Source organism: Phalangium opilio, unplaced genomic scaffold (genome assembly GCF_054372755.1).
Source record: "Phalangium opilio isolate 3A_F unplaced genomic scaffold, DU_Popi_V2 ptg000042l_1, whole genome shotgun sequence".
Lineage (NCBI taxonomy): Eukaryota > Metazoa > Arthropoda > Arachnida > Opiliones > Phalangiidae > Phalangium > Phalangium opilio.
In genome coordinates, this window is record NW_028324166.1 from 6,632,759 (window position 1) to 6,756,870 (window position 124,112).

The 124,112-nt window shown below is 36.6% G+C and overlaps 10 protein-coding genes and 1 long non-coding RNA gene across 19 annotated transcripts; 3 read left to right on the forward strand and 8 right to left on the reverse strand.

Annotated features, from left to right (window-relative positions):
- Nucleotides 1–1,237: 1,237 nt before the first annotated feature.
- On the forward strand, nt 1,238–12,174 carry LOC149678731 (cytochrome P450 4C1-like). 4 transcript variants are annotated; one of them, XM_089836669.1, is made up of 12 exons: nt 1,238–1,453; nt 2,282–2,674; nt 4,471–4,589; nt 4,991–5,076; nt 5,491–5,681; nt 6,877–6,946; nt 7,016–7,142; nt 7,764–7,958; nt 8,840–9,013; nt 9,164–9,230; nt 10,556–10,735; nt 11,701–12,174. In XM_089836669.1, the coding sequence occupies exons 2-12, from the start codon at nt 2,440–2,442 to the stop codon at nt 11,859–11,861; spliced, it is 1,605 nt and encodes a 534-aa protein (XP_089692795.1). In that variant the 5' UTR covers nt 1,238–1,453; nt 2,282–2,439; the 3' UTR covers nt 11,862–12,174. The 4 variants fall into 4 exon arrangements, with proteins under 4 accessions (XP_089692795.1, XP_089692797.1, XP_089692796.1 ...); XM_089836671.1 differs by having other exon boundaries at nt 2,380–2,674; XM_089836670.1 differs by having other exon boundaries at nt 1,238–1,348; nt 2,303–2,674.
- Nucleotides 12,175–12,857: 683 nt separating this feature from the next.
- LOC149678732 (multidrug resistance-associated protein 1-like) lies at nt 12,858–26,074 on the reverse strand. Its single transcript, XM_089836674.1, has 21 exons — nt 25,291–26,074; nt 23,979–24,155; nt 23,700–23,813; nt 23,496–23,633; nt 23,292–23,429; nt 23,037–23,095; nt 22,660–22,962; nt 22,131–22,305; nt 21,816–22,070; nt 20,619–20,822; nt 20,254–20,400; nt 19,681–19,771; nt 18,906–19,276; nt 18,506–18,673; nt 18,177–18,361; nt 17,595–17,697; nt 16,960–17,484; nt 15,499–15,698; nt 15,168–15,294; nt 14,091–14,860; nt 12,858–14,028 (listed from the first exon to the last, which is right to left on the reverse strand). Exons 1-21 carry the CDS (start codon nt 25,333–25,335, stop codon nt 13,917–13,919), a joined length of 4,407 nt encoding a protein of 1,468 aa, XP_089692800.1. The 5' UTR covers nt 25,336–26,074; the 3' UTR covers nt 12,858–13,916.
- Nucleotides 21,806–23,394, forward strand: LOC149678733 (uncharacterized). Its single transcript, XR_016366131.1, has 3 exons — nt 21,806–22,317; nt 22,404–23,039; nt 23,130–23,394. It is a non-coding gene; the product is annotated as an uncharacterized LOC149678733 (long non-coding RNA).
- Nucleotides 26,075–27,365: 1,291 nt separating the features above from the next.
- Nucleotides 27,366–28,743, reverse strand: LOC149678734 (ATP-binding cassette sub-family C member 4-like). 2 transcript variants are annotated; one of them, XM_089836676.1, is made up of 3 exons: nt 28,129–28,743; nt 27,797–28,070; nt 27,366–27,722 (listed from the first exon to the last, which is right to left on the reverse strand). In XM_089836676.1, exons 2-3 carry the CDS (start codon nt 27,973–27,975, stop codon nt 27,689–27,691), a joined length of 213 nt encoding a protein of 70 aa, XP_089692802.1. In that variant the 5' UTR covers nt 27,976–28,070; nt 28,129–28,743; the 3' UTR covers nt 27,366–27,688. The 2 variants fall into 2 exon arrangements, with proteins under 2 accessions (XP_089692802.1, XP_089692801.1); XM_089836675.1 differs by having other exon boundaries at nt 27,797–28,743.
- A 122-nt stretch (nt 28,744–28,865) lies between these two features.
- On the reverse strand, nt 28,866–42,445 carry LOC149678735 (uncharacterized). Its single transcript, XM_089835928.1, has 6 exons — nt 42,404–42,445; nt 35,548–35,742; nt 34,773–34,914; nt 33,079–33,290; nt 32,088–32,350; nt 28,866–30,784 (listed from the first exon to the last, which is right to left on the reverse strand). The coding sequence occupies exons 1-6, from the start codon at nt 42,443–42,445 to the stop codon at nt 30,532–30,534; spliced, it is 1,107 nt and encodes a 368-aa protein (XP_089692054.1). The 3' UTR covers nt 28,866–30,531.
- Nucleotides 42,446–46,580: 4,135 nt separating this feature from the next.
- On the reverse strand, nt 46,581–56,878 carry LOC149678736 (uncharacterized). Its single transcript, XM_089836684.1, has 10 exons — nt 56,710–56,878; nt 56,259–56,648; nt 55,227–55,343; nt 54,649–54,725; nt 53,703–53,742; nt 52,176–52,370; nt 51,350–51,491; nt 50,431–50,642; nt 49,500–49,762; nt 46,581–47,847 (listed from the first exon to the last, which is right to left on the reverse strand). Exons 3-10 carry the CDS (start codon nt 55,266–55,268, stop codon nt 47,595–47,597), a joined length of 1,224 nt encoding a protein of 407 aa, XP_089692810.1. The 5' UTR covers nt 55,269–55,343; nt 56,259–56,648; nt 56,710–56,878; the 3' UTR covers nt 46,581–47,594.
- A 625-nt stretch (nt 56,879–57,503) lies between these two features.
- On the reverse strand, nt 57,504–75,453 carry LOC149678737 (uncharacterized). Of its 5 annotated transcripts, none has more exons than XM_089836679.1 (10): nt 75,247–75,453; nt 75,024–75,180; nt 74,273–74,342; nt 73,847–73,923; nt 72,548–72,587; nt 69,506–69,700; nt 61,546–61,687; nt 60,100–60,311; nt 58,937–59,199; nt 57,504–58,797 (listed from the first exon to the last, which is right to left on the reverse strand). In XM_089836679.1, exons 3-10 carry the CDS (start codon nt 74,312–74,314, stop codon nt 58,503–58,505), a joined length of 1,266 nt encoding a protein of 421 aa, XP_089692805.1. In that variant the 5' UTR covers nt 74,315–74,342; nt 75,024–75,180; nt 75,247–75,453; the 3' UTR covers nt 57,504–58,502. The 5 variants fall into 5 exon arrangements, with proteins under 5 accessions (XP_089692805.1, XP_089692808.1, XP_089692806.1 ...); XM_089836682.1 differs by having other exon boundaries at nt 73,847–74,179; XM_089836680.1 differs by having other exon boundaries at nt 74,273–75,206; nt 75,283–75,453.
- Nucleotides 75,454–75,588: 135 nt separating this feature from the next.
- On the reverse strand, nt 75,589–87,746 carry LOC149678738 (ATP-binding cassette sub-family C member 1-like). The gene is made up of 12 exons (XM_089835929.1): nt 87,491–87,746; nt 86,523–86,613; nt 85,160–85,530; nt 83,297–83,464; nt 79,775–79,950; nt 79,463–79,568; nt 78,829–79,353; nt 78,294–78,493; nt 78,151–78,187; nt 77,979–78,104; nt 75,931–76,700; nt 75,589–75,866 (listed from the first exon to the last, which is right to left on the reverse strand). The coding sequence occupies exons 1-12, from the start codon at nt 87,614–87,616 to the stop codon at nt 75,755–75,757; spliced, it is 2,808 nt and encodes a 935-aa protein (XP_089692055.1). The 5' UTR covers nt 87,617–87,746; the 3' UTR covers nt 75,589–75,754.
- A 357-nt stretch (nt 87,747–88,103) lies between these two features.
- On the reverse strand, nt 88,104–94,394 carry LOC149678739 (multidrug resistance-associated protein 1-like). The gene is made up of 10 exons (XM_089836678.1): nt 92,680–94,394; nt 92,312–92,488; nt 92,043–92,156; nt 91,842–91,979; nt 91,649–91,786; nt 89,978–90,036; nt 89,583–89,885; nt 89,065–89,239; nt 88,748–89,002; nt 88,104–88,349 (listed from the first exon to the last, which is right to left on the reverse strand). Exons 1-10 carry the CDS (start codon nt 92,722–92,724, stop codon nt 88,119–88,121), a joined length of 1,635 nt encoding a protein of 544 aa, XP_089692804.1. The 5' UTR covers nt 92,725–94,394; the 3' UTR covers nt 88,104–88,118.
- A 135-nt stretch (nt 94,395–94,529) lies between these two features.
- On the reverse strand, nt 94,530–121,273 carry Ndg (Nidogen). The gene is made up of 22 exons (XM_089836677.1): nt 120,876–121,273; nt 117,921–118,057; nt 114,832–114,973; nt 113,126–113,334; nt 112,079–112,332; nt 111,413–111,646; nt 103,339–103,539; nt 103,012–103,263; nt 102,751–102,903; nt 102,218–102,340; nt 101,700–101,923; nt 100,112–100,427; nt 99,745–99,876; nt 99,553–99,681; nt 98,902–99,099; nt 98,636–98,836; nt 97,937–98,176; nt 97,704–97,875; nt 96,606–96,763; nt 95,625–95,748; nt 95,441–95,559; nt 94,530–94,927 (listed from the first exon to the last, which is right to left on the reverse strand). Exons 1-22 carry the CDS (start codon nt 121,089–121,091, stop codon nt 94,806–94,808), a joined length of 4,056 nt encoding a protein of 1,351 aa, XP_089692803.1. The 5' UTR covers nt 121,092–121,273; the 3' UTR covers nt 94,530–94,805.
- Nucleotides 103,712–109,585, forward strand: LOC149678741 (beta-1,4-mannosyltransferase bre-3-like). The gene is made up of 2 exons (XM_089836686.1): nt 103,712–106,262; nt 108,232–109,585. Exon 2 carries the CDS (start codon nt 108,409–108,411, stop codon nt 109,564–109,566), a length of 1,158 nt encoding a protein of 385 aa, XP_089692812.1. The 5' UTR covers nt 103,712–106,262; nt 108,232–108,408; the 3' UTR covers nt 109,567–109,585.
- Nucleotides 121,274–124,112: the final 2,839 nt, after the last annotated feature.

Genomic DNA, 124,112 nt, shown 5'->3' on the forward strand with positions numbered 1-124,112 from the left:
CATATATTTATCTCGGTTTTGACTCATATGTTTATCTCGGTTTTGACTCATATATTTATCTCGGTTTTGACTCATATATTTATGAAGTCTTATCTAAGAGAGCTACCGCTCTCCTAGAATCTCGGTTATGACTCATATATTTATCTCGGCTTTGACTCATATATTTATCTCGGTTTTGACTCATATATTTATCTCGGCTTTGACTCATATATTTATATCGGTTTTGACTCATATATTTATCTCGGTTTTGACTCATATATTTATATCGGTTTTGACTCATATATTTATATCGGTTTTGACTCATATATTTATCTCGGTTTTGACTCATATATTTATATCGGTTTTGACTCATATATTTATCTCGGTTTTGACTCATATATTTATCTTGGTTTTGACTCATATATTTATCTCGGTATTGAGTTATATATTTATCTCGGTTTTGAGTCATATATTTATCTCCGTTTTGAGTCATATATTTATCTCGGTTTTGAGTCATATATTTATCTCGATTTTGACTCATATATTTATCTCGGTTTTGAGTCATATATTTATCTCGGTTTTGAGTCATATATTTATCTCGGTTTTGAGTCATATATTTATCTCGGTTTTGAGCCATATATTTATCTCGGTTTTGACTAATATATTTATCTCGGTTTTGACTCGTATATTTATCTCATTTTTGACTCGTATATTTATCTCGGTTTTGACTCGTATATTTATCTCGGTTTTGACTCGTATATTTATCTCGGTTTTGACTCGTATATTTATCTCGGTTTTGACTCGGATAATTTAATGATATAATATTACCTTAAGAGTTTAGATACAGTTATAAAACAATCAAAACGTTTTACACACTGAAAGTGAAGGCACCAACCGTACTAATTAAGTACCGAAAAAGCCCAGACACAGGACACGTCATAACCAAGGAAACCTTCATATAAAACCAATAAAAATCCATTACTTTGTTTTTCTAAATCTCCATCAATTAAATATTCTTTATCTTATAATTCCTATTTAGTTTGTTTTTGATCAATTGAAGTTAATACTTTTTATTAAAAATTAACCCACCATTTTTTTGGAAGTTTATTGGAACGTTTATTAATGTTCTAAGGTTCAGAGAGCCAAAATTCTAAAATCAATGATATTTGCTATAAATAAGTAATTTTCTGTCATATTTGGAAATATACTTTTAATTTATGGGCTTAGCAACTCATATTAAATTCCCCGTGAGTTTTCTATATTAATTTAAATTCCGGTGACGGATTCTATTGGTTTTTGAAAAAACGCGAATCTCGGCTTTTAATCGCACCTTGAAAAATTTTATCTCTAAACATTTTCTTCAATTTTCGTACTGATTTGAGATAATATAGCCCATAGCCATAAGCGCTTGAAGCCTCTAAATATTAATGTCTGAATGGGATCTAAAGAGAATAAGTCTGTTCACTCCAACCTGGTATTGAATTATAAGATACATTACAGTCGTGGAAGAATTCTCTTAAAGGGAAACATAACATTATACCTTAAAAGAGCGGTATTTTTCTAAATATTGAAGAAAAAAATATAAAAAAATATATGATCTTTTATTACAAAGTAATTAGCATTTAATTAGTCTTAAAAACGAGGACTACTGCACCCTCCGCCATTGGTTTAGTGGCGTCTGCTAAATCGAACCTCGTACCCTTACCTCTTCGATTTAGCAGACACCACTAACCCAATGGCAGCCCAGTAGTCCTCGATTTTAAGACAAATTAAATGCTAATTATTTTGTAATTTTACATTTCGAAAAAGGCTCTTCTTTCAAGATATAATGTTATGTTACCTGAACCTTTCATTTAAGCATTTTACTATTAAACAAGAGAATTGAGTAGGCCCCATAAACACCTCCTTGATTGCTGGCAAGGGCTTATTTTATCCCCCATGTTGTTACATTTAGAAAAACCAGAGTCCTTCGCCCTGATTTTCGTTCGAAGTGGAGTAAAATTAGCATGTTATCCGAAATTAAAAAAAGAAAAAAATACAGATTGGAACAACACAATAAAATACGAGGCCCTAAATTAAAAATTTAACTACAGAAAAATTCGGGGTACTCCTGCAATATTACTCTCTTTTAACTCGCTTATGTAAAAATCTCTCTTGCAATTCTGGCGTCCGATCTCTTGCAAGCGCTGACGTAAAATAAAAAGGGTAGAGACGTTACACCTAACAACCTCTGATAGATACTTAAGAGGTTTCACGTGCTTATGCTATAACCTACAGTCAATAAACCTTGAAAAATGTTCAGGTTACATTTTCCCTACTAAAGAGATATAATTCCGCGGGTGTGTTTTACTGCCGGTACTAACTATAAAGTAATTGAAAATATTTCATGTGTCAATTGAGAATCTAACAGAGTTCGTGCCGGGTCCCTAAGAAGATCGCTCTACCATTACAAAATTAACTATGATCGATTTAGAAGTATTTCGAATTTTAAGTTTCGTGATATATATGGTTAGATTTATCGCGGTCAGCCTCATGGTCAGCTTCTTTTTAAAATATTCGAAGAAAAGTCATTCGAGTATCGCCACCAGAGATAGTCAAAATGAGGTTCCAAATGTGCGGGGATGGCCTTTTCTGGGAATTGCTACTTTAATTCGCAAAACCAAATGGGCAGTGAAAGGCGTACCACCCCAAACTTGTAAGTACAAATAGATTATGTATAATCATATTTTAACTGTTCGACATTCGATATTATAAGTCTACATACATTTTTAATTGAATATTTTGGGCAAATGGAATTTTGGCTTAAATCGATGATAAGCAATTTTTTTGTTAAATAATTGATTTGTTTATAATCACATCTCTAAGCTGAAAAATTTCTTTCTAATAATTGATTATTTTATAATCACGTCTCTAAGCTGAAAAAATGTCTTTCTAATAAAGATAATTATACCCTTTTTAATAATTATAATTATTGAATTTCTAATAAAGATAATTATAGCCTTTTTAATAATTATAATTATTGCATTTCTAATATAATTATAGGCTTTCTAGTAATTATAAAAATTTTCTTTTTAATGATAATTAAATTAAAATTGACTTTCTAACAATGATAATTAAATTAAAATTGACTTTCTAACAATGATAATTAAATTAAAATTGACTTTCTAACAATGATAATTAAATTAATATTGACTTTCAAACAATGATAATTATAATTATTGCCTTTCTAGTAAGGATAATTATAATTATTGCCTTTCTATTATGGATAATTATGATAATTATTGTTTTTCTAATAGTTATAATAATTTTCCTACTAATAATAATTAAAACTATGTTCTTTCTAATAATGATATTCATAATTATGGTCTTTCGAATAATGATTTTTATAATTATTGCCTTTCTAATAATGATAATTACAATTTTTGTCTCTCTAATAATAATAATAATTATTATAATTCAATTCAATTCAAAGTTTATTAACTCTGTATAACAACGTGCTTGCGCACTTTTTACAGAAATAGTGTTAAGCTAAATTCACGTCATATATTAAATATAAAGTAAATAAAATTTCAATCACCTATAGAACAATTAAAAATATGTATAAAGTTAAAATCGAATAGCAAAATACAGTGAATTTAAGTTGTCAAATTGTATAATAGAAATAATGTAAAAGTTCTTGAGAAACACCAACTCTTTTATTCTGATTGAGATCTAATTAAGATTGCTTTCAATAATTTTATTTTGAATTTAGAATAACAAATTGAATATATACCATTATATTCGGTAATGATTCTGTTGACAGGCCAATTAGACAGATCAGCTTAGTTTACAAATTCACTGGCGTCATCACAGGACACATAAATTGAGGAATGGCCAGCGTTATAGTTATTTAAGTTGAATACAGATGGGCGAAGTTGTAATGTGTAACTTTCCACTCCTTACCAAAAATGCTCCTAAGCAAAAATTTCCCTATTTAATAACATGTTTACAACTTTCGCTAATCGTATAAAAACCTGTTTAACACTTTCGCTAATCGTATAAAAACCTGTTTAACACTTTCGCTAATATTTTAAAAACATGTTTACCACTTCTTCTCTGAAGAAAATGATGATCAAATGGAAAACACCCTTTTGGGTAGGGGAAATAATTAAAGTTCTCAATCCATTAAAGATCCTACTTCTTCTAGAACTATATAGAAATTTGAAGTCATGTGTAAATAATGTAGAGAAAACTAAAATCATCTGTTAATATTTTTCAAATTTATTTTTGGAAAATGGGGTTTTAGTGAAGAAAATGAAGATAAGTAATTTATTCAAATAATTGATGTTTTACAATCATGTATTTAAAATTAGGTTTTGACCCATGTTTTACTTTTCACGTCTTTGCTAACAAAAAGAGTTTTTATTAATAAGTTTTAACCTTGCTTATAAAGTGATCTGCTATGATTTGATAATAAAGGAAGAAGGCTAAAATGTCTTGAAATTGTTTCAGACACTTTGCAAGCCATCAATGGAATTCATAAGTTTTTTCAACACTTGGGTTTCGGAGTGCTACATTTTAACATTGGTCGAGAAAGCTTCTACTTTTTCAGCACTCCAGAAAAAGTCGAAGTACGTAAGCCCTGGGCGCCCTTAAGTGATAATTCTATACATTATATTAAGACGTTAATTCTAACCATTATTTTAAAATGTTAACCCTAACCATTATCTTAATATGTTACCTTAACCATTACCTTAAAATATAAATTCTACAAATTATCTTAAAATGTTAACCCTAACCATTAGCCTATCATAAAATGTTAACCCTGACCATTATCTTAAAATGTTAATTCTAACCTTTATCTTAATATGTTAGTTCTAACCATAGTCTTAAAATGGTAATTCTAACCATAATCTTAATGTACAAAATCTAACCATTATCTTAAAATTTAAATTCTATCCATAATCTTAATGTAGAAATTCTAACCACTATCTTGAAATGTTAGTTCTAACCATTATCTTAAAATATTTAGAAAATTCTAAGAAATTATCAAGTTTTGGATAAAAGTAGTTTTTACGACTTTCTTTTGCCTTGGCTCGGAAACGGTCTCATAAGCGGGTAGGTATCAAATTTATAGTTCCTCTATCATACAAAACAGGGGTAAAGGATTGAAGTCCCTATACTATTGAAAACAAACAGCGATTTGATTCTAGTGGAAATATCCATTACTTCAATAGAACTTCAGTTATAATTGTAATAGTGCAACACGAAGAGAAAGGTTAAATGAATAGCCCCTTGCGTAAAACTGCGTTTACACGAGACACTTTGAAACCGTTTTGAAAGCTGAAAACATTACATTTGGCTGAGAGGTATATGGAAATGCAATCACTTTTGTTAAAAATAGGTCAGTTCATTCCAAAGCGATTCAAAACGGTTTCAAAGTGTCTCATGTAAATGCGGCTTAAAAGCCTCATCACAGATATACATCATACGATTATTGATTAATTAATTGAACTATTAATATGGTTTTAGACAAGCAATCAGATGGAAGAAAGACCGGCGTCTGTTGACTCCGTCGTTTCACTTCAAAGTCTTGGGTGAATTCCAACCAATGATTTGCGAAAAAAGCCGTGTGCTCGTCTCCATTCTCAAAACGCAATTGGATAAAGAATTTATCGAAATTGAGCCATTACTGGCCAATTATACGATGGACGTTATTTGTCGTAAGTTAACACTTTGTATTAGTATATTAGAAACATCTTCCGAAATCAAGAATTTTTCGAACCAGAGAGAATTTATAATAGGGAGTGGAAACTGAGGAATATTATGTAGCTCAAAATCACGTGATCAACAAAATTGGCCAGGTCTATTTCCGGTACTGTTTTTTGTGGCCCCTCCCTCTAGGGTGGGTCTAGAATGTTGCGGAGGGTCTAGGGACGATGGGCACTACCTTTTTAGGGAAAGGGAAACGTCTGACTTAAAATAACTCCAAATGGCGCCAGTCGCACTCGAAATCGTGAACCCTTATTGGGTAATTGTACAACCAACAGTGATTGAGGGCAAACTTTAAAATTAAAGGAGAGTCATGTGACCGGAAATTTACCTGGCCAGTTTTAGCGTCGCAGCTTACTTGTTTGAGCTACATTGTATTTAGCACTGTCAAGTGCAAGAGCTTCCACTCCCTATTATAAATTCTCTCTGTTCGAACGTGCTGAACCATATTTTATGACTGTAACTTATGTATGTCCTTCAATTTAAAGAGTCTGTAAAGTGGTCGACAGACCATTTAAATTTTTTTTTTGGTTTTTTTTTTGAAAAAGGCACCCGACCTTTCCTTCCAACCATTGACGTATGTAGCTGATTTAAAACACGTCATAGGTAAAATACTTTGCGGTTTTAAAGCCATGGGCAAAGGAATACTGAAGGACCGATGGCAGAGGGAGAAAGTTGAAAAATACTTGTTAATTCTCCTTCTAGCGGCAGATGTAGGGGCCTTTGTCCATGGTAAAGCAGTTCCTTACATCCGGTAAGACTCTCTTGTTATTGGTTGTGAGCCACCCCCCTCCGGTATTTACCCGGTCCCACCTCCCGAGAGTCCGAGATCCCCGCTGCGTTTGCTAGAACAGTCGACCCTAGCAATAGCAAAGGCGCTGTGATTGGCCCAATTGTATCACCTGCCGGATAAGGCCGAATAACACAAAAATAGGAAAGTGCCTTAGGCCTAACACTATCTTCCCAGAACTAAGACGAGACTTTCGTTGCGCTTACCCTGGAGGGGGGGGGGTTGTGACGTCAATAACTACTTTTTCAAACCAAAAAAATTTCAAAGGTTCGCCGACTACTTTAGAGACCCTTTAATTCAAGCAGAAAGGCACAGAGTGATTATAAATTAAAGATTTTGGTATTGACCTTGTTTAGATACGGCCATGGGAACCGATATTGACGTTCAGCGTAAAATCCACTCTCCTTATGTATTGGCTCTAAAAAGGTTCGAACATGCAGACGAGAAAATAATCATACAGACAAATAATGTTTTTATTTCATCTCATACCAACAGACTTGCACGTTTGACGTTTAAGCGCATGGTGACATTTTACTTATGGAACGAATTCACTTTTAAATGGTCGGCGACGGGTAAAGAATATTATAAATGTCTTCGTCAAATAGATTCCTTCGTCAACGCGGTAAGAAATTAAAAATGATAAAATAAAATGATAATAAAGACTAGTCTTGCTTACAGTGATATCAATAGGTTTAATTTAATGCAGAATTTTATATTAGAGAATATTTTACTTTATATATTCTATGTGTTCTCGAGCCGTTAGTTTAAATTGTTTGGTGGAAAACATACTCTCAATTATATTCTCTAACGCATTTCAATGTTTTATTTTAAAATGAAGGATTCTTCATAAAAGTTATGCTTTATTTATTTCCCCCTGGCCTGTTTCGCGAGATGTAATCTGGTAGAAATTAGTTTTATATTTTGTAGCATGTAGCTACTCTTAGTAGTAGCTATGTGCTGGGAGACAATTTTGCTACACGTCTAGTGCTCGTGGCACATGCGTATTTTTTCGATTTGGACATTTAATTAGCACACTCGTTATGCGAATAACCCAGACTGCTCAAGCTTGCTGTTATAGTGTTATGATTATGACGGAATAGATTGACATACTGTAGGATGCAAAACGTTTCTCTTTCTCGCAAATTAAATAGGTTTAAGCGTAGTGAAATCGAAATATTTTCAAGGAAAAGAACATATAAAGTTACTTGGATCAATAACTTTGAGTCCCATCAATATGTTTTAGGTTATCGAAGATCGTATTGCTACTTTGAGCAAAAGCGAAACTTTTAAACTTCCTGAAAATAATGAAAAACTGATGAAGGAAGCCAAGACGGAGAAAATGACGTTCTTAGACACATTGATCTGGCAACACTTGTTCGACCCCAATTCCCTCTCCAAAGACGATATCAGAGACCAAGTTCATACTTTTATGTTTGCTGTAAGATGCCGTTATTTTTTCTAATCCATAAAAATAGTGTGTGAACGCAGAGAGAATTTATAATAGGGAGTGGAAGCTCTTGCCTTTGACAGTGCTAAATAAAATGTAGCTCAAACAAGTAGGCTGCGACGCTAAAACTGGCCAGGTAAATTTCCGGTCACATGATTCTACTTTAATTTTAAAGTTTGCCCTCAATCACTGTTGGTTGTACAATTACCCAATAAGGGTTCGCGATTTCGAGTGCGACTGGCACCATTTGGAGTTATTTTAAGTCAGACGTTTCCCTTTCCCTAAAAAGGTAGTGTCCATCTCCCCTAGACCCTCCCGCAACATAATAGACCCAACAAACAATTATACCGGAAATAGACCTGGCCAGTTTTGTTGATCACGTGTTTTTTGAGCTACATAATATTCCTCAGTTTCCACTCCCTATGATAAATTCTCTCTGGTGGAAGAAAACTTTCTCTTTGATACCATCAGGAAGTGATATCTAGTTTATTAGGAAGAAATTTAAGATGCCTAAGTATTCGCGCGCTATAGTCCCAGTCCCCCTTTCAAGTTACAAGGGAGGACGTGAAAGGAGGCCGGGCTATTTCGCCTCTCCTCAGTCGGAAAATACGTAATTTTCGTCATTCGCGTCGCGTTTACGTGAATTTTCCAGAACCAATGAGATGCTGGTTGTAATTTAGAGGCGGGGATCAACTCCGGACCTACGTTTGAACTGGAGATAAAGCTTATACCTTCTCCCTAATAAACTAGATACCACTTCTTGATACCATCTTAACTTCAGTTCAAATATGTAGAGTAGTCGACATTTTACAAATCATATTAGCTGTCAATAACTTGTTTTAATAAAATCTTAAACTAAAATTGTTCTTTAGGGCCAAGATACGACAGAAGTTGCTCTAACTTGGGCTATCTTTCTACTGGGCAATTACCCTGATGCTCAAGAACAGTTATACAATGAAATCCAACAAGAATTTGGTTTGGACAAAAGTTCTCCCTTGACAATAGAGATTTTCAAAAATATGCCTTACTTGGATGCCGTCATAAAGGTATTTGTCAAAATTTACTTCTAATCTTACTAAGCCATTTTAACTGAGGTCTTAGCTAACCATTGCCATATATCCTAGTAATGGTTTCATTAGAAATTTGGCAGATGTGTAACTTATTTGCTTGAAATTAACGTGTCGCGCCCATTTCAGGAAACATTAAGGTTGTACCCTTCGGTTCCATTCATTGGAAGAAAGACGCATTGCGATATCGAAATAGGTAAGGTCGTTATTTCGCTTATATCCCATTGGATAGAATCCGTTGGGCAGAATTTCATTGGGCAGAATCCTATTCGACCGACAATCCCATTCGATCGATGACGCGAAAGCCCATTCGATCGAATCCCATTCGGCCGAAAATCCCATTCGACAGAAATCCCATTCGGCCGAAAATCCCATTCGACAGAAATCCCATTCGGCCGAAAATCCCATTCGACAGAAATCCCATTCGGCCGAAAATCCCATTCGACAGAAATCCCATTCGGCCGAAAATCCCATTCGACAGAAATCCCATTCGGTCGGAAATCCCATTCGACAGATTGGTCATGAGAGGTAGTGAACGATGACAGGCGTTGCTTTTTGGCCCAAGCTTGAAGCTGCTGATAACGAGAATTCCGCCTTATTTATGGAATAAATGAATTCGTCTATATCCGATTCCACACACCGAACCTAACCTAACCTAACCTAGCCTAAGCTAACCTAACCTAGCCTAAGCTAACCTAACCTAACCTAAGCTAAGCTAACCTAACCTAACCTAACCTAAGCTAAGCTAAGCTAACCTAACCTAACCTAACCTAACCTAACCTAACCTAAGCTAACCTAACCTAACCTAACCTAAGCTAAGCTAACCTAAGCTAAGCTAACCTAACCTAACCTAACCTAACCTAAGCTAACCTAAGCTAACCTAACCTAACCTAACCTAAGTAACCTAAGCCAACCTAGAAAATAAGAATATTTTGGAAAAGGCCCATGTTTATTTTTCAAGGACCTTAATAAATATAGCATTATAAAATGCGAAATCGCACCAATGGGAAATTCGCTCCAACGAGACTTCTGTCCAACAGGAATAGGAAGTCTGCTCAATGGGAATTAGGTCCATTGGGAACAGCCGGCTAGCTTCGGTCAATTAGAACAACTTATTTTTTATTTCGGTCCAATGGAATTTCGTTCCAATGGAATTCTGTTCAATGGTTATATACCGTTATTTCATTCGAAAAGTTGAAAAGTATCACCACGTACAGAGGACATAAATCAAGCTTTGGTGTGATAATGTTCTCTCTCAAATAAACGTCATCAGTGCTTTCATTATGATGATGTGTGCAAAGTAAGAGTAATCATCCGTGTGGATGAAGAGTTCTAGTATACATCATGAAAAAGTTTGGAGTCTTTATATCCTCTGTGCTTTTACGCAACGGCATTCACACCGCTTTATAAAGTAGTGCAACGTTGAAATGTCCGCGGAAGAAAGACCATTTGACTGCGTTAAATTTCTTGCTTGCCTTCGAGTACGAACAATTAACTTTTTCGGAAATTTGCATAACGCAGATGGCTTACTGATACCAAAGGGAACCACTTGCGGGATAGCAGTTCAGTATCTTCATAGGAATGAAAATCAATTTCCTGATCCCGAACGTTTCATTCCCGAGAGATTTTTGGAAGAAAATAGTTCCGGACGACACCCTTACGCATACGTACCATTTTCAGCGGGACCTAGAAACTGCATAGGTAAGGTATGCCTTAAAACTCAAAGAAAAACTATTGAAGTTTCAGTCAAGGGTAAATCTTAATTTATCCATCTTGAAATTTGGAATATATTTTTAAAAAATGGGGCATATTTTTATAATGACTAAAACAATTAATTCTCGCCGTGTTTTTTCTCAAACGATGAGTCGTGAAATTTGATAACTGTGTCCTCAGTTTTTTTAGATCAACTATTAAATTTCAAGTAAAAAAATTGTAAATCGGGTTCATCAACAAAAGTGACATAATGAGGTTCTTTAAAACAATCATAGAGGATATACAGTAGATTAGTGGACACTTTAGACTTTACCAATGCATAACGCCAATATCTTGCCAAATTAATTTACAGGTTTTTTTCTCATTGGCTGATTGACTTCTGTACGAGACACCAAATTATTGGTTGATAATGTCGTCTGCTTTACTGTATATCCCCTTTTTTAGGGGTGACTGATTTATAGACAAAGGTAACCACGTGTTAACCAAGAAAGAAACAGAGGGCTGGAAGTAATACCAAAAAATTTAAAGAAAACTGACTTCAACAACTGTCTACTTCTTTATTGTATATCCTCTATGATAGAACGAGGAAGAATGACCGCAATTAGTTCAAAGAGGTTCTAGGTCTGATCGGGCAAGCTTCCATTCTTTAGTGCATGTTCTCTAAGGACAATCGTTAACAATCGTGCTCGGTAGCTAAGAATAATGTTGATGTGAAACGAAAAGGCAGTTTTTACAGGCTAATCGAGCTCTCGATGGAACTCTTAATAACGGTTGAATAATTCATTATTCAAAATTTCACCGATTGTAGTTGCTATTAATTTAAAAGCAATAGTTGCGTATTCATGGAATTATGGGGGTAAATAGTCCTCGTCTCGACTTGGAGAGGTTTATTTTGGTTACCCAACTTGTTAATATTTTATTAAAAATTAATTTAATGAAACCGAATTTTTCAGGGAAAAGATTTGCTCTTTTGGAGGAGAAATCGGCTATTGTGAATATTGTTCGAAATTTCAGCATCCGTTCATTGGATACCGTCGATAAAATTCCAACATGCCCCGAATTAGTGGCTAGACCCGCCAGGCCCATCAGGGTTGTCTTAACCCCTCGGATATGAGGCATTTCTTGATCATGCACCGGTTTGAAAACACAATCATCTCATAAGATACACATGTCTCTACTCTTTTTCACTCGATCTCTAATGAACTTCTTTCATTGAACACTGGAACAAAAATAAACCAGCTAGCTATAATATACAATGACTCACAAGTTATACTTATGTGGACGGCGAAAATCTTCCTAGTATAATCAAAGTCGTACGAAATGTGTAAACGTAAAGGTTGAAATAAAGAAATACAAATACAATGTCATTTGTACCATTTCTAATAATAAACCCGACAATGGATAATATTGTAAATAAAGGATTTTAACTTAACTGTGCCTGGTTAATTTAAAAGTTGGCTGCACATTCTTATTCAATGGCTCTTTTCATTAAGACCATAGAATAATTAGCGAAAAGTGACCCGACATTGCACTTCATCTTGTCAGGGTATTATCATTATAACAGTTCATGCAACCATTCTATAAGATGAGATGACGCAGGGCATGTTCAACCCCAAAAGCCATAAAGCTCCTTTTCCCACCTTGGCCAGTTATAACTTTATTTCTATTTCGTACTTATGCTTGTAAACCGTTTTAAACCACACGTCTAACTATTTTAAAACGAGTTTCTGAGATTTCTTCTCAGTTAACAACTGAGAAGGCAGTGGATTCACAGTGATTAATGAGATAATGCACAATTGCGTGAACTAAAGGTTCACTAAAGTCCTGACATTGCGAGGCTAGACGTTTCTCGTAACTATGGCCGATCACTGCGCACATCTTAACCCTTGATGATAATGGAGTAAAAGCCAATGTTGCATATTGGTGTCTGTGGTATAAACGAAAGGCCAGTAGGTGGTGGTGTTAGAAGCCAACAGGTACAGATGGGTGTGTATGTGTTATACATGAAAGACAAGTGCATCTCCGTCAGGGGCGCGAGCATACACGCGGAAGAGAGAAATACCTTTCACCTCTGCTTATTCCCCATCCCAAATCAAGAATATCACCTATTGTTGTTGAAAAACGTGTAAATTTATTATCACAGATCATGTCCCGATTTTCGCAGTTCGCTTTCTGAGACTTTATCTTTACATTTTTTAACTCTGCTAGGGTTAATTGAAGAAAAGATTTGGGAATTTCAATTGCACAGCATTATTAGGGACTTGCAGGTATTTAATTACGATAAGAATAACTGACTAACTGATTTGAAATTGAAATAAGTAAGGAAGGATAATTAACCAATGAAATTGAAATTATTTTAAAAGGCCAAGGCTTCATAACCTTAAAGGGAGTATAAAGTAAGTCAGTCCTTCTTTCATAAGGCTAGGACGGTTTCATAATGTTAAAGGGAGTATGAAACAGATTGAAAATTATATAATTGTATTAAAAATTAATAAAAATTACTAAATTAAAGGAATAGCGACGTGATTTAAAAATTATCTCAAATCTAAAGAAAACCTTACTTTTTTGAGAGTTTAAACTCTTCTGATTCCAAAAATATGCTTGAATAATATTTAATTATCAGGGAAAACACAGAAAAAACACTTTGAAAACTTGAAATTTGGGGGACAAAGGCAAATTTGCGGAGAAGAATTTTGGCGGGTTTTTCACCTTGCTACGTCATTCACGGCATCTCGCGGAAAAGCCAAGCGCGAGACTCCCGAGTTTACTAATGCGGCGCGCGCGCGAATCTGAATAAATTAAACTTAACGCTGCGCGGCGACACTAACAGGCGCGTCACGTGAGCGACATCTAGAGTGAAAATTTCTCCTTACTACGTCATCAAACGAAAGAAAATCTCAACTAGGCCTTTTCCAAACACAAAACTTTGATTGCAATTTAATAAATTGCTACGAAACCAAATAAAAAAGTAAACATATCATAATAAACTAGATTTTTCAAGGATTTTTTTCGCATTTTAAGTTTGTGGGTGACGAAAATTATGTCACTAACACTTTAACTAATTTACTGCTCTATTAGCATTAAAGTAAATGATAAAAGGTTCGTTAGACTCGTAACGAACTATACATAACATTAAATGTAAGGAATAGGTGCTTAATTTAAAGGTGATCTAGATTATGTTTGCATCTTTAGCCAAATCGAAGAACATTGATTCTTCATTCTTCAAGAGGGCATCTGGAGAGTCAAATTCCGCAATTCGGCCCTGATCGAGAACCATCACCCTAAGATATTTCAAATTAGCAAATCACTTTGGTAAGCCTGTTAAGTAGTTTGGTTTACTAACTTGTCATAGTCTAAGATGGTGTTTATTCTGTGCGCGATGGTGATGATGGTAGAGTTGGCAAATTCCTTCTTGATGGTCTCTTGAATGAGATCGTCAGTATCCATGTCGACAGAGGCTGTCGCTTCGTCCAAGATCAGGATCTTGGTGTTCCTCAACAAGGCACGAGCCAGGCAGACCAACTGACGCTGCCCGACGCTCAGGTTGTTACCTCCCTCGGCTACGGGGTGATCCAGTCCCTGCTCGAGTGACGTCACGAAGGACTTCAGGTGCGAGTGTTCCAGGGCGGCCCACAGTCGCTGGTCATCTTTTTCTCCAAAAGGATCCAAATTGAGTCTGAGCGTGCCTGAGAAGAGAACGGGCTCTTGGGGGATGATGGTCAGCCGCGAACGCAAATCGGACAAGCCCAATCCCTCCACGTCCACTCCGTCTATGACGATCTGACCACGTACCCCCTCGATGAGACGGAAGAGCGCCAGCGTCAGTGACGACTTTCCCGCGCCTGTCCGCCCCACCACGCCCACCTTCTCTCCGGCTTCGATCCTGACATCTATGTCCTTCAAAACCAAATCCAATCCTTCTCGGTATCTGGTGCTGTAGTCCTGGAATATGATTTGTCCTCGTTGAGGCCAGTCGGTAGGCGGTTGACATTCTGGTTTCTCCCACTCGGCCTCGGACTCCAAACGACAGTATTCGTCAACTCTTTCTATGGAGACGACGTTTGATTCCAAATTAGTGCCGGATGTGACGAAGACTTTCAGATATTGCAGAAGCTGTTCGATCAAAATATTCAATTAGTACTGTTTGTATATTTCTAAGTGACAATGCAGATAGAGTATTTGTCAAACAAATAGAGCCTTCGCAAATTCAGGGAAAATTATTATTAGCCAATTAGATTATTTAAAGAATAAAATATCGTTCATATGAGATACTCTTTGTTAATTCACTAACTAATGGTCCTTTTTTGTATCGTCGCAATTGAATGACATTTTACTATCATACTTGTATTAAGAGCTAATCGGAAAACCAGCAGAGATTTTGGCTTGTGGAAACGATTTTGATTTTCTCGGTAGCGCTTACCCGATCAGCATTAGCCAAGATCAATCCCACAAAATCAGTTGACAGAGTCCCTTTGCTCAAAACTATAAAAATTGCCGTGCAAAACATTAAGCAATTCCCCAAGATATTGTAGCGTACTGTCAGCCATCTGGAAAGAAAATGCAATTTATTGAATTGGAGAAATAAGTAGCGACTTAAGAATGCTCTCTTTGCTTTGGAACCACAGCGCGATTTCAACCCAAAGGTAAAAAATGTAGTTTAAATGCTGAGAAAGGTGTCGATCCAAATCAAGAAAGACTCAATTTAGTCCATGCTTTAATGACGCAATTATAAAAGTAAGTGAATGAGATACCTTTGCGCCATGTTCATCATGTAGTTAGCGGCAGTGCATTCGTCGATCAGTTTGAGGAAGTGTCCCTCGAAGTTCCGTCCAGCTTCACACGCCCTGATGACAGTGCTGCCAGCCACTGAACCTCCCACGTGCGAAAACAAGAAGGAATTTCTCAAGCTGGTTATCCGCTTGAATTGACGATTGCTCGACATCAAGAAACGCTGCAAAAGATTTGAGAAAAATCTTTTTATAAGTTCACTCCCTATGATAAATTCTCTCTGGTGGCGCAGAGGCCTCTTTCCCGTCGCCTAATAAAACTTTATAAAAAGTAACATAAAATTGAGGCAATTTTCTAACTTTTTTAGCGAGTTATCTATCGCAAGTGATAACTATTGTCTAAAGGGTTGATGCCAACATCGTTCGGTAGATGAGAGCGCGATATCTAAATAGATGATTATTTATTGTGTCATCAAACCTTCCCCTCGTGCTAGTAAAAAACAAGGTGGGCAATTTTAACCCTTTAAACGATAGTTTTCACTTGCGATAACTCTTTTAAAAAGAGAACTTTAGGAAACGTCGATAATAATCTTGACTATTTTTATTGCTCTCTATTTTTCGGTAGTCACATTTGAAGAGCTCCAAGCTCTGACCTGCAGTCAAGCCCTTATATGAGCGGATCCCATAATAGCGAACCTCTCAGAATACCGAATACACAGCAATTCTCTACACAGCGGTTCTCGTAAACGCAGAGTACATGTTACAGCAGGTCAAGAAGTGACTTCCCCACTACTCCTAATGTATAATTCTAAATTTAATAAACAAAGAGCATTACACACAGGGTGTGAGCATTGAAAGTCGTTTATGATGGTGTAGGTTTTGGTTATAAATTAAATACTAAATAAATCCCAAAGTTTTAGTTTCAATCTCTCCTAGAAGTACCTTAGAACATAATTGGTCAGTGAGTGAAATAATGAAAATTTTACTTCAGGTATTTCGTAAACTATATTAGGTACAAACTCGTAATTTGGCGATAGGGGTCGGCCCAGTTCGAAGATACCGGGCTTAAAAAAAGTGCCTAAGTTGTTCGGAGTGCTATTGGCGAGTGCACTGAGTGCTTAATTTGGCGGATCCACCACTGTGCTCGCAGATATTTTCCCTCGCAATGAGTGTGTGAATTGATCTAGGGGCCGACCCATCACCTTTCCCGGGGCCCCGCAAAGTCTCTTGAAGGTTCTGTTAACACCGCAATTTCGCAAAACATAGGTCGCCATTTCTAAAACCGCAGTTTTGCACAACGCCGCTGCTTTTTTAATTCCCGGTTGCTATTTCGGGAACTGCTCGTAGAAGGTACAATACGAATTATTAGAATCAAGAGCGGCTATCTCTAACTCGATATAAATTCCGTGTTTAATCACGACAATTAACAATTGAGAGTAATATTGAATAACTACTTATGAATGGAGACTGAAATCGAGTTCCTACCTGAAGTAAAAGGTATCCAACGACAACAACAATGAAGGGAATTAAGAATAATGGTAAATATATTGCAATTCCTAACGGGTAAACAATTAAAAATATTAATCCCCAATTGGTAAGCACTAAAATTAAAGGTAAATGCTGATCGAGGGCGTCGATATCTTGTGAGAACCGATTGAGAATCCTTCCAACGGGGGTCGTGTCGAAGAAGGACATGGGCGAACGAGATACGCTGTCGAGCATTCTCATATGCAGACAGTTTGCCGCTTGTAGACATCGAAAGACGCTGATGGTTACGCTCAGGTATGCAACAATGGCTTGAACTAGACCCAGAACGAATAAGACCACTATACGGGTTGTCCTTAAGTTTGGGTTCGCTTTAAAATCTTCCTTGGAGTCCGCGCACCACAAAGACAGCCAGTGTATTGACGCGAAATTTATGACTACACCACTAATGAATACTGCTTCGATGATCGCACACCATGATAGACCAAACGCTTTAAAATATTGCTGGTATTGTGTTACGGATATCTGCAAATGCGCAATAACATTATCACGAGGAAAAATAGAGTTTTTGTTCTCTCGAGAAGCCAAGAAAAGTCCAAACTCTCTTCGTATATTAACGAATAACGAGCACATACGTTTCCTTCTTTGAGCGTCTCTTTAGTCATCAATTTTGCCTCTTCATCCGAGACTTTTCCTTGGGATGCAAGATGAAATCTCTCAGATTTGATAGTTAACCTACTACAAAATTTGCATTATCAGAATTCATAAATTAGCAATGTGTGTTCTCTTTGAAGAATAAATTGAGGAAATTTAAAATAAGCGCTGTATCTACAAACAGTACACGCTAAAAAGCGGTTGTCCACAAAAAAAATTCAACCTGTTATTTAGCAAAGAACAAAGATAATTTCCATGACTTGAAGTATTTTCGCTTTTCTACAACTTGATGGTGGTAGCAAGTGAAGCTATAGTTTAACATACTAAAAAAATTGCATTTTAAAATTTCATAAATTAGCAAATAGTGTGTTCATTTTGAAAAATCAATTGAAGAAATAAAAAAGCGGTATTCTACAAACAGTATAAGCTAAACGGCGTTTGCCCACAAAACGAATCGCTGGTTATTTTTAAAGAACAAAGATAATTTCCATGACTTGAAGCATTTCGCTTTCCTACAACTTGATGGTGGTAGCAAGTGAAGCTATAGTTCCAAATTTACTCACGACGGTTCTTCTTTATTCTCGTCGCTCATGTCACTCATGTGTTGCCCGAAATAATCTCTGGCCATTCCCTGACGACTCATGATTTCGTCATAGGATCCCCTTTCGATGATTCGTCCGTTGTTCATGAAGAAGATCTCGTCCACTTCTCGGATGAAGCTCAAGTTATGCGTCACCAAAACTCTCGTCTGTAAGAAATTGAATTTCTATTTGTCGAGCGAGCAAGGAACTAACTAACTACTATTGGAGTATTGGGAACGATACGACATGTCGAACACCTGCATTGATGGTCGCTTGACGCTTTAATAGAAAATATAAAAATAACCGTTTACTTTCTTTCGAAGTAATCCCCTTGGTCCAATGACTTCATTGAAGAGATGTTTGGCCACGTGCGAGTCAACCGCGCCCAAAGGGTCATCAAAGAGATAAACATCGTCATCGCGATAAATTGCTCTGGCCACGTTGACCCTTTGCTTCTGACCACCACTCAAGTTGATACCCTAGTAAAATTAGTAAAGGAACGCATTACAAACGAAATCAGCTATATATGGAACTAAGAATGACACGTCGCAACGCACTATATTTTTAGGTCTATTTCTACAGCTTTCCGTGAAATAGACATATATATATATATATATATATATATATATATATATATATATATATATATATATATATATATATATATACTTTCTAAGGGAGGATCCTTTCATTTCTTCTGATAATACATACTCTTTCTCCAATTTCCGTTTCGTCGTCAGCGGGTAGCTGGTCGAGATCCGGTTGTAGGGCGCATGCGCGTATGACGTTGTTGTATCTTTCCTGGTCCATTTCATCGACGAAGAGTATGTTCTCTCTGAGTGAGGCGTTCTGGATCCAGGGTTGTTGAGTGACGTATCCCACTCTCCCGGCCACTCTCACCTCCCCCTCCGCCTTCTGCATTTCGGAAACCAGAGCGGACAAGAGAGAAGACTTGCCACAGCCTACGGGACCCACCACGGCCACCAACGAACCGCGGGACACTTTCAAATTGATGTCCTGAAGAGACGCTGCTGCCGGATCGTGAAGGTTCCAATGAAACGTTCCCTTTAGAATCTCAATCGCTGAAATTTTCATAGAAATAAACTGATGTTAATATTGGTCAAAATTGACCAATTACGAGCTCAAATATTATTGTAAACAATTTAAAAAACTATTTTAGGCTTTCCTCTTTAAGAACGACATGTTGAATGACTTATTTTTTCATTCGAAACTAGATTATTGCGCTAAGCCAGAATTAATTTAGACCCGCAGGATAAAGCTACTGTGATTATCGTAGGAGGGTATTCTCTGTTTATACCAATGCTTGGATTGGTGGGTTAAGTTCGTTCAACTGTCTCTTTCTCCGCGCTCAAGTTCGCGCCTCTACTTTTTAACCACAATTAATCTTGAGCTTAATAGCTGATGAAAGAAAACAAAAAACAGCGGACACATCTCGATTTTTCAAGTCCCTTATAAATTGACATACCGAATTGGGCATCGCAAGACTTCTGCACCACGTAACGCTTGGTTTCCCCACGACTCAACAACTTTGCAATTCTTCTTACCGACACGTGTGTCTGTAAAGAATCACTTCGTGAGCTTGCCTCATTTTGAGATAATTTAACTAAAGGGAACGTCAAAGTGACAATCCTGTAAGATTCTTTTTCTAAAAACTAGATGACCCAAGGGCTGGGCTCTTAGGATGATCGTCGTTTGTCCCATGGTCCGAACATCCCCTTTGATATATTTAGAAGGAGAAGAAACTAGTAGGTTCAAGGAAGATGGAGATAGGGAAGTTTCGTGTAACGCTATAACTCCGGTCGCCCAAAAATCCCGTTTTCGGCGTGGATGTGCATGTGCGCATGCGCCACACTTTTCTCGCGCATCGTGCTGAGTATAGGCGGAACTACCGGGTTCCTGCGCAGTTCAAACTAACGCCGAATATAAGTCATGTGACCTGCTACATTTCGTGAAGAGAGATTCCTATACTGACCAAACTTCCCTATCTCCATGTTCCTTGGTAGGTTTATCTTTTGACCCTCCCTGACACCGTTCTTACCAAAACTAACGTTTTAATTACTTCCGGAAACATGAGCATTGACGTCGCTAATAATCGTACCAACTGAAAGGAGACGAAAGCTTTCCTCGAGGTGAGAACGTTATCGTCGTCAATTAAAACGTACATGGCGAAACATGGGTAAGTAATCTGAAAATTTAGAAAAATTACTGTACGAACTTCAAATCAATATGGACGTAAAACAGTGAGTAAGCCCTAAAGCTCAATAGTTAGAAAGAGATGACAACAGCGTTAAAACTAGCAACCATGATATTATTCCATCCCGGAAATGTGGTGTTATCGCCTTTCTTGAGCCTGGCGATCGATAATAGTAATAACCCACTTCTTGTAAAGTTTTAGCTACATACCAAAACCGGGATGAGAGCAGTTATAAATCCATTCATTGCTTGGAAGAGGGTTTGTTTCTTCATGACTGCAATTTCTTTCTTCCTTATTTCAAGAACGATTCTGTGGAATGATCTCTCCCAGGCGTACAACTTCAAGACGCGGATTCCGTTCAAGATTTCACTCATCATTTTCATTCTGTTGTCCTTCAGCTTCATCAGCTCAATCTAATTGGTGAGATAATTCAAGAAACTATTCACAGAAACTCCACAGTTTATATTCGCCTGAATAAAGCACATCAGACAAACTGTTGAAGCTTAAAGGACCTATAAAGAGGCATCGTCGGATGTATAAAAATTATTTGATATACATATACGTCGTAGGTAAGTGACTGAGGAAAGACGTAGTTCAAAGAAGCTCCGTTCGTTTTAATTCGAAAACTACTGCAATCTCGCGAAAAACAAGGACTAGATGTCCTGTCCAACTCTATCTGGAGTCTTCGCATTTTGGCGTCACGTGGTGCCTGAGACGTATTTTAAATAATTTTTACCAACCCACCTTCTTTACAGTCTCTCAACTCGAGTTCCAAGAACGTAGGTATTTACAAGAAACCTTGATCTGCTTTTCGCTCTAAAGGCTCGTTTACATGAGCGCGAGAAATGGAAAAAGTCGAAGCTTAAAGCTGAGTGATGAGGCGTATTGGGGGGCGTACCGTCAGAGAGAATTTATCATAGGGAGTGGAAAATGAGGAATATTATATAGCTCAAAAATCACGTGATCAACAAAACTGGCGAGGTCTATTTCCGGTATAATTTTTTGTGGCCCCTCCCTCTAGGGTGGGTCTAGAATGTTGCGGGAGGGTCTAGGGGAGATGGACACTACCTTTTTAGGGAAAGGGAAACGTCTGACTTAAAATAACTCCAAATGGCGCCAGTCGCACTCGAAACCGCGAACCCTTATTGGGTAATTGTACAACCAACAGTGATTGATTGCAAACTTTAAAATTAAAGGAGAGTCAATTAACCGGAAATTTACCTGGCCAGTTTTAGCGTCGCAGCCTACTTGTTTGAGCTACATTGTATTTAGCACTGTCAAGGGCAAGAGCTTCCATTCCCTATTATAAATTCTCTCTGTTTTAACATTTCATTGATGCGCTCTACAGGAGATTGTTATAAATGTATGCCTATGGTCTAGTGGTGTTTTAGTTTGATAACATTTACCTGTAATTCTTTGCATTTCTTAGTACTGATATAGTTCAGTGGAAGAAGAACGAAAATAGGTACGACGCCAGCAAAGGCTGAATAGCCCAGTTCTTGATACATGAAAGCGAAGCACAGTACTGTTTGTACCGGGACCGACCACAAGAGGCCCATTTTCTGCGAAATTATTTGGAATCTGTTCGTGTCGACGTACATCGTGTTCAGAATTTCGCCCATTGTCAGGTCACGTCGATCGCTACTCGTCAATCGGAATGTCTGCTTCGACGAATCTCATTAATGAACTTGCGTCGCACTCTCACGATAACCCTAACTTACTTTTTTATACAGAACGTGCATGGTGGCAGATTTGAGTCTCAGTCCCAGTTTGGTGTGGAAAATGGCGCTGCCTTCTTGCAACAAAGATTGCAAGAGTCCAGCCAAACCGTAAAGGCAAGCGTAGAAAATCCCCTTCCACAAAGGATCTTCGCTCGTCGAGTAATCAATAATGGAACTGAAAACATAAGTGAGTAAACTAGTTAAGTTTACTTAATTCATTGCATCGTGGCCAACCATTTGAAATCTCAACCTCTGTTTGAATAAATTGTAAAGAATATTCAGAGGAATGAAATATTCAGAATGCTGTCAAACAGAAACAGAAAATGTTATTGCTCATGCGACTGGTCATTTCCCCTCACTTCAGTATATGTGCAAAGGACTAACTGACATTAACAAAGGAACTTAATTTCATCCTTTAAGTGAAAACCATGCACAATCTTGTTCTTTTTATTTGAATTTGATTTCCCGTAAATAATCACCTATGTTAGGAGGTGTCATATATATATTCCAAGAAAGTGAAATTGTTTACCCTGTCAAAAGGGCAGGACCGATAGACACTACGTCGGAGAGAACTTGAAAGACCACTCCAGCAATCAAGCAAGGCCCGACTGTCCTCAAAAAGGGCCAAGTTATTGACTCTCTTTTATATTTGGTTCTGTTTCGTTCTTCCGAAAATCTTTTCATATCAATTTCATCACCGTCAGTTTTGATCTCAGCTTGGGGCTTCCAGTATTTTTCGAAAAGGCGCGAGACAGTCAGCGCTCGCTCCGCCTCATTTAAGTCGTACACATCCGATGGCTCCAGGTTTTTCTTCCAACCTTTCCACAGGGCGCTACAATTCGTTGCTGTTATAACGTCTTCAAAAAGGGCCAATATAAAAGAACACAAGAACGGGAGCAGATTTACCTGGTAAGCCATGAATGAACCACGCGTGAACAAAACGATGCTTCATCTTCCCTTGATTCCTTAATGTTTGAAAATGATGAATTTTTTTTTTAGATTTTTAATAGAAAAAATTTTGTTTCTATGTGCCATAAGTATGACACTGAAACGTTACTGAGATCTAAATGGAGAACGACAAGCGAGAAGACTAGAGCTCCTAGTAACCCTAGACCGTGTCAAACTTATAATACATTAACAACAAAGTGTAAGGAGTATTACCATTTTGACTTCAATTGCGTACTTTTGTTTTTCGTATTGCGGAGAAGCGTCACTCAGTGTGTGTAATACGAGGGTAACTACTACTAATGGGTAAATTACCGACTCAATTACCAACCCCAAATAGTCATCTTTGTCGTTCTGAAATATTTTATGATTTTATCTTGCAGTAATATTATTATAAAATGTAAAAGAAAAATCCCTTACTCGTAAATAGTATTTCATGATGATGGATCTCAGTGTAATAGTTTGCGTTAGTGTTAAGAGAAACCAAAACATGGTCAGGATTCCGGACAACACCGTGCCACCCCCTCTGCCGTAAATTATGAGGAATAATGCCAAGATCTGCAAAACGCACCTTCAATTTATGTCGTCGAAATATGTGGATTTTATATTTTTAAATTGTCTTACGTAAGTTCCAAACTGAAGGACGACCGCCAAATTGTCAACGACTTGAAAATCGCCGTTGTATATTTGACTACCAAATTTCAAGACGCTAATTGCGGCCAGTAACAAAACCAACAGCTGAAACAACAAAGCCAAAGTATATTATCTACGTTTTAGGCAGTTTTCCGACTTTCGGCTTTAAAATAATTTCCCGAGAGGAAGAATAACCAGTGCCGAGAAGGATGTAATCGTACAGAGAATTCGGTGCCGTACAACGATGATCCTTGCACAATAAGGACTTACACTTTTCGTAATGGAAAGTTGAGAACAACGGACGCTTCGCCGCTCCGACTTGGCGATCAGCGCGATTTCCAATGGAAGGAAGAACCAGAGTGTCGCGCATGGCACCCAGACCAGGATGGTCTTTTGAAAACATGGTGTAAAGTCTGGATCATCCGTGTACCATGTCAAATTGCCGTCCTATTAAAAAAATTGCAGAGGCAAACGCCATCAATTAATAAAATAAACTTATTGCCCTGGTGAAGAAATATAACTACTAAGAATTATGGAGATTGCACGAAAGAATAATATCATTAGGTATTTGTGACGTTTGTTATCGTAAAGTAGATGTCGGTAACACCAGGAATACAGATTTATTATACTTGATGTCTTTAAGAGGCCACAACCCCATACTAGTATCTGATTTAGGTAAGTGGAAGGGCTTGAAACTTAGTTACAGCAGAGAGAATTTATCGCAGGGAGAAGAAACTGAGGAATATTATGTAGCTCAAAAATCAACAAAACTGGCCAGGTCTATTACCGGTACTGTTTTTTGTGGCCCCTCCCTCTAGGGTGGGTCTAGAATGTTGCGGGAGGGTCTAGGGGAGATGGACACTACCTTTTTAGGGAAAGGGAAACGTCTGACTTGAAATAACTCCAAATGGTGCCATTCGCACTCGAAATCGCGTACCCTTATTGGTTAATTGTACAACCAGCAGTGATTGAGGGCAAACTTTAAAGGAGAGTCATGTGACCGGAAATTTACCTGGCCAGTTTTAGGGTCGCAGCCTACTTGTTTGAGCTACATTGTATTTAGCACTGTCAAGGGCAAGAGCTTCCACTCCCTATTATAAATTCTCTCTGGTTACAGAGCCTGCTCCTACTTCTTCGCGATTCATTGGAAATTCACACATACAGGACAACCGTCGACCCAAGGTTTAATCGATCAATTTAATAAAGAGAACTTATTTTAAGTTATTTACATTTGGGTTCGACGCTCATAGGTTGCGTAAATTTTTGGGCTCTGGTCCTTAGCTACGTGGTTTCTAAGTTAAAATGTATTATGCATGACGTCAGGGTGACATTTTACATGCAACCTTCCTTTTAATTCAACCAGAATGATTCAAAGTAGCAAGAAAAAAATATATATTCCTGGTAACACTAATCACACTGTTAACTTAATATATTTAATTGACTTTCGATACTAATTATATGTATTTTTTCATACATTTATTGCTCTAAACTCAATAACATAAATTATACTCGAGAGTTCTACCACTTTATCATTGTTACCGTGCCTAAATCAATTTGTTAGACCTGAAAAATAAAAACATACCCAAAATGGAGATTCACAAAAGTCATCCAAAATGGAGGAACCCATTTTAATATGTTTAACACTAAAATATTTGCTGAAATAAAATTATTTCGGGAATTTATTTAGCACTGTGATCTGGCGACTAATACTTTCAACCTCTTGCAATAAACCGTAACGTAAAACTATATATACATTCAGACCTTGATCGTAAAACACAAGTGGATTTCAGAACGAAATTCTTCTACATTATAGCAGAAGTGAGATGAGACTAGAAGTGAAGGGCTCTAGCATTGATACTAGTAGATCCTGGCACTAGTGAACAAATTTGAGGATTTTATGCCGCTTTTCACGCGCTAAAACTAGAGAGAGAAAAATTGGTCGAGTTCCAAAAACATTTCCTACCCCCTTATCCCTCAACCTAAATCCGCAGAACACGGACGCCGCTGCTTGAATCTAGTTCGACCGTCTAACACCGCGCGTCTCACGTTTTGGAGGGGAAATTCTGAAACCGCCACCAGAGGGCCAACCGTTGGTGTGTTATCAAGAATATTCACTTTCGCCGAGTGAAGAATTTGGTTAGCTCAGTACTTCTGGTCTCATCTCACTTCTGATTATAGCTAAAAAAACAAAATTCCAGACTTCAGGAGATAAAACCGTTCTTTTATGAACTGTACATTTTGTCCTTATTCCCAGGGAAGATTATATAATAATCTTTAATTACTGATTAGAGACTATATTTTTTGATCTTAAAGAGTAAAATTTAACAATTTTTCTTCGTGAAAGAATTTGTTTCAATTGACGAAAGATACGATAGGTCTAAATATCAAATTACAAAGAAGATAGCCATGTCAAGGCCGTAAAAAGAATACATAGCTCTTCTTGAACCAAATCCAAGATAGTGGACCTCGAGGGCAGATAATTAGTTCTGGCTTATCGGAGGTGACATTTCTTTATCAGTTTCCCTTGTGACGGTGTGAGCCTTTGGGTAAACCACTTCTACGTTAACCCATCGGAGAACCCTGAAAACGTGCCCAATGCGGACAAAGGGTCAGAGCATGGACTAAACAATACTGAAGGACCGATGGCAGAAAGAGAAAGTTGAAAAATACTTGTTAATTCGCCTTCTAGCGGCAGATAGTAGCAAACCGGATAGTGGGGGGGGGGAATCAACGTTCTAAAGAGGGAAGAAGCTAACGTCTTATTTTGCCTAGATGGCGCTAGCGTTTTCCGGGATTTGACTCAGCATTTTTCATAACCCCCCCTCCATTTTGGGGCTGAAAAGGGGGAAGTAAGCTTAACATTGGTTGTTTAGTCGCTTAGTATGGGGCTCTATGGGCTGCCATCGGTCCTTCAGTATTACTTCGTCCCACAAAATGGCCACGAGGTTTCAAATGTTAATTGTTCACTTTAAAAATCAGTTCCAACAAGATTATTGTTCTCAGTTTTCGAACCCGTTGATGATGTTTTTACCTTTTTCGAAAGGTGCGTAGTGGTAGGAAGTACAATCCTCTGTACAGCAGACCTTGGTTTATTTACGTGTTCTGCATCCAAAATAAAATTCTAGGCTTCTCGCTTTCAACGCTTTTATACAACCATTTTGCGAGCGTTAACATTTAATATGAATTGTATGGGGATAAGATAATAATTCATTGATGTTATATAAATTTAATACAAAAAAATCTTCTAATAATACGTAATCGTTGAGATATTGGAAACAAAATGTAGAAGATAAATGTTGAATATTGATAAAGGAAAAATGGAAAAGTCGATTATAATTGGGGATTTTATAAAGTACTATTCACCAGGGGCGCGCTCAACGACGCGGAATGAAGAAATGCCTTCCACCTCTGCTTTTCCCGCGTCGCACTTCAATAACACGAAGTTAATAATATCGGCTGTTGAAAACGTGTAAAATTATTATCACCAATCGCGTCCTGTTTTTCGCAGTTCGCTATGCGAGACTTTATCTTAAGACTTAGATTTTTGTTTATAATCACTAAGGTTTATTGAAGAATTGGTTAGAGAATTTCAATTCCACAGCATTAGTGGGGACTTTCTGGAATTTAACTAATATAAGGCTAACTGAGTAACTGGTTATAAATTCAAATAAGTAATGGGAAGGTTAATATATTAAGCAAATTGAAAGGTTGAAAACGTTAAAGGGAGTATGAAACAAATCGAAAATTATATAATTTTATTAATAATTAATAACGATTAGTCAAATAACTAATATATTGCTGTCTATTAGCAATAAAGTAAATGATAAAAGGTTCGTTAGACTCGTAACGAACTATACATAAGATTAAATGTATAAGGCATAGGTGCTTAATTTAAAGGTGATCTAGATTATTTTGGCATCTTAGGAAAAATCGTAGAAAATCGATTGTTCACTCCTCGAAAGAGCATCTGGAGAGTTGAATTACACAATTCGACTCCTATCAAGGATAATAACCCTTTGAAGAGTTAACAGAAATATCAAATAAGTCTATCACTTTGGTAAGCCTGGTTTGTAGTTTCGTATACCAACTTGTCATTGTCCAAGATGGTGTTTATTCTGTGCGCGATGGTGATGACCGGAAAGTTGGGGAATTTCTTCCTGACAGTCTCTTGAATGAGGTCGTCGGTGTCCATGTCGACCGAGGCTGTCGCTTCGTCCAAAATTTGGATCTTGGTGTTCCTTAACAAGGCACGAGTCAAGCAGACCATGACCAACTTAGATTACCGGTTGCAGAAGGCCTGCCAGCTTTACTCGAGCCCCATGTTGAAATACGACTAGCAAAATCGCCCCTAGTTCCGACTTTCTATGGGGAAAATATTTCGGAAGTGGACTCGGTTTCAGAGCATTTTTAATATATTTACCGATTTGTTTAATGGCTGAATTTTAAATGAGAAATCAAGTAAGTTCTAATTTATATTTTCGGACCTATTTCATAATTTTGCGTCCGTTATTTGCCGAAAAATCAACATTCAAATCTGGAGTTGTTTTTAAGGCGGAGAAATTAAATTTATCGGAAAACCTAAGCCTTGGTCCAACGGCGCCACTAAACTTTAATGTAGACTTCCTTTAGACCAAGGCTTAATTGTAGACGGCGTATTTCTCCGCTTTTAAAACAACTCCAATTTTGAATGTTGATTATTATGGAAATAATAATAATAATAATAATAATAATCTAAGCTTTTGTCTACGAAGGGATATCCACACTAAGCCCGTGGCTTATTTACAGGTGGGTCCCTTTACAATGCATAGAGGGGTGGTGGCTAGCCCCTATGCCACAGCTAACCTACAGCGCCCTATACTAACTATTACCGTTAACCTTTGCAAGTTTTGATGGAAATAACGGACAGAAGATTATGAAATACTTATTCCGTAGGCAACGGAATAACACAATAAACTTTTGGGTGAACCTCGTTTTTATATTACTTTAAAAATTTGTATTTTGGTGAAATAACCAAATGTAACGAAACTTGTCTTATTTTCAAGATAAAAACGACCTGTACCTTTTTAAATTTGATTTAAAAAGTCCATTTTAATTTAATTAGTACTAATTAATCATTTTATTAGAAAAATTCACTATATTTAAACTTAATATATAAGAACGCAAGGTTTTTTCTGATATTTATTGATTTAACTCATATCAATCGATTTTAAATTGATATTTAAATTGCATCGTATTGAGAAAATGAAAAGTACCAAACCATTATTCAAGATATTAAGAGAAATTAAATACTGAAGTTAAAAATGTAATAAAAATAAACTTACATCTCAAATGCTTATTTCCCATTTTACTAATCAATAATTAGTGGTTTGTATTAACAAAATTAAATATATCCCTGATTAAATATATTCCTTGTGAAAAGTTATAAGAACGATTCCTGATGTTGGAAATATTGTCAAAACGTGTTTCTATATCTTCAATACTTAATTTTTTTTTGTGGTTAAAGGGCAAGTCTTATTTAAAATATTTTTAAAGATCTTCCTTAAAATTTCACTAACTTTGAAATTCAAAAACTTCTTTTTTTTTTTTTGGTAACACTTAGATGAATATATAATGAGAAAAGTCGGAGATGAATATATAATGAGAAAAGTCGGAAATGAATAATGAACATCATTATTCATACTTTGGACATATTAAACATATGCAAGAAAAATAATTTCTTTAGGTTAATATCTGAAATGTGAGCAATCTTTTTACGACGTTTTTCAAAGCTATAATTTTTCAAATATTTTACAAATGGCCAAATTTTTACTTCAATGTCACTGCAAATCACGCGCATGTTTATTTACCATCGTATGTTGTAAAAGTTGCTCAGAGTTTAACTACTGATAACTTACTTAAGCAGAACGACGAAAAACTAGTCTTTATGCCATATTTCATATTTACATTACTTGCTGAATGAATATTTGATAATTACAGTAAGAGCTGAACTAAATTGAACCAAATAGTTGTTTTCTTTTCGTTTTAGCCCAGGTCTATATTAGAGAGTCATTTTCTTAGATATAGAAAGTTTGCACATGCTGTGGATGCTAGGAGAGTCATGTCCTTAATTGGTACATACATGCATGTTCCACGAAAGAACTTATTAATTAATGTTATCAGTTCATACGTGATTTGAATTATTAATAATAAATGGTTCAGTAAAATAATCCAAACACGGCATTTTTGTAATGTGCCACTTTTACCATCTTTTTGCAGTTTTTCTTCTTAAAATGTGCGGATTTTGCCGTTTAAGAACCGAAAAAGGAAATAATATCTTATTTAGAAATATTAATTGGAACGGAGATCCGTAGAAGGCAATTTCAATTTTTGGGGCACAATTACATTTGACGGCATTATCTCTGCTTGTTTGATAACTAACAATCGCAACTTTACCATAATTACGGTAGGGTGAGGGTTACTGGGTTTTTACCAAGAAGGACCTATTGGACTTCTAGAATATATCTAGTGTGATTTATCCTAAATTTTAATCTTTATACTCCCTCCAGGAATATTTTGAAGAACAATATCTTGTTCGCAGTCCCTTGTAATAGAACATAAAACGGTTTTGACCTTTATATGTGCGGTTGTGACTGTTTCACGACACATAAACCCAACGTGAACAGTGTCATTCAAATAGTTTTTGATGCCCAGAGATTTGACTTTCTTGATGAAATATGCCGAACTGTTTCGAGACAAATGAACGCAACGTGAACATCATTACCTTAATACTCTCATTCTAAATTCACTTTGTATGCACAAAGATTTGACTTTTCCAAAGAAAGACCTAAAAGCCTTCGTTGTTGTACTTTCTTTTTCCGCATAAATCAATCATAGTGGTCATCTCAAACATAGCTACAACGCAAGAGAGAGCTAGTAGTATAGCCCATAGTATGAACGCCATTTCGAGACTTTCCATTTGAAGTGTATGAACACTATTATCAGTCGTCGCATGAGGCGCTTTTATTTCGAAACCCCAAAATCTTTCCAAGTAACGGTACCAAAGGGTAACGTGACTTGACTCGAAAAATGAGCGCAGTCTGAAATGAAAATAAAAATGTGTTAGGTCATGGGTATATTCTTTCATCAAAAGAGTGGAATAATTATCACTTCTAAAAATTATAATCTCTTCTTATAAAAATATATCTTGAAAACCTTATGGTTTATTCCCATTAGGCCAATTGCCAACTGGCCAACACCTCGCGATCATTAAATGATAACTAAAATCGAGTGACACGTTTGATTTTTAGAGGATTTTTCAAATGACATATGACAAGAAAATTAAAACAATACACGTAAAAAATATTTACGTATCAGCAAGGTGGGGAGGGGTAAAGAGGGCGTGTTATTAATTAGGACAGTATTCATGTTTTCTAACTCGCTAAGGAGATATGGCCAAAAGGTTGGGTTACATAAAGTCTTGCCACACCTAGGTAAAAAGGTCTTTTTGCCTACCAACCTCCACCCACACCACAAACATACACACTCACAGATTATAATCGCAAAAGCCAGTATGTCTTTCACACTCGTAGCTAAAAACTCTTACTACTAGATAATTATACATATACATTAAAGGGTTAGGAGACTTTATCGGCGTCAACGATTACTAGAAAGACGAAGCCTTTACACAATTTCCGCCTGAAAATGAATCTCATTCTATAGCTACCGTGAACGTATTCCCCAGCCCCCCCCCCCCGTGACAACCCAACAAACCGATCTATAAAGATAATATTTCCCGATATAAGCTTTCCAACAAATCGGCTTTGATACAGCTGTCCATCAAATTAAACTTAAGGGTTGCAGCAATCTAACCGGGTGAATTCTTTGACGATGACAATGTTGATTCTTTCCCAATACTTCGAAGAGCCCGAAGAGGAACTTTTCTTAACAAACGTCCCGACAAATTTGTTTTACGCCCATAAGAAGACGGAAACTGCTGTTATCTCACACCATAGCGCTAATGTACTTTTTTTAGCTTTTTGCTATAGCTAAAAATCTTTATACGAAGGCAAATGACGGATGGGAAAAAGTACCACTTTTCGCTTTGGTTGGCTGAAATTTTGTCTACTGAGAACACTAGACGGGAGTGGGGACTGGGGAAACGCCAGAGCGGACGGCTCACAGCCAATCACGAAAGAGATTAACCTGATGCGAGAAACCGCTTAACAACCACGAAATATTACCTCTTTGACGCGTTTTACATCAGAATTGGAGGGGGGGGGGTCTTGTGCCATTTTCAAAAATAAAATTCAACTGTTCGACGACTTCTTTAGTCCTTTTAGGATACATTGACTATCTTAGCGAGTCTTTAATGGGCGATAGAGAGTAAAAAAATATAACAACCTTTTGTTTACTATTTTCAAAGCTTCACGGTTTATTTTCTTGCTGACCAAGTAAATTAATGGTTTCTCAAAGTACTTGGTTGAACTTAAGTGCATTTGATGTCGGTAAAAGCGTGGGTCGCCTTTGTTCTCACTTATTTCGAACTCCATCTCAGTTATAATCAATGATAGTTCGGTAAACACAGCTCCTTCACCATTCATAAAATTGCACCTTTTCCCTTTACTTTTAATGAAGTCGCAAAGCATGACCATATCAGTGTCATTCTGAAAACATAAATCATGTTTTAGTACATGTCTAATTGTCAAAGCGATCAAAATCTTTTGGGAGTATCGGTCGTTCTGAAGCTCTTCAAATAATATAACTTTTTAGAAGCAAAGTTTCTCCGCGTTGCCATTGTAAAGCTACTTTTAATATAATAACGTAACCTATTCGATTACTTTCTCTGTCCGCCATTATCTATGATGGCCGCGTAATCAAAGTTAAAACTTTATATTCCTTCTACATGTCCTTAACCACTTACAGAATATTAGAGTGATTAAAATTGTATTGAAGTTAATCTGTGAGGTATAAACTTTGAAAGCGTTTTCATAGTGTAACATTTTTCTGTTAACCATTGGAGAAAATGCAATTGAAATTTTAGAAATTGCTTAGGACTATCCAGATCGGTTTCAAAGTGTCTAGTTAAAACGTGTCTTTTGTTAGCCCGTGATTAGAGGTGTAAGTTCGCGTTAAAATGCGTCAAAACTTGACTGGCTCCAATGAAAAAGATTTTATTTCTGAAAAATTTCTCTACGTTTGCGTCAGATTAGGCATATCGAAGCATTTCACAAATGGAAAACTAAATTACAGTCGGACGCCCAAATGTCTTTAGGCCTTGGTGTTTCAAGGAAGTAAACGTTAACCTACCCGAAATCCATTTAATCTCTCAACTTATCAATTATTATTGTGTATTTAATCGTTATTCTTCATATATATTAATGTCAGTATTTACCGAATAACAAACTCTGTGTTCCTCCAAGTGGTCTGCTAATGCGCATTTATCGGTTGCCCGAGTAAGATCAGCGATTGAGTCGATTGAGATCTTTTTGGGAGACGTATAACTAGCTGTCAGAATAGCGCTGAAAATGGTGATGATAACCACGATTTGCAAAAGCCAAACTCCGATAATTATTCTTGCAGCTGGTAGCTTTGAGATGGAAAATCCTTCACAAAGAAAACAGTTTTATTATGGAACCACAACCCTATGTATAATCTCAAAAGTACATTAAAACAACAAGTTGGGAAACAAAAATTTTACCTCTTCGAGTTGGCACACTTATTTACCTTGATATGCAATTGCTTCTTATTGATAAGTAACAGAAGATGTAAATAATTAATTACTTAAGATAATATTCACAAACACTATCCACTGGATATACCTCTATGCTCTACCATATTCTATGTAAGAAAGCATGACCGATAACGTCTCTTCATCTTCTGACTTGGGCCTATGATTTCTTCAGTTTTCGATCTAATCTAAGACCATTAAACACAGATAATGGCAGGAGTTCATAATAACCCGCCTTCGGGGGGGGGGAAGTATGAAACTGGCCATAGAGCTAATGGTAAAAATCGCGAACAACAAGATTATGTCGTTGCGCATAGAAAGGATTAGCCTGTTTATGGACATACAACCTTGCAGTATATCATAGTGGTATCTATGCTCCTTGGTTTTCGTTCCAAAACTACCGTTGGCTGGGATCTCCGTCGAAAAGAAAAATGGCGATACGGTGGACGTAAAAACACTTTGCAATTCTTATATTAAAGATACTGCGAATAAATTTGTCCAAACCGTTTTAATTTAACCACGGAATTCTCACTCACACATATCACAAGAAAAAATTATTGACGATCGTTTAAATGTTTTGTAGAAAACTAGAAACCCCGACTAAAAGCCAACTTCTTAGCCTAGGCTTAATTTACACCATTCCGACAGCAGCAGACGTGAGCCATTTTCGCTCCCAAAATCACAAGATAAAAATAGTGCTAAACCGGAAGTTATGCGCGTGGGCGCTAAAAAATGGGGTAACTATTTCTTTGGGAGCTAAGCGGTGTATGAATCCGCTGAGCTTTACGGCGAAACTTTGTTGTTACGGGCTTTTTAACCAGTTTCGTACTTTGGGTTATTATGAACTCCTGATAATGGTCGTAGATCTAATTCAAAACTAGAGCTCGGCATTTTCGATCAATTATCCACAAATTGGTGGATAACCGATTATTTATAAACAAATTTGTGGATTATAATACGATTTAACATGTAAGTTCTGTGGATAATTTTCGGGTATAGATAAAGATAAAATAAAGTGGATAATTGATCGAAAATGCCGAGCTCTAACGGTATAACGCCAATGGAAGCAAAAATATTAAGCATATTTTTCCTTTGCATCTAACTTGATTAAAATCTACATTTAGACTATATATAAATGTCGTAAAGCTGAATTAAAATGAAAACAAAACAATTTGAAATATTAATGTCAGAGGTTGTTCTTGAAATAGCGAAATGAAACATAGCTACCCTAAAAGAATCGTAATGCCGAAACGTGTTTCCCATATAGTAATAGTAGTAGTAGTATAGTAATAGTAATTTCATATCGTCAGTCGAAGAGGTAAAAAACTCTGCTTCGCCTGTTAGCAAACAAAACTTACCTTTTCCCAAAATAGATCCTAAGTAATCGAACATTTTGTGAGAAACCACCGAGCATTTTTTTCTTTTCGTTGCAACAATCCGTTTTTCGATAACCTCGACCATCATCATCAAGAAACAAGCACCAACCAACGCTATATAAATCTGAAAATTAAAGTAAAATAACTGAATGCTATTGGTTAACGGGATTAATTCACCAAGTGAGTTCAACATGATTTCAATTGCGTTCAAACGGTTCAACGTAATTTTAATTGAATTAAACCTAATTTTAATTGAATTCATTATTTCCAGTAATTATTTGAATAAAATTACACTTTGATTCGAAATGTTTTGAATAAAATTACACTTTGATTTCGAAATGTTTTGATTTTAACAAGATTGCACTATTAGTTCAAAATTATTAGAATAGAAATACACTATGGTGTTAAAATTCTTTGAATAAGGTTGCACTATGATTTCAAAAAGATTTGAATAAGATTGTACTATGATTTCGGAAGTGTTTTGAATAAGATTATACTGTGATATCAAAATGATTTGAATAAGTTTTCACTATGATTTAAAGCGATTTTGTGATTTGAATAATATTACTCTTGAGATTTTTCGAATTTTTTGCATTAATTTCAATAATTCACTTTGATTGTAGAATGATTTCAAGAATTTACTTTAATATCAAAATTATAGCAATATTTCAGTTTGATTTAGAAATTATTTCATCTAGAGTGTACACGAGTCACTACCCCTTGAAAATCTCACATTAAATGTAAAAAGGTAACTTACATCAAGTGAAATCTTTTTAATGTTATCAAATGCTCCTGGTCTATCGCCATTCATCGTGCAGTTTTTGATTGTCAATAATGAGTTGTATGAATATATAAATGGAACCGTATAATCGTAAATTTTGTATTCCTCGCCATAATACTTTATTAGATGGTCATTGGGGTATTGCGTTGGTAAAAGGAGGATGTCTTGCGTCTGAAATTAATTTACACTGTGATTAGTGCGGAGCCTCCGAAATGATTTAGGCCCGTGCGTGTCGATTTTTGTGTGGGGAAATGTCCAGTTTCATAGAGTAAATATTTATGTGTACTAGATGGCGCTTTCATTACCGTTGCGACCGGGGTCTTCCATAAATTATCGTTATTCAAATTAATTTATGAAAGAGAATCGTTTCACCCTTAAATTAACGTAATTTTTTAGGGGGCTATTGATTTTTGGTTAGTTTGTATGGACAACAAAATTAATTTTCAGATTTTAACATTTTTTTTAGTAAAACAAAAGTTGCTAATTTATAGTTTTACTATACCATAAGGGGTATTTTTTTTTACCCCTTCGTAACCTTTCATTTTTTTAACCTAAGCTTTTTTATCCTTTACTTCTTTGGCATGATTGTTTAATAAAGGTCTTCGGAAATTTTCTAAAACGTTTACTTACCATCCGCGACCTTCGCTTCACCGCTCTACGTCTAAACGTTGCCCTAATATTTTAGCAGTCAACAGGGACACGAGGCTAAACTTATTTTTATTTTACGGTACTAAAAGCGCCACCAGGCGAGAAAACTAGTTAGAAAAATATTTTCACCTCGCGATAGACACGGTCCTAGATAATTTCGGAAGCTCCGATTAGTGTCAAGGAAATATTCGAGAGCGAGAATAAAATAGATCATTTTATAATAGATCATTTATTTATATATTTAAACTTTTCTTAAGTCCAAGGAATCATAATAATAGTAAATAAATATGCATATTAAAGACTGTTTCTCCTTAGTACCTACCTTAAACACTTTTCAAATGACATATTACTCTATCTTTATTTGAAGGGCGCGGGATTTGAAAATTCAAAAACAAATGTATTTCGTGAATTTTGTAATGGATTTTGCGATTTCTTTACTGATTTTGTTTCTTATCTTGTGATTTCGCTTCTGATTTTGTGATTTTTATTACTGATTTTGTGATTTCGTTACTGATTTCGATTTTTTATAAAATTTCGAGATCAGCAAAAATACGTTCGGTTTCTTTCCGAATTTCTGATACTGACATTAAACGGTTAATCCTGACTCTACGAAGTTTTATTGTTATCTCGATTAACATTTTCCATGACTTTGATAAAACTAACTCTTTGTAGAATTGAAGTGGGGTTAGAGCAAACATTAACTGATCTTGTCATGAACGTTTTACTTCGAGGCTTTCCGAGTGACAAATATTACATTGAGGTGAACTTGAGGCTGAGAACGTATTGCTATGCGGTCTAAATACCCCCAAGACAAAAGACACCCTGTCATAATCCTCCATTACCGAAATATTACAAAAAATCCTCTTTATCTAAAGCAAATCCCTCAGCCAATTTACTCCATCGTAGAAAAACAAGTTGGGAAACCAAAAAAACAAGTTGGGAAACCAAAATAAACCTCTCCAAGTCAGACGAAATTAAGAGATTTTCCTTAGAGGGAATGCGAATTTACAATTTCATATCATATTTTAGCACGAAAGTGGTATTATGTTACACTTTCAAGTCTCTACTTCAAAATATCAAGTTTTTAATATAATAGAACCAAAGTTTCTATTTTTAAAATCCATTGAAAAATCACGAAAACTCAGTTTCGATATATCAATAATTTTGTCTTGTCGAGTTTGTTCGCCCGTTTGATGATATCACTATGACGTGAGGGGGGAAGGAGCGCGGGAATCCTATACGCGTCTCGAGCTTTTCGCCAGTCTAAACTCTGGGTCTGATAGCGGAGAGAGTGGCACCATCGCACGTGAAATATATATCTGTGACGTCGGCCTACAGGAAACTTTTTAGCTTTCATAAAAAGTGGATTTCAAATGAAGCGTTTTCAAAACCATGCATATTGCCAAATAACCAGAAATAGGAGAATTAAAAGCTTGATAATTTTGAATTCACAGAAATTAATTCTATCTTTTGTTATATAAATCAGAGGTTTTTCAAACGAAGCTTCTCATTCCCGTTAAATAACTAGATTAATTATTTAACGATTAAAATTAATTATTTTAATCGTCAGTAATTTATCTAAATTCACGTTTTAAGAAACGTCATTCCTAAAATAATTTTAACCATAGCTATTTTTGACGTTTAAATTCTAGCGTATGCCTCTTTATCAATTAATTATTCCCGTTAGGGTTGAGTGTTTGGTTAAAATCCTGCCTGATTAGAGTGGAGTATTGCTTTGAACTTCAAATGTTTGGAACTTGGAGTTAATTATATCTTTTCCGGTATTTTTGAAAGGTTTTGTAAGATGGAAAGTTAAAAATTTCCTCGACACCAGTTTTTAAATTCAAAAATCCCTCATTGTTTTTAAAATAAGGAATTTATCCTATAACACATTCTGAAGCTATTTTATTTTCCGAAAATTGGTTATAGTTCAATATATATTCAATCCTTACTATATCATTTTACTCTCTATGGAAATATTTTGACTTTAAAATAAATACTTACGTATTGCGTATGTACCTTAGGCAAAGGTTCGTGGATAAATCTGTTAAAAAACAATTACTAACATGAACAATAAACCTCTATAGATAAGTCGGTAGTATGCCCCAATTAATTTATTCCAAATCCGGGGTTTAATGGTTTTTGAGACCAGTTTTTATAGTTTTTTAAGAAAAGATCCACTTCCTACTCTTGCAAGTTTTGGGAAAGAAACAACATTGGCATCTTCAAAGAAATTCACTGGGTTAGATTGCAGGCAACCTCAAGTTTAAGTTTAATTTGATGAACGGCTATTTGTAATAGCAGGAGCAGATGACAAAGGAGTCTCGGACGTTAGCTTCCACAATATAGAGGGCAATGGGACCCGCGTACGTCACAGCTGTAGCGGTATCGTTTGCCATAGAGGCGCTATCAGACATTATAGCAGACGATGCTTTTGGTGGATTATATCTGGCACCAAAGTCTGCTGGGAATTTTTTTTGTAATAACGGACTAACGGTGGCTACTGAAGTTCGTCTTACCCGATCGCGACATAAATATACACAATATAATTACTTTATTCAAACAGCTGTAATCGTTGGTATTACGATAAAAGATAAGACTACATTTTGTGACCTTAAAGGTAGGAATTAATTGACTGCTACAAGAGGTTGGAAACGAAATCACTGTCTCTTACTTTTTGGGTTTTAAAAGATCGTGAGTGATTTCTTTTCCCAACCTCTTGTAGCTATCATTTAATTCAAGAATAAATTTAGAAAAATTTGGCACTGAAACACATTTTAGTTTTTTAATAGTGTACATACGTTACTCGCTGGGCTTTACATTATCAATTTTAGTCTAAAAAAAAGATTAAAAAGCCGTTGAAATCCATTTTTTAACTCTAATACTCGTTAAGCCTAGGCTAATTATAAGCAGACGATACGTATTTTTAAAGAGAGGCTCCAGACGCGATTTCCCAGATCTCCTTTCGAGACTTTGCAGCCACGCTATTGGTTGGAAAATAAAGCTCAAATTTCCTACGAGAGGTGGCACTGGCGTAATGATTTTGGTTAATAACCGTGACGTTCGCGGATCCCATTGCCCTCTACATTATGGAAGCTAGCGTCCGAGACTCCTTTGTCATCTGCTCCTGGTAATAGGTTGGTTTTTAGCTACGATTGTGAAAGACATATTGGCTTTTACGATTATTAATATTAACTGTGAGTGTGTGTGGATCTTGAATAGACGAAAAGACCCTTAATGTACCACAACTTTTCGCCATCTCGAATATTACCTTATTGACTTAGACAATATGAATACTGAACCACATTAGCACATTCGAAGCTAACACCTTGAAGGAGAGAGTAATGGAGTGGCAACCCCCATACCTTAAGCGTTGCCTTTGTACCCCCACCTACGGCACCATAGTCCTCCCATCATCCCCAGCGGTTAGGTAGGGTCGTGCCGGACGAAATTGTAAAGGACGCTCCCTCTATCTCAAAAATAGAAGCTAGTTCTCATTCAAATAAAATGGCGCTACGCGCCAGCACTTAGCAATCGCCTACGGAAAGGTAGGGGCGTGCGCGAGGTACACTGGGAGAGATATGGTGCCGCAGGTCGCCCATCATCATTTCCAATCCATCTGACTCCCTTATCCCTGCTAACACGTCCTCCCCACACCTATCCAATACGGAAATGTTTTTGACGTGACTTGTTCTTACTTCAGATGTTTATTGTTTTCAAATATGTAAAAATTCATTCTGTCCGTTGAATCGTACGGCTCCAGCCAAGGTTTTTCCTGCCAAAACGTTCTATATTTTAGCAGACAATAATTTTTTGGAAATTTACTCGTACTATCCCCGTAGCATCATAGAGAATTTATCATAGGGAGAAGAAACTGAGGGATATTATGTAGCTCAAAAATCACGTGATCAACAAAACTGGCCAGGTCTATTTCCGGTATTATTTTTTGTGGCCCCGCCTTCTAGGGTGGGTTTTGCGGGAGGGTCTAGGGGAGATGGACACTACCTTTTTAGGGAAAGGGAAACGTCTGGCTTAAAATAACTCCAAACGGCGCCAGTCGCACTCGAAATCGCGAACCCTTATTGGGTAATTGTACAACCAACAGTGATTGAGGGCAAACTTTAAAATTAAAGGAGAGTCATGTCACCGGAAATTTACCTGGCCAGTTTTAGCGTCGCAGCCTACTTGTTTGACGACAGTTTGAGCTACATTGTATTTAGCACTGTCAAGAGCAAAAGCTTCTATTCCCTATTATAAATTCTCTCTGGTAGCATTGATTTCTTCATAAATATTAACAAATAAGTAAATTGGTCAATTAAAAATACATTCTTTGACTTATCTAACCGTTTCAAACCTAAATTATTTTAAACTGAACATTTCAATTGCAAAAAATGTACAATTTAAGTAATAATAATAATAATAATAATAATCTAAGCTTTGTCTACGAAGGGATTTCCACACTAAGCCTGTGGCTTATTTACAGGTGGGTCCCTTTACAATGCATAGAGGGGTGGTGGCTAGCCCCTATGCCACAACTAACCTACAGCGCCCTATACTAACTATTACCGTTAACCTCAGCAAGTTTTGATGGAAAGGAGAAACCGGGTTAGACCGCGGAGGAAAACTCCTTTAACAAGCGGGGAGAGAACTTGCAAACTCTACGCAGAACGACTTGTTCCCAGATTTTCACCCGGTGCCACAGTCCGGGATCGAACCCGGGATCCTCTTGCTGCGAGGCGAAAGCGCTAACCGCTACCCACCCCACATGTTAGAGTTGTTTGCATTCGCCCCAGATTCCTCCTTTAATCAATAGTCTAACCTACTACGGAGTTGATCAAATACTTATAATTGACTTGATATAGAAATGTGAATTGAAAACATTATTAATTAAATAATATTATAAAAATATCTTCTCGTAATTTCAAGCATATAATATACGTAAATAAATGATTGAATTATAATTAATTTAGTTAGAATAGTAGGTTTTGTGCAAAAACGTTTTTGAAAGAGTAGATAAGATGCCGGTGACCATTTTTAATATATAGGTATAGAGCATACACGCTTATAAAAATCATGGTCTGATTCAACCCGAAGTATTTCCAATACGAAATTTCCTTTCCAAGTCACCCGTACCCTATACAACATAATCAGCCTATAGCCACGCTAAAACTATCATAATAGCTCGACCATATCATAAGCAATCGTAACCCGTATAAGGGGAGTGCTGTAATAACACTGCATAGGCCTAACCGTAAAATGCAAAACAGTAAAAGTAAACTGCAAAACAGTACACAGTAAACTAAAAAACAGTAGAGTGTAAACTGCGAAACAGTACACAGTACACTAAAAAACCGGACTACAGTGAACTGTAAACTATAAAACAGAAGACAGTAAAAACTAAAAAACAGTATACAGTAAACTGTAAAACAGTATACAGTAAACTGTAAAACAGTATACAGTAAACTGTAAAACAGTATACAGTAAACTGTAAACTGTAAAACAGAAAACAGTAAACTGCAAAACAGCATACAGTAAACTGTAAAACAGTATACAGTAAACTGTAAAACAGTATACAGTAAACTGTAAAACAGAAAACAGTAAACTGCAAACAGCATACAGTAAACTGTAAAACAGTATACAGTAAACAGTAAAACAGTATACAGTAAACAGTAAAACAGTATACAGTAAACTGTAAAACAGTATACAGTAAACTGCAAAACAGCATACACTAAAATGCAAAACAGAATACAGTAAACTGCAAAACAGTATACAGTAAACTGCAAAACAGTACGCAGTAAACTACAAAACAGTATACAGTAAACTGCAAAACAGTACGCAGTAAACTACAAAACAGTATATAGTAAACTGCAAAACAGCATACAGTAAATTGCAAAAAAGTATACAGTAAACTGTATAACAGTATACAGTAGACTGCAAAACAGGATACAGTAAACTGCAAAACAGTAAAGTAGTAGACTGAAAAACAGTACAGTAGTAGACTGCAAAACAGTATACAGTTTTATTGCGGTATACAGACTACTCGATAAACCACTTCATTATTTTAGATTCGAGCACTGTTTAAACATACTTATATTAAGATTTTTGAAAAACATATTAAGTTTGTTATACTAATGGTAATTCAATCAATGTAATAGGAAGTTGCTGAAATGATTATAATTCATACCTTGATAGTTAATGCTGTCAAATTGTGAATTATTTCCGACATGTTGGCAATAGGCAAAGATATACTTCTTTATCGAAAAATCTTACGAGGCAAAATAAAGGCCCTTCAGCTAAAACACGCGGAAAACATGGTATCCTAATTAATAACAGTTTCCAATTATTAATAGGTCCATGGATTAACTAACGCTAAAGTATTGTTCACTCACCGTGTTTCCCATGTATTGCTACCGCCAACTACATGTTCCGAATTATTTCTTTATTCCCCTCTCTATTCCCCAAATTTCCTGAACCAAAACGGATGTCTTGGCAAAATAAATCGTTTTGGCCGACTTTAAAGATGGCGGCACTCAATTTTGCCTAGATTTGAATTTCGAGACATTTTATTCATGCTTAATTAATTACAATTATATTTGTTGAGAACAAAAATAGAATAAAGACGTTTAATGCCAACTGTTACTTTTCATCTCATAAATGCATTGTTTCAGACATGGTTCAGAACTTCAGGGAGATTTTTAAGCTTGGATGTCATATTTGGTTACTCTGTTCTCCATTCCTACTTCTAAAATTAAATCTATCCCTGGTCCAATTTTCTTATGAATTCCTGTTATGGATAGTAGCAAAAGCGGATTATGCTTCACACATAAAGTACGTAAGTCCCACTTTTCCATAGCTTAGGCCATGGATTTCATGACATTCCCGAAGTAAAAACTAAGCAGACGGAAAAAAAAAAGCTTTAAAGATAACCTCTTTAATGCAGACCAATATATTTTCTTGTATGGGAGGGACCTCGTCTCGATCTCACCGTCGACATAACTGGGAAGCTCGGAAGGCAAATTTGCGGTATCGTTCGTTAGTTATATTATATTCAACGTTTTAAAGCTCAAGTTTCGAAATTTTTCGTGTCATTTAATAAGTCTTCAACTAAATATTATAATAGCTCTGCGAATATTGGTAGTGTCGAAAACTACACTAAGCCTTGGCTAGGTATCAGCGGTATCCCGATAAATAACCATATATTTATATTTGAATCTATAATAGCCCTAACTTGAAACAGTTGTAATTTGGAACAAATTTCTTAAAATAATTTTCCAAATAAATACTCTCATTTTAGTAGATTGAAAATCACTCAATCCCCAGGAACCCATACCTCTAACTGAAATTACTAAGCAGCCATATACCCGATACTAAGATGTGTGGGATGAAAAAGAGTAAGGGTTAGTAATCTATAAGAGTTATCTACAGATGTTAGAACGTTAGTTATATTCCTGTCACTTGATTGGTTTACTGAAAATCCTACATTAGCACAACAGGCAAACATAGAGAGACACGTCGAAAACAGAACCTCTCCGTGACATACGTCATTCGGAAAAGTAAAAACGATGTACAGTACCATTAGTATATATATTAAAACAATAATTTTCGAACAAGTAGTTGAACGGGTGCCAGGTCAGACCTTTTTCCCAAATTTTCAACTGACGACGAAAGCGATAATATATAGAGATCGCTGAATTGTGATGAAAAGCCGAGCGAATAAATAATTATTTCACCAAAATTCTGTAAACTATATTATCATATTATTTCGCCATTAGCACGCAAAAAAATACTAGAAACCGCGGGTACAGTAAATAGGCCTAGGCTAGATCTTGCTTTTAAGGCAACGAGAAACCAGTTAGCTCGTAGTCTATGAAGAAAAGTATAGAAAAGAAAAACGCATACTACCTACCAAGTTTTGCTGGCAGATTTTCCAAACTAAATCAAAGTTCTAGTTAAGATGAAAGCTTTTAATACTAATTTTCTCTCAACTCTCGAGTGTTAATAAAAGCTAAAGTTAGATTTACATTATTTGCATTGGCTTCCATTATCCAAAACAATGGTTCATTGTTTGTCTAACTATACACTGTATATGATTACTTTTTAATGGCATACTCAATGTTCTTGTAATTTTGCACTTACACGATGTATTTAGAAAGTCGATTTTATTTACTTTGCACTAAACGCCCAGAGTCGTAAAGTTTAATCCAAACACACTAATACCGCTACTTCCCCAGTAACTCAAGTATTCTGTGTTTTCAGTCGATTCGTAGGTTTAATTCCGACTATTATACAACTCCACTTGCCTACTCCGCATTAAAGTCGACCTAAAGACCTACATTAGGGGTGGGCTAAATGTTTAGTTCGAAGTTGGATGACCAATTCAAAGTTTAGTTTGGATACTCGTCCTTTTACCGATCCAGATGCATTTGATCCCAATGCACAAATTTGATCTGCAATGCAACCGTCAAACAATGTGGTCAACAAACCAACCCTTAAAGCCGACCATAAACATAGCACCAAGCCGAAAATTAACAAATCGAGTTGTATTTAACCGGGCGCTTGAATTTTAAAAATTTTCCCAATAATGTTTTTTATGAACCCTTTTATGATTCACCCGTTTATTTTTTATGTATATCATAGAATAAACAAGTTGGAAAAACCAAAATATTACCTCTCCGGGTCAAGAGGAGGACTACTAATACAAACTTATCAACCTAGATATAGAATTATTTCTCTTTTTTGAAGTAAAAATTTACGAATTATTAAAGCATAGCGAATATACAGTAAAGCAGACGACATTTACATCCAATAAAGATATGTCTTTGACAAATGGAAATCAGTAAATGGGAAAAAAAAACCAGAAATGAAGTGTATAAATTTTGGAGAGATATAACCTTTATTTGTTTGAAAAGGCAAAATTGTCTACGCCTCAACTGTTAACCCTATATTCTCAAAGCTACATTCAAAACTTGTTTGCAGTATAAACACTATTGTCTCGTTTCACCTCAACGATATTCTTAGTTTGCAAACATGAGTGTTAACGACGTGAAATATCACCAAAGCTGACTTGTGGTTAGACGCACTGAAAGTCAATGCGCACCATAACAAGAATGAAAACTTCGAAGCTAAAACCCGAGTACGATTAGCCCTTTCACTGATCTAATTGCCACCATGATGCTTTCTTCTATTATAAAATCTAAACCTGATTTGGTGATATTTAACGTTAACACTCATGTTTGCAAACTAAGAATATATTGGGTTTTCTAACTTGTTTATTTTCTTAGCTGGGTAAGCCAAGACAACAAGTAAACCAGTAACTAACCTCTCGAAAAAACTAGCTTCCGTTTCTTTACGCTCCAAAAGAGAATTCACATTTTTTGTTCAAGCGAACTGAGAAGATTAATTTATCAGGCCTTAAATGATTTTTATTTTAAATGATAGTGTATTTCTTTTATATCTATAAAACATTATTGAGTATTTTAAATTGACACTCAATTGTGGCAGAAATTCAGATCAAGCATTTCGTTTCGTTTCCTAAAATCCAGGTGTATTTTTACAGTTTTCAAATTAAATGTCGAATTTTTGTGAAAAATTCTAGTCAATTTTCAATTCAATCTTATGAAAGCTATATGCTCCTGTTTATTCAATTACTGGTGGTGATTCAAAGTTTATTTTAATTGATGATAAAAACCAAAATGAAAATTACTATCAAATAAGAAGTTGACTTAGACCATGCTTAGACTCTAAATTTTGAAAGTGAAAGCAAACGTTTTCATCATTAGCTTTGGAGTACAATTATTTTGATATTTACTACAAGAATAAACTTGAATATTTGAAATATCACGTAACTTTCTCATAAAATTGAGATAAAAAATTCTTTTGATTGTTATTAATGTGACGTAATAAAAGTATAGTTTTTGAGGAAATCCGTTTTTTAATAATTTTGTTCTTAAAATTTAGTTAAAAATACCTTTACTACTTTAATGGGTTTGACTTATTTAAATCGTAACATTTTAAACACTTCATTTAACACGTCTATTACTTTGTGCGTATAGATACAATAATAATTTCAAAATTTTAACTTCAAGAACATTCGATACACACTAAAGAGATATTTTGTCCCCTTAAAACAAAACCTTCAAAGTTTAGCGCCACAGGAAATAGATTTCAGTTCCCCTGTAACATAGAAGGGAAAAGTATACAACAAATGAGGTGTTATATCTTTCATTGAGTACACATGATGTATAACATACTAGACTTTATTGTTCAATATTAATTATAAGAGTTAAGAAGACTGACCATTGCGGACAGTCTTATTACTACGTAGTTACGACTACATGAAGTATCGAAGATGATATTTTTTCGCATTAAAAGTTTAGAAACAAACACTTTTTTACATTACTATTTCCAATATTAGGACTTTTTACTTCAATGTTACTCTAGATCACGGTGCAAATTTTGTTACGATGGTATGTTGCAATAGTTGCTTAGAGTTTAAATTTTGTTCTCCTGTTTTAGAATTCAGCAGAACGAAGAAAAGATTGCAATGTCAGAACCAAGCAGTCTTTATGCCATATTTCTATTTACATCATTTCCTGAATGTATATTTAATAATTTCAGTTCAAAAAGTGAAGAACATGTCCACTCTTACACGGTACGGCTACACTGGATAAAAGAGATTCGTGCCCTAAGAGCCGAAGTAGTTTTCTTTTCGTTTTAAGCAAGGTCTATATTAGAGAGTCAAAAAACGTTTGCACATGCTGGATGCTATGAGAGTTATGCCCTCTTGTTTATTGATGACAACAACAAAAAGCTTTATAATTATTGTTATCATTTCATACATGGTTTGAATTATTAATAATAAATTGTTCAGTAAAATGATCCAAACACACCATTTTTGTAATGTGCCATTTTGATCATCTTTTTTCTTCTTAAAATGTGCGGATTTTTCAGATTAAGTCCCAAAAAGGAAATAATATCTTATTTAGAAATATTAATTTGAACGGGGATCCGTAGAAGGCAATTTCAATTTTTGGGGCACAATTGCATTTGACGGTATTATCTCTGCTTGTTTCATAACTAACAATCGCAACTTTACCATAATTACGGTATAAGGGTTAGCGGGTTTTATCTAGGGCTCTCTAGAATATCTCTTGAGTGATTATTTTGAATAACAATCTTTATATTCCCTTTAAGAATATTTTGAAGAACAAGACCTCGTTCGCAGTCCCTTGAAATAGAACATAAAACTGTTTTGACCTTTATATGTGCGGTTGTGACTGTTTTGCGACACATGAACCTAACGTGAACAGTGTCATTCAATTCCTCTTTGATGCCCAGAGATTTGTCTTTCTTTATCGAATATCACAAACAAAGACCTAAAAGCCTTCGTTGTTGTACTTCCTTTTTCCGCCCAAATCAATCATAGTGGCCATCTCTAATATAGCTACAACGCAAGAGAGGGCTAGTAGTGTTGCCCATAGTATGAATGCCATTTCTAGACTTTCCAATTGAAGTGAATGAACACTATTATCAGTCGTCGCACGAGGCGCTTCTATTTCGAAACCCCAAAATCTTTCCAAAAGTCGGTACCAAGGGGTAACGTGACTTGACTCGAAAAATGAGCGTAGCCTGAAATGAAAATAAAAAGTGTGTTAGGTCATGGCTATTTTCTTTCATCAAAAGAGTGGGATAATTATCACTTCTAAAAATTTTAATCTTTTCTTATAAAAATATATCTTGAAAACCTTATGGTTTTTTCCCATTAGTCCAACTGCTACCTGGCCAACACCTCGCGATCATTAAATGATAATTAAAATCGAGTGACACGTTTGGATTTGTGAAATGACATTTGACAAGGAAATGAAAACAAGTCAAGTAAAAAATATTTACATATCAGCAAGTTGGGAAGGGGTGGAGAGGGCGTATTAGTCATTAGTACAGTATTCACCCGAAACATGTTTAATGGCTATATATTTATTGGTAACGGGAGAATTATTTTTGTATAAGTGTATTATTATTAGAAAAAGCAGAAGTAATATGAGACTAAGAGAAAAGAACTCTAGCATTGGTAGTAGATCCTGGCACTAGTGACCAAATTTGAGGATTTGATCGCGCCTACACTAGAGAGAAAAAAATTGGTCGAGTTCCAAAAAATTTCCTACCCCCCCCCTTCCCCTCAACCTAAAGCCGCGGAATAGGGACGCGGGTGCTTGAATCTAATTCGGCCGTCTACCGCCACGAGCGTCTCACGTTTTGGAGGGAAAATTCAGAAACCGCTACCAGAGGGCCAACCGTTGGTTGGTGGGTATTATCAAGAATATTCACTTTCGCCAAGTGAAGAATTTGGTTAGCTCAGTACTTCTAGTCTCATCTTACTTCGTAATATAAGAAACCTGCCTACGGGAGGAAAGTGTACAAAGGCGAATTTTTCCCGAGCCATCCTCGAATGTCCAACCCCCGCATTTATAAGGCCGTAAACAAAGTTACAAAAAATAGGGCCTAGTAGAGCGTAGCAATACATTCTCTGATCTCGCGATCGCGTTGGCTGCTTAAGTTAGTCAATCTCACAGACTAATAGTATTTTTTAACTATTCCATCAGAGAGAATTTATAATAGGGAGTGAAGCTCTTGCCCTTGACAGTGCTAAATACAATGTAGCTCAAACAAGTAGGCTGCGACGCTAAAACAGGCCAGGTAAATTTTCGGTCACATGACTCTCCTTTAATTTTAAAGTTTGCCCTCAATCACTATTGGTTGTACAATTACCCAATAATGGTTCGCGATTTCGAGTGCGACTGGCGCCATTTGGAGTTATTTTAAGTCAGATGTTTCCCTTTCCCTAAAAAGGAAGTGTCCATCTCCCCTAGACCTTCCCGCAACATTCTAGACCCACCCTAGAGGGAGGGGCCACAAAAAATAGTACCGGGAATAGACCTGGCCAGTTTTGTTGATCACGTGATTTTTGAGCTACATAATATTCCTCAGTTTCTACTCCCTATTATAAATTCTCTCTGATTCCATGCAGTATTTTTAGATTTTGATGATAATCAATCATTAATAATCAGAAAGTGAAGATTTTAGGATTTTCATAGGTCTTGCTTAAAATTAAACCCTTTCTTTGCAAAAGTATATGCCTAACACTATACATAGATTTTAAAATTGTGTTATTATTTATTTATTTAAAAACAAAATTCAATGTTCCGCCGACTTTTTTGCAGTCCCTGCATTGACAATCTATGCGAGTCTTAAATTTGCGATAGAGAGTATCAAAATGTAACAACCTTTTGTTCACTATTTTCAAAGCTTCACGGTTTATTTTCTTGCTGACCAAGTAAATTAATGGTTTCTCAATGTACTTGGTTGAACTTATGTGCATTTGATGTCGGAAAGCGCCTTGGTCGATTTTCTGTACACTTATTTCGAAGTCCATCTGAGTTATAATCACTGACAGCTCGGTGAACATAGCTCCTTTACCTGCGAAAATATCGCAACTTGTCCCTGTACTTTTAATTAAGTCGCAAAGCATGACCATATCAGTGTCATTCTGAAAACATAAATTATGTTTTAGTACATGTCTAATTGTCTACGCGTAATTAAAGTTCCAAAGCGATCAAAATTCTTTTGGGAGTTTCGGTCGTTCTGAAGCTCTTCAAATAATACAACTTTTAAGAAGCAAAGTTTCTCCGTGTTGTCGTTGTAAAGCTACTTTTAATATAATTACAGAGCCTTTCGGCTACTTTCTCTGTCCGCCATTTTCTATGATGGCATCGTAATTAAAGTTAAAACTTTATATTCTTTCTACATATCGTTAACCACTTAGTGATTAAAATTGTATTGAAGTTATTCTGTGGGGCATAAACTTTGAAACCTTTTTCATAGTAAATGCCTTTAGGCCTTGGTGATTCGGGGTAGGAAACGTTAGCCTCGATCCCTCCCCGAAATCCATCTCGCCAGTCAACTTATGAATTATTATCGTAAATTTAATAATTTTCGTTGTAAATTTAATAGTTTTAATTGTAAATTTAATAATTCTCATTGTAAATTTAATAATTCTCATTGTAAATTTAATAGTTTTAATCATAACCATATCAAACCACCCGGTATGATATGCTTATGTTTTAATTGTAAATTTAAAATTTTAATTGTAAATTTTATAATTTTAATTATGATATAGAGACGAAAATTATTCTTCATATTAATGTCAGTATTTACCAAATAACAAATTCTGTGTTTCTCCATTTGGTCTGCATATGCGCATTTATCGGTTGACCGAGTAAGATCCGCGATTGAGTCGATTGAGATCTTTTTGGGAGACGTGTAACTAGCTGTCAGAATAGCGCTGAAAATGGTGATGATAACCACGATTTGCAAAAGCCAAACTCCGATAATTATTCTTTCAGCTGGTAGCTTTGAGATGGAAAATCCTTTAACAAGAAAACAGTTTTATTATGGAACCACTACCCTATGTATAATCTCAAAAGTATATACAATACATTAAAACAACAAGTTGGGAAACAAAAATTTTACCTCTCCGAGTTGACAAACTTATTTACCTAGATATGCAATTATTGCTCTTTAATGATAAGCAACAGAAGATGTAATTAATTAATTACTTGAGCTATATTCACAAACAGGTACACGCGTAAACACTATCCTAGCTCTTGTTCTGTGTAAGTTAGCATGACTCTTAACGTTTCTCAATACCAAACAGATCTAGTTTCCGTCATGACCCTTCGTTTCGTTTAACAACCTAAAACGTGTCATTTAAATGTGTATTTTACTTTCGACAAACTCTGAACTGATAATGTCTCTTCATTGGGACTATGATTTCTACTGTTATCGATCTAATCCGAACCGGTATAACGCCAATGGAAGTAAAAATATTTACCATATTGTTCCTTTCGCATCTAACTTAGTTAAAATCTACGTTTAGAAAGCTGGATTAAAATGAAAACAACCAATTTGAAATATTAATGTCAAAGGTTGTTCTTGGAATAGCGAAATGAAACAAAGCTTTGTATCTACGCAACTAAAAATCGTAATGCCGAAACATATTTACCATATTACTGTTTCATATCGTCACTCGGAGAGGTAAAAAGCTCCGTTCCGTCTGTTTGGAAACAAAACTTACCTTTTCCCAAAATAGATCCTAAGTAATCAAACATTTTGTGAGAAACCATCGAGCATTTTTTTGTTTTCATTCCGACAATCCGTTTTTCGATAACCTCGACCAACATCATCAAGAAACAAGCACCAACCAACGCTATATAAATCTGAAAATAAAAATAAGATACATGAATTCTATTGGTTAACGGAATGAATTCACCTTTCAAATGAGTTCAACATGATTTTAATTGCATTCAACGTGATTTCAATTGATTTAAACCTCATTTCTATTAAATTCAACACGATTTCAATTGAGTTCATTATTTCCAATAATGATTTGAATAAGATTACACTCTGCTTTCAAAATTATTTTAACAAGACTATACTATGAATTCAAAATGATTTGAATAATATTACACTCTGATTTCAAAATTTTATGAATAAGATTACACTATGATTTCAAAATGATTTAAATAAGATTACACTATGGTTTCAAAATGAATTAAATAAGATTACACTATGATTTCAAAATGATTTAAATAAGATTACACTATTGTTTTAAAATAATTTTAACACGATTACACTATGATTTAAAATATATTTGAATAAGATTACACTATGATGTAAAATATATATGAATAAGATTACACTGTGATTTCAAAATGATTTGAATAAGGCACTTGCACTATGCTATCAAAAAGATTTGAATAAGGTACTTGCACTATGATATCAAAAAGATTTGAATAAGGTACTTGCACTATGATATCAAAAAGATTTGAATAAGATTGCACTATGATTTCGAAGTGATTTGAATAAGAATATATTGTGATTGAAAAATGATTTGAACTTACATCAAATGAAATCTTTTTAATGTTATCAAATGCCCCTGGTCTATCGTCATTCATCGTGCAATTTCTGATTGTCAATAATGTGTTGTATGAATACATAAATGGAACCGTATAATCGTAAATTTCGTATGCATAGCTAAAATACTCTTTTATATAGTCATTGGGGTATTGCATTGGTACAAGGAGGATGTCTTGCGTCTGAAATTAAAAAACACCGTGATTAGTGTCAAGGAAATCTTCGAGAACCAGAGTAAAATAGATTATAAGGAGTGCATTTATTTATATCTTTAAACTTTTCATAGATCCAATGAATCATAATAATAGTAAATAAATATGCATATTAAAGTCAGTTCCTCCTTACTATCAGGAATGTATGGAGGGGGGTTAGAATGGCTAAAGGGGCTCCCGGTGTTCCCTTGATGGTGGAAACATATGGCGAGGCCTTATTTTTTTTTTTTTTTTTTGAAAAGTGTAGCTCCTCCCCCATCGTCTGCTTAGCCATCTCCTGAAGGCGGTAAGCCTATTTGAAGGGTGCGGAATTTGAAAATTCCAAAATGAACATAAATACACTTTAATTGGCACAATGAAACTCATTGTGCAGAGAATAAACTATTCGTGTCATGAAATATTTAATGCTCTATTCTTGTAAAAAGGCATCCCCCAACCTTCTTTCGATTTTAAAAATCTGCTTCAATGAACGGTTCAGTTGCCCTCTCGGCAGAAGTGCGCTCGATTATACATCGTTTTTCCCAAGGGGTCAGAGGTTTTGGAAAAAGTGTACGGGATTTCGAAATCCAAATTTATTTCATCGGATTTTGTTTGATTTCAAAATTCGATAAAATTTAACAGATTTCGAGATTTTACCCCGTGATTTCGACGGATTTTGCGATATTTCCCTTGATTTTGTTGGATTTTGAGGTATTTCCCGTGCTTTTCATGGATTTTGAGGTTTTTCTCGTGATTTCGTTGGATTTTGTGATATTTTTTGATTTTGTATTTCGTGAATTTTGTAATGGATTTCGCTATTTCTTTACTGATTTTGCCCTTTCGCTTCTGATTTTGTGATATCTGGGGGATATGTTACCACATGAAGGGGGATTATGTCTTTTTTTGGCTCTGGGAGATTATGACCGGGGTAATATGTCCATGGGAGATTATGTTCTACATCCGAATGTATTACGATAAACAGCCGTGTTTGTTTTGTTATCGATTTAAGGGTAAATAGGATATTATGGTCAATGCAATTAATGAATTTTAGAAAAACATTGCGTCATCTACGTAGCGTTTCCATAAGCACATGTAAAACGGAATGTAGTCAACATCCGAAAGGGGTGAAATTCAAAATTTCCTCGACACCAGTTTTTAAATTGAAAAATCCCCCTTTGTTTTCACAGTAAGGAATATATGCTACAACACATTCTGAAGCCATTTTATTTTCCAAAAATTTGGAATAGTTTCAATATATATTTAATCATTACTCTATCATTTTACTCTCTTTGGAAATATTTTGACTTTCAAATAAATACTTACGTATTCCGTATGTTCCTCAGGCAAAGGCTCGTGGATAAATCTTTTTTTTTTTAAAAAAGAACCAATTATTAATATAAAAAACAACCCCCTACAGATAAGTCGGTAGTATGCCCCAGTTTATTAATTACAATAAATTTATTCCAAATCCGGGGTTTAATTGTTTTTGGGACCAGTTTATTAATTGACAGTTTTAAGAAGAGATTCACTTCCGGCTCTTGGAACATTGGCATTGGGAAAGAAACAACATAAGCATTGTCAAAGAATTCAATCGGTTAGATTTCGTCCAACCTCGAGTTTAGGTTTAATTTTATGAACGGCTATTTGTAATAGGTTTTTAGCTACGAGTGTGAATATGATACTGGCTTTTACGATTATTAACTGTGAGTGTGTGTGGTTCTTGAATAGACGAAAAGGTGTGGTAAGAACAACTATTGGCCATCTCGAATATTACCTTATTGACTTGGAAAATATTAATACTGAACTACATTAGTACATTCGAAACTAACACGTCCTCCCAACACCTAGCTAATACCAAGAATGTATGGCGGAGGGTTGGAATGGCTAAAGGGGCTCCCGGTGTTCCCTTGATGGTGGAAGCATATGGCGAGGCCTTATTTATTTATTTATTTTAAAAGTGTAACTCCTCCTCCATCGTCTGCTTAGCGATCTCCTGAAGGCGGTAAATGTCTAGTCATTTCAAACTAGGGATCGAGCGGATAGAGGGTGGAGTTAGCGGAAGAATTTTCACTTTTTTGGCAGCCAATGAAAATATTTAGGCGGAAAATAATCATATTTCGTCAGTCTATGACGCCGCTAACATAAAATAAGCCACGCCAGATGTTTTCAAGGTTATTTCACGCCTATTATGATTTGACCTTAGCCATTCCAACTCCCCTCCATTCATTCCTGCTAGTACGGAAATGTTTTTGACGTGACTTTTTCTTACCTCAGATGTTTATTGTTTTCAAATATGTAAAAATTCATTCTGTCCGTTGAATCGTACGGCTCCAGCCAAGGTTTTTCCTGCAAAAACGTTATATATCTTAGCGGACAAAGATTTTTTTGAAATTTACTCATGCTATCCCCGTAGCATTCATTTCTTCAAAACAATTAACAAATTTTCAGTTATAAATAAATTCTACGTCTGTTTTAACCGTTTCATACCTAAATTATTTTAAGCTGAACATTTCAATTGGAAATAAAATGTACAATTTAAGTAACGTGTCAAAACAACACATTTTGTATCAAATGGGTTCAGGTCGACCCTATTATAAGACAGAAATTCCAAAAAAAGTGCTTTTTCGCTTTTTAGAGTTGTTTGCGTTCGTTCCAGATTCCTCATTTCTTGAAACTTTAAGGCTTAGTTTCATCGCGGTATACCCGATAAACCGCTTCATTATTTTAGATTCGAGCACTGTTTAAACATACTTTTACTATGATTTTTGAAAAACATAATAAGTTTCTTATACTAATGGTAATTCAATCAATGTAATACGAAGTTGCTGAAATTATTATAATTCATACCTTGATAGTTAATGCTGTCAAATTGTGAATTATTTCCGACATGTTGGCAATAGGCAATGATATATTTTTCTACTTCTTTATCGAAAAACCGTACGAGTCGAAATAAAGGCCATTCAGCTAAAACACGCGGAAAACAAACAAGAAATAGCTTTTATTGTATCCTTATAATTAAAAGTTTTCAATTATTAATAGGTCCATGGATTAACTAACGCTAAGGTATTGTTCACTCACCGCGTTTCCCATGTATTGTTACCGCCAACTACATGTTTTGATTCTGTTGGAATTAATGCTTGATTCTTCTCTCCATTTCCCAAATTTAATGGACCAAAATAAATCGTTTTGGCCATTTAAAGATGACGGCGTCCAATTTAGGCTGGATTTGAATTTCGAGACTTTTTATAATAAGGAACTTAATTCATGCTTAATTAATTACAATTGTATTTATTGAGAACAAAAATAGAATAAAGACGTTTAATGCAAACTGTTGCTTTTCATCTTTAAAATGTGTTGGTTCAGACATGGTTCAGAACTTCAGTCAGGTTTTTAAGTTTGGACGTCATGGGACACGTGATATTTGGTCCAATCAGGGATAGATTTAATTTTAGAAGCAGGAATGGAGAACGGTTAGTTTTTACTTCAGTCCGACTCTTAGCCCAGTGTAGAGCCTCTCCCTCCAACACATAACGAAAAATATAAATTATCTTATTGGCTCACTTAAACTACGTTTTGATGACGTTGCTAACGGGGACGGCGACAAAATACGTTATTCCCTTCTATCTCTGTCGCTATGACCCGCCTCTTCTTTCATACCCCCTCCCGTGGAAGGAGGTCCGGGACTTTGACGCGCGCCCACATTACTCTGTTCCCCATTCCTACTTCTAAAATTATATCTATCCCTGGTCCAATTTTCTTATGAATTCCTGTTAGGGAGCGTTTGGAACTTGCAAACTTTATCTTTTAGGAGGAATGAACAATCCCTTAGCGTTAGTTAGCCCATGTTCGGTCGATAATGTTATTTCCCGAAAAACAGACCTTTGGTCTTCTCTTAACTGGCATGTTGACCGATGGGAATTGCTTAGTTAATAAATTATATATATGCAAGCAAAAGGTTTCATTGGCCAACTTTAGTTTGTAAGTGCTCTCGACTATTTACCGACGCTTAGACGCCTTTATAAAATCAATTTTTTACTGACATTATAATAGCATGCGATAAGCATTTTGTAATGATAATATTCTCCTTTGTTTGTGCGATGTCTTTCAGAGCGCATAGCCTAGTGCTCCGTCCTATCAATCAACGTGTAAGGATTCCCCTATACATTGGTGATGAAATCCCATTTGCCGACAAGTACAGTCTGTTAAAAAAGTCTTTGCACGTTGCAGTTTTCGCACATAATTTACTATATTTCAAAGACTCTTAGCGCTCTGAAATAAAGTGCGTTATAATAGTTTTGCATTCCTCTTTCATATTTTACCCGTTTGGTACCTTTGCCAAACCGTCACGTTTGTGCGCGTACCCTGCGAAATTGGCGGGCAACTGCACACAAACGTTGTAAGCAGAAAGAAAACCTCTCAGTTGCTGGTCCTTCTAGATTGATGGTTCAAAACAAAACCTTCAAAGTTTAGCGCTACAGGAAGTAGATTTCAGTTCGCCTGTGACATAGAAGGGTAAAGTATACAACAAATCAAATGAGGTATTGAAGATGTTCTTCCGCATTAAAAGTTCAGAAAATAAACACTTTTTTACATTAATATTTCTAATATTAGGACTCAATCTTATAACTTTTTTCACAAGAAATATATTTAATTTTGTAAATACAAAACATTAATTATTGTTTGTTTCCATAACTTGGAGATTAATATAACCTTGATCAGGAAAATGGGAAATAAGCATTTTAGTTGTACTTTTTCTAACTTCAGTATTTAATTTCTCATTATGTTTTGAATAATTTTTTGATTCCTTTAATTTTCTCAATACGATGTTATTTAAATATCAATAGTTTTAAAATCCATCAAATTAAGCCAAAAATTCTGAAAAAAATCTTGATTAGAACAATGAGGATATAAATTTTGCGTTCTTACGTGTTAAGCTTAATTTTTCTTGTTGAATGTTTAATTAGCACTAATTAAATTATTTTTAAAGATCTGACTATAAATGTCACTTGCTTTAGAGTTCAAAAACTGTTATTTTGGTAGCATTTAAATGAATATATACAGAGCAAAGTCGGTAATGAGCAATGAACATCATTATTCATACTTCACACATTTTAAACATAAACAAGAAAAAAAAACATTATTTTAATATCTGAAATGTTAGAAATCTTTTTTACAACGTTTTTAAAAGCTATAATTTGTTAAAAGGGCTAGTTTTTTACTTCAATGTTACTCTAGATCACGTGCAAGTTTTGTTACAATAGTTGCTCAGAGTTTAACTTTTGGTCACCTGTTTAAGAATTCAGCAGAACGAAGCAAAGATTGCAATGTCAGAACCATGCAGTCTTTATGCCATATTTCTATTTACATTATTTCCCGTATGAATATTTAATAATTTCAGTTCAAAAATTGAAGATGATGACCACTCTTACACGGTACGGCTATACACTCGATTAAAGAGATTCGTGCCCTAAGAACCGAAGTTGTTTTCTTTTCGTTTTAGCCAAGGTCTATATTAGAGAGTAATTTTTTTAGAGATAGGAAGCTTGCACACGCTGGTTGCTATGAGAGCTATCTCCTCTTGTTTATTGAGGAAAACAACAAAGAGCTTTATAATTATTGTTATCATTTCATACGCGGTTTGAATTATTAATAATGAATTGTTCAGTAAAATGATCCAAACACACCATTTTTGTAATGTGCCATTTTGATCATCTTTTTGCAATTTTTGTCCTTAAAATGTGGGGATTTTGCAGTTTAAGAAACGATAAAGGAAATTATATCTTATTTAGAAATTTTAATTAGAACACGAGTCCTATAAGGAAATTTCAATATTTGGGGCACAATTATATTTGACGGTGCTTATTTGATAACTATCGAAACTTTACCATAATAACGGTAGGGTGTGAGTATACTGGGTTTTATCTAGAATATCTCTAGAGCGCAGATTTATAATAAATTTCAATCTATACGCTCCCTTTAAGAATATTTTGAAGAACAAGATCTCGTTCCCAGTCTTTTGATATATAACGTAAACTGTTTTGACCTTTATGTGTCCGGTTGTGACTGTTTCGAGACAAATGAACCCAACGTGAACATCATTACCTTAATACTCTCATTCTAAATTCACTTTGGATGCACAAAGATTTCACTTTGCCAAAGAAAGACCTGGAAGCCTTCGTTGGTGTACTTTCTTTTTCCGCTCCAATCAATCATAGAGGTTATCTCTAGTATAGCTACAACGCAAGAGAGAGCTAGTAGTATAGCCCATAGTATGAACGCCACTTCGAGACTTTCCATTTGAAGTGAATGAACACTATTGTCAGTCGTCGCATGTGGCGCTTCTATTTCGATACCCCAAAATCTTTCCAAGTAACGGTACCAAAGTGTAACGTGACTTGACTCGAAAAATGAGCGTAGCCTGAAATGAAAATATAAAATGTGTTAGGTCATGGTTATATTCTTTCATCAAAAGAGTTAACTAATTATCAGTCCCTTTAAGATGCATTGACAAACTATGCGAGTGTTTAATGTGCGATAGAGTATCAAAATATAACAACCTTTTGTTTACAATTTTCAAAGCTTCACGGTTTATTTTCTTGCTGACCATGTAAATTATTGGTTTCTCAAAGTACTTTGTTGAACTTATGTGCATTTGATGTCGGAAAACGCGTGGATCGCCTTTGTTCGCACTTATTTCGTACTCCATATGAGATATAATAAATGATAGTTCGGTGAATAGAGCTCCTTCACCAGTCATAAAATGGCACCCTTTCCCTTTACTTTTAATGAATTGACAAAGCATGACCATATCAGTGTCATTCTGAAAACATAAATTATGTTTTATTACATGTCTAATTGTCTACGCGTATTTAAAGTTACAAAGCGATCAAAGTTCTTTAGGGAGTTTCGGTCGTTCTGAAGCTCTTCAAATAATACAACTTTTAAGAAGCAAAGTTTGTCCGCGTTGTCGTTGTAAAGCTACTTTTAATATAATAACAGAACCTTTCGACTACTTTATCTGTCCGACATTTTCAATATGATAAATTCCTTCTACATACATATCGTTAACCACTTACTGAATATGAAAGCAGGAATGTATGGATGGAGGTTGGAATGGCTAAAGGGGCTCCCGGTGTTCCCTTGATGGAAAAATATGGCAAGGCCTTATTTATTATTATTTAAAGCACAGCGCGGCTCCTGTGGATCCCCTGCAAGTTGATTTTCCTTACGAACTCCAGTTTTGGCTAGGCGAAGCTAGAGGCATTTGTGGGCGGGATTTATACGTGCATGTATAAATCCCACCCACTAGCCTTTGCCAAGCTATCCCGGAGTTCAGGTTTCAAATATTCTTTTAGGGGATACACTGGACCCGGGCTATGCTTTAAAGCACAGCGCGACTCCTGTGGATCCCCTACAAGTTGACTTTCCTTACGAAATCCAGTTTTGGCTTGTCGAAGCTAGAGGCATTTGTGGGCGTATGTGCATGTATAAATCCCGCCCACTAGCCTTTGCCAAGCCAAACCCGGAGCTCAGGAGCAAAGTCCCCCTGTAGGGGATCCATAGGAGCCGCGCCATGCTTTAAGCGGTCCGGCGCTCGATAGCTTTGGGGCCTCTCCCCGAAATCCATTTAACCAGTCAACTTATGAATTATCGTAAATTTAAGCATTTTCATGGTGATTTAGAGACCAAAATTATTCTTCATAGTAATGTCAGTGTTTACCGAATAACAAACTCTGTGTTCCTCCAAGTGGTCTGTATATGCGCATTTATCGGTTGCCCGAGCAAGATCCGCGATTGAGTCGATTGAGATCTTTTTGGGAGACGTATAACTAGCTGTCAGAATAGCGCTGAAAATGGTCATGATGACCACGATTTGCAAAAGCCAAACTCCGCTAATTATTCTTTCAGCTGGTAGCTTTGAGATGGAAAATCCTTTAACAAGAAAACAACAGTTTTATTATGGAACCACAACCCTTTGTATAATTTCAAAAGTATATACAATACATTAAAACAACAAGTTGGGAAACCAAAATTTTACCTCACCGCATTGACAGAAAATTTATAAGGTATATAAGGCGATTGATTCACAATAAATGATAAGAAAACCCCCAATTGCGTGAACCTTTGGTGGAAGCCATGCCATTCGGAGGCTAGACGTTTCTCGTAACCCTAGCCGAGCGTTGCGTACTTCTTAATCCAAACGATGGGAGTAGAAGCCACAAATTGCTTTCTGAGAACACGTTAGCTCCGATTTGCCAACTGCGAACGTCAGCAATAGCTATGTTTAAAATGATTTTAGGAATAATGTTTCTTAAAACGATCTAACTAGAATTAAGGTAAATTAATGACGATTAAAATAATTAATATCAATTATATTTATTTAATTGTTTATTTAAGAAAAACACCTTAATTGCGTCTCAACTCGGAAAGGTTTATTTTTGTTTCAAAGCTTGTTCTTAAATAATTAAATAAATATAATTGATTTTAATTATTTTAATCGTCAGTATTTTTGTTAATTCTTGTTTTAAGTAACGTTATTCCTTAAATAGCTATTGTTGACCTTTGACTTTAAGTTCTAGCTTACGCCTTTTGAGAGTTTTTGTAAATTTAGCGTATTTAAGGCGATTGATTCACAATAAGACGTAAGAAAAAGCGCAATTGCGTGAACCTTTGGTGCAAGCCCTGCCATGGGGAGACTAGATGTATTTTATAATCACAGCCCTTCACCGCTAACATCTTAACCCTAACGATGTTAATGATGTACAAGCCAATGTTGCAGATTGTTGTCTATGTGGTATAGACGGAAAACTAGCAGATGAGGGTGTTGTTAGAAGCGAAAAATTTCACATAGGTGTATATGCGGTATAGACGAACGACTAGTGCATGGTGGAGCTGTTTGAAGCCAATAAGTACAGATTGGTGTCGAAGTCGGATAGACTATTGACCATTAGATAATATTTACGGACGATGAAGGTATAATGGCTAGACAAAGAGTTGCGCTTAAGTGAAATAGATAAATAAATTTTCCTATTTTCTGTGAGCTGCAAACGCGGTCTAGAAATAAATTGCGAACTTGTTTGCACTGATTTGTCAACTGCTAACGTGGTGACCAGTGACAACCGTCACGGAGAAAGCTCTGGTTCGCCTGTTAGGAAAAAAAACTTACCTTTTCCCAAAATAGATCCTAAGTAATCAAACATTTTGTGAAAAACCATCGAGCATTTTTTTGTTTTCGTTGCAACAATCCGTTTTTCGATAACCTCGACCATCATCATCAAGAAACAAGCACCAACCAACGCTATATAAATCTGAAAATAACAATAAGATACATTAATTCTATTGGTTAAAGGGATGAATTCATCTTTTAAGTGAGTTAAACATGATTTCAATTCAATGCAATATGATTTCAAAATGGTTTGAACAAGTATTCTAAGGGAGCGGTAGCTCCCTTAGATAAGGCCTGATGACGGCTTTAATGTATAGGGAAGGTTTTGGATTGGTTTTAACTTTTTTCGTATTAAGTTTATTGTTTCGAAATTTTTCAACTGAACTAAAATCCGGGCCCTTAATATGTGGTAAAAATTTCAAGATGATCCACCTAATAGTTTATTTTATAAAGCATAAAGTTGCTAAGGGTGGTTTTCATTTCCATAAAATTAATCACAGATTTTGGCGAAAAACTAGAGAATCTCCATAGAAATAACATGGGAAATTTTCCAAACTTACCCATTTTGTAACTACCCTTAAAAAAATAACTATACGTTTGATAGATTTGAAAACGGTCTTAAATGAAAGCCCCATTTTTAAAGTGGGCGCCAATTTTTGCTTCATTAAGAAAAACAAAGTTTAAGTATTGTTTTTAATAGTTTTAAGTACCTGCTCCAAATTACGTGGTTTGCCTTTAAATTGTGGAACTTAAGACTTTTTTGCTTGGGTTAAGTAATAAAGAAAGTCATTCTAGGACTTACGTCGTTTTACTGCAGATAATCAAATTGGTAGGGCAATTAGCTAGCTTAATTGTCATTATAACTATTGCGCGTCCAACTAATTTAGTTGCGAAGTACAGATTAAACTTAATTAAACAAAATAAGCAATTAAAGATAATTACCAATTATAGGTAATTAAATTTTTACACGAGTCTAAACTATAACATCTGTTTTTGTACAAGTCTACGGAATCTGTTTAAGCGCAGACCTACAGAATATTTTTGTGCAAAGGAGTATAAAATCTCTTTGTGCAGAGGCCTATGCAATCATTTCGTGCACAGGCCTATGGAATATTGTTTTACACAGGCCTCTGGAATATTGTTTTACACAGACCTATGGAATATTGTTTTACACAGGTCTACGGAATGTTTTTGTGCAAATCTGCATGGAATCCTTTTGAATATAGGAGTATGGAATCTTCTGTGCACAGGTCTATGGAATTTTTTGTTCATGGGTCTATGGTATATTTATGTGCACAAGTTTGAAGAATCTTTATGTGCACACAAGTCTGAAGAATCATTATGTGCACACAAGTCTGAAGAATCATTATGTGCACACAAGTCTGAAGAATCTTTATGTGCACACAAGTCTGAAGAATCTTTATGTGCACACAAGTCTGAAGAATCTTTATGTGCACACAAGTCTGAAGAATCTTTATGTGCACACAAGTCTGAAGAATCTTTATGTGCACACAAGTCTGAAGAATCTTTATGTGCACACAAGTCTGAAGAATCTTTATGTGCACACAAGTCTGAAGAATCATTATGTGCACACAAGTCTGAAGAATCTTTATGTGTACACAAGTCTGAATAATGTTTATGTGCACACAAGTCTGAATAATGTTTATGTGCACACAAGTCTGAAGAATCATTATGTGCACACACAAGTCTGAATAATGTTTATGTGCACACAAGTCTGAAGAATCATTATGTGCACACACAAGTCTGAAGAATCATTATGTGCACACACAATTCTGAAGAATCTTTATGTGTCCAAGTGAAAAATCTTTATTTGCACAGGTCTACGACTTCTGTTTGTGCACAGGTCTACGACTTCTGTTTGTTCACAGGTCTACGACCTCAGGTCTATGGAATCTGATTTGCTCATTTCTATGACATCTCTTTTTGCGCAAGTCAATAACATCTCTTTTTGCGCAAGTCAATAACATTTGTTTATGCTCAAGCCTAAAACATCTGTTTGTACACAAGCCTAAAACATCTGTTTGTGCACAAGTCTAAAACATGTTTGTGCACAAGTCTAAAACATCTGTTTGTACACAAGACTAAAACATCTGTTTGTACACAAGACTAAAACATCTGTTTGTGCACAAGTCTATTCCATCTGTTTGTGCACAAGTCTATTCCATCTGTTTGTGCACAAGTCTAAAGCATCTGATTGTGCACAAGTCTAAAGCATCTGTTTGTGCACAAGTCTAAATCATCTGTTTGTGAACAAGTCTATAACACCTGTTTGTGAACAAGTCTATAACACCTGTTTGTGATCAATTCTATAACACCTGCTTGTGAACAAGTCTATAACATCTCTTTGTGCACAAGTCTATGACATCTGTTTGTGCACACGCGAGTGACTTCTGTCTGAGCAAAGGTCTACGGAATATTTTTGAGAACGGGTCTACGTATCATTTTTGTGCAAATGGGTATGGAATCTTTTTGAGCATAAGGGTTTGAAATCTGTTTGAGCATAGGGGCATTGAAAATGTTTGTGCATAACTCTATGGAATCTGATGTGCACATGTCTATAACATCTCTTTTTGCGCGAGTCTGCGACATTTCTTTGTGCACAAGCCTGTGATTCTATTTGTGCACAAGTGTACGAAATATTTTTATGCATTGGTGTACGGAATATTTTTATACACAATTGTACGGAATATTTTTGTGCACAGGTGTACGAACTGTTTTTGTTCACAGGTGTACGGTATATTTTTGTGCATAGGTGTATGGAATATTATGGTGAAAATGGATTTGGAATATTTTTGTGCACAGGCGTACGTGATAGTATTGTGCACAGGTGAACGTGATATTTTTGTGCAAATGGGTAAGGAACATTTTTGAGCATAGGGATATGGAATGTTTTTGTGCAGAGGTCCATGGATTATTTTTGTGTACAGGTATATGGAATGTTTTTGTGCAGAAGTCCGTGGAATATTTTTGTGTATATGACTCATGTTTGTGCACAAATCTATAGAATGTTTTGTACACCGGTCTAGGACATATGATTGTACACAAATCTATTGAATGTTTTGTACACCGGTCTAGGACATATGATTGTGCACAAGTCTATGGCATCAGTTTGTGCAAAAGCCTAAGGTATGTGTTTTTGCACAAATATTTGACATCTATTTTTGCACAATTCTATGGTATCTGTGTGTACAGGTCTACAAAATATGTTTGTGCACAAGTCTGAAGAATCTTTATGTGCACAAGTCTACGGAATATCTTGTGCAAATGTCGATGACATCTCTTTTTGAGGAAGTCTATGAAATTAGTTTTTTACACAAGCATATGACATCTGTTTGTGCACAAGACTATAACACCGGATTGTGCAAAACCGTGTGACTTCTGTTTGTGTACAAGTCTGTGGAATCTATTTGTGCACGAGTCTACGGCATCTGTTTGTGCACGAGTCTACGGCATCTGTTTGTGCACGGGTCTACGGCATCTGTTTGTGCACGGGTCTACGGAAAATGTTTGTGCAAATGGGTGTGGAATATTTTTGAGCATATAGGGGTATGGAATGTTTCTGAACAGGTCCAAGGCATGTTTTGTGCACAGGTCCATCTAATATTTTTGTACACAGGTCTATGTCACATGTTTATACAAAAGCCAATAGAATATTTTGTGCATAGGTCAATGAAATCTTTTTGTGCACAGCACAGTTTTATGAAATATTTTGTGCGCAGGTCTAGGGAATATTTCTGTGCAAATGGTTATGGAATAGTTTTGTGCTATGGGTATGAAATCTTTATGTACACAGGTCTATGGAATCTTTAGCGCGCAGGTCTAAGGAATCTTTATGTGCACAAGCATATTTAATGTTTTGTGCACAGTTCCATGAAATATTTTGTGCACATCTCCATGAAATCTTTTGTGCACAGGTCTATGGAAACTTGATGTGCATAAGTCTATAGAATGTTTTTTGTGCACATGTCTATGACTTCTGTTTGTGCACAAAACTATGGAATCTGGTTTGAACATGTCTATGACATCTGTTGTGCACAAGCCTGTGACTTCCACTTGTGTACAAGTCTACGCAATTTGTTTGTGCACATGGCTACGGAATCTGTGCACAGATCTCCGAAATCTGTTTGTACACAGGCCTACGGCATCTGTTTGTGCACAGGTTTACAGAATCTGTTTCTTTACAGGTCTACGGCATCTGTTTGTGCACAGGTTTACAGAATCTGTTTCTTTACAGGTCTACGGCATCTGTTTGTGCACAGGCCTTAGGCATATTTTTTTGAGCACAGGTCTAGGGAATCTTTTGTGCACAGTTTTATGGAATCTCTTTGGGCACAGTTTTATGGAATCTCTTTGGCCACAGGTCTATGGAATATTTTTGTGCACAGGTCTATGGAATCGTTTTGTGCAAATGGGTATGGAATCGTTTCGTGCAAATGGGTATGAAATTGTTTTGTGCAAATGGGTATGGAATCTTTATGGAAACAGGTCTATGACTTCTGTTTGTAAACAAGTCTAAGACTTCTGTTTGTGCACTAGTCCGTGGAATCTGATGTGCACATATCCTTGACATCTCTTATTGCGCAAGTCTATGATGTATTTTTTGTGCAAGTCTATGACATCTGTTTGTGCACAACCCTGTGACTTCCGTTTGTGTCCAAGTATCCGGAATCTGTTTGTGCACATGTTTACGGTATCTGTTTGTGCACATGTCTACGGTATCTGTTTGTGCACATGTCTACGGTATCTGTTTGTGCACAAGCCAACTTAATCGGTTTGTGCAGAGGTCTAAGGAATCTGTCTTTGCAAAGGCCACTGCATCTGTTTGTGCACAGGTCTAAAGAACATTTTTCTGCAAATGGATACGGGATATTTTTGTGCAAATGGATATGCAGTATTTTTGTGCACTGGTGTACCAGATATTCTTGAGCATATTTTTGAGCATAGGGGTATGGAATGTTTTTGTGCTGAGGTCCATGGAATCTTTTTGTGTACAGGTATATAACATCTCTTTTTGCACAAGTTTATGACATCTGTTTGTGCGTAAGTCTATGGCATCATTTTGTGCGCAAGTCTATGACATCATTTTGTGCGCAAGTCTATGACATCAGTTTGTGCTCAATTCTAAGGGATCTGTTTGTGCACAATTCTAAGGGATCTGTTTGTGCACAATTCTAAGGGATCTGTTTGTGCACAATTCTAAGGGATCTGTTTGTGCACAATTCTAAGGGATCTGTTTGTACACAATTATATGACATGTGTTTTCACAAGTCTATGTTATCTACGAAATATGTTTGTGCACTCAGGGTGACCACAAATAGTCTTGTAATAGTTATAGGAAAATAGGAAATTTACAATTGATTTACAGGAAATTATAGGAGACTAGCTGTTACCCGCGGCATCGCTTGAGTGTAGTAAGAACTTCCATCAAGTATGGTACATTTTACTGATTCGACTAATATTTTTGTAGCATCCTAGGAGCGAAGGCACTCGGCGTCGCCCATCAGCTCGTCGGGACATTTTTTATTACTTTACACGCAGACATTCTATAAAGAAAGGTTTTTAAATATCTGGCCGCCATTTAAAATGATGGCAACAAATCGATCCCGAAAGACCATATAGCCCGTCTATAGGTTAAAGGAATCCAGTGTACTAAATATTTGTGAAATCGGTTGAAACTCACGGACTTTCTTACAAAGAGAAGATTTGTTACATTTCTGGGCGCCATTTATGAATATGGTGGCGGATTGGAAAAATCTTTTTTAGTACGCACCTACTACTTACGAGTAACGTTCCTCCAAATTTTCAGCCTTCTGGGGCCAGCGGTTTGGGCTGGGCGATGATTATCAGTCAGTCAGTCAAGACTTTGATTTATATAGATATAGATGTATAATTAAAAAAAAAGGAAAAGACAAGAGAACTACTCTTGAAAAAAATATAGGTTGCAAATGCTTTGAAAGTAATAAGACAAGATTTACAAAGGAGCTTTGGTTTAATTATAACCATAAGTTCGTAAGATATGTTACATAAATTTGACACTGGAAACTGAGAGCTTGTCTCGAAGTGACGTAAATGAAACGTCATAGATTCTCGTAAAGCGACGCCTGATGTCAAAGGCTTAGTACAGACTAAATAGGAAGATGGAGTAGAAAATCGCGTGTAGTCAATTCTCGCGTCGTTTTCGAACTAGCTCTCATTAAGTCTCTAGCATTTCGAAATATAGGAAGTGTCATACTTATGGAACGTAATCTTAGAAACATATGCTATAACTTTAAAACATCACAGACTTCCCTGACAAATATTTTTAGAGGCTTCCATAGCTTTGGTGATATATAACAAAACCAAAAGTGAGAGCGCACAAAATATCTACAATTTCAAAAAATAGGAAAATATAGGAAAATTATCGAAATTATATGAACTAATAGGAAGACATCCGAAAATAGGAAAATTTATAAAATTTGGGAAATGTGGTCACCCAGCGCAGGTCTACGGAATATGTTTGTGCACAGGTGTATAGATTGTTCTTGTACACAGGTCTACGTAATAATTTTTTAGCCTAAGTCTTCGGAATCTATTTGTATTATTGCATCCACTGTGCTTTGCACGTGAAAACGACGGGAAGGCAATTTGAGTTGGACTGGGCGTTGAAGCAATCAAGATTAATACTTCTATAATAGATGGTTAGGGCCTTGTTAGTTCAAACGTGGTAACTAATATACGCGCAACACCACAAGACTTAAATGGAGCGCCTGATTTTCAGTATACGTTTTAAAATACTAGTTTCTAAACAGTTTTAATCCATATTAAGACTGAAGTGACAGATATTAATCAAAACTGTCTTTGTACACAAAGACGCGAAAAAGTAAGAGATAAGTGTAGAAAATTAATTGTTTGAAGTAACAGATATTCAAATTTTCATTTTTGAAGACGTGATTATAAAACATCAATTATTTGAAAAAATTTCTTATCTTAGTTTTTTTCACCAAAATTCCTTAAGTAAAATATATTATCCTTAAACATGTGCATCATTTTAAAAATAGAAAACGTATGCATTTTATTTTCTTTTTAAAATTTAGAGTTAGTTTGAGTATTCGGGCCTATAAGGAGAATAAAATGGGCAGAAAATTGTTGATAGCAGACAAAATAAAACAAGCATGAAAACTTAACAAAACGTGTTCGTTTATTTTAAAGTTTTCGAGGTTTCAAAAATTGACGTGTTGTATATCTCTCAAAGCTACAGATCCTTTTGACTCTAATAACTACATCACAGTCAAAGGGCGAATGTAATTTTCGGTTTGCAATATTTTCAATTTTGAAATATAAAAATAAATACTAGCTCTATTTTTCAGATATCCGAGTATTTGAACTTCCTCGAAGCAAATGTTTCTCGAAAATAAACAGTAGTATCAAGGTAGTTTCTCTGAAATTTTTGTGAAAAAAACTAAGATAAGAAATTTTTTAAAATAATTGATGTTTTATAATCACGTCTTCAAAAATGAAAATTTGAATATCTGTTACTTCAAACAATTAATTTTCTACACTTATCTCTTACTTTTTCGCGTCTTTGTGTACAAAGACAGTTTTGATTAATGCATTATGATTTCAAAAAGATTTGAATAAGATTGCACTATGATTTCTAAATGATTTGAATAATATTACACTTTGATTTCAAAATGAATTCAAGAATTCACTTTAATTTCAAAATGAATTCAAGAATTCACTTTAATTTCAAAATGAATTCAAGAATTCACTTTAATTTCAAAATGATTTTAACAATTCACTTTGATTGCTAATTTTTTTCAAGAAATCACTTTCGTCTCGAAATGATAGCGAGCTTTCATTTTGATTAGAATTGATTTCATCTAGAGTGTACATTACACTTGATTTCACGAATAACTAGTCCCTCGAAAATCCCAACATTAGGTGTAAAATGGTAACTTACATCACATGAAATCTTTTTAATGTTATCAAATGCCCCTGGTCTATCGTCATTCATCGTGCAATTTTTCATTGTCAATAATGTGTTGAATGAATACATAAATGGAACAGTATAATCGTAAATTTTGTATTCCTCGCCATAATACTTTATTAGATGGTCATTGGGGTATTGCATTGGTACAAGGACGATGGCAGGCGTCTGAAATTAATTAACACTGTGATTAGTGTCAAGGAAATCTTCGAGAACGAGAGTATATATATCATCGTGCATGCATTTATTCATGAATCTATATAACTATGAATATACAGCTACGTTACGCTGTCTAACCTCTCGATAAGGTTTGGGCGGGGCTTAGCGAAAGGAGACATCAGTCACGTGTCTGCTAGCAGCTGCTAGTGTTAGGAGAGGGAGAAGGGAGGAGGAGTTCGTTGGGTGTAAATTCGAAACGTCACTTCCTCTTGTCTTGTGATTGGCTATTAGAGCCACGCAAAACGCGTCAAAGCTAGGAGGGTAACACCCAAAGCAAATCGACATGATAGAAGGGGCATATGATAGAGCTGTATATTCAGAGTTATATATAGATTCATGATTTATTTATATCTTTAAACTTTTCATAAATCCAATGAATCATAGTAATAGTAAATAAATATCCATATTAAAGACAGTTCCTCCCTACTATCAAAAGCGCATAGATCAGAAAGTGAAGAACATTAAACCTTTCCAGCCTTTAGCAACGGTATTCGTGTAAAATGAGAAGCAAGGGGGGACACAAATGGGTGGTTGGTGAGCCTCGTTTTCAACTAACAATCGAATCAGAGATATATTAGGTCATCGTTAATGTCACGTGACAAGCGGAAAGTAGTTTGCGATGGTAGCGGCTCCTGGGGATAGTGGGGAATACTATTGAGAAATCGGCTGCTTAACTAGGCTTAACGGTTGCTCTTTAGCGCTCTTTCGGTTCAATCGTCGTGGAATTTTCAAGTTTCGTTAAGTTGAATTTTGATATTGTTTTTCATGCATTCTATTGCACCTTTAAGTTTTCCGTCTTTATCAATCAGGAAAAAGTCATCCTTTTCGTAGCTTTCTAAAATGTTTGCAAAATTCAAATCTGACATTTTGACAAATGTGCCGATTCCTGACTACCTAAATGACTAGATTATATTAGGCCTTGGAATTAAACTATAGCAGACGACATGAAAATAAAGAAATAAGTGAACTATATTTTCGAGCCAACTTACGCATGTACCTTGTGTAAAACTACGCGAAAGTAACTCTCCGCCGCGGCATAAGACCAACTCTTCCCGTCGCTCTGTAAGGGGGACGGAAATCTTGAATCGACTATGGGGGAACTCATTTTTCACGTTGCGGTTTAGGCTTCTCGTTCTTCACTTTCTGGTTATCTATGCGCTTTTGCTACTATATACCTACCGTAAACACATTTACTCTATCTGTGTTTGAAGGGCGCGGAATTTGAAAATTCAAAAACAAATGCTTAAGGGAATTAGAGGAATGAAACATACAAAAATAACAAAGAAAATGAACATAAATTCATGCTTGGACCTACTCTGTCTAAAATTAGCCCCGCCTGTTTTAATTCACCTAAGTTCATTAAACACGGATGGACTGGAATGGAGCTTTGTTCTTTTATGGCAGCGCCTCTCTAGCGCCACACCGCGACCAATATTGAATTTTTTTCCGACTCAAACAAACAGGCGCGTGATATAGCATTAGGGGTAAATCTAAAGTCGATGTATCGGTTAGAACGAAGGAAGACGTTTAATTAAATGTAAGTTACTTTCAATTATATTACTTATTTAAATAGGTATTAGAATTACTATTAATAATGTAAAATTTATAGGAAGATCAAATGCTTGGTTTTATTATAGAAATTAATGCCTTTCATGTGGGATTTATCAAAATTACGTTTACCATTTTTACAAACTCTGAGAGTGCACCTTTTGCTTGGCATCTTAAATATCTAATCCTATAAATTACGTATATGAAAACCCACCTAGGAAGATATAGGGGTGAAGGAGTCTTCGACTGCCTGTTTTCCCATTGAAACGCGCTTACCGATTATCGTCCGTTCTGGGAGATTCTTTGCCGCGCACCTTGTTCCGCGCTCATCGTCATCGGGCGTCGTTAGTTTTAATTTTTGTTAACGGCGCTGCATTTTTTAGTGCTTTAACGGAACATTTATCATTATTTTATTTTTTATTAATAGTAAATTATGGTTCTTAGATAAAACTGAAGTAAAGGTACGGTTTTTTACTCTTTTTCAACACCAAAAACTCTACTAGATAAGTGTTTAAGGTGGATTAAAGCCTGTGGGAGGGTCGAATTAACGCCCGATAAAATTAAGAAAAAATCTCTACATGTGCAGTGAACACGTAATATAGGCGGCGTTGCTTCAAAGGCCTAAGCTAGCATGAAAAACCCCCTATTTTTTTTAATTGGATTTGCGTGGTCACGTGATGCGCGTAACCAATGTAACTAGGTGCGCCTGCACGAATCTCCCATCGGAGAGGCCGAAACCTGAGCTTTAAAAATGGGCAGTCGAAGACTCCTGCACCCCTATATCCTCCTAGAACCCACCTTATCATGCGAAAAATTGGAGAGTAAAAACCTAACCGTACAATCATTAACAAAACAACAGAGCAGACGACATAATAAAGGTCACATGATCTATGACTTGAAAGGTTTATGGACTCTCCCGCTAGGGGCAACAATTCGCGCGGCCGTTAGAAGATCAGATGTTTTTGCTTATCATTCTAGTCCATCTGTGTTCAATCTAAGACCATTAAGGTTGTTAATAATCTTAGGTACAATGGTCATAGATTTCACTCTCCACCGCTGTGGAGCACTGCTTCAAAGGCTCGTACTCGTTCGTGTCCCAGATTTTAGAAATGTTTCTCTCCATTTACGCGAGCTCCCTTGTAAACGTAATAAATCTCAAAGTCACAACTTTCAGAACTACGGCATAATGTCATTATTCTATCACTTTACTCTCTTTGGAAATATTTTGTCTTTCAAATTAATACTTACGTATTGCGGAACTACCAAATCCTCATGCGTGTGGATAAATCTGAAAAAAAAATTATTAATATAAACATGCGGTATAATTGTTTTTATTAATATTCTGCGGGGATGTCGGATGATAATTGAAATCGTGAGGTTGCGACCGCACTTCGGTATGCGAATTATTAGGGGAAGGAATTTACTGGGCTTATAAGAAAATCCCAATCGTAGGTGTACAGGAAATTGGTGTGAATAGCCTCTGGATAGCAGTGCTATAATGATTTCCCGTGACGCAAACATAGACTTTAATAGACTTTCAAAAATTTTGAGAGAATAGACCCTTGATGCGATAACTTCAACAGTGCTAAAATTGATTATCTGTAACCCACACGTAACCCTTATTAGCTGCATAGAAAAATCGAGTGAATCCCTGTCTCTCGTGAGATAGAGGAGGTTTCAGTCCTGAAACATTCTAAAAGGGATATAAAAAACGCTAGGCTAGGCAGTACAATTTTGTATTAGAGTTGAGGTGATAAATAATACCAGAAGCGAGATGAGACTAGAAGTGAAGGGCTCTAGCATTGATAGTACATCCTGGCACTAGTGAACAAATTTGAGGATTTTATGCCGATTCCCACGCGCTAAAACTAGAGAGAGAAAAATTGGTCGAGTTCCAAAAACATTTCCCACCCCCTTCCCCTCAACCTAAAGCGCCCGAACACGACGCGGCTCCTTGAATCTAGTTCGGCCGTCTACCACCGCGAGCGTCTCACCGTTTTGGAGGGAAAATTCAGAAACCGCTACTAGAGGGCCAACCGCTCTTGCGTTATCAAGTCTTTTCACTAATGCCGAGTGAAGAATTTGGTTAGCTCAATACTTCTAGTCTCATACCACTTCTGATAATACGGATAGAGTATAGGGTTTCATTAAAGGGAGCCAGACAAACACTATTGCCATAGGAGTAGCAGCCATTTCTCTACTTAGAGTCATGATAAACTTATGATCCAACTTATAACCTCATCATAGATATACATCATACGAAGAGTTTTATGCATACATACATACATACATACATATATATATTGACGCTATGAGTGTGAAAGACATTTACGATTATGATTTGTGAGTGTGTATGTTTATGGTTTGTGGAGATTGGATAGACAAAACAGCATTTAAACTAGGTGTAGTAAGAACCACAACCATTGGCCATATAGAACATTACCTTAGGGAGTTAGAAAACATGAATACTGTACTACATTAACACGTCATCCCCACCCCAACCACACCTAGCTAATACGGAAATGTTTGGAAGTGATCTGTTCTTACCTTAGATGTTTATTGTTTTCAAATATGTAAAAATTCATTCTGCCCGTTGAATCGTACGGCTCCAGCCAAGGTTGTTCCTGCAAAAACGTTATATATTAAAAAAAATATCTTTGTAGACAAAGACGGGAAAATGTAGAAGATAATCGTAGAAAATTAAATGCCTGAAGTCCAGATATTTAAATTTTCATTTTTGAAGACATGATTATAAAACATTAATTATTTGGAAAGATCTTATTTTTTTTTCACCAAAAATTATAGGCTTGGTTCTTATGGCGGTAATACTCCATAAAACTCTTCATTATTTTAGATTATTATTATTTAAAAATTCGTTTACTATGATTTTAAAAAACATATTCAGTTTAGTATGATAACGGTTCATTCAATCAATGTAATAACGAAGCTGCTAAAAAAGGTTATAATTCTTACCTTGATAGTTAATGCTGTCAAATTGTGAATTATTTCCGACATATTGGCAAAAGGCAATGATATATTTTATCTATTTTTTATCGAAAAATTGTACAAGACGAAATAAAGGTCCTTCAGCTAAGACCCTTACGCGGAAAACGAACACGAAATAGCTTTTATGGTATCCTTATTATTAACAGTTTTTAATTATAATTTGGTCCATGGATTAACTAACGCTAAGGGATTGTTCACTCACCGCGTTTCCCATGTATTGCCACCGCCAACTATTTGTTCCGAATTATTCCTTGATTCCCCTCCCCATTCTCCAAATTTATTGAACCAAAACGGATGTCAAGGCAAAATAAATGATGGTGGTGCCCAAGTTAGGATTGATTTGAATTTGGAGAGTTTTTTATAATTATGAAATTAATTCATTCTTAATTAATTACAATTATATTTATTGAGAACAAAAATAGAATAATGACATTTAATGCCAACTGTTGCTATTCTTCTTAAAAATTCGTGGGTTCAGAACTTCAGGCAGGTTTTTAAGTTTGAACGTCATAGGACACGAGATACTTGGTACAATTTTCCTGTTAGGGATAGTAGCAGCAGTTAGGGGGCGTTTGGAACACGCAAACTATATATCTTTTGGGGGTAGTGAACAATCCCTTAGCTTTAGTTAATCCATGTTCGGTCGATAAGGTTATTTCCCGAAAAAATGAGATAGAAAATTCTAACATGAAGCAGAAAATATTATATGGTTTTTTACCTCGCTTTTCTTATGGTCGATTTAATAGAAGTAAACGATATGGGCACGCACAGAGTGGTGTTTGAACATAACCTTTAATGGGGTAGCTTAATTAAAAAATATATTGATCAAAGCTGGTTCAGCTCTCTTCTGAGGTAATGAAGCAATCCTGGTCCTGCTGTTTTAATTTCAGGCATTTATGTACTGTTGTATGAAACATTTAGTTTATTATATAAGCAGTTACCATAAGCAGAAGGGGGCAATAGACGAGAAGTATTACATAATTCTGCTCTAAAAATGCTTTTTACTGTGACAGGCGTTGGCCATGGAAATTTTTCGAAAGCTCCATTTTTAATATACATGGAATGAAAAGTCCACCTGCCAATAAAAATTGTTTTCCCTCCTTATGTCGAGATGTGATGAACATAGAGGGGAGGGAATCTTTTTTAAAGGGTATGACGTCACCATAACTATATCGGATCAGAGCTAAATTTAAACAAGTTGGGAAACCAAAATAAACCTCTCCTGGTCGAGACGAGGGCTATATACCCAATTGAGAGATTTTTCTTAAATAATTAAATAAATAAATATAACTAATTCTAATTATTTTAATGTTTTGTTTGCCAAGTAAGCAACGCCAAGTGACGTTGCTCTATTAATAATAAAGCTAATGATAAAGGTTATTTGTTAGACTAGTAATTAACTGTACCTAACATTAAACTTAAGGCATAGGTGCTCAATTAAAAAGTTATCTAGATTATTTTGGCATCTTTGGCCAAATCGTAGAACATCGATTGTTCATTTCTCAAGAGAGCATCTGGAGAGTCGAATTCTACAATTCGACCCTGATCGAGAACCATGACCCTATGAAGAGTTAAAATATATCAAATTATCCAATCATTTTAAGCGGGTTTAACAATACACTAACTTGTCGTAGTCCAAGATGGTGTTTATTCTGTGTGCGATGGTGATGATGGTAGAGTTGGCGAATTCCTTTTTGATGGTCTCTTGAATAAGATCGTCGGTATCCATGTCGACGGAGGCCGTGGCTTCGTCCAAGATCAGGATCTTGGTGTTCCTCAACAAGGCGCGAGCCAAGCACACCAACTGACGCTGACCGACGCTCAGATTGTTACCTCCTTCGGCCACGGGGTGATCCAGTCCCTGCTCGAGTGAAGTCACGAAGGGCTTCAGGTGCGAGTGTTCCAGGGCGGCCCAAAGAAGCTGGTCATCTTTTTGTCCAAAAGGATCCAGGTTGAGTCTGAGCGTGCCCGAGAAGAGAACGGGCTCTTGGGGGATGATGGTCAACCGAGATCTCAAATCGGACAAGCCCAGTCCCTCCACTTCCACTCCATCTATGACGATCTGACCGCGCACCCCCTCGATGAGACGAAAAAGGGCCAGCGTGAGTGACGACTTTCCCGCGCCTGTCCGTCCAACCACGCCCACCTTCTCTCCGGCTTCGATCCTGACATCTATGTCCTTCAAGACCAAATCCAATCCTTCTCGGTATCTGGTGCTGTAGTTCTGGAAGACGATTTGTCCTCGTTGAGGCCAGTTAGCATGCGGTTGAAATTCTTGTTTCTCCAACTTGGCCTCGGACTCCAAACGACAGTATTCGTCAACTCTTTCTATGGAGACGACATTTGATTCTAAACCCGAAGCGGAAGCGATGAAGACTTTCAGATATTGCAGAAGCTGTAAGATCAAAATTTTAAATTAGTACGGTATTTGTATTTTTCTTCATATCCAAAAAGCCTGCACAATTTCTTTTCAAAATTTAGGGAAAATTATCATTTGCTAATTAGATTAAAAATATGATATCTTTTATTATCAGGACTTGATGTAAGGATAATGGTATTTCATCAAAATTATATACAGATATTAAAAAGAGTCTCGAATAAGCAGGGGAGAGGGTGTCAGGTCATATTTATACCCGTTTCCTCAATTTCCTACACCCTTTACACGTACAGTATACTTCAGCGTCATTGGGAGAAGTTAAAAAACTTGTAAATGCAAAAATGTCAATGTACCAGAATGGCGACCAAACTAGCTACTATACTTTACCTAGTGATGTGATATTACCGTAAGTTTTATAAACGGTAATTTACCGGGTAAAGGGAGAATTACATTAAAAATTTAAGAAAGCAATAAATACCGTTCAAACGGGAATGTATGGCATTAAATTTCAACAACGTTGAATTGTTTGCACTTAGCTACTACTTAGTTTTACTACTTTACACGTTTTATAACCAAGACGGCAGTTTTGGCCTTTCTGACTTGATCTCTAACTAAAGATTAAGTAAAAGACAAAATTTTAGCGCGCCTTTGTAAGTTCTGGCTAGCGACTGATCAATAATATTTGTTTAATGCGTAATGAGCCCTTGGCCCAATAAATTTAAAATAAACTTTTAATACATAATGAGCCCTTGGCCCAATAAAATGTGCACTAGCATGAGCGCGTCACCTCTTGGCATGGCTGACAAGCTATGGTGACTAAGAAAATGAAGATGAGATAACCACGATTACCCGTCAGTACTGCCAAACGGGAAATCGAGGAGTGGTATAGTCTAGTACATTTGGTTTTACTCCAAGAGGTTTTGACTCGATCTAAGCACCAAAGTTGCAAAAATGTTCAGAAATATACAGGAAAATTACCATTGTAAAATTACGGACGGTAAATTACCGACTCATATCTCTAGGTGTACCTAACTTAAAATTAAATCGCAACTAAACTTGATTGCAGTAATATTTTGCTTCGCTTGGCTATGTCAATCTTCCATTCAAACCCCTACATACAATTCCATCTCAAGATAGTCTTGGTTAATTGAGAAACTATAGGTCCATCTTAAATCCTCCAACTTTAGCGACGATTCACTTCAAGCTAGTGTCAAGATTTTAACGAAAAACCACCAGAGATTTTAGCTTTTGGAAAGGATATTGATGTATAGCTCCATCTTAATTTGTAGCGCTTACCCGATCGGCATTAGCCAAGATAAATCCTACAAAATCAGCTGACAGAGTCCCTTTGCTCAAAATGATGAAAACCGCGGTGAAAACAACAAGCAATTGCCCAAGATATTGTAGCGTACTGTGAGCCATCTGGAAAGAAATTTCATTTTATTGACTTGGAGAAATGAGTAGCGACTTGGAATGCTAGCCTTGCTTTGCAAGCATCCAGAGCGCTATTTCAAAGTTTAGATGCTAATAAAGCTGTTGCTCGAAAACGATAAAGAAGCGACTGAAACCAGGCTTTAACGATCAAATTACAACGTTCACTGAATGAAATACCTTTGCGCCATGTTCATCATGTAGTCAGCGGCAGTGCATTCGTCGATCAGTTTCAGGAAGTGTCCTTCAAAGTTCTCTCCGGCGTCACACGCCCTGATGACAGTGCTGCCAGCCACTGATCCTCCCACGTGCGAATACAAGAAGGAATTTCTCAAGCTTGTTATCCGTTTGAATTGGCGATTGCTCGACATCAAGAAACGCTGCGAAAGACATTGCACAATCTTCAGTTTTAGATGTAATTACCCCAGACGTGGGCGCGAGCACGCCGCGGGTAACATTTTCCAATAAAATATAATAATGCCAAAACTCAAGCGGTTCAATGTTTCAAAGATTTGTAGTTAACTTTAAATGTCGATAATAATCTAGACAATTTTTAGTCTCTTCTATTTTTCAATAATCTCATTTGAAGAGCTCCGAGCTCTGACCTGCAACCAACTCCCTGATTATCAGTCGATAGCAATTCCGTTCGACAAGTAGCAATTAAGAGTGATACTGAATAACTACTAATAAATGGAGGCTGAAATCAAGTTCCTACCTGAAGTAAAAGGTATCCAATGACAACAACAATGCAGGGAATTATGAATAATGGTAAATATATTGCAATTCCTATCGAGTAAACAATTAAAAATATCAACCCGAAATTGGTTAGTCTTAACATTAAAGGTAATTGCTGGTCGAGGGCATCGATATCTTGGGAGAAACGATTGAGTATCCTTCCAACCGGGGTCGTGTCGAAGAAGGACATGGGAGATCGAGATACGCTTTCGAGCATTTTCTCATGTAAAGAGTTTGCCGCTTGTAGACAGCGAAAGACGCAGATAACTGTGTTCAGTAACCCCGCAATGGATTGGCCTAGTCCGAGAACGAATAAGACCGCCATGCGGGTTGCCTTTAAGTCTGGGTTCGCTTTAAAATCTTCCTTGGAGTCCGCGCACCACAGAGACAGCCAGTACATTGATGTGAAATTAAAGACTACACCACTGGTGGCTGTTAATACGAATATCGAACTCCATGTTATGCCACAGGCCTTAAAATAATTTTTGTATTGTGATACGGATATCTGCAAATGGGTAATAACATTATCACCAGGAAAAAAGTGTGTAGATAGATTTAATTCTCAAGAGGCCAAGAAAAGTCTAAACTTCTCTCGTCTATTAAAGAGCACATACGTTTCCTTCTTTGAGCGTCTCTTTAGTCATAAGTGTTGCCTCAACTTCATCCGAGACTTTTCCTTGGGATGCAAGATGGCATACCTCAACTTTGATATTTAAAGTACTACAAAATTGCGTTAAAAATTTCATAAATTAGCAAAGCGTGTTCAACCTGAAAGTATCAGCTCAAAAAATAGTACACGCCGAATGGCGGTTGTCCACATATAAATTCACTCTCTCTTTACAGTACATGGTTAAAGTCTATGACTTGAAGCTATTCCACTTCGTACTGACGGTAGAAAGTGAAGCTATAAATCCAAGTTTACTCACGACGGTTCATCTTTATTCACGTCGCTCATGTGTTGCGTAAAATAATCTCTAGCCATTCCTTGACGACTCATGATTTCGTCATAGGTTCCCCTCTCAATGATTCGTCCGTTGTTCATGAAGAAGATCTCGTCCACTTCTCGTATGAAGCTCAAGTTGTGAGTCACCAAAACTCTTGTCTGCTAGAAATTGATATAGCATTTGTCGACTGAACAAGGGAGTTCTGAACAGAAGCAACTTTCAAAAGCGAGCGACTCATAAGGGTTATGTTCGATCGATACCTAGTCACTTACAGCAGCAATATATTTTTATCTTTATCGAGCTGCTACGGAACCAAATGGGTAGGATTCCACTTTACGTGACCCACCCAACTAACAATGGTTTCTAATTAATTGGACCATGAGGAGTCCGAAAAAAGTAGTTAAAAAATTATTTGGCCGCCGCAAGTTGGTCAAAAATATTTTTGAAAATTTTAAAATTCATTCACTTACCGCCATTACGAACGCTATCCGCTTAACGCATTCTGCACCAATCTTTGAAAATAAGCCGGGGGGGGGACTATAAGAAATTGATGGACTCTCGCCGGAATTATAGCTATGGAAATTTTTAGGTTTACGGAAACTGTTTATAAAAGGACAGAAATATATTGCGAGAAAAACTGCTATGTTTTGGGAAAATCGTTGAATTTTTTGCAAATTTGATAAATGTGAAGGACAATACTTTGGGAAAGGTGTCAAATTATTTGGGAATTTGATAAATGAGAAGGACGATATTTTAGAAAAGGCGTCAAATTATTCCTGAATTCGATAAATGTGAAGGACGATATTTTGGAAAAGGTGTCAAATTATTCCTGAATTTGATGAATGTGAAGGACGATATTTTGGAAAAGGTGCCAAATTATTCCCGAATTTGGTAAATGTAAAGGACGATATTTTGGAAAAGGTCTTTACATTTATCAAATTGGCGAAAAATAGGCACTCTTTCCAAAATATAGTTGCAATGACTTCCAAAAAATTAATGTTGACGTTTGTTAATTGACCAATAGTTTGTCGCCTTTTCCAAAATATTGTTGAAATAAATTGACGCCTTTTCCAAAATATTGTTGAAATAAATTGACGCCTTTTCCAAAATATTGTTGAAATAAATTGACGCCTTTTCCAAAATATTGTTGAAATAAATTGACGCCTTTTCCAAAATATTGTTGAAATAAATTGACGCCTTTTCCAAAATATTGTTGAAATAAATTGACGCCTTTTCCAAAATATTGTTGAAATAAATTGACGCCTTTTCCAAAATATTGTTGAAATAAATTGACGCCTTTTCCAAAATATTGTTGAAATAAATTGACGCCTTTTCCAAAATATTGTTGAAATAAATTGACGCCTTTTCCAAAATATTGTTGAAATAAATTGACGCCTTTTCCAAAATATTGTTGAAATAAATTGACGCCTTTTCCAAAATATTGTTGAAATAAATTGACGCCTTTTCCAAAATATTGTTGAAATAAATTGACGCCTTTTCCAAAATATTGTTGAAATAAATTGACGCCTTTTCCAAAATATTGTTGAAATAAATTGACGCCTTTTCCAAAATATTGTTGAAATAAATTGACGCCTTTTCCAAAATATTGTTGAAATAAATTGACGCCTTTTCCAAAATATTGTTGAAATAAATTGACGCCTTTTCCAAAATATTGTTGAAATAAATTGACGCCTTTTCCAAAATATTGTTGAAATAAATTGACGCCTTTTCCAAAATATTGTTGAAATAAATTGACGCCTTTTCCAAAATATTGTTGAAATAAATTGACGCCTTTTCCAAAATATTGTTGAAATAAATTGACGCCTTTTCCAAAATATTGTTGAAATAAATTGACGCCTTTTCCAAAATATTGTTGAAATAAATTGACGCCTTTTCCAAAATATTGTTGAAATAAATTGACGCCTTTTCCAAAATATTGTTGAAATAAATTGACGCCTTTTCCAAAATATTGTTGAAATAAATTGACGCCTTTTCCAAAATATTGATGTTGACATTTGGTACTTTCTCAATAATTTGTCGCCTTCCCAAAGTGTAGTTGCAAAAAAACTAGACTCCTTTTCTGAAATATTGACGTTGACATTTGCTAATTTCCCTATAATTTGACATCTTTTCTGAAACATAGTTGCAATAGCTCTATGCCTTTTATTTCAATTTTTTTTCCAAAAAACCGAATTTACCAAGGATTTGACACATTTTCCCAAAAATACACCCATTCCCATTTGACAAATATCCCAAGGATTTGACACATTTTCCAAAACAATGTTGAGTGAATTAAAAAATTCCCGAATAATTTGACGGCTTTTTCCAAAATTTACCGTTATCAATTATCGAATTCCCAAAAAATTCAACGATTTTCCCTAAACATTTCAGTTTTTCTCGCATTTATATTTCCGTCCTTTTATCCTAAGCCTAAAAAATTCCATAGCTATAACTCCGGCGCGAGTCCGTCAATTTCTTAAAGCCCCCCCCCCCCCGCTTATTTTGCAAGATTGAGTGCAGAATGCGTTAAGCGGATAGCGACTTCAATGGCGGCAAGTGCAAGGATTTTAAAATTTTCCAAAACTTTTTTGACCAACTTGCGGCAGCCAAATAATTTTTTAACTACTTTTTTCGGACTCCTCATGGTCCAATTAACTAGAAACCATTGTTAGTTGGGTGGGTCACGTAAAGTGCAATCCTACCTTTAAGAGTGTATCCGGAGCCTCCGGAATGAACTAGGCCCATGCATGTCAAATTTTATGTGGGGAAATATCCAGTTTGTTAGAAAAAATATTTTCACCATAGAAGGCGCTTATTTTTCCGTTGTGACAGGGGTCTTCCTTAAATTATCGTTGATATTTTAGGGGTCAGTCATAAAATTTTTATGATAGAGAAAAGTTTCATCCTAAAATTAACGTAAATGTTTTTGGGGCTATTCACTTTTTACTGAATCTTTCGGTTAGATGGTATTGATGACAACAAAATAAATTATTTCAATTAAAATAATTCAGTAATAGTTATAAAAACGTATACTTACAATCCGCGACCTTGGCCCAAATACTTAAGCAGTCGACAGGGTCACGGGGTTGAACTTTGTTTATTTATCGGTCGTATCAGCGCCCCCAAACGGGAAAACACGGCGAACTAAATTAGTTAAAAAAATATTCTTGCTTCGCCACACGCATGGGCCTAGTTCATCCCGGAGGCTCCGGTGTATCTATAAAATATCAGCTAAATATTTCACAATAAAGAGACCATGGTTGGCAAAAACCAGTTTAAAACCGAGGGGAAAAAACTAGTTTTTGCCACCGTAGTTTAACCTAGTTAAAACCGCGGTGTTTTCCACCCCTTTCTAAAACCTCCCAACCCTGAATAAAACTGATTATTTTCCGGGACTACTATTAAACTACTATTGGGATTTAAACGAAACGACATGTCAACCCCTCATTTAGATTAATGGACGCTAAACGCTTTCATAGAAAATATAAAAGTAGCATTATTTACTTTCATTCGAAGAAATCCCTTTGGTCCGATTACTTCGTTGAAGAGATGTTTGGCCACGTGCGAGTCAACCGCCCCCAACGGGTCATCAAAGAGGTAAACGTCATCATCGCGATAAATTGCTCTAGCCACGTTGACCCTTTGCTTCTGACCACCACTCAAGTTGATACCCTATCATGTTAAATTAGTAAACGAACACATTACTAACAAAAGAGCCATCTATGAATGAAACGTCGCGACGCCAGGTTTTTCGAGTACAGAGCATTATATTTTTCAGTTTATTTCCCGTCAAACAGACCGTATATGGAAGGCGTTTATCTGGCATGTGCTCGATAACATCAACTGGACTATGTTAAAGGGATAGAATCGATGTTTTGGCTACTAATGAAAAGATTTCATATTTTAAAATCAGATAGAACGTAAAATTACGTTTTCAAAAATATATATATATTGATACTTTTAATAACTTAACTATTTTTAATTAATTTTTAAAAGTATTGTTTTTTGGGACTACTCCGATCACTACCCCCTCCTGCGTCGTTTGGCAAAAACACGGTTGAAACATCTACCCACCCCTCCATAGTCTACCAAGTAACGAATTATCCGAATTTGAATTTTCCTCACTTGACTCACGAATTTCGAAAGATTCAACCGAGTCTAAACTATCGGATTCTACTACAGAGTCAGGCCCGTCTGATATTTCGGGTTCCGAGCTACGACTCGACGTCGACGATGACATTTTCTATTTGGCTCCTGTAGCAGACGACGGAAAAAAAAACCTACTATCCTCAACTTGAGTTCCCCTACATTCTCCTATTTCCAAACAACCAATGAATCAAGAGACATTTACAACGTCATAGTGTGAAAAACAAGTTGGGCAGTATTTCGCGGCTAGTTTGAATTTCAAAATATCTAACGTACTTTTCTTAATTTTAAACGTTTTAATTCGATTTTTTTTTTTTGGCACACATAATTTTAGGCACATTTTTTTACCTAAAACTGCCCTCATCTTGTACTAGTCGGAAAACGTTGATCGTATCCCTTTAAGCACGGAATCGCGACACCTTTCTTGCTCTTTAGCGTATCTAAGGACTTGATAGAGTAACCATGTTAAGCCGTACTATCAAGTTGGATGTATACGAGGGGAGACACGTTCTGGAAAGGGAAGGTGCAAAAACAGAGGCAGATAACGCATGCAGTGAGAAGCAAGCCGTTGGTAATGGTACGTGTCACGTGATCGTTGTTGGAAACGAGGGATATTCAAAATTATCAACAAGCTCATGAGGCTAGAGCAAGGAGGCTCGAATGCATGCGCGAGAGCTTGCGCTCTCTTACCGTGTGGTAGTTGCGGTAATCATGGTAACCGGGAACGGCACAGTACCGGTTTATGAACGGGGGACTACGTGCATTTTGTCTGAACTAGCATTCAACCACGAGCCTAAACTCCCACATTGGGAGGAAGGCGGTCGAAGGGTTTATCTAGTATATTCTTCTCGCGTATATTGGCTTACTATTTTGCGCCATCTCAAGACAGAATGTACTATTTTCAAAAAAATATTGTACTGATTGCGCAAGTACAGCCAACGTACATTTTTTCTTATCAAGATTATCACGAGAGGGCATTTCGAAGTGCGAGATGTTGAGGGAAATCTATTGCCGCTTGCCACATGATAAGTCTTAACCAAGATATCCAAAATCTCTCTCTTTCTCCCGTTGTGGGAGTTAAGATTCTTGGTGTTCAATCCTCTGCTTTTCTATTTCCGAATGGATAAATAGTGGAATATTGCAGAGGATTGACAAAGCCAGATTTTCTTGTTCATAATTCAGTTGTTTTCTCACAACATTTAAGGTATGAATAATTCTTACTCTTTCTCCAATCTCCGTTTTGTCGTCAGCGGGTAGTTGGTCGAAATCTGGTTTTAGGGCGCATGCGCGTATGACGTTGTCGTATCTTTTCTGGTCCAGGCCGTCGACGAAGAGTATGTTCTCTCTGAGTGAGGCGTTCTGGATCCAGGGTTGTTGAGTGACGTATCCCACTCTCCCAGCCACTCTTACCTCACCCTTCACCTTCTGCATCTCGGAAACCAAAGCGGACAAGAGGGAAGACTTGCCAGAACCCACCGGACCCACCACGGCCACCAACGAGCCGCGGGACACATTCAAATTGATGTCCTGAAGAGACGCCGCTCCTTCGTCTTCCAAGCTCCAGTAAAATGTTCCATTCTGGATTTTAATTGCTGAAATTTCATAGGAATAAATTGATGTTAACATTGATCAAAACTAACCAATATTGAGAGGACAGTTTGAAGATATCTTTGAACATTCTAAAAGCTACTTCAGGGTTTCCTATTTAGAAACGACACGTTGATTGGCTAATTTTCAAGGTAAGATTTTTAAGAAGATAGTTGTGTCTTTGCAGGATTTCCTTCAACATAGCCAGAATTAATTTTAACCTGCGGGATAGGACTTATACCATAAGTAAATCACATTAAACCGATTGTCCCAGTAAATCAAATCCCGTCAGACTGATTCCCAATAAACCGCATTTTTATTCATGGTTTTTGAAATAAAGCTAATTGGGCAGTTTCTGTCCATTTGGAATTTGATTTATCTAATAGGAGCAAAGTTTGGAAAGATTGAGTGAAGAGCAAATTGATTTATGTATGACATCGTCTCGCCATCACTTCGTGGTGGAATATAGGATCGAATTCCCGTAAAGGAAGTTATATTTCTTGGTAATGATAATCATGTAATTGTTTTTTAATCTGTCCCTGAATTCCTGGATAGATAACAGTAAAGTAATAGTTGAAAGTAAGAAGTTCATTAGCAACTACTTAGGCTAAAATTTAAATTAAGGGCTTTGGTTTAGGTTAGCTTAGGCATAAGCATGTCTATTTCTTAATAAAAATTGCAAGATTGCCTTCAAAAACATACAATATTTAACAAACAGGATATTTTTAATGCCAATTTTATGAAAATGACTCGCAAAGCAATTTTGGCGCTATGCCTTCTACTGGGATTTTCCCAATGGGACATTCAGTTTAATGGGATTCCAGGGATATTAGATGCCAATTCCCCGGATAGGTGGGTTAAGTTCTGAAGAAGTTCGCGCTTCCACTTTTAAACACAATTAATTTTAAATTTAAATTTATCTCTTTGTGTAGGAATCGCTGCTGTAAAAAATAAGCGACCCATCTGGTTTTTTCAAGTCTCTGATAAATTGACATACCTAATGGGGCGTCGCTAGCCATCTGCTGAACGTAATGCTTGGTTTCCCCACGACTAAACAGGTTTGCAATTCTTCTTACCGAGACGTGTGTCTGTGACAAAATTTGTGGATTGCGTCATTTTAAGGTGTATTAACTAAAGGGAATGTCAACGTGACAATTCTGTACGGTTCTTCTTCTAAAAACAATTCTTTTTTTTTTTTAAAAAAAAACGTTTTGTACTAGAAATAATTTGTACATGAAATTAGTTTTCGTTATTTAATGACATCAACTATAATATCAAGGCTTTCTTTAATAGTAGGACGAGGGCAATTGAGTGAAACATAATATCAAATATATATATATATATATATATATTAAAACCAAAAACGGATTTATATAAGAGAATAAGGCTGATAGATGGCGAGCGCGAGCTTTGAAATTATAAGCCACTCCCATCAAAACATACAAAGTAGTCGAGGATGGGTACGGAATTTGCTTGGTTCAACGTGCTTCTTACATAAATCCGTTTTTGGTTATATGATTTCCTGAATTGTGGTGAACAGTTGGTTGGTTTTTAAGTTATTCTTTGTGTTTCCTTCGTATTAGAGTTACGAGCGTTTATAAAATACATTTCCTAAACAAACTTCACACTAAAAGAATAATTTTCACGTAGACTACGCCGTCAATCACTGACTCTACCCATGAATGATCAAAACAGTACGGCCAGTAGTAAACCAAAACAAAGGCCAAAATTATATTTTTTCAAATGACGTAGATAAAATTGCCTGTGATTGGGTGAGAGCTCGACGCCTCGTCTGCTACTGCTACATTACATATACTTTTGTTAATATTTAAAATTATGTTGGAAAAAATGCCAAATCAAAAACCAAGAAACTTTCAAATCTTTCGATCGTAAAACAGTTCAAATATTTCGTAGAAGAAGCAAACAGTAGATTAATCTTTTGACCCTCCCCGACACTGTTCTTACCAAAACTAGGGTATTTATTAAATCCGGAAGCGTAAGCATTGACGCCGCTAATAATCGTACCAACTGAAAGGAGACGAAAGCTTTCCTCGAAGTGAGAACGTTATCGTTGTCAATTAATACGTACATGGCAAAACTCGGTGTAGTTATCTGAAAATTTAGAAACAATACCTGTACTACGAACTTAAAATCAATATGGAGGTAAACGCGTTTGTAAGCCCTGATTTTGAACAGTTTGAAAGAGATGACAACCAACAGTAAAACCAGCAACCGTTTTCTTATTTCATAGCAGGAATGTGGCGTAATCGCCTTTCATGAGCCTGGCCAAATTAACCATTTAGAGATTTCAGAGATATCTGCCTTCTTGAGTGGAGTGAGAACGCTTGTAGAAGAGACTGATGCGGAGCTGAAATCTTTACAGCACGATCATGATGCTCTTAGTTTGTCATGCGATGGAAGTGGTGGTTGGTGTGTTAGTGGTGGTTTTCCCCTGATTTGGAATATGGTCTGACTTAACTGTTAAAGGTAACTTGTGAGGGGCTATTCACTTCAAATTTCATTACGTCACTAAATAATAGGGAATTGGATAGTTTGTGTTCTAATTTAAGTACATTACGGTCATACGACGTGACTATACAATATGAGTTAACGGTCGTACCAAAACCGGAATGAGACCAGTTATAAATAAGTTTATTCCTTGGAAGATTCCTTGTTTCTTCATGAGTACAATTTCTTTCTTCCTGATTTCAAGAACGATTCTCTGGAATGATCTCTCCCAGGCGTACAACTTCAAGACGCGGATTCCGTTCAAGATTTCGCTCATCATTTTCATTCTGTTGTCCTTCAGCTTCATCAGCTCAACCTATTAAAGGAGATAATTGAAAAAAGGCCATTCACAGAAGCTCCACAGTTTCTATTTGCCCCTATAAAGCGCAACAGGCTTAAAGGGTCTGTAAAGAGACCATTAGGGGTGGGTAAAATAATTTGAATTACGTCAGACACGTGACTGAGAAAACGCGTGGTTTGAAGAGGCTTTGTTCATTCATTTCGAGAACTAACTCAATTTTGCAAAAATACAAGGACAAGGTATCCTGTTCCACTCGAAGTAGAGCCTTTGTATCTTGGCATCACGTGGTGTCTGTGACGTATTTGAAATAATTTTTACTCACCCGAAGTCGCCGTTAGAATTTGAGGTTGTTTTAAACTTATGCGTATAGTACCAATTACGGTCTAGTGGTGTTTTCATTGGATAGCATTTACCTGTAATTCTTTGTATTTCTTAGTGCTGACATAGTTCAGAGGAAGAAGAAATACAATAGGTACGATGCCAGCAAAGGCTGAATAGCCCAGTTCTTGATACATGAAGGTAAAGCACAGCATTAATTGTACCGGGACCGACCACAAGAGGCCCAGTTGCGGCGACAAAATTTGGAATCTGTTCGTATCGACGTACATCGTGTTTAATATTTCGCCCATTGCCAGGTCACGTCGATCGCTGCCAGTCAAGCGAAATGTCTACTTGGACGACTATCGTTAATGAACTATAGCGTCCCAGTATCACGATAACCCTAACTTACTTTTTTGTACAGAAGGTGCATGGTGGCGGATTTGAGTCTCAGTCCTAGTTTGGTGTGGAAAATGGCGCTGCCTTCTTGCAACAAAGATTGCGCAAGACCGGCTAAACCATAAAGGCAGGCGTAGAATATCCCCTTCCACAAAGGATCTTCGCTCGTAGAGTAATCAATAATGGAACTGAAAATTTAAGCGAGACTACTGGTTAACTCGGTTCCAAGGTTTACTTAATTCAGAGTGGGCAACCACTTGCAATCTCAATAATAAAGAATATTCGGAGGAATGAAAACATTCAGACAGCTGACCCACAGAAACAGATTGGACCTTTCTCTACACTTCAGTTCCTACCAAAGAACCAACTGGCAGCAACAAAAAACTTAATTTCTCGCTTTAGGTGAAAACCCTCTAGGTCTAAAATCTCATTCTTTTCATTTGTATTTAATCTTATTTTCTTGATTTCCCATAAAGAAAAATTTATGATGTTATGACATTTCTTATTTCGCTCAAAAGTGAAATTACTTACCCTGTCAAAAGGGCAGGACCAATAGACACTACGTCGGACAGAACTTGAAAGAAAACACCAGCAATCAAGCAAGGCTTGACTGTCCTCAACAAGGGCCTAGTGATTGACTCTCTTTGATTTTGGGTTCTGTTTCGTTCTTCCGAAAAGCTTTTCATTTCCATTTCATCGACGTCACTTTTGTTCTCAGCTTTGGTCTTCCAGTGTTTTTCGAAAAGGCGCGAGACAGTAAGCGCTCGCTTTGCGTCATTCAAGTCGTACACATTCGATGGCTCCAGGTTTTTCTTCCAACCTTTCCACAGGGCGCTACAGTTCGTTAAAAATACAATGAGCTGCACTGCGGAAATTTCTTCACGTAAGGTCAATTTATAAGATCTCAAGACCGTGAAAAGATATACCTTGTAAGCCATGAATGAACCATGCGTGAACAAAACGATGCATCATCTTCCCTTGATTTCTTAATTTTTGTACATAATAATTTTTTTTATAGAAAAATTAAGTGTCCATGTTCCATAACAGGCATACATACAGCTTGTAGGAATCATTGTATAGACATTTTCTCGTCGTATTTTCGGGAAGAGCGAGACTACTATTATGCATTATGAATTTTCAGGGGCAGATTAAGGGGGCCGGGGCGAGGGGGCACTGGTCTTGGGACGAAAGGCTTGTTGGGGGTGTAACGGGTTAAACGACTCCCGCGAGCAACATTTTTATTTCCCTTTTATATCATACTTAAGGGGGCGCATATTATCTCGGCCCCCGGGTGCAAAATTGCTTAATCCGGCTTTGTGAATCTTACCAGGAGATAAATCAATCTCTCTCCACGTTGAACCTTATTCGTGCACCCGAACTCTCGTTACTAGCTTGGGGCTAGTGTTGGACGCGCTCAATTTGGACGCCTCCTACACTGTCAACGGCCTACATGATATAACGCAGTGTGAACTCCTCGCGATCTTTCTTGCCCTCCGTTTCGCTCAGGACTTCCCCCATCCCCAGGTGATCATAGCCACGGACTCGACTAATACTACACAACCATCTGGTAGCTACTATCCAGCAGATGATTGCGACTGGCCCACAAACGGTCAATTTGATCTGGTGTCCGGCCCACGTTGACATACCCGGGAACGAGAGGGCCGATAGGGCGGCGAAGAGAGCCCTCGAGAGGAACCAACACGTACCTGATTACTGGCTCCCCTATACCCAACAGACTTTAAAACGCACCTTCACTAAACTCCGCCGAGAACGGTTCCTCCTAGACTGGGCAGGCTCCCGCGAGGGGCTTATTCAGGCTAACTACCGTCTTCACCCATATCCAGACCAAGTCACGGGACTCCGCCTTCCCCGCCCCCAAGAAACCATCCTCGCCCTCCTCCACTGTCGCCGTTGGATGACGAAAGAACGTTTCTTTGCCTTGCACAAAACTTCGGGCCCAAACTGTGCCTGGTGCCACACTTTAGACACGACCGAACACATCCTATGCTGTTGCCCACGATACAGAACGCTCCATACCAAACTCCAAGAGCTGCTCCCGCAACACCGCCTCTCGCTCCATCAGGTCCTTCGACGCACTATGGCCGGCGACAGGAAAGTCATAGCGCTGGTGATCAAAGTCTGGGCCGCCTACACTGGGGCAGTGCAGATCAGCTCATGACACTCCGTTAAAAACCAACGTGGGTCTTAAGCAAAGTCGGGGAAAAAAATAAAAATACTGTCTCTACACGTATCTATTAGCTAATAACTACTCCTAAACATTGTATCCTTGCTGTGTCAATACGACGGGCCCGAGGGAAGCCTATCGGCTACTCCCACTTGGCCCAGCTAATTCTAATAAAAAAAACTCTCGTTACTACTAATCATGAAACTAGCACAGTTAGAATGACGTCAGAATTATGAGACAGAACTCGCATAGAAGTTAACATGGGATATATGGGGCACAATGATTCCTTTTAGCTCTAAGCATTTCCGTACACAATTATGTCTCTAAAACCGTACTGAGAGCTAAATCGAGAAGGCAAGAACTCCAGTGTCGAAATTTTATTACAGAAACAACAAAATGTGTGGAGTATTACCATTTTGACTTCGATTGCGGACGTATGCTTTTCGTAGTGCGGAGAGGCGTCACTCAGTGTGTGTAATACGAGGGTAATTACAATCAAAGGGTAAATTACACACTCAATTACCAACCCGAAATAATCATCTTTGTCGTTCTGAAATTTTTCAAGTTTCCATTTTTCCGTATATGTATAAGAAACCTTCGCTTACTTTTAAATAGTATTTCAAGATGGTGGATCTCAGTGTGATAGTTTGCGTTAGTGTTAAGACAAGCCAAAACATTGTCAGGATTCCGGACGACACCGCGCCACCCCCTCGGCCGTAGACTATGAGGAATAATGCCAGGATCTGCAACACGCCAGTTCAATTTATATCATTAAAACGTTAGATGCGCGTTTTAATTTGTCTTACGTAAGTTCCAAATTGAAGGATGATAGCCAAATTGTCAGCGACTTGAAAATCGCCGTAATATATCTGTTTACCAAATTTTAAAGCACTAATTGCGGCCAGCAACAAACCCAAGATCTGAAAACACAAATGGAAGACTAGTACCTACGTTTTAGAAACTTTTCGGACATATAATTTCACGAGAAGTGGAATAAAGGGTGCCAAGAACGCGCTCATTCTGTACAGCGCATTTTGTGCTTTACAACGACGATCCTCGCTCAATAAGGACTCACACTTTTAGTAATTGAAAGATAAGAACAACGGACGCTTCGCCCCTCCGACTTGGCGATCAGCGCAACCTCCAATGGGAGTAACAACCAGAGTATCGCGCATGGCACCCAGACCAGGATGGTCTTTTGAAAACACGGAGTGAAGTCCGGATCATCTGCGTACCATGTTAAATTGGCGTCCTATTAAAAACAATTACAGACTTCGTGATTAAATGCAAAAGTCATCAATTAATATAATCAGATCTTTCATATAAATTGAATTCGTTGACCATGGTGAGACTTAATGTAAAAATGTTTTAAAAACGTGACAGATACTTTTTAAAACATTTTTACAATCAGTTCTTTGTTAAAGCAATAAACAAGTAACATACCCAAAATGGAGATTTACAAAAGTCATCCAATATGAAGGAACCCATTTGACGATGAATATCACTGACTTTTAGCAATTTGTTTGACAGACTAGTCGCTGTGATGTTATCAGGCGTGACTGAGGCGTCTAAATAATCCCTTCAACGTGTTTTTAGAAAACCGTTTCAGTGTTGTTTGAAACTCTACATAAAAAGGCCTTGAACGAGTTTCACTCGCATAACACAACGATTTCGTCTACATTGGAGCTGAAGAACAAAATGCCAGACTTCAGGGAGAAAAATGATCTTTTATGGACTGTACATTTCTCCTTAATCGTGGGAAAGATGATATGTTAATCTTTGGACCGCTGATTACAGACTAAGTGTGTTGAACTTGAAGAGTAAATTTTATTTAACTATTTATCCTTGTAAAGATAGTTTAATCCTTAATTCAACTGAAGAATTCGTTCCAATTTGAGGAAAGATACGATAGGTCTAAATCTCAAATTACAAAGAATAAAACCACGTTAAGGCTATAAAGAACGCATAGTTTTTCTAAAACCAAATCCAAGATAGTGGCCTTCAATTTAAGAAAGTCAAATTTAGGCTTTAAGGCAAAAGCATTTAGAAAAGGTGAGCCTTTGTAGACCCCATAATCTATCGGGGGCCCTTGTCATGTGCCTACTGTGGATAAAGGGTATTTCCTCTCCACAAAATATTCAAGAGTCTTTAAAAATTAATGGTTGACTTTAAAAATCAAATTCATCAAGATTGTTTCATTCGGCCTTTAAAATTCTCCGTTTTCGATGTAGTTGGTGGTGTTTTAAACCTTTCTGGATAAACGGTGACTGTGCGTAGAGGAAGGAACTAAAATCCCCTGTATTGCACACGTTGGTTAGCGAGAGTGTTCTACATCTGAAATATAATTCTAGGTTTCTCGCTTGCAACGCCTTTTTGCCAGCGTTAAATTTTACAGTAAGATAATAATTCATGTTATATAAAAATAACAACCTTTCTCTACTCTGATAATACTCAATCGCTGAGATATTTGAAATAAAATGTAGAAAATAAAAGTTAAATTTTGATAAAGGGAAAAGTGAAAAGCCACTTATAATTGACCATGGTTGTTGAAAACATGTAAAATTACTATCCACAACATTTTTTCTTCTGTAGTAATGTTCATGTAGAAATGGTTAGGGAATTTCAAATTCAAAGCACTAGTAAGCACTTTCAGGAATTTTATTATGATAAGGTAAACTGATTAACGGCTTACCACTTCAAATAAGTTTAGTTTTAACCAGAAGTAAATCAATTCAAGTTGGGAAGGTTAATTTTTTAACCGAATTGAAATTATTTATGTGGACAGGGCTTCATAACGTTAAATGGAGTATGAAACAAATCTAAGACTTTTTATTTAATTAATAAAATCAAATTAATCAATGAACTAATTCATTTATTACATTATTTTATTAAGCCCTGGTGGGTACGCCATTTCTTGTTGCTGCTATATGCGCGGTTTTGTCTCGAGGGAAAGATTCGGGATTGTAAAATTAAACTGGAAAAACAAAGAAACATTTTGGCAATTTGTTTCGTTCATTTCGAAAGAAAAGAAAATTGATTTATGTTTTCATAGAGGGCGAAGAAATATACCCCATCCAACACTCTTAAGCATGCCTAAAGATAACAAAAATATTTAATAAAATTGTTCGGGAGAAGCGCTTCACAGTTATATAATATTTTAGGCTAAGGATTTTAAACGTCTAATTTTGATTTTATGTTAATAAAACAATGAAATGAAAATATGTCAAAGGAAAGTAACTTATTTTAGTTCAAAAAAATTATCTATACCAGTTTGCTTAGCCTCTTAACAAAGATTTAGTAGTCCACAAAGTTTTAATTAAAATTAGTTAATTAGGTACAAGGGGGAACAAATATTACACAGGCTGTATATTACGCGTGGACAAAAGAAAGTTAATAATGAACACATAATAATTCACAATTAAATCAAATTTCCTGAAAAGAAAATAGTGTGTTGAAAGTTCAAACTGATAGTCATGTGCAAGAATGCAAATGATCTATTAATAATCTGCAAGAGTGCGGTGCGGAAGTTCACAACAGAAACGATTCACTTTTACTTAGATCCAAAGGGTTTAGGTGCGGTTACATTCTTCACTGTCGATTCCTTCTGGGCAACCGCAAGTCCTTCCCCCTCGCCCATTGGGAAGGCAAAGATGTAAGCATCCACCATTGTTCACTGAACACGGATTAGTCACTGAAAGATAATTGCAATACCTACTTTGTAATGTTTATTCATGGGTTATAATTAACTCAAATCAGGAATGAATGGAGGGGGGGGTTGGAATGGCTAAGGTCAAATCATAATAGGCCTGAAATGATCTTGGAAACATCTGGCGTGGCTTATTTTATGTTAGCGACGTCATAGACTGACGAAATACGATTATTTCCCGCTTAAATATTTTCAATGGCTGCCCAAAAAGTGAAAATTCTTCTGCACACTCCACCCTCTATCCGCTCGGTCCCTAGTTTGAAACGACTAGACATTTACCGCCTTCAGGAGATGGCTAAGCCGACGATGGGGGCTACACTTTTCAAAAAAAATATGTTTCCACCATCAAGGGAACACCGGGAACCCCTTAAGCCATTCCAACCCCCCTCCATACATTCCTGCTCAAATGTATAACTTCATTAAGGAGTGTGCAACAGCCTTGTAAAACCTTTCAAAAAACTGTGTCGCTTCCATTGAAGTCAAGATGACAGAACTTACATCTTGGGCACTGCGAAGGTGCTTCGGAAATTCCGTATAGCTTTCCATTTCCACCAAGGGGCACTTCCAAAGGTTCCGCTTCACCTCCATTTCGATCAATTTTGTGTACGAACAGGCTACTGCAATTTGTTTAAAAAAATGTTTCATTCTCTGTCGAATCGAGAAATAACGTAAAAGGACTTACTTTTCCCAATCGGTAAAATAGATATTTCCTCCGACGATAGCGAGTCCAAACGGATATTCAGCGGGTGTAAATACAACGCGTCTACGTTGTCCATTCAAACCAACGCATTCCAATCTACGAAGACCTTAAAAATGGTCAAAAATTCGGATTGAGAACTGAGGTTTCTAAATCATCGCTTTAGTTTTAAAGACGTCTTTCAAAATAACCTTCTGTACTTCATAAGAACATACAGTAAGTTTGTTGTGATAGACACGGAATTTATGCTTTTTTATGCGTTGGTTTTTTTTTCTAATAAAAACATGATATGGATTTTCAGTACAAAGGTTTCAATGTGCACCGTTACGCGTAGAATTTACGGAAAGATTTTCACGACTTGTTTATAAGTTAAACTTAGGCTTTTAAAACGCAAGAACAATGCATTTCGTTTGCCAATTGCCTGAAAGCATTGCATGCATTGTTACTCATTTTATACTTTTGAGCTTCCCACTCTCAGTTATCTATGTCTTTTATTTTTATAATTGGGCAACGTCAGAATATACAACAAATTAAGATAGCAACTTCGCTACCGTGTTTGGTTGGGCTATTCCAGAAATCCCAGTTTCACTCATTGCATGAAACATTCTCCACCGATTTAAATTGAATAACTGATTGTCGACCCACTGATGAGTGGTTTGGAGTACAATTTTAAAAATTCGACTTTTGCACGCGCAAAATAGGGAAAACAGGGGACAAAGGCATCCAGCCAGCCCCCTACAAAGGAAAGGGAATACTTTTGCAAATCCTTAAGGGCACAAAAGTAAAACATACGGTGCCTAAGCAAGTAGAATAATGCTGGTAATGTAAAGAAGCAACTTCGTAATTCGAAATGAAATATTAAATAAATAATTTTTTGGACAAATAAAACTCCGTCAGGACTCTTTCAGTTGTCCTAATAAAGTAATGCAAACCCCATTCCAATCCCCTAATGGGAAAAATACTTACCAGCGTCCGTCCAGCAAAGGTCATTTCGCTCGAAGTCGATTGTCAGCATATTTGGCAGACCAAGGTTTTCTCGTATAAATACGCTTCTTTCGGAACCATCCATATTTGCTACTTCGATTTTAGGATTTTCACGATTCCAGTCAGACCAATAGATTTTTCTGTAAACAAAACAATTTTTAAATTTCAAAAATATTCAATAATCACAAAGTTCATTTCTAAAAATGATCAAGTGAAACATATTCAAACGCTATTTACTGGACCCTGCTCGTCCCAGATTCAACGAGCTACTCGGTGTTAACTCCCAGTTTTCTTTTACCAACAATGCTCATTTAATAAATAGTAAGTTAGCTCGTCAAAGGACGAATATTTGTTCTTATAGTTTAATATTTTAACTTTAAATTATATAGGAGTTGAACTCTCACACTATTCTTAAAAGAATGGAATGGTCATTAAGTTTTTTCGACCTTTCTGTCGGTATTTCATTTTTTTTGGTAAAAATTCACCTGTATTACGGTATTATTATAACCCTAGCTACGCCAATGATAATTTCGTTAGTATTAAAAGTTACTTATAATGTTTTACAAGCTAACGCTGTCAGAGTGCTACTAACAGACAAACAGTTGAAGCTGGGTCTTTCTTTTTATAAAACAAGCTAAGCTGCACGAAGCTGGCCAGGTGTTTCAAGGGTCTAAATACCAGGAAGAGAAACCTATGTAGACACCACATAGTCTTCGCGTTCACAAGTAATTAAATGTTCTTGTTTTAAAAGAAGGTAACCCTTTTTACAACTTTCAGTTTTAATTTATTGGCAGTTAATCATAAAATAAAGGTTGCGGAAATAGAATTCAAAGTTCAAGATAGGCTTGATTTCTAGGGGTTTGCGGACCCAACATGAATAACCAGGCCTAAACCAAAACTAAAACTTTCCCCATAATGTTACTGATATGAAATTGCAGTTTGGTCAAAATTGGGAACCAATTATGACAAACAACTTCACAAATATATGAGAATGACTCATATTGCACAAGACCAATTTATTATATGTACAAAATAACACCAGCCTTTATTTAATGAAAAATTAGATAGAAATGTGCTTACCCTAAGGATGGATGGCAGGCGATACCACGGGGATTAACTAACCCGTGGTGAATAAGCACCTTGTGTTCTCTAGTTTCAACCCGGAAGACGTCTATGGTGTCCTTAGAAGAATCTGTCCAAAATATATTACCGCTGACCCAGTCCACCGTAATACCTTCTGGAGACTCAACGCCTGAAAAACACAAACTTAAATCAGTATAATCCCTTAAAATTAAAATGGTTGGGAACTTAACCTTGCGAAACGAGAATCTCGGAATTGCTGCCATTGTATAAAGCTGTTCGAATTGTGCCTCCTGCTATGTCAGTCCAGAATAATCTGCCAAGAACGCAGTCCGCAGCCACCCCAACTGCCGTTTGAGAGGCTTCCATTAGTAGTAGCTGACCTCTGTTATTGCGTTGAACTTCAAATGGAAGGCGAAGTAGGGACATGCCTTGAGCTAAGACCAAGTAATCTCCACCGTGTTTAGGAGCCACTGTAACAAATTAAGGTAATTAATGTTGAAAATTAAGGAAGATTATTTTAAATCGTGATTGAGTAGATTCAGTTTAAATTAAAATAACCTTTAAATCGTAGGATAATTATTATGAATAAGGAATCCAAATAGCACAGATAAATGAATTGACAGTTTTAAAAACAATTTCTCAATCTAATTTTAATACGACAAAATTTTGTACTAGCGAAATAGTTGTTCATGTTCTGTAGGAGTCCGTATTTACATTTTCCCATAAGCTCAGGAATCGAAAATTCCCTACAAGAAAGCTCTGAGGATAATTTTAGGCTAAAATTCGTATATCACCCCTAAATTTGGGAAAAGGGGTGTATCATAGGTAGAAGCCTGCGTACCTTAAAGTTCAGTGTGCATTTTCTAGGCGAAAAACTTCCTATTTGCCAATCTTTTTCTATGTTTGAAACATTATTAAAGTCTTTTTACCCGTGCAAGTGAGCCCATCTCCAATAAATCCTTCGTTGCAATGGCATATGTAAGCGGGCGAAGACCGTGAAACTGGAACAACATTGGGTTTACATTGCGCTTGGATGTCACATAGATCAGGGTCTTGCCGACAGTCTCCTTGCGCAATACGACAAGCGTGGCCGTCGCCTTCGTAGCCACTCTTGCATTGACATCTATATCCTTTCAAAAAAGTAACCCAAGTAAATAAAATTATAATTCATTTTAAAGTTTTTTAAAGTGCTTACCTCTAGATACTTGGTCGTACAAGCATTCTCCGTGAGTATGGCAATTATTTATGACGTTGCAAGATAAAATTTCTCTCTGGCAATTTGTTCCATCCCCTTGCAATCCCGGATTGCATTGGCAACGATATTCCACGCTAACTGAATCGTAAATGCACCTGGCTTCCGGATGACAGAGAGAAGGGACATCTTTGCAAGTTTCTACGGGTAAAAGTGTAAGTGTTGAAAATCAAACAACAGGGAAAATCCTATGACAGTGAAGGTCATAGGGAAAATAGATTTATACGTAAAAGGTCAAAGGTCAGAGGAAATGATAATAATTACTAGGACCTTAAGGTTCAAATAAAATTTATAGGCAAGGCTTTAGAAGTAGCCAAAGGAATGTAAAAAAAATCCGTATATTCTTCTGAACATATATTTGCATGTTTGGATTTATTGTATTGCATTGTTTCCTAATTTGCTACTAATACGCACCCTCCTATTAGGGTTTTGAATATTTTGACAATTTTCACATTGGGTAAATATGAATACTTCGATTGAATGTAAAGTATTATTTTTTTTTCCATACTATAAAAATGTAAGTTTCGTCTTTACTAGAACAATCCCGAAAATGACCGCATCAATCGAAGCACTTAAAATGTGTTTGAGTCATACCTCTTTCGATGGAACACTGTTTTCCATCTCCCCGATAACCGGGATTACATTGACACTTGTATCGTTGACTGTCGGGATCGAAGAGACACTGAGAATTTGGATCACAATCTTCCACGCTGTTACATTCGTCTATGGACATAATATTTTTAATATGCAATTTAAGAAATATATTCTTCTTAATTTCGCACGTACCCGCTGTTGTACAAGTAACCCCATCCCCAACGTAACCAGGATCACATCGGCAAACACTACGTTGGGAATTAGTATCATACTCGCATTTGGCAAAGACAGAGCAAATGTTCACTCTTGTGCAATCGACGTTATCTTGAAATATCAAAGCGTAAATTATGAACATAGTTGAAAGTGTACTAGTTATTAATTTTGAATTAAATTTTTTCATAATTCGCCTTGCCGGTTTACTGTAACTAATCTAGTCTGAAAATTATTAAATTTTACATGAGGAGCTTACACTTAATACTGCTATAGGCCTTAGAACGTGTAGTATTAACATGTAGGAAACGTTTTAATAAAGAAATATTTAAAAATAAGGGATTTTTACCATTCCTGGTACATCTAATTCCATCGCCAATGTATCCAGCGTTACACCGACATTCGTATCGACCGTGTTGAAAGACGCATTGAGCCCAAGGGCTGCAATCGGTAATAGATTGACATAGATCTCTCTCTTGAACTCTTCGGCATTCAGCACCGTCGCCTTCAAAGCCTGGGTTGCAACTACACTGGTGCACATCGAGACGATCGTCAAAAACGCAGCGGGCATCTGGTGAGCAATCTTCTTCTTCCGTATCGGGTTGGCAAGATACTTGAACGTCATGATCTTCGTGACAGCTATAACCATCTCCTCGATACCCTTCCTGGATATTGCATAATTACTCAATATCTACAATATTCCTGACTGACTGCATGATAATCAACGCCCAGCCAAAACCGTTTTAAGTAAAGAAGTTAATCTTAATATGTATGAACTCTTTAAGAAAGATTTTTCTGGTTTCTCTAGGAAAATAGATGCTAGAAAGCTGCCCGATGAAAACTCTCAAATGATCGTAACAAAGCCAAGAAATTATCGATTTTCGACCCAAATTATCGTACGCTCTTAGCACCACCAAAATAAGGGTGTACCTCTTATGAGAAGTTCCCGGTAGAGCAGTTCTCGAAATAGCAGCCGCGATTCCAAAAAAACAGCGGCGTTGTTCAAAACTGCTGTTTTAGAAATAGCGGCTGCTATTTTGGGAAATTTCAGTGTTTGTCTTCAGTTTCGAGGATTATATTCGTTGTTATCGAAAAATGCCTTTTTCTGTGATCATTTAGTCAGTGATGTGACCTACTAACGAACCGCTGTATCGGTAACTGTTGTAACGGGTAAACTGCCATTTCGGGAAACCGCTATTTAGGGAACTGCTGATATGAGGACCGCTATTGTGGAATCCGCTCATACGGGAACCGCTCATCTGAGGGCTTCCCCCAAAATAATCGGTAGAACATATGCGGTTGTTCTGATTTACCTTGTATTTACTCTAAAATCGGTACAAGGGTGCTGAGGGAGATATTTAAATAACGTCTCCAAGCGTTTCTCACATCCTGCCTTTCGACTTCAGTGTATTATTACTATGGGATGAACATGAATCACTGCATCCTATTTAGCCTTTTTCTACCCCTAGCAAGCCCATATCAATTAGATTCCCCGCTAAACTCGAAATTATTGTACAATTATCGAATTTAGCGTACTATATAGTACAGCGTCAAAATTATCGTACAATTCGAAAAAACTCTGAAAATGTTCGCGTTGTACGATAATAATCGTACAATTCGAAAAAACTCTGAAAATGTTCGCGTTGTACGATAATAATCGTACAACTGGCAACACTGGCCGCCCGAAGCCGCCTCATAAATATAAAAAATGTGTTCCTTATGAACTGGTATATACTATAGACAGTCTTTGTGGTTTTGAGTTAAAATATGCCACTGTCTTTTTAAAATTTAACCATGGCATTTCGGTTTTTGCAAAATGTGACTTCATAGAGATTGGCAAACTATCCGCCCAGTTCGTTTTAAGCTTTACATAAGAGCGCCCTTGCTATTACCAAAGTAACTAAGCGTGTGAATACCGCCCGCTTAATAAAGCTTACCTGGCAAACGCATATATGTCTTTTAAGAGGAGTGCTATACAAGCAGTCTGCGTGAAGATCGCAGTAATCGTCAACGCGGCAATCCCTTTCAACGTCTTGAGCAGGACGACAAGAAAAACCATCTCCTTGATAAGCTTCTTTGCATTGACAAGTTGGATTTTGGTTGGGTACTTCAAAACAGTCGGCATTTATGTCGCAGTTAAGTTCCAAGCATGACATTCTTCCTATGCAATGAAATAACGAGTTTAATAAAGATATTCAAAACTACTGTAATACGTTAGAACCTGTATGTAGAAAAAAAGGGGTTTTAAGTGAAAAGGATCAAGTTTCGCGTGAAGCAAAGGATCAAGTTCAGTGAAAGGGGTCATAATTCGCGTGAAGCGAAGGGACAGGTTCAGTGAAAAGAGTCATGTTTCGTGTGAGGCGAAGGCTCAAGTTCAGTGAAAAGGGTGATGTTTCACATGAAGCGAAGGACTAAGTTCAGAGAAGCGTTTTTGAACAGTAAGAAGTGTACTTACTTTCGCAGTGAATTCCGTTTCCTAAGTATCCCGGTCTACAACGGCAAGCGAAACTTCCTGGAGTGTTAATGCACTCCGCGTTAATATCGCAGTTATCTTTTCTCACTAAGCATTCGTTTGTGTCTGAAAGATGCCAAGGAGCACTTAAATATTAGTTAAAATAAATTCCAATGTATTATTGAGACCGTGTGTCTTAAATGTAAAGAACATTGAAGGGAGGATGAGGGATCTAAACAAGCAGATTCTTTTCCCTTTAAAATAGTCTCCAAAACGTCAATAAAATTCACCTGAACATTTGATAAAATTCGTCCATCAAACGTATGTGTTGCTCTTAAACTGATTTTCAAAGATGCCGATTTACAGCGTAAAAATTATAACACTCATTTGGTAATTTTTAGGGGTAATATTGGAAACTTTGAAAACCAGTTTAAAACAAATGTTACAGCAAATTTTAGTAAGTTTTTTTGAGCATATTTTACCATTCTAAATCAACTTTGTTCAACCAAATATAATGAAAAATATAACTCGATTACCGATACAAATGGCCCGGTCTCCTCCAGCGCTATTCTGTTCGTAAAGATATTCAAAACCTCTATCACACACGCAACGGAAGGAATTTCCTTCTACGACGCACTGGCTGTTGGGTCCGCACGAAGCCTTTCCTTCCTTGCAGGGATCAAAGTCTCCTGAAAACAAGAACAATTCGATTTAGTTTTCTTAATTAAAGGTAAAACGAAATCGATTCTCATCTACGACTAAAATAAACTATAAATTTTTAATTTTCAGATGATCACCATTTAACGATGAAATTGTATGTGTGGCTGCAATTCTCAAAATCTCATCCTTATCTTCGTAAACGATGTAGTTTCTCGATACTTTGAGGGTCGCTGACGAATCTACCTGGTGTTCTTCGTTGAACGCTTCGACCGCTTCTGCACTGTGCTTGCAATGTTCGTCAAAACTGATAACTTGCTCCACCACAAAGGGAACTTCTAAGGAATTACTCTCTAGGCGATAAGACTTTGCTGACCGTGCCCGAATTTGACCTTGAAGAATTAGTGTTCCAAGGTAAGTCTACAACTGCGCGCCACTGTTAATTTTCAATAACCGATAATATTTACCTCTGCTAACATGGTTATATTCTTCGGTGTAATCATCGACACGTATTTTCCCTCCTTGAGGTATGGTTGGTAAAGTGCCTTCTACCCGCACGTTCCATCTTAGGTCGTTGAAAGCGTCTGGACCGTGAAATTCCTCTTGAATGATGACTTGATGACCAGTCTGAGGAAATCCAACTTCGGTAGAGCGGTTAAAGACGCCACCTGGTGAGAAAAAATTAGTGAAAAATTATGAAACTGGTAATTGAAAGCAAGGGGATAATAGAAGGATGACATTCTGTATCCTCTTAATACTTGATTCTTCCCCTTCTCACCCTTTTTTTTTTCTCTCCAGCTCATCAAACTTAACACGGGCACCGCAGCGCGGGGTCAATTCTACAACTCTTTGGTACTAAATCCTCAACTTAAACCCGCAAACCTCGTCTTGACGTAGGACAGAAAAACCACAAGCGTGCCTTGGCTAATAGTTAAGCGCTAATAGAGTAATGATGGGGGATATGTGATCGGTTTAGTAACCTTGACTCCAAATGTTTTGAGGTTGGGAAAAATCATATTACAATTACACAATTCTCTCGAAGTATTATATACTTCTGATTGCATGCAGAGAAACCACCACTTAGAAGGGAGGCCACCACCTTAGGTTATTTCCATGGTACCATAAGCTAGCAACGCCAGACGGAGCGAGGAAAATAACCTAAGAAGGCGGTCTCCTCGCCTGTGTGTTTGCTTCTCTCCAGAAATAAATGGAATGGTCCATAGGAGTTACTATAGTAGGTTAAGTGTTGCCCGTAAATTTCCAAAAAACTCTGTATAGAACGAATTAACAACATTCCGTAGTTTGATTACGGTAATTTGCTTAATGTACTAAAAAGCATAGACGTAACAAAGTAATTGTAAAAAAATTCACTACATTAGATACAGCCATTATTTCAGAAATATTTTCACCTAATAGCGATACCAAAGGTACCTTTGGCGATACTATCATGTCTCAAGATATACCATTTAAAGCTTAAATTTTGGGAAAAAAGTTTAATTTTAACGAAATTTAATTTGGTATTCATGTCTTTCACTCAGTACAGGAAGAGAAACGAAAACGTGAGAATTTCTGATCACGGAACCTATATCATAAACGGAGAGGCTAAGCCTTAGCTTCCACCGTATAAAAATATCTCTCTACCCCACAGTCCTTCAAGGTTTGGGTGGAAAAGGGGAATAGGGAGAATTATGGTCAAACCAGGTAGCCTGAGACAAATAGGAAGCGAAACCCCAACCGCCAAAACCAATTTCGCCAGGGTGGCCAGGACCCTGGATTCTGCACCTTCGGGTGCTAGAAATACTGTCCTTGAAACGGACTCGACGCTTTGTGCTAGAGAAACTACGACCAGCACTGGGAAGAGATCTAGGACAGAGGACCCTGATCCTTTGCCTAGTTCACAAGCGGCACCGCTGGATATCGTCGAACGCTTTATCCCTAGCACTAATTTATTAACACAGTATACTTTTTGTGGTATTGAAATAACGTTTGACCATACGGATTAATTCACGGAAAGATTTGAAAACTGTTGGGGTAAAAAGGTATCTCTATATTTTCCATTCTAGAACAACAAACCATCGAGTTTTAACATGGCCTTCACCAATTCCACTACCTACAAACTACCAGAAGTCCATTACATTACCCTAGGAAGTAAACAATTACAATAGCTGGTATAGCGTGCATCTCTGCTGGGGTAAGAACTCCTCCTGACTCCATGGATAGGGAGTTAAATTTTCCCCCCTTTCCTAAAACTGTTAGAAATCTCGAGCTACTCTCTAGGAAGTCTTTCTTGACGTGAGCGGGGTGTGACTTCTTCAGCCCATGAACGCTGGATCTCTAAAGGGTAGATTGTTTGCTTTATAAAAAGAAAAAATAGGAACCGCCACAGTTTTTTTTTCTTCAATAATTTATGAAGAGTCATAAAAACCGAATGACCTTCACAGTTCCAAAATTCACCCCCCCCCCATCCCTTCTCCTGATTCTATGCTAAAGTGGGCTCGGTTTTACAGTGGAAGGGGGTGTTTTCCGGTCCCTTTAGAGATACAGTGTTCATTTTCTGCCAATAGTTTTTTCTCTCTCAATAGGGCAAATTTTGGCGTACGAGTCGCACCTAAACCGGAGATCTGAGAAAAATTATCGCGAGGTGGCGAATGTGTCGCCCTTCTTCAGTATTGCTATACAAGAGAGGGGAGTCCCAAACCCCGCTTTTGGTTACTTCCTTGGTTAATTTAATGGGCTTCTGAAACTACGTATAATGGTTTTTCATTTTATTGAAATAGAAGTCCCTGAACTAAATAGCAGGTGTTGCTAACGTATTGGTATTGGCGTTTTGAAAATTAAATTCACTTTTTCATAAAAATTTGCTTGTTGACGTCGAGCCTTTCTAGTCGTTTACCGCGTAAGCTGACCTATTTGAATCTAGTAATTAAATCCGAAATAATTAATCATCTTGTAGTATTAAAACTAAGTTCTTCGACATGGTAAGTTAAAATTTGAATGGAACAAAATCAGAAAATATCCATCATGCAGTAAAATTAAAATACGACTAGCAGTTTTGATGAAAAATATGAAAACTGATTTATAGGTGGCTTTTTCATACCAAATATAACTTTGACGCTCTTTTTTCCCTATTAACAAGCTTCTTGTGGAAGTTGCATAGGGCTTTAGCTAACTAACCCAAAAATTGTTATTAATATGCATAGTCTCATGATAAAAACAGTACGTAAAATAATATATTCAGGGTGTCAAGTATTAAAGGGGCTGGCAAATCCACCTCTCCTTTATTTACCCACCCGCTAAGGGCCGCTATGCTGAGCTTTATGTGGAAGATCGTCGTTTAATCCAAGGTCTGAACAGTCCCTTTAACTATAAGGAACCTCCGGGCCTGTAAAATGTAATATTTCTTTTCTTGTCGTAACACAAATTCTTTGAAATCCGAAACAGGACATTTGGGCGCCGACACTTAGGCACCGGTCATTTAGGCACCTCCACTTAGGCGCTGGGACAGTTAGGCGCAGCGACATTTAGGCTCCGCGACAATTTGGCGCTGAAACATTTACGCTCCGCGACAATTTGGCGCTGAAACATTTACGCTCCGCGACAATTTGGCGCTGAAACATTTACGCTCCGCGACAATTTGGCGCTGAAACATTTACGCTCCGCGACAATTTGGCGCTGAAACATTTACGCTCCGCGACAATTTGGCGCTGAAACATTTACGCTCCGCGACAATTTCGCGCCGAGACATTTAGGCTCCGCGACAATTTCGCACCGAGACATTTAGGCTCCGCGACAATTTCGCACCGAGACATTTAGGCTCCGCGACAATTTTGCACCGAGACATTTAGGCTCCGCGACAATTTGGCACCGAGACATTTAGGCTCCGCGACAATTTGGCACCGAGACATTTAGGCTCCGCGACAATTTGGCACCGAGACATTAGGCTCCGCGACATTAGGCTCCGCGACATTTAGGCTCCGCGACATTTAGGCTCCGCGACATTTAGGCTCCGAGATATTTAGGCGCCGAGACAATAAGGCGTAGAGACAATTAGGCGCCGCGGCATTACAGTATAATTTTCGTGAATTATTTGAGATATTTATTAAAAAACAAGAGAAGTACTTTTATGATTATAATCAAGTGACATCAGAATTCAACCATATTGTTGCTTATCTTCATTGACTTCCCAAAATAATATGCCTTTTCCAAAATATTGTTGTTTATCTTCATTGATTTCTAAAAATAATATGCCTTTTCCAAAATATTGTTGTTTACCTTCATTGATTTCCAAAAATAATATGCCTTTTCCAAAATATTGTTGTTTATCTTCATTGACTTCCCAAAATAATATGCCTTTTCCCAAATATTGTTGTTCATGTTCGTTGACATCCCAAAATTATTTGCCTTTTCCAAAATATTGTTGCTTATCTTCATTGACTTCCCAAAATAATATGCCTTTTCCAAAATATTGTTGTTTATCTTCATTGATTTCTAAAAATAATATGCCTTTTCCAAAATATTGTTGTTTATCTTCATTGATTTCTAAAAATAATATGCCTTTTCCAAAATATTGTTGTTTATCTTCATTGATTTCTAAAAATATGCCTTTTCCAAAATATTGTTGTTTATCTTCATTGACTTCCCAAAATAATATGCCATTTCCAAAATATTGTTGTTCATGTTCATTGACTTCCCAAAATAATGTCATTTCCAGAATATTGTTGTTTATCTTCATTGACTTCCCAAAATAATATGCCTTTTCCAAAATATTGTTGTTTATCTTCATTGATTTCCAAAAATATGCCTTTTCCAAAATAAATTGAGAGGTCATTACCGATTTTTAGAAGAAATAGTGGAAAAATTATCGGCACGTAAATGTCTCGACGCCTAAATGTCGCGGGGCCTAAATGTCACGGCGCCTAATTGTCTTGGCGCCTATATAGTTGTCTTGGCGGCTAAATGGCGGCGCCTAAATGTCTTGGCGCCTAATTGTCTTGGCGCCTAATTGTCTTGGCGCCTATATAGTTGTCTTGGCGGCTAAATGGCGGCGCCTAAATGTCACGGCGCCTAATTGTCTTGGCGGCTAAATGGCGGCGCCTAAATGTCACGGCGCCTAATTGTCTTGGCGCCTATATAGTTGTCTTGGCGGCTAAATGGCGGCGCCTAAATAACCAGCGCCCAAGTGGCGGCGCCTAAATTTCACGGACCGTTGAAAACTTATCCTTCCATCCTTACTGTAGGTTTTGAGTTCTTACACCAGTTTAAAATTATTTTACGAAAGTTATTCCGACTTTGGATAACCATATGAGTCTAATTGAGTCGCAGAATCATTCTTCCTCTAATTCATTTTATTCTTCTTTCAGGGCAATTTGCGGACAAAGCATCTTATTCACTGCTTCACATTCATCTGCGTTATCACGTTCTCAATAAATTGTTTGGCGAATCTGGAAACCAATGTAATCGACGAGAGCGTCTATTCATGGCCGCTGAGAGTAGTTCTCTATTTTTTAGCTCTTACACCATTGTTCCAACTACCTATTATGTTAAGCACATTTTTAAGCTCTATACTTTACGACTGCTTTCCCGATAATAACGTAGAGTTGACAGTGAACGTTTCGAAGTTACCGACAGTTTGTTTCCGCGTGGTCACCAAAGGCAACTTCCCTAAGGTGGTTCTGAAAACCCTACGAACAAACCTCGAAGCCATAAGAAACGTCAAACTCACAAACTTCAAATACGAAATTGTCACGGAATGTCATATCGAAGGTTTGAAAAAAGACGAAATAGTTCAGGTTGAAGAGGTTTTAGTTCCTTCGGATTACCGAACGAAAAAGGGTACCCTGTTCAAAGCCCGAAACTTGCAATATTGTTTGGAAGATGGCGTGAACACTTTAAAAGACACCGATTGGATCGTTCATTTAGACGAAGATACGATTCTCACGGAAAGTGCGGTTAAAGGCATCGCTAATTTTGTACACGAAAACAAATATTGTTTCGGCAGAGGGCTTGTTGATTGCCGATCTTCCAGCTTTCTTTCAACAATATTAGACCTAACGCCAGCCTTTGAATACGGTCAACATAGATTCGACACAAGGTTTCATAACAATCAGTATGCCACCATGTTCAGTACTGTTTTCTTGGTTGCTCGAGTCGACGCGGAAAAAGATGTGACGTTTGACGTCGAACCTGGTCCTTCAATGACAGAAGACGTTGCGTTTGGATTGTTGATGAACCTCAAAGGCTACAAGTGCGGATACATCGAGGGTAACGCCATCGAGCAGGCAGTTCCATCACTCGGTGATTTCATAAAAACCCGCATTAGGACTACGAAAGGATTTCTTCACATTGCATTTTGTTCTTATTTCTCAGTATTGAGATTTAAGGTTTTTACTTTGTACCTTATTATTGCCGTTTCGTTTCCGTTAATTTTTGCGCAATTCTTTTGCGAGATAATGTTTCCCATCAATGTAAGCTCATTTTTAAAAGTAATTAAGGGTTTTGTAACGGGAGTTGTCCTTTACCAACAAATATTCGTAGTGCTTAAAAATTCACACGATTCCTTAATGAAAAATGTTTGGTACATTATGGGGTCCCTTTTACTAGGGCCTCCCCTTACAGGCATACTTTTATTTTATGTCTATTTTAAAGTGTATATTTCCTTCTTCCATTTGTCGTTTCATAACACCCACAAAAATTAACGGGGATTTTTGAAATATTGAAAGAATTGTATGTTAGAGATAGGTATTTTAATAGTTTTTGGGTTTTAACTGTGTATTCTATTGAAATTTTAGCATTGCACTTTTGAGATTTTAATTTTTCATAATGATTTTCTTTTCTGTGTTATTAATAGCATCGGGGTCTATAAATACCGTATTGCAATGTTGTTATATTATAATTAAGTTCAATAAATTAGCTCCCTCGACAATATTGAATTTAAATTTTTGCACTTACAGTAGATGGAAAATACTAGGGTTGTAAGTCGGAAAATGACTGAGCTATATTTTTCCGGAAAATTTTCCGTATTTTTCCGCTACCGGTTTTTCAATTAAAAAGTTAAAACTTCAAAATTTTTCAATTGCCTTTCTTTTCAAAACATTCATTATTTTATTTTAGGTGAATTCGGAGGGGTAAAAAATTGTCCAAGGGCACAGAGTCTAGTGACCCCTATTCTCTATAGGAAAAGCTCACTCATTTGCTATCGCTTGCATGCATAGGGTTACTTTTTGCTCTTATGACGGTATAAGGCGTTAGAGAGTCGAGACCTAACCGTTAAGAGACCCAAGTGAAACTAAAATTATCAGGCATAAAGGATAGTGATCGTCTGCGTCATTGTAAGGGAAACGAGGTGTTTTGTTGTTAATGTTATTAAGTTTGTTAACCCTGTTTAAAGTCTCAAATTATGGGAAAATCAACCACTAATATTTGGTGGTACTTTAATAAATCTACTAAAGATGGCAAAATAACTGGAGAATGTTTTAAATCTTTAAAAGTTAGGTAAATTGACTCAAAGCTCACATAATTGCTAGTTTTATATTTTTCCGATTAGCGGAAAATTTTCCGCGAAGAGGAAAATTTTCCGGAAAAGTTTCCGGAAAATTTTCCACGTTTTATTTTTCCGGAAAATTTACAACCCTAGAAAATACCTAAATTGAAGATTGAGTTTTGAATCTTTGTTATCAAAGATATTGTTAAAATGAATAGTTATGCATTCTGAATTTATTGCTTTCAAATAAAAAATAACTTTAAAACTTTCAAAGAAACATGTCTATATCTGTTCCTTACTAATGTGAAGAGATTATCCACATTTTTATCGTTTGTTGTTGTTAGGCCTAATTTCAAATCTAGACATTATAAAAATTTAATAATGCTAATTCCAGTCACTAGAGGTAGCGCAAAACATTAATTTGACCGGGGCCATCTTGTTTCTTTAGGTCTCGGTTGAAATCTAGACATTTTTTTTTTTCAGTATGTTTTAAGGTAACTAATCTTTATATCGCTCCATATTTTTGCAGATCAACGGGCTATGGACTGCCGAACGCTCTTTATCGAAATTGTACGAACATTACGCTCTACAGTGTTTATCAAACTACAATCTAGGTCGCTCGTTACGATTTTAAAGCGCTATAGTGTAGTCTTCATGTTATTTGAAATAGAGCAGAGACAGGGTTCAACATTCTTCACTTCAATTACGGAGAGGTTAAAAATTATCGCTACAAATTATATATAGAACCAAAGTATTTCACATTACGAGGAAATAATGGATATAAAAGTTTTATAAAATATATTGAATAAAAACACGGAGAAAAGTGTTTCTGAACATTTTTTAAACCTAGGAATGTCTAGGTCTACATAACCTAGCTCTCTCATAGCCTCTGTTCACATAGCCCTGTTCTGATTCAGTAGACTTAAAACTAATTTTGTACGTGTTTGATAATTTTTTTCACTTGGCCCTCTCTATAACTGATTAAACTTTAACCGATAAACTGTATAATTTATATACTACAGCAGCTGAACAAATTCGGATTACATAAGCGTTCATCTTACCAGTAATTGTGAAACCATTTTTCGCGGTGTCTTTCGGAACAGCAAACATCCATCCAACTATTCCACCAAGGGTGAACAAAGCAGCCATGTCATAGCCGATAGTAACTGGAATTTTGCTGATAGCGGTGTAAGTTCTTCCATCTGCAGTAACAACGTAGGAGTGGGTGATGACATTCTCCAAAACCACGTCATTCAATTTTAAATTCATCTTTCCGCTCATCCTAACGGGTTTGGCTGCAATTTAAACACTAATATTAGTAACGTTGCCTCAATTCTTATTTAAAGCAAGTCTCGGCTTATGTGGCGCCCATAATATGCTGGCTTATCTTCTACGCATCAATTTTACCTTACCAAATTTAGGAACCAATCAGAGCTCTTCGACGAGGGCAGAGCTAAAACTAGCCTCTGCCGCATTTATTATTGGGCAAACCAACACCACCCTTCGACTATGGGAGCAACTTGTTTAAAGCATAGCGAGGCTCCAGTGGATCCCCTACAAGGGGACTTTCCTCCTGAAATCCGGGTTTGGCTTGGCAAAGGCTAGTGGGCGGGATTTATACATGCACGTGTAAATCCCGCCTACAAATGCCCCTAGCTTTGCCAAGCCAAAACTGGAGTTCGTAAACTAAACCACAGCCGAGACTTGCTCTAAGCAGCAATTCATACATGTCTCAATGCAATTCCTTCCATTTCCAATGTAGCCTTCTCTGCAAACGCAGCAGAACCCTTGTCGATAATCCTTGCAAACAGCAGTGGGTGGGCAAGGAACTTCGGCGCTAGCGCAAGTTTCCGTTCGGGTGTCCAAGCTGCTGATAACGGAAGAGCCATCTCCAATAATATCAGCTGGGAGAACGTTACCAGCTGGACCAACCTTTCCTACATGAAATAGCCATACGCCAGGTTTTCTTACATTGGACATCCTGCAAAGAAAAAATTAATTGTACAGTGTACGATTTTCTCTTCGGTGCAACCGAAAATAGATCTATGAAATGTTCGATTATTCTGCATTATTTTCAGGTCATGATGACATCAACGTTTTAGACACTGACGAACAAACAATTACATTGTTACAGAAGCTACCACGCGGAAAATGCATCTTTATTCCAAATATATTTTTGAAGCTACGAAATATTTCCTTTAAGGCTTCAATATTTTGCCGTTTGCAAAAGGAAAGGAAAGGAACCGCTAAGTAAAGATGAAACCCTTAAATCTTTAAGTTTCAAAAATGATTTTCTCTTCAGTTTTAAATTTAACCTTTCAATTTTTTTTTTTTAAATTTCCCTTTCAAACCGGTTAAGCAAGTTTGCTTCAACATATTTCAGAGCTCCAGCACGAAACCTTCGCGAGATACAGAGTGGTTCAAAGTTGAAAAATTCAGATTCCCACTCCCCTTGAACGACGCATTCAAAAACGAAATTAGGACCATTTTGTTCGGTATATGTTACGTTGAACCCAGCCAAAAACATAACATTTTCAAGTAGAAAACCGGTTTTTTTTTAAATTTCTAGTACTATAGTAATTATTACTCTCTAATAGCTTAATAACCCCAGGACTATCATAAATTCACTTTCGATAACACACCAATATTAATCATACATTTGTTCGCAATCTTACATGATAACGTAGGGAAAGGTGAAGCTTATTAAACCTAACATCATCTCAAATGGCAAGTAGTGTATATCGAGTACATCTGCGCATGTTGCCAAATGTTACCTGTCAAAGTTCTTAGCTTGATCAGTTCCAGAGCCGCGTAAAGTGTAAAGTCTTCCATCTCCAGGCATGAATCCAGCTTGAGCTCTGGCGTCTGGCAAGTGTTGGTTCTTGCCATCGGACTGAATCCACTGGATGCCACCTTCAGGATACAAGAAGAAGACGTAACTGTCATCCCCGTTACTGGCTACCACAACTTGGAACGTATTCACCTAGTAGAAAATCATTGCCTTTAATTTCAGCCTTCAGATTCACTAATTTGAATGAGCCTAAGTAAGTTAGACCTGTATTTTATTACTATACAGAAATTATTTCTTACTAAATTAAAGCGCTTAGCTCATCGATGATTATCAAAATAAACATATTTTAAATTAAATATCTGCATTGTATGTTTTTGGAAGCAGTTTCTTACAACTTTCAAATTGAATAAAACCATGAATTTATTCATTAACATGAATATATATGTGTATCATTAGCCTTTCTATCATGTTATTCAGGGATGGGAGGGACCTTTCTATTACATACGCGTTTAACGTCATCGCGGTAGCCAATCAAAATCGAGACACCTGGAAGCTCGAACAGCAGACGACCAGTTTAACAAAATTGTATGAGGGATACAATTTTCGGTTAGGTTCACCAAACTGCGTCAACTGAATATTAAAAATGATCGCCGATACGTGAATAAATATCTCAACACTATGTCCGAAAGTGATATTGATCTTTTAAAGTAAATTATAAAAAGTGCCTGCAATGTTTTTCCTAATCTGAAACTGAAAACTGTTGGTAAAGTGCTAAGCCTTGGCCATTATGAAAATGAATGTAACGGTTGAAAGTAAACTACTAACATTTTAAATCGTGAGAATTGATGATGCTGGTTTTTCCCTGCTGTTGGAGTTAAATTAATGCGGTAGTTGATCAATTTACAAGCATAATTAGCCTTCCGCGTGACAAGAGCTTTAGCTTTAAAAACAAACCGCCAGAAATTCTCTGACGTCACTCAAACTAAGCCCCTCCCATCCCTGAATATGTAATTTAACTAGTCAATGCAGATATATATTCATGTTAATAAATAAATTCATGATAAAACGAAGGGTTATGGATTTACCATAAAGCTAAAATGTTATGAATTTATAACAGGACGTAATTAACAGGCTTATTGGCTAGATGGATATGTATAAATACTATACGTATTACGGATTCCCATCACTTATCTTCCACAATGCACTTCGCTTAGGCGTCCATTCAAAAGATAAAAATATAACTTGCACCCGCACCCCGCTCTCAACCTTGTGAAGGAGACGAAAATTCGTATTTTCTCTTTTTGCGCGTGGGAAAAATTTCCAACTCACCACTCAGGAGTCTCCTTTTCGCCAGGAGACCCAGCTACTTCCGACTCAATTTAGAGTGGATCGCATATTTAGTGGGCTAGTTGGGAATCCATCATACCTAGTATTTATACATATCCAATAGTGGCTAGGGGTTCGCAGACACAACCAGGAGGAACTCAACCAAACCACTTTTGGGTTTAATACATATACTTTTGATATTATGCCTCATTCTATAGTCATCGTCATACTGCAGTTAAGGGTGAGATATCAGACTATATGGGTAGCTGTATGCTAAAAAGGTTTGTTTTTTAAATAGTGCGTGAGAATTTATCGTCGGAAGAAACGAAATATTATCTGTGTAAATTTAACAAAATAGATTACAAGGCTTGACTTCCTATCGTAGTGTCCAACGGCAGCCCAAGTGACAATAAGCAAGCTCTTTGCACTGAAAGATCCACCGCTTGAAAAGTGACTTCTGATTTCCCGTGTAGCACGGTCCAATTGTTCGGTTGTTTGACTTTCTCTGAAAAAAAAAGTCAAAAATAATTAAAGAAACCAGTCTCGTGTTAATCTGCCAAAAGAATGACCTCGCCATGAACTGATTTGACCTGATTATTTTATAATTAGCATATGTTTACGAGATATTTTCCATAAAATACGACACAGCATATATTTGATAACGGTTAAATTTCTATATTTTTCTTTAACCAGTGTCAAATTTACAGGAAATTGTGTACAAGCAGGGATAGATAGACTTTTTTAAGACGGAATAAACAATGTTTGGCCTTTACTTCAGTCCGACTCATAGACGAGTATATAGCCCCTTCCTTCAACACGTAACCAAAAACGTAAATTATCTTATTGGCTCACTAAAACTACGTATTGGTGACGTTGCTGACAAGGAGGGCCAAAAATACGTAATTCCTGTTTACCTCTGTCGCTATGACTATGACCCCTCTTGCGTTGTACCATAGCCCACTCGATCACGCGCGTCACGACGCAAGCTGCTCGCGCTATAGCGGGAGCGCGGATCGAGTGGGCTATAGTTGTACAGATAAGCGTCTTCACAGGGGCTCAAAATGGAGCCGTCTAAATGCTAGGGTCAGGTAATTATTCGGGAATTGTTTTTAATAGCAATTAAGAAGGTAGTTTGTGAATTTGGTGCCGGTGTTTTGGATTTGGAGTACATCTGCAAGGGTGAAAAGTGTTCGCTAATTCTTTCTTAAGCCAAGCATGTCTACTATCCTCATGATTTTGTAAACGAATTTCATGAAGTTAACCAAGGCTAAGTGAATGGGCAGGAGTTTTGTGAGCTTAGCGTTTGGTTAAAACCTGTTCGTGCAGTAATATCTATGAAGACTTTTACTCAATTCTAACTCACTTTTAATTTTCTTGGGTCTTCCCCGTTTTTTATCACTTGCAAGCCCTATGTCTTGCGTAACTTCCATTTTTAAACAATGTTATTTCAAAAATTACAATCCGAGCTGATTCCAACTTGGCAGACGAAGGGGCAGACGACGTTTATTTGACCCGGATATACATACAACGCCATAACAAAAATAAGACCCGCCTCTTCTTTTATATCCCTCTGTCACGGGTAAGGGGGTCGTGGACTTGGACGCGCACCCGAATAACCCAGTTACCCATTCCGTCTTAAAAAAGTCTATCTATCCCTGGTACAAGCCTTAATGAACCTTGTATTACTTTGAATTATTTTTACTTGGCGTATGTAAGGTATGCTCCATAAAATTTCTCTCAAAATTCAGTGGCAAATCGACCGATTATTTTTTAAAAACTTCATATTTCCATATAAGGCTTATACATTATTTTGGCATTTTTGCATAGGCCGAAATTATTTTTCTTTATCACACGTTTTGTGAGATATGCTCTATAAAATATATCACTACGAATATTTGATAACAAGAATTTCTTTCAGTAATCAGTGTCAAAGGACATCGCAGATTAAGGAAAATATCTTTCTGCGGAATTGTTTTAAATTGAGGTATGTTGCTAAGCTTGGCCAGTTAATCAAAGTCTGAAAGGCCTTTTTCCTCTAATAACTGCCATAGTTTGTCATGTATCCGCGGTCGAAGTTGGACAAAACTTAACAAAGTTTCGTATCAAAAGCACTGTAGAAATCTTTAAACTAGCTAAGACATTTTATCATTCAAAGATTGAGATGTACGTAGTAAAGGTTGATATTCGATAAAAAAAACCAAACCTTTATACAAAGAAAGTAATCATGGATAAGTCGAGAATCGAATCAAGCTAAAAACATCTAAATTAAAATGATTGTTTACTCGATGTCTTCAACGACATTAAAGGGAGGGTCAGAAGGAAAGTCAAGTGATTTTTTTTATATAGATTTTTCTACTAATTATAAGACCCATCTGCATAGTGAAAAATACAGGAAATGCTTCCAAATGATTTTAAAATGCAAATCAGTTTGAGATTTCATAGATAATTTGAAATTTGCACCTCCGTCCAATCACGTAACGCACTGCTTTTTATTAACAAATTTCCTCTGACACGCCATGATTGTAACATCAAGCGGAATTTTTATCAAATCTCGCGTTTTATTTAGTTCGACATTTAGTTAACAAAAAGGCTGCCATTAGTCAGAGGCGCAAATTTCAGATTATCAAAGAAATGTCAAACTAATTTGAATTTTAAAATCACTCGGAGATATTTCCTGGATGTTTCACTATGAAGATTGGTCTTATAAATAGTAGAAGAAGCACTATTTTGTTATTCACCATCCTTAAAGGTATTAAAACCTTAATAGTATTTGAAGAAAAACATGGTATAACTAAAAGTTTATGAGATATGTTCCAGAAGAACTAGTTCGAGAACAACGCGAGAATTGATAATACTCGGTTTTGCGGTCCATCTTCCAATTTAGTCTGTGCTTAGTCTTCGACAGTGCCTCACCAGGCTTCACTTTACGAGAATCTACGACGTTTCACCTAAGTCACTTCATAACAAGGTCTAAGTAACCAGTGACAAACTTAAGGAACATATCTTTTGAACTTAAAAAGCATAGCGCGGCTCCTGTGGATCCCCTACAAGTTGACTTTCCTTACGAACTCCAGTTTTGGCTTGGCAAAACTAGAGGCTTTTGAGGGCGGGATTTATACGTGCATGTATAAATCCCGCCCACTAGCCTTTGCCAAGCCGAACCCGGAGTTCAGGAGGAAAGTCTCCTTGCAGGGGATCCACTATGCTTGACCTATAAAAGATTTTACTGAATTCAGTCCAACTTTGACCACTGATACAGTCAGGTAACAAAACCGGCCATGGACACTTCTGATCAGTTCACTAAGCTTAGCAACATACAATACACAGAAATTTTTCTTAAAAAGTTTCAAAATTCAAACGGAGACAGCACTGTCGTATTAGCTGCGAAAGGCATTTCTGCTAGTATATTTAGAATTAAATTTATTTGATTTATATAATTTTTTTCGTTATACCTGTAAAATACGTTTCCAGCTTGTCGCGTGTCAACGTCCGTATATAATGGTGCGATAATGGGATATGAAAGTGGAAACTGAGCGTTGAAGAAACTCGGCACCTCCGTTAGAAAAGAAATGATACCGTTGTCGTTTATCTGCAAAATTTCAATAGCGCCATTAAAAAACTAAATTTTAGACCTCGCGTTATGAAGATATTATCTGCACGTTTCAGTGTTTGTTGGCAAAATAAATTAAAGTTAGAAAATCGATATTTTTCCTGTTTAAAAATTATCAGAAAAAGCCCCTTTTTAAAGAATCAAAAACATTTGGGTTCATTGCATCGACAAACAAGTTGGGAAACCAAAATGAACCTCTCCGAGTCGATAGGAGAGATATCTACCCACTTAAGAGGTTTTTCTTAAATAAATAATTAAATAAATATAATTGATATTAATTATTTTAACGGTCAGTAATTTACCTTAATTGTAGTTAAGTAGTTTTAAGAAACGTTATTACTACAATCATTTGAAACATACCTATTGCTAAATTTTCGACTTCTAGCGAACACCTTTCTCACAATTTTTGTAAATTTAGGGTATATGAGGCGATTGATTCACGGTAAATGATAAGAAATGCCGCATGATAATGGAGTAGAAGTCAATATCGATGTCTGTGAACTGCGAACGCTGTCCAGATATTGCGAACACGTTTGCTCAGATTTTCCGACTGCGAACGCGGTGACAGACAGACGCACAGAAACATCCAGTATAGTACCTCTCCGTGACGTCATCGTCACTCGGAGGGGTAAAAAATGGACAATGGAAAGAACCCATAAACCGTTCGCTGAATTTTTTAAGTAAAATGGTTTAAAGCTCACCCTTCACGCTCAATAAGTTGCGCAAAAAACGTAGGACCCGTTGTTTAGTTACAAAGTGTAAAAAAACATTATCCTGACAAGTGCACAGTTCAAATATAATGCCACAATATTTTTTAGGAAAAGGAACATCATTTGGTTTAAATTTTGGGATATATTTGCGTAAAAACTGAGCATATATATTGATCGAGTTTATTATTGCCCCAAATGTTATTTAAACAATTGAACAATATTTTTCACATTCGAATAAAGCCGCGTTTACACGAGACACTTTGAATCCATTTTAAACCGTTTTGGAAGGTACAAAAAAGAATATTAAGCTGATAAAACCAGAGATCTTTCACGAGAAAATGCAAATATTATTTTTTAAAAAGTGTTAGGCCTTTCCAAAACGCTTGAAAACGGTTCCAAAGTGTCTCTTGTAAACGATGTCTGTATTTTGACGCTTTATATGTAATGTTTGGACAATAAAATTCGTCTAGGTCTATGTACTCAATATCAACGTTTTTGTTGTGACAAAAATATATTCAATATTATTGAATAAATCATGTGGAAAATAAAGTTTAAGGTTTTTTTTAAATATTGGGCATTCAACATAATCATGGATTTTGATTTGCACAATTAGTGAAGAGTCTTGTAAATAATCTTTGAGTTGATGAATTTCATTGATATCCCCATTGTGCTAAAGATTGAGCGTGTAGATCCCGCATAAACTAAAGCCAATAGTAAAGAAGTCCACAAAACCTAACATAGCCATTTGTACAAATCAAGAAGGGTAGAGGGATATGCCACGAGTATATGCTAAAGGATTTCAAAAGTCCCAAGGAGAGCTCTAATGCGCAAAATCCAAATTTTACACAACTCAGCGACGTCAACAAGAAAGACATTTTAAACCTTCGTGCACGGTCTGAAGTTTAAACGCCACTTGGCCTAAGCGGCATGATATTTATAATAAGACCCTTACGATGTTGCAGTTTTCGGGTGGAGATTCATATTCATAGTTTTATAAGTCCCACTGAACAGCACATTTAAAACTCTCATTCCATTCCCCATCTCGCTAAAGACGTGTTCTATTAGCATAAGGCGATTTCACTCGTTCCCAAAGTATAGATGCTTAGGTGCACTTTTTAGGTGCAATAACAATAATATTTGTTTATCACTCGAGAGTAAACAAAGAAACTCAAAGGGCGACGAGCGATAACCAACGCGCGATGTAGAATGTGGTACGAGTCGTTAGAAGATGACTTAAGTATGTAGAAAGTTCAGCTCTGCTAAGTCTTTTGTAAGAAGGGTAAAAAGGAAAATGGACCCTTTTCAAAAGGGGGCGCCACATTATCGTCTGATTATTATAGGGTTAAAACTGAACAACCGGTATGTGGACAATAAAGACGTTTTTTAGGGCTTCAAGGTTAGCAGTCCACCAAAGTCCTTTGTTTGAAGCCCTATCTAACGTCTTTGGATCCACACCTAAGAAAACAAAGTGGTCAAACACCAGATTCTATTTTACCCAGCCGACTTTTGAAACTAGGGTCTATTAATTTCATAAACCGATGGTGCCTTAATACATTTAACTTTATTCTCTGATTCAATTTAAATACCATTCACTTCAAACAAAGTAAATATAACAAAAGGAGCAGAAATTTAACCTTTGCAAAGAATTAGAAGAAGTCGGGAAACCTAAATAAACTCCTCCGAGTCGAAACCCTAGCCGATCGCCGCGTACATTTTAACCCTAACGATGATAATGGTGCAGAAGCCAATATTGATTACTGCAAACTAGGTCCGGATTTGCGAACGCGGTGACAGACACACACACAGAAATGTCCAGTGTAATACCTCTCGTGACGTCATCGTCTTTCGGAGAGGTAAAACGACACCATTGAGTTTTTGGGAACTAGATTTTGGTTTGTGACATTTTCGAATATGTTGCCACCTTAACTATTCAGTCTTTAACGTTAGTTTTGCGAAAATTTATGTTTTAGAGAACCCTGGGACTAAGAAAGTAATATTTAACCAAAACAATTATGATTAACCGGAAGTAGAAACCGTAATTTCAGGGGACCCTTCTCAAGTTTAAGCTGCAAAAGAAGTATACTTACAAAAACCGATTCGTATTTAGTTCCATAGAAAGTTACGGGAACTTTCAGCGGTATCTCTGGTGAGCTGCTGTCGTCGACATCGCCAATGAGGGTGGAATCAAGGGCATATCCATGAGGATACAGTTCCGTTTTGTCAATCGCGTAAGAGGTACGCGAAGAAACAGCGACAAAAATCCAAACTAGCAAATGAAAATATCCATTTCGATTTAGCTTCATGATCACCACCGACACTGGGGTCTCTAGAACCTAAACTAATTAGTAAATAACCAAAGAAAGTTTAGGTTCAAGATAGAAGTATGATTGCTGGCTCAAGCTGGCACCAGATTAGTTTTCGTTCTCCTGATTTCGCGACTGAACGACGACCGACATAAGTTCTTGAGATTATACGGCGACAGTTACGGATCAAAGTTCCAAGGAGAATTTTCGGAAAAACTGAATATCATATCACAGCTCGGATTCCTTACCGTTATCGTTCAATTATCATTTAAATACGATTTGCACAAAAAGTGAATGCAACGAAGGAGATGTTATAAGGGATAAGGGAAAGAATAGAAAAAGCGCTTTCAACACAAGGTCGATAGCCAGGAAAAAAATCTTAGAAAGCCTACTTGTACCTCGAGAAATTTTTGGTCAACACTTGAACGCGTTATTTACGATAACGGAATCAGGCGCTATCTTAGAGGATCCCTCGGGTAGTGTAGTGATTAACGCAATGACATTATCTTCGGGTCGCTCTTCTTATGGTGATTTCTTTTTCTTCAAAGTTTAATCTATGGGGACTTATATAATGGAGAGTTGATTTATTTTAAAATGAGTCTCGGCTGTGGTTTAGTTTAAACAAATAACACTAGATGCTCCCATAGCCGAGGGGTGACTGTGGCATGCTAAACTTAGCAAGGGGTGTTTTAACTTCATTCTCGTGGACGAGTTATGATTGTTTCCTGTATTTGGGATGGTGAAATTGATGTGTAGAAGATATTTGCTTTAAATTGCGCAGTCTCAGAACACGTGCGTCAGAAGGACATCTAAGGTACCCTGGACATGTATCGTAGATTCACATTTGGCCAAGATGGTTTATTTGCACATCAACCACAAGTATCGTAGACTAACTAACTAAAAGGACCCGGCCTTGCCTATCAGGACATTTTTGTTCCTTTTCAGCCCGCCATTTTAAAAGATGGCGGAAAGTTTAACGCTAAAAGTCGCAGAGTCCGTCTATAGGATATAGAGAACCAGTATACTAAATAATAATTAAATTGATTCAAAGGCATGGATGTTATTCTGTAAGAAAGGGTTTAACAATTCTGGCCGCCATTTTTAAAATATGTTGATTAATGAGCACATATTACTTAAGGGTAACGTCCCTGCAAAATATTAGTTTCTTGGGTAAAGCAGTTCCCTCTAGGCGTTGATTATGACTCAGTAAGTCAGGTCTTTTACTGAGAAATAAACTCACATTTTTTCAAAGGTTCGATAAGATTAAAATAAGAACAACAGACACTATGAAAAATAATGTCATTAAGACTTTTATAGACATATACAATGGCCTCAGCCAGAGAGAAGATGTTGACCCCAAGATCATTGGGGTCATGCACTATTAGTAACGTAATTGTCCTTACAGCACACTATCCTCAACCGACTTAATCATTATAATGTCACTCCAGTCTATAAATTCTCCTTGGTTCAAGCATTTAATTCGTTTCACGAGATATCTATTGAAGTGTAGCTCGTTGATAATCAGTGCTCGAGGACGCGATAATTAATAATCATGAATTCCTAATTAAATGGAGGAAGCTCGGAAGTGGAGGATGATTCAGATTATTTTTCACACATGTTTGGTAATTTGACACTTGGTATGTACGTTAACAAACAACACAAGATTTCGAAAATCTTTATACTCCCTTGAAGTTGGAATATCGCCAAACACCTTACTTTTAATAATATAGTGTACGTTTTCACGTGAAGATTCTCGTTAGATGTCGTGCTGTCTGCCTCAGCTAAACGATACTTTTAAGAAACATTTTTACTAAAATAAATGTAATAAAACCTTAGCATCAAATGTTATTCTCTCAATTATTTGAATATACATAAAATAGGTCATAGAATAATTTATTTTTTTCACAGCTGTCGATCATTACATGACCCTATAAGTAAATCTAACAAAAATTACACTCTAGATTAAACGCTTAAAGGCCGAGTTCCATCGAAAAGGGTTCTAGCGAACTGAAAACCGAGCATCGAGACTAACAATGCAGCGACCGTGCCGATTTTCGAAGCCCCGCTGGGTCAAAGTTGGAAGGGTTCTAGCTAACTGAAAGCCGGGTAAAGCGGGTTCTAGCGAACTGAAGATGAACAATAGAAATCCTTTTAAATTTATTTCCTCTCGAATTTTTTCTCTCCCCGTGAAGGAAATTCTCTATACTGTATCTTCAGTTCGCTAGAACCACATTGCACGGCTTTCAGTTAGCTTGAACCCTTCCATGTTTTACCCCAGCGGGGATTCGAAAATCGGCACGGTCGCTCCATTGTTAGTCTCGATGCTCGGTTTTCAGTTCGCTAAAACCCTTTTCGATGGAAGTCGGCCTTTAAACACGAAGGGTCCGACATTTGCGTGAAATTCCTCACTTCTCTCGCTAATTCTTTGATACAAAATCTCCAAACATTAAACAATATTACGAAATCTCGAAATATTTAACAATATTACGAAATCTCGAAATATTTAACAATATTACGAAATCTCGAAATATTTAACAATATTACGAAATCTCGAAATATTTAACAATATTACGAAATCTCGAAATATTTAACAATATTACGAAATCTCGAAATATTTAACAATGTTACGAAATCTCGAAATATTTAACAATATTACGAAATCTCGAAATATTTAACAATATTACGAAATCTCGAAATATTTAACAATATTACGAAATCTCGAAATATTTAACAATATTACGAAATCTCGAAATATTTAACAATATTACGAAATCTCGAAATATTTAACAATATTACGAAATCTCGAAATATTTAACAATATTACGAAATCTCGAAATATTTAACAATATTACGAAATCTCGAAATATTTAACAATATTACGAAATCTCGAAATATTTAACAATATTACGAAATCTCGAAATATTTAACAATGTTACGAAATCTCGAAATATTTAACAATATTACGAAATCTCGAAATATTTAACAATATTACGAAATCTCGAAATATTTAACAATATTACG

What these genes read in the sequence shown, in the direction of transcription:
- LOC149678734 (XM_089836676.1), bottom strand. Translation starts at nt 27,975, where the DNA reads ATGGTCTGCTTGACTCGTGCCTTGTTAAGGAACACCAAGATCCAAATT. An exon ending in ACCATCTTGGACAATGACAA is followed by an intron (nt 27,723 to 27,796) that starts GTTGGTATACGA and finishes AACTCTTCAAAG; the next exon opens with GGTTATTATCCTTGATAGGA.
- LOC149678732 (XM_089836674.1), bottom strand. Translation starts at nt 25,335, where the DNA reads ATGGGTTCCTCCATTTTGGATGACTTTTGTGAATCTCCATTTTGG. An exon ending in GTTCATTCATGGCTTACCAG is followed by an intron (nt 22,963 to 23,036) that starts GTAAATCTGCTC and finishes AACGAATTGTAG; the next exon opens with CGCCCTGTGGAAAGGTTGGA. An exon ending in ACCATCTTAGACTATGACAA is followed by an intron (nt 14,029 to 14,090) that starts GTTAGTAAACCA and finishes GAAATATCTTAG; the next exon opens with GGTGATGGTTCTCGATCAGG.
- LOC149678731 (XM_089836669.1), top strand. Translation starts at nt 2,440, where the DNA reads ATGATCGATTTAGAAGTATTTCGAATTTTAAGTTTCGTGATATATATG. An exon ending in GCACTCCAGAAAAAGTCGAA is followed by an intron (nt 4,590 to 4,990) that starts GTACGTAAGCCC and finishes TAAAATATTTAG; the next exon opens with AAAATTCTAAGAAATTATCA. An exon ending in TATGTATTGGCTCTAAAAAG is followed by an intron (nt 6,947 to 7,015) that starts GTTCGAACATGC and finishes TCATACCAACAG; the next exon opens with ACTTGCACGTTTGACGTTTA.
- LOC149678741 (XM_089836686.1), top strand. Translation starts at nt 108,409, where the DNA reads ATGTTAAGCACATTTTTAAGCTCTATACTTTACGACTGCTTTCCCGAT.
- LOC149678735 (XM_089835928.1), bottom strand. Translation starts at nt 42,445, where the DNA reads ATGTCGGAAATAATTCACAATTTGACAGCATTAACTATCAAG. An exon ending in TGACAGCATTAACTATCAAG is followed by an intron (nt 35,743 to 42,403) that starts GTATGAATTATA and finishes AATTAATTTCAG; the next exon opens with ACGCAAGACATCCTCCTTTT. An exon ending in AGGATCTATTTTGGGAAAAG is followed by an intron (nt 33,291 to 34,772) that starts GTAAGTTTTGTT and finishes TTCTTTGTGAAG; the next exon opens with GATTTTCCATCTCAAAGCTA.
- LOC149678736 (XM_089836684.1), bottom strand. Translation starts at nt 55,268, where the DNA reads ATGTCGGAAATAATTCACAATTTGACAGCATTAACTATCAAG. An exon ending in CTGAGGAACATACGGAATAC is followed by an intron (nt 52,371 to 53,702) that starts GTAAGTATTTAT and finishes TTTTAATTTCAG; the next exon opens with ACGCAAGACATCCTCCTTGT. An exon ending in AACACAGAATTTGTTATTTG is followed by an intron (nt 49,763 to 50,430) that starts GTAAATACTGAC and finishes TTATGTTTTCAG; the next exon opens with AATGACACTGATATGGTCAT.
- LOC149678739 (XM_089836678.1), bottom strand. Translation starts at nt 92,724, where the DNA reads ATGGGTTCCTTCATATTGGATGACTTTTGTAAATCTCCATTTTGG. An exon ending in TTTGTAAATCTCCATTTTGG is followed by an intron (nt 92,489 to 92,679) that starts GTATGTTACTTG and finishes TGTTTTTAATAG; the next exon opens with GACGCCAATTTAACATGGTA. An exon ending in TGCACCTTCTGTACAAAAAA is followed by an intron (nt 89,003 to 89,064) that starts GTAAGTTAGGGT and finishes TCGTCCAAGTAG; the next exon opens with ACATTTCGCTTGACTGGCAG.
- Ndg (XM_089836677.1), bottom strand. Translation starts at nt 121,091, where the DNA reads ATGAAGCTAAATCGAAATGGATATTTTCATTTGCTAGTTTGGATTTTT. An exon ending in AAATGGTTTCACAATTACTG is followed by an intron (nt 103,540 to 111,412) that starts GTAAGATGAACG and finishes TTTTCTCACCAG; the next exon opens with GTGGCGTCTTTAACCGCTCT. An exon ending in GACATATATGCGTTTGCCAG is followed by an intron (nt 100,428 to 101,699) that starts GTAAGCTTTATT and finishes TGCAATATCCAG; the next exon opens with GAAGGGTATCGAGGAGATGG.
- LOC149678738 (XM_089835929.1), bottom strand. Translation starts at nt 87,616, where the DNA reads ATGTACGTATTAATTGACAACGATAACGTTCTCACTTCGAGGAAAGCT. An exon ending in TAATAAATACCCTAGTTTTG is followed by an intron (nt 86,614 to 87,490) that starts GTAAGAACAGTG and finishes ATTTTGTCACAG; the next exon opens with ACACACGTCTCGGTAAGAAG. An exon ending in AGGGATTTCTTCGAATGAAA is followed by an intron (nt 79,951 to 83,296) that starts GTAAATAATGCT and finishes AATTTCTAGCAG; the next exon opens with ACAAGAGTTTTGGTGACTCA.
- LOC149678737 (XM_089836680.1), bottom strand. Translation starts at nt 74,314, where the DNA reads ATGTCGGAAATAATTCACAATTTGACAGCATTAACTATCAAG. An exon ending in ATTTGGTAGTTCCGCAATAC is followed by an intron (nt 69,701 to 72,547) that starts GTAAGTATTAAT and finishes AATTAATTTCAG; the next exon opens with ACGCCTGCCATCGTCCTTGT. An exon ending in TTAAAAAGATTTCATGTGAT is followed by an intron (nt 61,688 to 69,505) that starts GTAAGTTACCAT and finishes TGTTATTTTCAG; the next exon opens with ATTTATATAGCGTTGGTTGG.